Source organism: Aphis gossypii, chromosome 1 (assembly GCF_020184175.1).
Source record: "Aphis gossypii isolate Hap1 chromosome 1, ASM2018417v2, whole genome shotgun sequence".
Classification (NCBI taxonomy): domain Eukaryota; kingdom Metazoa; phylum Arthropoda; class Insecta; order Hemiptera; family Aphididae; genus Aphis; species Aphis gossypii.
The window spans coordinates 50,426,179-50,560,543 of record NC_065530.1 but is presented as its reverse complement, the minus strand read 5'-3'; the positions used below and the strand labels follow the sequence as shown (position 1 = coordinate 50,560,543).

The following is a 134,365-nucleotide window of genomic DNA, read 5'->3' as shown; positions in this document are numbered from 1 at the left end:
ATAAATACGCTTATTAGGTATTAGTTATTAGTATAAATCACAAAATTTACTATGATATAAAAAAATCAGTAAATTTTCGAAGTATTTATATTATATATAAGTTAAACTTTTGCTACATAACTTATCACAACAAGAAAGGTATAACATATTTATTTTTAATCTCATTAAATAGTTTCATAGAAGTATAGATCCATAATTCTAAATAAATCTATTATCTAACAAATTTATTTCAAAAATCTTCGTAGAGTGTAGCCATAAAATTATACCAATAGCTAATAGGTTTAGGTAAAAATATATTTAAAGAGAATATATATAGTGAAACATTTAATTAAAATTTATCAGATTGAAATAATATATCAATATACCAATTTCAATAATTATAAATGTATAAAAAAACCATTCCTCAAGTTAAAAATAATAATAATTGTTTATGGTGTTAAATAAAAGCTAATAAAGATCTTGTTTATAGAATAAAAGTTGATTAGATCTTTTTATTATGACTTCATTGTAAAAGTTTCATAAAAATATTTTCACTCTTTTGTTACTTTACAATAAATTATACTTTACTTTTAAAAGTTTTAAATATATATATATATATATATTACACAGGTATTATCTAACTTCTGAAGTACATTTTTCGAGAGGGTAGACTTAAATACTCAACAACTGTATCCTGTTAGGATAATTTACTTAATAATAACACATATATACTTACCAAGAACCTGCATACATTATGCATTATTATGTATATTGTATATTTTATTTTTATTTTTCTTAAACATAATAATTTTTATACGTAAGATGTCAATAAATTACATTTACTATATTATTTTCTACAAATTACAATACTTAATTTGATTAACTATATAATTATGCAATTGCATAGTTATACAAAACTATTAGGTCAGTACAAAATCATTTTTTACGGTTTATCTCTTATGAATTTAATAATTCTAGACCGATTCATGAGTTACATCAAAACGTTCTTATCTTTTGAATTTATCTTCCCTTGACAGGAGTTCGCTTTTACTGTCAACATTTTTACGTAACTTAATATTAGGTTTTAATAACTGTTCAGAATCCCTTGCCCTAATCCAATTTAAAATAAATTCCTTTAATACCCAAGATCCTAAATATATTAATAGCTAACTATTAATATTAATAACGTAATTCTGAATGCGATATAAGAAACGAGCGCGTACGATACGCATTCATATGAAACTGGCATACGCCATTTTATCAAATTTATTCTAATAGAAACTATATCATGAATAATTCTGTCAATTTTCTAATGACCGCGGATTATAAATTTATATTTGACTATGATTAGCAGTCCATAAATTCCATATATTATTTAAATTGTAAAATCAAGATCAAAATCTTTTTAATATTAAGTTTTTAACTATTTTCATAAATTAGTTTCAATTTCACTATATATTATGTATTATCATATTGTAATAGGACCTATTTTCAGTATATTTAAAATTAAATAAACGAATAAATATATATATATAAAGAAACATAATAAAGAAACATTTTTAATTTTTTATCAAAATTACCACTTAATTTTTCATCTTGAATAAATTTTAATTAGGTACTCTATTTATTAAATATTTTTGTATGAAGTATTTAAATAAAATAAAAAAGTATTTAAAAGAATATGTTTAAAAAAAAACATGATTTGACATCCTATATTAATATATTTTTAATTTGATCGTAAAATATAATATATTCATTAATGGATAATAAATAAAATTTTTAACTTATATTATTTTATTTATGATAAAAATATAATTCATAATCATTTTAAAACTTCTAAATTCTAATAATATTATAACTAATAACTATGTTAATCAACCAAATACCAATTAAAACCTTTAAATTTTAGTTATCTTTAAACTGTATAAAAAAAAACCCCCATATTACAAATTGGATTCTTAATAGATATTGATATAATATTATTATATTATGGTCGAACAGTTAAATGAAGAAAATTACATTTCAACTAAGACAATGTTACCATATTATCCAAATTTGAAAAAAATGAGTAAAATATAATATATATATATATATATATATATTGATTGTCAAAACATGAAACAATATACAATATTTATATAATATATGTATTATAAATACTACGAAAAACGGGAAAATCCTGTTTAAAACAGAACGTATGGTCACCCTAAATTAGCTTAACAGCGATTAATTTTGATAGTTAATAAAAAAAGTTAAATACATAAAATATTTCACACAATACCTTTATAAGTAAATTAATTATATGCAAGTAGATATTATAAGAATAATTATTCTACCTATTCTATATGCAGAATGGCCACTATTTGATAGTCACTAATTGTAACCATAAACTTAATTAGCCGACGAAAACTATTTTTATTTTTAAATAAAAGTAATAATTTCATTTTATTTTTGTTTCTAAATTATGAGAATTGTTGTTTTTAATATTTATTTAATACAATTGTTGATCGTACTAAAATTTAACTGACAGTAATTATTAGTATAACGTCAAAATTTCAGCTAGACAATAACAATATTTTCTTATTTAACTAATTATAATATGGATTTTTACAGTATACAATATAAATATTATTTTATATAATTGATAGGTACAATTTATATTTTTTATATAATTAATATAAAATACATGTAAAAAATACAATTATATATTTTTGAAAACCTTGATAAGTAAGGTAAAATCGTTTTATTAATACATTATTTTCTATAGTTTACACATTCAAAAAAACTAGTGCTATACCTTGCAGTAATTATTTCAAAGTTAATGTACATAATATAATACTACTATTATAATAGTAGTAGAATATAAATCGTTAAAATGGGCTAAAAATCGTAACAGGGCTTTATTAAAATCTTAATACTTTCAACGGTTTCATATGAGAGATCATATTATGTTACTGTCCCACTACAGATCTTCAAAACATTGAACACTGTATTATTATTATTAGCATTATTTCTTCATTATTTTTATATTTACCACAAACCTATAATATTCGATATAATTATTATTATTATTTTATAGTGTGACAAAATAATAATACAATTTCTTTGTGTCATATCTTAGAACTAGGTATATACATAATATTGTTGATGTAACTATTCAGTTCATTCTTCAACTAAGACATTGTATGTTGTTGCTGTGTATACCGCCATAGCAATGTAGTGATATACCGATTTATGTACTTTTAAATAGTAATATAAGAGCATTACTGCTATAGCAATAATTTTCAGCTGCTCCTCTGAGAGTACATAATATTTTTTTCCCAAATGTTTAATGTTCACGAATGTAATTTAAATAAATATACTAAAATATATGCCAATATTGGAATTTATTTTGTGACAATTGAGAATAATTGAAGAATTCGGTGATGAAAAGAAATTGTTAGCTCTCAGAATAAATTAAGATAAATCGGGTGTTGAATTATTGTGAATGATCCAGTAACATGAAATGATCTCGAACGACCAAACGTGCCTAAGTTGATCCGGCGCAACGACGTAAACGTGACATCATTAGGAAAAAACGCTATACCGGAATGAAACAACGTACTAATTTTTCTTTATTCATGCCTTATGGCGATAAAGAATAATATCATAGTTTATATAAAAATGAATTAAATATTATAAAGACTTTTTTTAAATGTTATTATAATAGTAATATCTATTTATAAAAATATGAAAATTATGTATGTAATATTTTTCAATAAATTAGTTTAAACATTTTTAACATTTTATAAATTAGTTTTGAATAATTGTATAGTCAACATTTTATTATTATGACATAGGTAACGTCATACAATTGCTTTTAAATCGTTGTAATAAATACAAATGAATAAAATGAATTCAGTTTTATTTTTTAATGATATATATTAAAAATAACACATTATATTTAGTATTTACTACATAATATGCATATATAATATTAATACGATTATTTATTTATTTATTTTTATGTATATTTAATTCATATTTACAATTTTTCAAAAGTTATGTTTAATGCCCAATAATATGATAAAAAGAAACCGCATAAACATTATTAAATTAAGGTGTAATATTGTAAATTTAATCAAAAGATCTTTTTATATATTTTAATCTTATTATATTATTTCATAGTAATTTTAAGCAATTGAGTTTGTAAAATATATAGGAGATTCATTTTAAATCTAGAAACACGAGATAAATTAATTTATAAATATTACTTATTATTAAAAGTATAAAATAATAGTATAACCTATTATTTTTTCACGTACCATCTATATTAATATACGTTTATTAAATACAATGATTTTTTACAAGTCGAAATAAAAATAGAATAAGAACTCCAGTTGCAACGAAAATCATGATAGAGGACACAGTTGGCTTATAAGTTATTAGCTAAGACTTTAATCCAAACTGAACAAATTTGAACTGTTTCAAATACATTACTACTTACTATTACCACTTGCCACGTTCATTACTAAATGTACATAATATATCCAGAAAACGTATATGTTATTGTAATCGATTTTTCACACATATATTATCATGACATCCCATAAGGATACTATTCAGCATACCCACATTATTCAACATATAATATTTCCATGATGTTCATACTATACAATACCACAGTTCTCTCAAATAGCAATATTTGCAGATTAAACCACAGTAATAATTAATAACACTACACAAAACGCTAGAGAAATCAGTAATACATTTAACTCAATGAGCCATTATTATAGTTACGAAAGTTTAAGCTAAGATTAAATTATAACAAAAATACTTATCTTAAAAACATAGTATAATTAAATAATTATTAGTGATCCAGTAAGTTCAATAACAGTTAGGTAATTAATAAAGTATAAATTATTAATTACATTTCTAATAAGACATTTTTCTAAGCAAAATCGATATAAAGAAAAATATAAATTAAGGATACACAAATTTAAACAACATCGTTAGTAAAAACCAGTAAATAAAACTTAATATTAAAGATCAAATGTAAAGCACAATTTCGTATAATATAAAACAATAATTATACTATAATATAAATATAGCATAATATGAACACTGCGATAAAATAAGCATCGATACTATAAATCATAATAATGCTTATACACAGAAGACCGAAGTCACGTTTAAAGTAGTACACATAGGCGCTATTCTAGCTTATTTATACTTCAAAATTCTGAAAGGTCACAAAATTAGGTCTATAAAAATAATGTTAGTTATAAAAACATATTTTTAATAAACTGATTAATAAGCAATTAAAATAAATAAACTAATTAAATATAATAAAATTATTTTGTACAACTTTCCCAAATTACTATTTTATAAAAAAATTTACTTGTGGATTAATACGTAGATCAGAATATATTATCAGTGTTAAATCGACAAAAAAATATCATCAATCTTTGACACATAAACGTTATCGTATGGAAGAATTTATTACTTCGCAGCAAAATATATAATTTCTCTAATCGTTTAACGTTTAATACTTGTATAACCATTATATGATCAAAAAAATGCTGAATTAGATTGGTGTGCAATATAAAAATATTTCTCCTATAATTTATCAATATATATATATATATTTAATATGTTATCGACGTATTAAAAATAACTTATCAAGTGGAAAAAAATATTCAATGTGTAAATTATAAAAAGTATTTTATATGAACGCAAAATATGGATCTTGTTTATAATAGAGTATTTAAAAATTATGTAACTTAACGTGTTTTGTGTCACATACTTGAATATAATACTGTTTATAAACCATGGTAGTAGATGAATTAAAATAAACCAACAAAATCAATATTTATTGTACATAAAAACTAATTTTATAATTTAAATTGATGAAAACAAGCAAATACATTATTAACTGAATTAAATTTTAATACACTCAATTCAATATCACAATTATCGTGTACTTTTTTTTCCTGGCACAAAAAAGGACAAATACGCACTTAATCAGACTCCCTCTGAGCAATAAAACGTTATTAATTTGTCGAAATGCTTGGGTATTGTGTAAAATCGGATACCGGCAATAGTAGTACTTAAAGTCGATTAGTTACTGCAGACATTAAGCACCATAGTGAAAAATGCACTGTCGGTCGTTCATTAGCCAACAGACACATATAAGGGGATATGTGAGCGGCACCCACGTTAATTCCCCGTGGACAGGCAATTTATCAAGGCACCGAGATTGGCAAATCAATCTTGCCAGGTAACTTCTGGCAGACTTTTGGACAAATATAAGTTGGCAAAAAAAAAAAAGAAATCGAAACGATATTGATTCCATCGGCTGTGGGAGAACTGCCGTCGAAAACTCAGAACCCACCAAGATTTGTGTACACACGCGATCAGAATGACAAATGTGATACTATACTACCACAAGGGCTTATAACCGTGAGGTAAAATAATGCGTATTCACCATATCCATGCACGGATGACTTCCCTCTGTTTTTCTGGTACACGCACGAAGCCCGTGATTCCACGTGATAATATAAATACGTGTACACAGTCGCACAGACCGATATATGCGCGTGCGCATACAAACACAAACACACACACACACACACACCACACACACACACACATGTGCTCAAGGATTGTTTTCTGGTGACGGTAGCAGTGGCACTGGAAGTTAAAACGGCCTCGGTGGAAGAAAGTTTGGCCGCCCTCGGGGGTTGATTGTGCTGGTGCTCCGTTGAATACGAAAACGGCCAGCGACGAGCGGGCTGCTGCAGAAGGGCACCTCTAAAAAGACAGGGTGGCAGGGCAAGACGTTCCAGTCGACCAATCAAGTCATGTATTTTCTTCACCTCCCGTTCACCTTCTACTACATAACAGACGGACGGAATCCGTGGACTGCTTACTAAATCAATTGTATATATACTTGGTGTGTGTGTGTATATATGTGAGTGTGGTGTGTGTGTGTGTGTGTCGTCATCGCATACCGAGGATCGCATAGCCTATAGTTGAAGGAGTAGGTGCGGATGTGGGGCCCCTCCTAATCAACGATAATCCTGTTAACTATACACCGGACCCAGGATTCACCTAATAATTATTGGACTAGGACGTGTTTTACGTACTACTGTGAAACCCTTAATTGCAATGTACGCGATGTGTATTCAAAAAGTAAATGAAAGAGTGAACATAACATTGTCATAGCTGTAAATGTAAGTTCGGTAATGGAAAATTAGACAAATCAAGACTAAAATCACTGTTTCATAATGTTATAAATTTTTCTCTAACATACAAGTATTAATATATGTATAGTATAAACATATATTTAGTGTATACATCACACTATCGGTGATAATAAACATTATATATCGATTACCATAAGAAATGCCATGAACTATAATGCAATAAATAATATATTATGCATGTAGTATTTATATTTTATAAATTTAAAATAAAAATATATTGTACATTTTTTTCTTTTGGTCACCTGCATAGATCAATGAGGACCACATGATGTTTTGTAAAATCATAATGATTAATTAACCAATAGAAAATTACATATCAGCCAATATTTGCAAACACTCACATTTCCACTATTAAAAATAATATTCAAAACAATATCAATTAATTTCTGGTTTAAAAACCAATAGCATACTTATCCCATTTAGAGTATAAAAATGTATAAGTATTGTATACATTTGACAACTGCTATCTGTAAATTATTTCCAAAGCATAATATAACGTATAATATTTATGAAGAGTTACATAAGTAATAATTTTAATTATTAATCAACTGAATTTTTAATAAATGAAATATGCCTATTATGTTGTTAAACTAACTAAAATATAATATGAAAACGGTACTGAATATTAATAATTGAAATGAAATTTCAACTCTAATTTCTTAGTTTTCTATTTATTCAACCCTTCTGTAACCATATTAGATCCATTATGTATAATTTAATTTCTAAAAGAAAACAATACATCCTTCAGATTTTGAATAATTTTATTTAAATGTCTATACTAGATAGGACTGGTACATAACGTATTATTTGATATTTCAAACTTAATAAAAGTAAATGAGAAATGTATACTTACTATTAAGGTTTATAATTATTACACTAACCAAATATAGCTAAAATTTACACAAGAAAAATAGACAAATTCAATTTATCCACGAAAATGGCTATATTTTACCAGATGATTTGGTAAATATTTTAGTACGTATATTTTAAGTACACATATTTTTTTGTATTCATTTACAAATATATTAAAAACCTAATTAAATTATTATTAATTGTAAAATACAATAATAATATGTATTAAAAGTGTTATAATATTTGTATAGTATGACTTAATTTTTATTTATACTAAATTAATTAAAATACTGTAACACAAAAATAATTTTTAGTATAGAATTTGATTTTTTGTTTTATTACCTTACAGAAGCATCAGAACTTATTTTTGAAACTTGTAAATATACGTGTTTTACATAAAATATGGAACGTGACGTTAAATTTCATTACACATACATTACCTATATGTTCGTCATAATACCATCTTCAGACTAAACTGATTAAAAAAAAAGTTTCTACCCACGGTCTTGGTGAGCTCAACTTAAGGCTTACCAACAAAATTTAACTACACGATAATAAACAACAATATTTTATGTATAGTCTAAGCCACGAGTTCAAAGAGTTAATATATTTTTGACAATTATAAGTATAACTATCGCCAATTGTTATGTATAGATGTTACTACATTTAAACCAATTATATAATTTATAAATACAAAACAATTTGAGATGAATTATATTATTATACATACATGATAAATATAAATTAATTTATTAAATTTCTTAAAATAAGAATAACTAACATATAGAAAGTCTTTTTTAAAAAATATATAATTAATAAAAAAACACATATTTTTAAGTGTAAATAATTATGATTATTAGTTAGGTACCTTAAATGAACCTGATAACTTTTGATTTAATACAATTAATTAAAAATAACTTTAGTCGTATTTATTAAGACTAAATTAAATATTTTATAAAAAAATCTTCTATGTTCCATTATGTCATAAATAGATTTATTCATATATAAAAAATAAATATATTTTCAAAAATCACATTTTTAATCGGAAATATGAAAACGTATAAAAATTGTGGATATATGGTATTCATGTTGACAACTTGTCATTGCATATACGTACTATTCAAACAGTATAACATTGACATGTATGAAAAATCTAATCACATTTTCTCAAAAAAACTACTTTTTTAACCTACCAAATAGTAAATACTGATATGCATCATAATATTATGAATATGCTAAGTATTATAAATTATATATATATATAAAAATTATATAAGACTAATTAATAATAATATTAGATATTTTAATAGAAATAAACAAGATTTAAAAATAATAAGTGAATAACTAAAATACCATTGTAACAATAAAAATATATTCTTAAGATTTTTAATCACAATACTCTAGTTTTATACAAACTAAAATCTAAAAAGTTGGCAAGTATGGGTACTACTCTGCTGTTCATTAGATTTCAAGTGGATCACTATTATGGCTGTGTTAAATTTGAATCCAATGATACATCATTGTATACGAAAAAGGATTCTGAGCTGAAACGGTCTGTCAGCCTAAATCACTAAGTATATTTCATAAAATGTTTATACATATTGTTATTAAAGTAAATTAATTTTACTATTTATATTATACGGTATAGTTAGTTAAATTTTTCCCGAAAACATTGCATTTACCTATTATATTATTTGTAATTAATTTGCATTAAAATGTATATTCATATTATATTTTAATGTATTAATAATTTATATTATTGTTATTAACTTTGAATCAATACCAACTCGTAATAAAAAAAAAAACAGTATACAACTATAATTTGGTAATATCTTAAAATTAGTCTGCATATTTTGAAAATTTCATTACGTATAGTGAAATTTATCATATATCTTCATAAAAGTATAAGTTCCGCAATTAATGTTTTTAAATTATAACAAAATAATTATCATCGTTAAAATACAATTGTATTTAATTCCTTCTAAATTTGAACTTCTAATATCTATAAAAATAAAAAAAATGAGTAGGTATATTTTTAGATTTTTTAGTTCCAGTATCAACTAATAAATTTTTTAATTCGTATCGAAAAAAAAAAAGAAGAAAGTTTTATAAATTATTAACTTACCTACTCGTAGTTTGTAAATTATCATGATTTTAGTGATATTTTATTAAATTTATTTATGATTAATACTCGTTAAAATTAACTCAAAACATATTTTATTAACTTTTATGATATTTTTGTGCTTTAAATTGAATTTTTTTTTCTTATTTATAATATTTGAATTCGATTCCTAGCTTATATTAACTAATAACTTATAAACCGAAGCTTATGCAATTATAACTATTAACCACCTATTCTACAAAAAATGTGATTAAGATGGTTTTAAGCGTAAAATTTTTCATACATTTAGACCAATAAAATGGTGAAAAATAAACATACTTCTAGTAGTCCAATTTTAATTTTGAAAAATAATTTAAACCTGTTAGCCTGTTTTCTATGTTTTTTATGAAAAACTTTTTAACTTTTTGTCTTGTTAGCATTTTCAAGTGCAAGTTTTTGAGAAATTAAGTTAATTTATTATTTTAAAACCGCACTACGTAAACTATTCAAAATGTCTAAAATCGATTTCCTACTAAACATAGAGTAAAGGCTAACAAATTCAAATAAATTTTAAAAATATAAACTGAATTACTAGGAGTACGTATGTTAATTTTCACCATCTTATTAGCATTATTTATTGTTCCGTGTGTACAAAAGTATTTTTCAAGCGTGCTACAATGACTTGTGTATGCGCATATGTGTGCTATAGATTATAGAACATAATGTAGTCTTTCCGTTCGCCCACAATACTCACACTAATAATCATTTACGACTAACACAAAGTTACGAGCGACGACGACAAGATAAAAAATTGCCTAATTTTTCTCCTTAAATAGTCACTAAGAGACGCTTTGAAGATTGAAATAATTTTATAAATCAAAATTTCAATAAATATTAATAATTTTGGTTAACATCGGGTTAGTTAAAATTATCAAATAATTTAATGTTATCTACTAGATATTCAATGAATGTTCATGTTCTTAATAAAATCGAAATTAAAATGTTATCAATTCTTACTAATTCAAACATTTTTTTAAAGACAATAAAATATTTATATAATGTATAATAGGTTTAAATGAAATAACTTTAAATTTAAATTCAGACATTGTAATAGTATACAGAAAAATGCAATTATAACAATCGTGCCATCAAAAATTCATAAGAAATAGATTCAAATTTAACAGAGGTATGTAACATTATCATAATTTTTCTTAATACATTTTTTCCACAATATATAAATTTCATTATACCGAGTTGATTAAATAGTTCGCGTTTATCCATCATACTCAGACATTTGTGACAATTCAAATTGTGACCATTACACGATACTTGCATGGCTAAGCTTATCGAATTCATTATAATTCATGCGGTTGTCATGCGGATGCTTCACCGCAAACAATTTTGGACCGTCGTGCTAGCCGACCACCAACATCTACTTCGCAACCACCAAAGTCGGTGTCGACAAATTATTACGGCAACTTTTGTAACTCCACCAATTTTTTTGGCACCACCACCGTTACCGGAAACTCATCGCGACAAAATGCGTACCCTACTACAATATGTCACGCGTGCCAACCGCGCGTGGCTATTTACTGCCCACCCCTCCTCCCGCCAACGGTACAATCGTAGGATGGTAATTATTGTTTCGATGCCAAACGACCAAACGTTCGAATTTATGTGAGCCTGGCCGGCAAACAATTACCACTGAAAAACAGTAGTGAAAGAGCCATAGGCGTGCGAGAAAAAAAACGGAAAATGAGATAATAGAAACGGGTAAGAGCTATACTACTACTGCGGCAGAGGGTAGGACGATGACCATATCATATAATATATATACATTATATATATATATATACAGAGAATACAGAGAAGAAATTACTCCACCGCAAGTTACCGATATTTATTATATAATATAAATGAATATCGTGTATAACATAATAATATAGGTACTCGTATATTAAATATATATATATATATACTGTGCAATCCGATGCGAAGGATATCTCGTATCGCACTCCCGACGGCTGCAGCAGCTGTAGCAGCTGCCGGTTCTGGTTTCGTGTTCCGAGGACGAAGACACTACATTATATATGTATATATATATATAATATAAACGTGAAGACCTCGGGGCAAAGAAATTCGCGTAATTCAATTATTATATTATACACTGCAGGCTATAGCGACGAAATCCGCCACCGCTATGGTCATAACATTAGTATGGATAACAGTGCCGTGCAACAGTGCAGAATTGGTGGCGGTGGTGGGTCGTAAGTTGTACACGATTGTTATACATAGCGAGACAGCGAGCCCCTTGTCATCGTTGTCGTTGTCGTCGTCGTCATTGCGTGCGCGAACCCGAGAGGAGTAGTTTTTGCGGTCCGACAAAAAGGGTCTGTGGCGGTAGTAGGTACCTCTACTTACACCTCCACCACACCTTCACGGCCGCACCCTGTCGTTCGTCGTGACGACCGTTGTTGCAGTCGCCGTGGCAAGAACATCAGAAAATTAGATTAAAAACTTCGACGGGGTCGACGAAACGATAGAGACTGTGGGGGGAGGGGGGAGATTCTGCGTGTGCAGATGGTGCAGACGAGATGTGCAACGCTGGATCGATGAGGGCCCGAGACAATAAATCTCAATTTACATGCGCGTATACAAAGCATGGAAACCTGAAATATAGATGTCTTTTTATTAGTCTTTTAGTCTTCGCGATAACATAAAATCGTCTCCAACACACCGCTTGCTATTCGATACAGTCCCCGTAGATGTATTATGATTACGAACCAGTATTGTTTTTTAATATCACAAGTACTGCGTAGGCCGTGCAAGCCGTTTTCGTAAAGAATCTATTTATTTCGAGCGTGTTTCGCTGCAGTATGATATATTATCATTATATATTTATAAGCGCAACACCGAAGAGAATTCATATGGAATTCACATTATTCTTGGTAGTAAATAGCTGTTGACGAGACTAATTTTTAAGATGCTCCCGTCCAAAATAATTAGGTACACGTTTCGTAGCACCAGAAATTCAAATATAGAATTCAATGTAATTTATACGCTATAATATGTGATACACGTATAATATGTACCTATATGTTATTATAAATAATTCCATAATATTATCGCGATCGAAGACAAATAATACATTTTTTTTATATGTATATAATATATATATACAAAAATGTTTTGAGTATTTAACTATTACGCGCGTTATAAATATCGATCGAATTTCCGTCAAAACTTTTAATTTTCTATTAACATAACTTAAGGCTTAATCGAGCGTAAACTAATAACGATTTACATAAAATGTATTTAGTTAGCGGCAAGTTTTGTTTCCAATTCAACTAGATACTTTTCAAGTTAAATCTTTTTTTTTTTTTGTATTTTCACAATGTATAAATTACATTGTTAATTATACTATAGTTATACATATTAATTATAGTAATTATATAGTAATTTATTAAAATCTACCATAAAAACCCGGGTACCTAACATTTACAAAATGCAATAAATTTACTATTTAGTATAGTTTATGATCTAATGGTTATGATAAAATGTTTGAATTTTCTAAATTTGTTCATTGCACATTACAACCATTAACTGGCTTTGTTTGGAAATAATTATATTAAAAAATCAATTAACTTTGTATAATAGGTATATATAAATATATATATATATATTATTAATGTCTTTTTAAACAATCATGCATTTTTTACTGATGACTTTATTTTATAAATAACGACGATTGGCATTCAAAACAAATATTTATTTTTGTAGGTTATTTATAGTTTATACGATTTGATATATTTTTCCGATTCCAAAGGGTAGGTACCTACGTACAGAAAGATTGTTCTGCGAACAGTATATAATAATAAAGTGCATTCCCGTGAGGGTCATTGATGGGACTCAATGGTCGGGCGATATGTGCTTATTATAAAAAAAAGCCACGCAAGTTTGATGACTGTTTAACGCGCTAGAAACGAATAAAAAAAAAACTCGTTCGAACGACCACAGTAGTCGATGGTGATTGTATACTTAACCCAACAACCTATTTGCACGAGATAAACAAGAATTCGATTGATAGTATATTGATAACTTTGTATCTTGCGTATCTGTACATTATAATAATATTAGAACAATTCAGCGATATTGATAAATAGCAGCTTTTTCTGCAGCACATTTAAACGCTACGTAACTTTGATGAGAAAAACCGTCGACACAATTATATAATAATATAAAGTGTACTCATTAAATCATGTTGTTAACTTGTAGGTAACTTGATTTTGGTGGGATTTAAGTTCTTTAAGTATACTCAATATTGTAAAAAGAAACACATAAATCATAATAGAGAATAATATACCGACCTATATACACGCGAACAAGTAAAATAGGAATATATATATTAAGTAACTACCAAGTATGTACTAACTAGTGTCGTCTGTGTCGCGTTATCGTATATTACTTACTATACAGTGCTTCTCAACCTTTTTTGTAATAGGGCCCCCAAAATTTAATGTAAAACTGTTTAGGCCCCCCCTCAATCAAAATCATTAATTATTTTTTCTTAATGAAGTACTAAATTTACATGCACTATTTCACACAAATAAATTATTAAAATGCAAAGAAAATAACTAAATAATCGAAAATATTTTAAATGAATTAAATATTTCAAGGCCCTCTAGTTATTCACCCATGGCCCCCAGGTTGAGAAACACTGACTTACTAGATAATATGTTAGCAATAGTAAGCATGCACAATGCACATGCATAATATCTTAAACCGCGATTATGTTCACGACGGTCGTGTGCGCGAGTGAGTGCATTATAGTATAACAATATAATATTAGTCGATCGTAAAATACGCGTGAGAACACCATCCCGACTGACGTTTTATAACTTTGTGCGTCGCTGAGATTTTCGCAAACCGTTACGATATACGATTTATCGGTTGCCCGACGCCGCCGTTCCACGTTTATTAAAATAACCACTTAGATTTAATGAACGCCACACCGCCGACAAATATTCGACTAACTATATTATGTTCAATAATATATACAAGAATAGGTAGATAAGTAATATACCTCTAAGTATATAGGACACGTACATATAGGACGTCTAGAGTACCCATATAACACCATGGCATATTATATAAGCGGGTTCGTTCTATTCTTGGGGGTCTTATATTATAGCCTTTATTATTTTATATGTTTTTCGTTATATTCATTATATAATTAAACAACCAGTGCTGCAATTAGCTACAACTGTCGTAGCTCGTAGCTAATGTAGAGTAGTCAATATTTCCGCGAGTCGGAGAATGGTTGCTGGTTTATTATAATACGATAACACTCGGTGAAAAGTCCCCTTATGGACATGTCTAAATTTTAAATAGCTGATACATTCTAATAATTTTAAATACAATTTTTTTAAAACAATTAACATAAACTAAGCTTACTTAATAGCGCGAACACCTCCAAACAGCGAACACGATTTCAGCGACTCAAATATCCGATATTTAAAATTTTCACTGTATAATAAAAATACTGGACGCCATATTATATACTTGAATACTTGATAATAAATTATATCATCATACACTGATTTTCATTTGTGTATTATACACCTAAATAATGGTCCTAATTGAAATAAAAGTTATTTTAACGATTAGCGAAGTGTATTAAAAATAATATAACAATTAAGTATTTTGATTTCTCGTAAATTTATCACGATTCACTATTACATTTATCTTTGCTGAAGTTTGATATATGAATGTACTAAATACTTCTACTATTTGGTTGTCGATGATTATAACTTACAATATACAAATATGACGTTAGTGGCATATCTAGGATCTTGAATGTTTTGTTGCAAGATCTTGGATTTTATAATATATCTTTTTTTTTTTTTTGATTTAATGTACAACAAAATAATTTTGACGATTTTGAAAATTTAAGAAAATAAGCATAATCATAATGCGTATAATAAATGTTAAAGATAATACCTATACATGTTGAATACAAGTAATGCAACTATAGTAATTTACAAATTATTATCTAAAGTAAATTTCTTAATTAATAATATGTTACGTGACGTGGCAATTTAGCTAGTTATCCCTATAGACATTTACCTCGGGTCTCCTTTACGCGGAAAAGGCCCTATCTATATATAATATGTAATATGGTTTACCGTTAGCCGTTCTATTAGGTATACGAACCGTTGTCCATTACACATTTTGCAAGAGAGCAAAAAAAAAAGTATTCTACGTGCTTTCAGTTTTATAACATAATGGACGTGTATTACGTACGTATTGCAGGTTTGTTGCAAAAATGGTGCCGTTTTAAAATGATAATAATATTTTGGATATAATTTTATAACGGTGAATAAAGAAACTCTGTTTTCAAAAAAAAAAAAAAAAGAAATGTCACTTAAAATAGGTAATGTAATTTAATTTATTGGATTCCTAGAGAGTTTAGAACTTAGAATGTATAAAACTATACTCTCGAATTTAAACAACGGAAACTTGCAGACTTATTATATGATTTACGCTGTAGCCTTTAGTCTTTATTTACAGTTAACAATCTCGTCATCGTCGTGGTATACGCGAGGATGATGATATTTCGTTTGTATAAATCGGAACCGGAGACGGTGGCGTAACGAGACTCTATAATTGTTGTTACGCATATTATATAACAATAAGGTTATAATCATATAGTCGTGTCGTTGTAGTATATTTACCTATATATGTGTACATCTATTGTTAGTTGTTACGTGTATACCTTCGACTCGGAGTATGAGGATAACACGCTTACAGAAAACAATATTCGCGATCGACGGGCGTCGTCGTCGTTGTCGCCGTCAAAAGAGTCGCTTATATATATAGACCTATACCACAACCGCCCTCCCCCCAACCCCATCCTACCGCTATCGCCTCCCCTTCATTACAACTGTCGTCATCACAATAACCTCGGCCCCATCCGTAGCTTATTATTAAATTGGATTTAGAAGCTTTCCGATTTACGTGTGTCTGACCCAAAACATGGGATGCACGCACGCAACGGGTCCTTTTGTGCACGTGAAATTGGTTAATGGAACGTACGGCTTTTCAACGTCGGTGCCGGCACATGCGAACGGAGGCTACGGCAATGGCAGACGAACTCCTTGGATAAGAGAATATTATTATTAGTGTACTTATTGGTGTAAAATCGTAATGAGTGGTGATGTGCAGCAGGAAAAATCGAGGTGGAATAAATTAACTTACAAATAAAAAACACTGTTGGACAACACAAAAAGTGCAACTATATTCGTCAAAGGCTTCATCGAAATAGTTTTTTAAGGAAGTTTACTATACTTAAATATATACCTATAATTTCCCCATATCATTAAATAAAAATAGTATTTATAAAAAATATGATATTTTGTATGCCCATACCAACAATACCTATAATTATAGGCTATAATACGTATATTACGTGTAAAACATGATGTGCAGTGAATAGTATAGACTATTTTATGATTTATGTTTTAGTACAGCTTTATGTTTTCAATTTTAAATTATGTATCCTACACAGTACTCACGTAGTCACGTGTTACCTACGTACATGTTGATCAGTAATCACCAACAATAATAATCCCCTTTTTCTTCAATAATTCAATTACTCAAAATCTGATTTTCGGTATTTTTAAATAGACTCTATTTATTACTTGAGAAGAATGACAAGTAAGTGTGTATATAAACGTCTATTTTTTTAAATGAGAATCCCTTTTTCTATTGTAAATTATTTACCAGATATATGTTTTCTAAAACTTTTATAATATCAAAATTCAAACAAGTAATTTTTGAATTATTTAACTTTGTGTACTAAGGATAAAGTGTTCATATACCATCGTCCATTATTATGAGTTAAAGATTAAATAATAATCTATAGTAATTTAAAAAAATTATAATAGGTACCTAATTTATTAACATTAATATTTATCAACATTTATAATTTGTAAAAATTGTCCAACTATAATAAATACTAGATCTAATATTACATCTAATAAAATAAAATAATAAAAAATAAATGCTAATATAAAATAAAAATAAAATTTTCAGGAAATTTATTCGCTAAATAATTTATGTAAGGAAAAAATGATTCTCATTAGAAAATAATAAAAGTTTGTCCGACCAAAGGACATTTTTTGTGTAAAACATAAAATCTCAAACATTCTAAAATACAGTCAATATATTTAAAAATTCAAAAAAATCAGAATTCGAATAAATTCATTGTTAAGAGAAAAAATAGGGGGAACATGATTCATGAATTGGCCTGTATAATCTCTACGCTGAAAGTTGTTTTATAAAAAAAAAAAAAAACGATTTTGTTTAATTATACTAATAATTTAAACAATTAAACATTTAAATGCGACTAAAATGTCAGGTTAACTGATTAATATGTTTAATGAAATGTTGTGTACCTGCTTAAACTTTTCTACTATTTCATATTTATAAAATTAAAATAACAAAGCTGTTTTTTTATTTTGTTTAACTCGCTATTAAACAAAAACTTCAAGAACCATCAATAACATTATAATTGGTCTTCTTGAACTTCGAATCAAATTTGTTTTTCTCGAAAACTAAATACAAGATAAAATAGATTATTAAAATATCTCTAAAATTAATTACGACAGATAAATCATTTTTATTAAGTTATCGAAAAATAAATATTTAGATTGTAATACTCAAAACAATATAATATATTATAATGTTTATCCTTTATTATAACAATATTATGCCATTTCATTGACTTAAATAATGTTAATCGCCATAACCCATATAATATAATATGATTATGTACCTTTCTTACAGCACGGTCTCATAATTATAGTAGTCGTGAGTTTACGACAAATTACAGTATCGCAGTATCAGTATGGACTACAGACAAGACAAAAAAAGTCTGACATCTTATTATCAACTAATATAAAGTCATTGACAAATAGAACACGTCAAATAAATTACTAAGCAATTACTATTTACCAACATATTATTTAATATCTATCTATTCTGTGTTTATAATCGAGACCACAACGACGAACGACAATATGAAACTCATGTCAAATATTAAATATTATATCGAATTTATTGCTCAAAAACTTACGGAAAGTGACTGAACTCTAATTTATTATTTATTATCCGGTTGTTTTTTCAATATTAAAAAAAAGAAAATGAAAATTTCTGTTCCTAATTATAAAAAATTAGAGTGAATGACGGTGACAAAGTCTCTCAGAAAACGTTTTTGATATAGAAAATGTTTAACTCGATTACGTATTATTTGTTGCCGAATGTTTTATGCAATAATGATGGACGCGTTGACACATCGACATTTTCCAAAAGTACCGGATGTATGAGACAACCACTGCCGACGAATGTTTGGATAGTGTGAGTGTAGTGTAGTGCGTATGTCTGCAGAAGCGTGGATTTAGTGGAAGGGTGTAGTTATATGGTGCGGGATGAGGGGGACGAAGAAAACGTATAATAATTATGCTGTGGTTTCCCGAGGGACACGGATTCTCTGCGATGGGTCTCTGGGCCGAAAAGAAGAGGGCAAAAATAACCTTTACCAGAGATCATCATGAATAATGTAACACCAAATGTAGTACAACACCACTACGCCCAGACCCTCCTGCAACCAGCCACTCCTTCCAAACGTATACTAGTTACACGGATGCGAATCTAATTTAAAACGCAGTCATCGGGATAGTTCGACATTTCTCCCAACTATATACTCATGTGGTGTATACAGTATACATATATAATATATAGATAGTGCATCGGAATCGTGCAATGAGTGTGTGTAGAGCTTATACACTTATATAATATGTTAGTGTGTGTGTGGTGTAATATATGCACCGTGTCAGAGAGCCGCACTCTTTAATGAAAACAAAAACGAAAACATATACGAATATAAATCATAAATTTGAATTTCTAAGTACAAAAGTTTAACTATCGTGCGTGTATGGTGAACCGTTTTTTTTTTCAGAATACATCCAAATCGTCGAAGCTAAGGGTCAAATGGCCTCGATTCCTTTGCCAAGTGTTCAATGTACATGTAGGACTTTTAATTCAATTAAACTTTGTTCGCATCTACTGCTGCCTACACTATCTATTATACTAGTTATCACTATACCACAGTACAATAATTTATACTGCCACAATATATAAAAGTAGTAGGTTCTACAACTTTTAATTTTTTTTCAATCACTGAAGACTTGGTGATTTTATTTTCAACGTCTACCTTTACTGCAATGCTGCAGTGGTATACTGGCGTAATTATGACTTGTTGTAGGGGGGGGGTGGATTTACATTAAAAAAAATGTTTATTACTCAAAAATGTATACTACAAATACAAATAATATTGTTATTAATGATACATAATAATAATATGAGTAGCTAACAATACATTACATAGCTTAATTTAGTAAATTATTTATATTCATTAGTTAATTTCACATTAATCATATCAATATATATTTCTTTATTCAAATAATATAAATTATTAATCGATTATTAATTGTAATCGTGTATTAATAGTATTAATAATTTATTAAATTATACTCATATTTACGGTTTCTTTATAAGAACATTTTTTTTTTTTTTTGAAAAATATTAAATAATTCTTTATTGTAGATTTTTTTTAAATCCATAACACAAACTTAAATGTTTTTAATATTATAATTTTAATTTTTGATTTAATAAGTTTATTGCACAAAAATAATAATAAAACTAACGCAAAATTAAAAGAATAATAAATGTGGAGTCACTCAACATTATTAATCATCAGAAAACAACAACCACAGTAATACATCATGTAAATAGATTGTGACATATTTTTCTAGCCCCAACCATATTCAAAATATTTCAATTTTTTTATTTGTATAAAATCGTAAGTATACTATATATTTTGTTCAATCACTACATATAGGCACGAAATGTCGAGATCGAATTGACAGTTTCAACAGTTTTGAGCATCGTCTATACAAAATCAAAGGTAGTTTTTATTTATAGATTATAGCAATACTGTAGTATTAAAACTAAAATATCAATTAAATTAAATAATAATATCATATTGTATACAATTGATTGTACGAAAAGGAGTATAGCAAATGGAAATTTGGTCATTCAAGTTCCCAATAAAAAGGTTTATAAATTTAGATGTTTTTATTAAATTGTTTATAGTATACAAAGAATAACTTACTATAATTTATAACAGCCATTAAGTTTAATTTGAAATAATACGATGTATTTTATAACTCTTAAGTAGTTAAACCTTAAAAATATTCAACGCAAAACATACAATAAAGGAAATTATTTCAACGTAAAGTTAAACATCTAAAGTAAATTCAAAAAGAATTTTAAAAAAAAAGTATAAGCAAACCATATTATACTTCATTAAACAGAATAATAAATAATAATACGTTTAAGGCATTTATAATAAGTCACGTGAAACACGATTGAGTTAATTGGGGTTAAAATACATTTCGTCACAGGCTTTTGATGACAAGCAAAGTTTTTTTTTTACACTTTTTCAGAGTTTTGGCCAGAAACCTTTTTCCCCTCCACAAGACGAGTATACATTATTGAAGTTAGGAAAGTGAAGTCTGCATGAAAAGAAAGGGGAAAAAGTTTCAGCTGCAGAAGAAAAAAATAGCAATGATAAGAGGAAAAAAACGGAATGACACTATTGAACACTTGCAGAATACATTATTAGTTGGGACATAGTATTTATAAAATTGCCAACACATTCTCCGGACGGAGTTCTCATTGTAACTTTTTTCTTCATATTATTCGGATTTATTTTGCCGTCACCACCGTTGTCAAACTTATGGCGACCAACCCACAGCAAATGGTAACAACATTTCTATAACATAATATAAGTTTCCAACAAGAAAAGAAGAACTGCTGTTTTATAATATTTATTTTCATAAAACAATATAATTTTTTGTAATTCGTAAATTAAATAATTTTATAAAAAAAAATTAAACTTTACATATTAACATTAATATATAACATTTAATATATCAGATACCGAAAAAAAAATAGGAACATATGTTTATTATAAAATTACTACTAGTTACTGTAAAATTTTTAATGCACTCGTTTAAATAAAAATGTAATTCAAGCTAATAAACTAACATACTACTAATTTATAGACTTATAATATTGTATATAAGTTACAAAAATGTATTATTAGTTATTACCTCTAAAATGTTATTGAAAACATAATGAATTGATAATTTTTACAATTTTATACATTTTTTTCATTATTATTATTAGAAATAAGCCTCAGCAGCGAAGCCATTGACTGATTTAGTAAATTTTACATAATATTAATCATTTCTATAGATAGGTACAATGATTTTCTTACATAAGTTGAATGTATATTAAATTTTATAATTGTAATCTATTATTCAATTAAATAGGTACTTCTACAATATTACATAATATAGCTATATTAAGTACCTATACTATGATATCTGATTAAATCAATAATTATCTTTATCTCTTATTATATTTTTTTTACTAATAAAGTAAAAAAACGCAATTTACTTATTTCTTAAATAACCTTATATGTTTTTTATAAGTAGGAGTTGGGTACTTTCGTGAAGATTGAAAAACCCACAACTACAATGAACGAATGATATACGGCATAAAATACTTATAGATAAATAATTTAATTTATTTACAAGTACTATTAATAAACAATTATATTAGAATAGCTATTTCAACATTATCATTTTCAGGAGTGACGATTGAATAAAAAACAAACCAAAAAACTAAAGAAGTCACTTTGTCGTATAGTATATAGTAAATAATAATTATAATACAAGAGTACTTCAGTACCTATTCATAAAATAGAATTGAATGTATGACTATATTATTATAGGTATGCATTACATTGCGTTATTTGTTTTGTTATTAAAAAATCATAAAATTAATTTTCATACCTAAATGTAGTATAAAGTTCCATACAAGTTTTAATTATAATAGTATTATAAAATTGAGTGAAATTCCAAGAAAAATTGTATTTGTTTATTATTTTTTATTATATTTGTATTTAGGTATATTATCTTTTAGCGTTAATTCAAATTAATAAATAAATTAGCGTCATAAATTTAAATGTTGATGATATTAGACATTTACGCTTAAAATAACAATTTTCCATAGAACAATTTTCGTTTTTTTTTATTATGATTCAAAAATTATTAAGAGCAAAAACTTTAAACATACCATTATAAACTTATATTATTGATTTTCTAAACTTAATTAAAATGTTCAAACTATTTAGACGCTATTGTTAGATATAATGGTTAGTTTATTTCAAGATATGATAGCAATTTTTAGAGTTGGTCAAAAAGATCGAAAATTGATTATAAAATTCTACATATTAAGTTGTTCTTATAATAATACGAGGTGTCTACAAATTTATACAGTAGAGCCAGTTTCCCGATTTATTTATTTTTTTATTATTATTATTATTTTAAAAAGTACTGTTTTTTTTCTTTTGACCTCAAAAATACTAACTTTATTTTATTTCTTACCAGAAAACCCTAGAAGTTGAAAGTTACATTCGTCGTTCTGCTCAGAATCTAATTTAAAAATAAATTAACAATGGCTTTTTATATTTTCGATTTCGACAGTACTTAAATTGGGGAAAAAAATTACGAGTACGCATAAATATTTTTTTTTAATTATGGTGGAGTCTCACTACATTCCCTCCCATTCAATCACCGAGTATAAGTGCATAAAGTAAATACTTAGTCCGAAAATTGTATATAAAAAGGCAAATAAGGCAGAGTATAATATTAAATTTCGAAAACAAATTAACTCATATGTTTTTTAACTATGATTTATCATCATGTATCAAAAAATTTCTCAAAAAACATCAATATAATATTTTATTTTATTATACAATTTATAAATTTTAAATTTTTCTAGGTGTGTAATGTGTATATAATATATTATATTGTATTAAATAAAAAATATTTGCAGTATTAATAACTATAGATATATTAACATTCCTAGCCAAAACCAAAACTCACAATTAAATATATTTCTTTCGTTATTGAATCATAAAATATAGCAATGCGCTATGAGTCTATGTATATATTTATATTTTATATAATCGATTATACTTTATAAAATAATCATATGAACTTCTAGAGTACACTCATATTAATATAATTTAATATTATTTATATAGTATTATCAAAAACTTATCACTGTATAAACTATAACATTTTGCAGGAATTTGAGTTCAATCTCATTTGAAATGGAGTACAATAGCATATCTAATCTGTTAGTTTTAAAGACAAACATCCTTAGAAACTATACCTTGGGTCTAGTGTTCCACTCTCAGAATATAAATTGAAGCTGACTTAAGGTATGTAGGTAATGTATTGTATACATTACCCAAAATCTATTCGTACTCTCTATATATTTAAGTAAACAAAAACGTAGTACAATTAATGTCATCAGACATTCAGGGTTAATATTAATTTCATAATATGTACCTAATAAATTATGATAATTAAGTAATAAGTATTTGCGGTATCAAATACTAATTAAAATGCATTCCCAATCATAATTTATACTTATCAATTATCATAATAAGTTCGTATATTAATAACATTATTCGTAGACATTGTATTGTAATAATTAATATTTAAAGCATATATCTATTAGCTGTATACTTACCGAACAACTTTTTGATATTTTTGTTTGGAGTAGATTGTTGAGTAAGGGCAACTACGATATTTTCTTGGATAAATATTTGTTAACACTACAATTAACACGATATTTTTTGAAGTATGGGTAATACCTACACGTTAAATACTTAAATGGCACTTTAGTTGCGTGTAAAAAAGGTATTATGCGTCCTGTTATTGATTATATTGATTAAGTAATAGAATTTTTTATATTTTCAGGGGTTTTCCCCGTGCTATTTTTATTATGGGTTTTGGTTTCTAGTATTATTTTTCAAAATAATATTATAAATTACGATAATTGTTTTTAATTGTTTTAAATGTTGGTTTATCGTTATTACGATCAATAAAAACTCGACATCTATGATATATTGTATACCAGCTATTGGTTAAGATTTGTATTAAATATATGTATATAATATATATATACAACATGAATTTTTAAGGCTAACTAGTGCATATTATTTTTGTCTTACCTTTGCAACATTTAAAAAAGTGTGATCAAGTGAGTAACGCTCTGCTGTATAATAGGTCACTATAATTGATGTGTTAAATTTGAATCCAATAATAGATGTCATTGTATGCGAAAAGCAATTCTTAACGGAGATAATTTGTCAGCCTAGGATATAATTTACAGTGGTTGGTATAAAAGGTGGTTTATATTTCAATAGCCTGAATACACCAAAATTTTTAAGTTTTTTTATAATTATTGTTCGGCAACCATATGGAAAATTTTGTATTAAATTTTTAACTCTTAGCTTATATCAAAAAATAATAAAACCAATCTAAAAGTCAAATTTCTAATTTACAAAACCCTCCTGAAACCTATTTGGACTTAGGGCATACAGCTCTGGGGCTCAGCAAAAAAATCTAATACCAATAAAATCCAAGTATTCCAAAACCTAGCTCTTCGACGACTCTCCAATGCACCGCCGTACGTCTCAAACCTAACATTACATAACGATTTTCGCATGAAAACCATCAATGAAGAAGCTCAATCCTTTTACTTGCGCTTCCGCATGCGACTTCTATCCCATCAAAATCCTCTTATTAAAAACCTCTCCTCTCTATAACTCTCCCAGGAAATCCAAGGCGCAGGCTAAAAAGAAAATAGTGTCGTGACCTATAATTACCAATTTAAAAATATATATAGTTCTAACCATCAATAATTAAAAAAAAACAAAAATATATTATAAATAATTCATGCTAAGTGTTACCAGTGGGTGACTTCTTATTCAATCTTTCATGTTATTTTTTCTCTTAACACATAATCTTATTGTACATTATTTGTATAGATTGTTTATTTCTAATAAAAAATAATAATAAAAAAAAAAAAAACTCTTAGCTACTTATACAAAGTTTTTTATGAATTATGCCTACAAAATAATTTGCAAATATTTATGATTTTGACGAATTTTTGTCAATACTTGAACTTCAAATGGTAATAACAAAAAATTGTACCTATGTATTCTTAATTTTGAATCACTACAAGATTAACTTATGAGAAACTTTGTATTAAATTTTTTCGATATTTATAAAAAAAAAAAATAATAAACAAAAACGAATATTTCAAATGCCTATAAATAGCACTAAAATAAGCGAAATATTTTGAAAATTAAATTATGTAAATAAAATGCAAATCTAAATAACTGATGAAATTTTCAAGTATCTACGACTTATACTTTTTGAATAATAACAAATATTTAAAATCATTTGAGGACAAATCATAATCGTTAGGCTATATTGTGAAAATTTAAAAGTCAAATGCACTTAAAATTTTTCCTATAATGATGGTTCGAATTTTCTCTATAGCTACTTGAAAGAAAACTCATGGAAAACTTAGTGTTGAATTTTTCAACCTCAAATATAAACACAAATATTTTTATGATTTTTCAACTACAAAATTACTTGCAAATTTTCGCGATTTTGACATAATTTGTAAAAATGTTAACTATAAAATCTTATAAGAAAAAATTATGATTAACGATTTTTGATTTTTTTTTTTTTTTTTTAACTACATTATAAACAACTCATAAAGAACTTTGAATTAAATTTTCAAGTTTTTTTGGTTATCCAAAATTTTTTTATCAACACTACAAATTCTTAGAAAAATTGAACCCCTGGTGGGTGCCACGTTGGTGAAGAAGTGTTGGTGCCACAAAGCACAAATATAATAATAACAAAAAAAACGTAATTGATGGTGTCAATTTTGGTGAAACAATTTATTAAAAGATTGCAGGTGTTATTAACAGAAGTTTTATTTTCACAAACAAAAAAAACTTTAAGAAAAAAATAACAAAATGTAGTTTACTACTGTGTTTGGTGAGTGATAACTGAAAAAATGTCGTGCAGTTAAATGATATCGCGTACGATGAGTATCACAAAGCTGAAAATCCAGGACCGGTTAGCGATATCGGCTGGTCGATGGTTCCGGAAAGGTGTGGTACGTCGGCGTCGTCGAATTCACATAATATTCACCTTAAGATATGGACTCTGCCCTAACATAACCGTTGATAATATACAAATCCCTTCTCTCGATACTGTTAAATACTTAGGCCTTAATTTAGATAAAATATAAACCTGGAAAAATCATATTAAAAAATACAATTGAGTCTCAATGCACATTCTCGCTATCTAAAAATATCAATATCAAAAAATGAATTCACTTCCCAAAATACCAAATCATTAATATATAAAATACTCAGAAAGCCGTTATGGACGTATAAGATTGAACCCTAGGGCTTGGCTAAGAAATCAAACTTAAATGAAATTCAGTCATTCCAAAATATTACGCTTCGCTAAATTACAAATTCTCTACCCTACGTCACTAACCAGACACTCTGTAGTAATTTTAAGATCAAAGTATGTAATTGAGAAAGAAGCAGTAGTTTTTTAAAACCGTTTTATTTTTTAAATTAAAAACCACGATAATCCGTGAATAACGAGGTTATATTATATTCCTATACTTTCAGGAAATCCTCACCACTAAATACACTTCTCTATTACTAAAAATTGCCGACCGGTTATATGCCTTTATCTTATATTAAAAAAAAAAATTGAGTGATATAATAAGTTTTTGTTAAATTTAAAAAATATTTGTTATGATTTTATTGCATCGGTACCGAAAATCGAGATCTTTTATAATAAATTCTAATACGACATTTATTTAAAAACACGTTTGAAAGTTAATAGAAATCTATTTTAAAATTATATACATCATTTTTCATTTACATCGATGCATGAGCACATCGCTTTGCCGCGTAAGCTAAAAAAACATTTTATAATCTATATATTAGCGGTTTTCAAACATTTTTCTTTTCATTTTTTTTTTTTTTTAGGTGTATTATTAATCAGTCACGTACCACTAATTATTAAAAGTAGAACGATCCAAATCGCACAATTAAATACTTTACTATTTAGCTAAATACATTTATTTTAAATAATAAGACGGTAAAATACAACAATATAACATTGTTTTCATTTATTAGTTTTTTAAAATAAGTTGTTAATTAAATAACAAATTTTCAATGAGATCAGAATCGAATATTTATTTTTAATTTTCCGTTCTACCACCATGCGCCCTCCCGCGTACCTCCACGCTGTCTTTCGCGTACCACAGTTTGAGAACCGCTTGTTTATATGATATTCGCCAGTCGCCCAGGAATTAGCAGATTCCCTTAAAACACGGACACATAACATATAAACAATGTTTATCAATAAGCCGTCGAAAATACTTCGAGTTACGTTCGGTGGACGGTGACATTGTTGGCGCCGTCATCGTGACGAATACCAACTCGCATACGCCCCACGGGTTGATGCCGCCCCAGGTAGACTTCGCATTTCATAGAGGTAACTATTAAGTACCGCGCTCTACCGCACAAATATTGAACTACTCACGATTGCGTCATAACAGGTGCCGCTCTATTACTATTTAACAATTATTTTTGTTTTAATAATAATTGAACCTATTCGACTAGTGTATTTTTTAAAATTAATATTTTTATACATATTTAAACGAGTAAATTCAATTTTTTTTTTTAACACGCAGTGATACGCTGAACCGTAGTTATTGACGGCTTGCCACAATCAGCTGATTCGAGTTGACGATTTCCTCCCTCAACAAGTATCAACTTATCGATTAATATATTATAATGAATAAAGTAGTATACGGTTGATAGCCGATTGGTATACACGTTACTCTTTACATTTGTATTAAATACCACTGCGCATTTATAAAAAAAAGTATTAATACAATTCGTACATTGATAATTCGAAGTTTACAGTATTCTCATAGGAAATCGTACACTCTCAAACGATTGCGGTTCAAATTCATAAATTTTTAATTTAACTTTCGCTTAATCGATAGATGATTTGTAGATAGTGAAAATCAACGCGACCACACCTATCTAGCGCCATCGTGTAATTCGTACGCAGCCAAATTTTAAGTGCAGGGCCATTTTAAAAAGTGCATTATAAGTTATTAAAAAAATATATATATAACAATGCTTTCGATCACGGGATATGTCTTTATAAATAACACGGCCTCGGGGCGCAAATTCGGATCGCGGGTAAACCATATGACCATCTTGATCGAAAAGCAAGACAGCAAATACGTTGTGTTTGTAAACATGAGCCGAGATGAAAAGCGACTCATGTATTTATTAAAAGATTTGAAAGGCGTAGTTAATCATGACAAGAAAGTAATGCTGAAGTTTCAGCACCCTGAGCATGAAGTGATTGTTATGACTGACGATATCGATACAGCGAAGAAATTCAAGGAAGATCTGATATCCCTCGCTAAAAATCTGAACTTACACATCGAAGAATTATTTCCACACGGTATTCTAATTCAATTTGGGAATATAGTCGGATGCCGTACGTTGCAAAATATGGACGTATCTACTCTGAGAATTATCGCCTTGGAAAACTGTAACTTACCTAATCTGCCTGAAGGGCTTGGAAATTTAACAATTTCATGTCTTAGCCTGAATGGTAGCAAACTGTATATTCCAACGAGTGGTAGTAATACCGTCTGGAATTGGATGACTAAGAGAAAAATATCAACATCGTTAAATATGCTGGAAATTAATTCAATGGGCTTAGAGAGGTTGCCATCTGAAATCGTATATCTGAAAAAAATACGAATTTTGTCAGTCTCCAATAATAAAATAGTAAGTTCCATTTATCATCATTTTGTATTTTAGTTTTTTAATACTATATAGTCTAATAATATAGTAAGTTATAACTTAATTTGTCTAGTTATTTATTTACAATATTTTGTTTTAACAAAATATTTTTATCGTTATTTTTATAAAAATGTATACATTTGTAATTTGTTATAACACTTAAAATTTAAATAAGAGAACAATATATAAACAAAGCATACTTATATAGTGCCATATAAGTAAATTTAACCCCATATGTTCCACCCCCAAAATTACGCATCTACCTAAGTATCTGATACTTAATAATTATATCCCACCAGATTTTTTTTATATTAGAGGAAAAAGGTAATAATACATTATCTTAAAATGCTAAGACACAAGTCCTACTTATATTGTCTTATTCTATAGATTTATAATATTATATTATATGTTATAACTTATAAATTATAATGCATATATTTGCAAATAATTTTGTAGTTATAAATTTATAAAAGAAATTTTATAAGTAGGTAAGAGTTGAAAATTTAATAAAAAAATTGTCCATAAATTTGACTTAAAATAATTATAAATTAGGTTAAGTGTTGACAAATTAAAAAATATATATATCTCATGTTAAATTAGTACGTGTAATATAACGATTTACTATCAAATAATTTTAGATTTTAGTTAAAAATTACTAGTCGTAGAAATTTGAAACATATCCCAGTTGTTTAAATTGGCATTTTCTGTACAAGATTTAATTTTTGGGTATTCAGGTTATTAAAACATAAACCACCTTTTTTATCAACCAATTTGAAATACAATATATTTTATACATTATATTCTATTCCTATACTGACAAATCATCTTCGTTCAGAATCGTTTGTCGTATACACTATGTCACTATACAATGATACCTATCATTGAATTCAAATTTAATACTCCTATATATATAATAATGATCCACATGACACCTATTGTACAGTAGAGCGGTACCACTTGACCGCACTTTTCTTTATTGACAATCCATGTTTTATAATAGTTTTTCAAAATGAGCAAATATTTTTTTATTTACAAATTCTATTCACAAGATGTGAATCAACATAATTAAATGAATACACTTTCTTAATTAACAATTTATTGCTAGTAAATTAACCTTTTAGATTTTCAATCTTCATAACGTAATATGTTCTCAGTTCTCACAGGTATTTATAAACTGTTTAAGAATAAAGCACCTTCAAAAATCAATGTATAAGACCACACATAAATATATAATCAAAATAATATTACAATACTTGTTTTAGTTAAAATTAAAAAATAAATAAAAATAATTGAAATATTGTTATATAAGAATTTTACATTGTGTAGTTACATTATATTTAGTATTTTTATGAAGCTAGTTTAATATTCTTAACATTTTTAATCTAACTTATTCACTAAAAGGACTTTCAAATATAATAAAATAATATATTATATTTAAATTAAATAAAAAGCAGGTAAGTGAATACCGCTCTGCTGTACATTAGGTGCCGTATAGATCACTGTTATATGTTAAAGGAGTGTAAATGTTAAATTTGAATCCAATGATAGATATCATTGTATACGAAAGACGATTCTGAACGAAGATGATTTGTCAACCTAGGATATAATTTCTAGAAATTGGTGAAAAAGGTGGTTTATATTTTAATGAATACGCCAAAATTTAAGTTCTTTTATAAATTATTGTGAGCTAAATTAACGAAAAATCTTGTTATCAATTTTCAAATCTTAGCTACTTATACAAAAATGTTATATATAAGTATAAATTTTATTTATAAGTATTCATGATTTTGACGAATTTTTGTCAATATTTGAAATTTTAAACTTCAAATGCTAATAAAAAAAAAACTGTGCCTATGTATTCTTATAATTTTTTAATCACTATAAGAATAACTTATGAGGAACTTTGTATTCAATTTTTAAGTACTTTGACTCGGCCAAAAAATTTATCGATATTCATAAAAAAAAAATAATAATAAACAAGAACGAATATTTCAAATGCCTATAAATAGCATTAAAATATTAAATAAAAGAAATATTTTAAAAATTGAATCATGTAAATAAAATGCCAATCTAAATAACTGGTGATATTCTCAAGTATCTATGACTTATACTTTTTGAATTATAACAAATATTTAATTTCATTTGAAGATAAATCGTTATCGTTACGCGATTTCGTAAACATTCAAAATTCAAACGCACATAAAATTTTTCCTATTACGATGTTTCGAGTTTTCTCTAAAGCTATTTGAAGGAAAATTTATGAAAAACTTAGTGTTGAATTTTTTCACCTTAGATATAAACACAAAAAATGTTATGATTTTTAACTACAAAATTACTTGCAAATTTTCGTGATTTTGGCATATTTCATAAAAATTTGAACTATGAACGCTTATAAAATAAAATTGTGACTAACGATTTTCGATTTTTTTTTAACTACAATAAAAACAAATCATAAAGAATCTTGTATAAAATTTTCAAGTTTGATAGTGATTAGTTTTTGAGTTACAACCATATAATTTTTTTTTTTGAAAACTGTTGGAAAATTCTTACTTTTAATCTCTATAATAACTTTTCCATTGGAAGATGGAAACCGTCCCCCAAGTTTGAAATTGAAGTATTATTTCGACTAGTTATGCTGTACACAGACACAAAAACAAAAAACACACACACACACATCATTGTAGGATCAATACATTCATCACTCAGTTCAAAATATAAAAATAGAATAAGTATCGTCTTAATTTTACCAAATATCATTATTCGTTAATCATTTTTTATTTTATTTTTTTTCAGAAATACATACCTCATTTCATCTGTTTACTTCGAGAACTCAAATCTCTATATGTTGATGGTAACATGATGAAGTTTTTACCAGAAAGTTTATGGTGTATTATGTTTCGGAAAATCAACATTTCGAATAATAACTTTGATGATTATGTACCCGTCGAACGTGAACATTCTAATTATTTATATCAAGCGCCAACGTTATTGGATTTATCATCTTTAACTCTTTTGAATAACGAAGTAAGATACATAAAAGATGATATACCTTTTACTCTATGGACCTGTTCTGATCTTATTGGCCGTTGTAGACTTTGTAGGAAGCTAATGTTACTTGATCGAAATCATGAACTATTCTTTTATGCCATGCCAAGAACAGAAAAAATGATTGAGATGAAAGCTATATTTTGGCAATATTTTGAGTGTCGTCCTTCGTGTATTCGATTTTAAAAAAAAATAAGAAGAATTATTGTCTAACTTACACATTCTTTTAAATCAAATAGTTCTTAATTTCTTACTACAGATTTTAAAAGCTTATCAATTTATATCCACAATACTATTACCTAGTACTTACAAAACCCACATATCATTGAATGCAAATTTAAAATTATCAAATTCTCCTACAAGATTCAAATCATTTTAAAAAATAAAAGAAAATTTTATAATTTACGTTTTACCCCATAATTAGTGTTGAATTTTACAATTTTATTATTACCTATCATGGGATAGGTAACTCTTAGAAAAAATTGAAACTTCTTAGAAGATGTATTATATTATGTTTTTCTGTAGTGGCCGTAAAATAATATTTTAGGTACCTAATGTATAAATATTAAAATTCTTTTCTGAAATGGTTAAATTAAATACAAAATCTTACATATTTTGTTATATATTACTAAAAATGCACAATCGACAAATATTAGTATTTTTTAAGTTTAACAATATTGATACCTACTAATATTATACTGGTACATATTTTAATAAAAATATTATTTTATTATATTTTAGAACATTTTTTAATAATTTTAATTGCATATTTACATGCATATAGTTTGAAAATTGTTAATACAATTAGTACTAAACCTTACCCTTTAAATTAACCATAGATATAACTAGACAAATTTGTTGTAAATTTATGATGGATAGTTTAACAATAAATTAACTTATAAACCATAAGGTGAAAATTAATTAAGTATAGGTAGGTTATACTGTACCTACTATTTATACTTATCAAACTACAAGTAAGAATATTGATCCATTGTTCCAAATAAAATATTATTATTAATTAAGTTACGTAATTAAAACATTTATAAGCGTTAAGTTCTAAAATCACTATTAAGTACCTATATTTATCATAGACCCATAGAATAGGTCTATGCTATTTATATTCTCTATAAAACCAATGTACAAAATAATACGATAATATAAGTAATATATATGTGGACATAACTAAAATTATATTTAATATTTTAATGAAACCATAGACTACATGAAAGTATATTGAAATTTTTAAAACTTAAATTATAATAAAATTATCTTTGTTAATTCAAAATAAGTTATTTTAATTTCATAATATCTTTGAATACATAATAAAATATTGTATAATAATTAAATTATATACCTCTACTTGAAGAGCTTAGATAAATAATAATAATATTATATTGTTATCTAGGCTCTCTACCTCTACTACATTGATTTGTCGAATCTTTTCCAATCGGGTATTTCATAATATACAATTACAGATTGAAATATTTAACTCATAAATTAAATAAAAACTAATAAAAACTCATTAAGTTAAAAAAAAAACTTATTCAAGTTTGATAATATAATTTTAAAACCCAACTACCCAATTATTAAACTAAAAGACGAATTAAAGGCTATTTTTCGAATTACTATCGCAACATTAAATTAATTTTTATTAAATACCAAGAATCATTACATATTAATCGAAACTTAAATCACCAAATGGTCCAAACGACGATAAACAATACCTAAATATACAGTGATCGTATCAATGCATATATTGTGTCCGCTGTACCATCTGACTACATTATCGTGCATTTCCTGGTTCAAAAACAATTAAGAACTGTATATTATATATATATATATATATATATATATATACTTACTTACTCGCACGTTAATATTATTATTTACTGACGATAAAATACATCACAATAAATCTGTTACCTATTTATAAGTAACGCTCAATAGTCAATACCTATTTTAGAAATTATCACTCCTAAAACCATTTGATTTTTTTTTTTCAATGTTTTTTTTATTTTTTTTTTATTCGTTTATATGTTTTTGTTATTAATTATGTCATTACTAGTATATTGTATTGATACATTTATAATTGTTCATTTTGTTTGTTATAGATTTATAAATTTATATGTAAACATTAACGGAACCACCGTATAATCTGTATTGTATAAGTACTTTTATCGAAATATATATGCTATGTATATTTTTTTTTTTTTTGTGAACATATTTTTTAGACTAAGCAAATTAATATTATATTTACTAGAACAATAGTGATTATCATATTATATAATAATATTTAGTGAATAAATTAATCAGGGCTGCATTTAGGGAGGTTCGAACTTCGAATATCAGTAGTTGTCCCGACAATAAATTTTTAAGGATGGAAATAAGATGTAAACAGTAATCAATAACCAAGATGCATTTAAAAACTATATACATTACAGTTATCATAATAATAACATGAAATTAATTAAATATTTAAATTATTTCTGTTTATAAAAATACTTTTTTTTAAGTGAAATCTGTCAAAATTAAAGTCAATGAGTGAAAAATTATGGAGGGAAGTGGATGACAAAAATTTTTCCTTGGTCACTAAAATAATAAATGCAGCCATGAAATTAATAAATAATATATTATAATAATTGTTTGTTTTTCTTATTGTTAAACAAAAATGTTGTTAAGCTGTAAGTTTTTATTCCTAAATTATTTTATTATAATAAACTTACTATTAAGACATTAAGTACTACCTAATTATTATGCTTAAGATGCTAATACTTTTTTCTCTATATGCACCCAGAGTGGCGCTATAGTTGGATACACTTGTAATATTATGCAAAAATTATAATATAATAATATGTGTGAAGTGAGAATAAATAAAATATAGTACAAATTATAAACTTATTGTTCCTGCAAGAAACTTTAAAAATGTATAAGAATTCTAGCTGTGTCGAGTGCAATATGTCACTGGCCAACGCCATCATGCTTTCCGTCGCAGTGTACGAACGCTGTCTATACCTAATACCTAACTTACTGTCTGTGCAAAAAGGATGACATGTAATTACTAATTAGTATTTTATTACTGGTCTGATATAAGAGTATTTTTTTTTTTAATGTCGATAAAAAAATTTTGGGTGACCAAAAAACTTAAATATTTAATACAAGATTTCTCATAATTTGTTCTTATTGTAGTTGAAAAAATCAAAAATCGTAAGTCACAATTTTGTTTTATAAACGTTCAAAGTTCAAATTTTTACGAAATATATCAAATCAATGAAAATGTACAAGTAATTTTGTACATGGAAATTCATAAAAAACTGTATGTTTATGCTTAAGGATAAAAAAAATTCAACACTACGTTTTCTATAAGTTTTCCTTCAAATTCTACAAAGAAAACTCGAAGCGTCATTATAGGAAAAAATGTTATGTGCGTTTGACTTTTAAGTTTTTACAAAATTGCGTAACGATAAAAATTTTAAGTATTTGTTATTATTCAAGAAGTATAAGTAGTGAGTACTTAAAATTTTCACCAGTTATGTAGATTGGGATTTTCTTTACATGATTTAACTTTCAAACAATTTAGCTTATTTTAATGCTATTTATAGACATTTAAAATATTCGTTTTTGTTTAGTTTTTTTTAAATAAATATCGATAAAAAATTGTTTGGCCTAGAAGTCAAAATACTTGAAAATAATGAAGATAATGGAAGATTTTCGGTCACATAAAAGATACTATATTTCATTAAATCAAAAATGTATTTTAAACATTATTATTTTAGCTTAAAACATGCATAACACGATAAATTGTGACAATTTCACCTACTATAGATTCCCGGCAGTTCACCATTATCCTCTTTGTGGATTAGGCCTTGAGTTTATACTCGGGGAAACCACATTAAAAAAAACGCGCCACTTGCAATACCTCATGCAACATTAAAGTTGATATAATGTCGATTTTCATGACGTGCTAAGGTGGTGAGGAAACTTGCATTGAAAATTGAATACAAAGTTCCTCATAAGTTAGTATTTAAGTGATTTATAATTATAAGAATACATAGGAGCAATTTTTTTTTAATAAATTATAGTATTTGAAGTTCAAATATCAACAAAAATTTTTCAAAATCATTAATTGTTGCAAATTGTTTTGTAATTAAAATTTATAAAAACAATTTTGAAGCTGTCTGTCAACTTACATCTCTGTAAGGACATTTTATTATTTTGTAAATTAATATTCTATTAGTGATAATACAGTAAAGATTAAGTAATTAATTAATAAATAAAAAAAAATAATTATAATGAATCGAGGATAAATCATTAGTAAGAGTTAACATTTTCAAAATGTACAATTATAATTAATATATATAATAATAGATTAAGTTTTTTGAAAATACTTAATGAGTGTATAGTCGTGGTTTACGTGTGTGAACGTCCATAAACAGTAATGTATATTCATGGGAGAGGAGTAGGTGAATCTTTTCTCAAAGTGACTTCATGAAAATAAATTGTATCTATAAAATAACCTCTTCTCAAGTAGGATTGTCATATTATATAGGTTATTATGTAATTTAAGATAAATTATTAGTAACACATCTCCTATAAAAAAAATTCTGTTATATAAACTACTCTCCTTCAATATTTATATCTTACAGGGAAGTATGAGTATTTAATTTTCATGGAACTTAATAGTGTTGTATAAGTACATATGTGTTAAAATAATAACAGTCAATAGACTAATTATGGGTATTAATTAAATTATTTTACAATGATACGTACTGGCATTAAGAGTTTAGTAAATTTGGAGAACAAAATAACAAACAATTATAGTGATTATAACATATTTATTATACGAGTATATATTGTATAGGTTACTACTACTAGTGATAGTGTTCAGTAAAAAAACTCTACATTTAACCAATGATAAAAGTGTACAGAGACGACATCTAAAATTTTTAATAGTATTATATTAAGTAGTAATAAATTTCAATAAATATACATTCATTGAATTTATAAATAGATATTAAAGAATTTGAATAATATTTTATTATGAAGCTAATTTAAAATTTGATTGAAAGAACTAACAAGTAAAATGAATAGACAAATAGTATTCTATAATTAAAAATTTAAGTATGATTCATTATCAATTTAATTTGCCTAGTTTTATTTTTATTAATTATAATATGTATTTTAAGTAATAATTGTATTTTATTGATGTAATAATATATTAAATTTAAATGATTATTTAAACATAAGAGTATTTTAGCTCAACACTGATAATTAGTAATAATAATAACATAGGTAGATGACAGTAAGTAATAATTAGGTAGGTAGGCACATTTTTTTTTTTTTTTAAATACTCATTAGAACATAAAATAAATAATTACCTAATAAATGAATACACACAGCACACAAAATATCATTAAATATTAAATTAACTAAGTAGTACAATAAAATTAAAAATTAACTTAAATTTACTAGTATACAATATGTCTTATCAGTTTTGTCATCATCATTAACTTAGCTCTCTATAAATTAAAAAAAGAAGACTTTACTTGGTCTCAAAGTAATAAATACCTACTCCTAATTCAAGAAATTTTAGTTAATTGTTCAATTCCACTGATTTTAAGGTAAATATGGACCCTAAAATGTATGATTTATATTTAATTGAATGATGAGAAAAAAGCAACTAAATTGTATTTTATAATTAAATAAATAACAATTTTACCAGTGAAACTTAAATGAAATTGTATTGAATGGAATAGATAATAAGAAAAAAAGTTGTATTTTTTATAATAAGCAAAATTCCATTTATAATGCACAATAACAGACAAGATAAGACACTGTATATATATAACAATTATGCTAAGCAAAATTATACTAATACTATTTCTAAATGTTTTAATAATAATTATAATAATTAATAATAATCTGAAAATGTATAATCTTTATAGATTTATAGCTATACTAGTTTAATAATAAAGTACATATTAAATAATCATAAATATTTGTATATTAGGTACCATAATATTCCAACAGGATGATTGATTTTCAAAAACATTATTATTTTCTAGTTTTCTAAAACAATTAGTATCTTACATTTAAATGGATCATCGCCTATAAATATAAGCATGAGTATTTCATTTTAAATAATTTAATTAGTATTAAAATTCCATAACTATAAAATACCTATAAAGTGGTCAAAGTGGTTTAAAATATTTAGATGCCTTCAAATAAAATATTACCTATCAATTTCATTCAAAATTTAGTAAATAAGTGAAATTTGAATTACCTATAATATTTCTTTGTAAAACGAAATTGATTGAACAATTTAACCTTGTAATTTTCTAATATAATATATAGTATTAGGATAGACATGATTCCTTTCTAAAAGAAATTGGACAGACATAAAGGTATAACATTTTAAAAATAATTATGAACAGAGACAAAATATAAGAATACCTACTTATGTTTAAAAAAAAATAGAATAAAATATTACTAATATCTCATTCTCTTAGCTGGCAATCCACTTCAACCACTGACATTACAGACACTACCTAGCTTATACAATTATAATAATGATATACCATATAGGTTCCTATATAATTATTTATTTATTTTTACCATTGTATTTATAATTAAATATATGCATTACCTACACTCCTAGTTAGTCAATGTTTATGTAACTAAACATAAATAATAAGTCATAAATAAGGTATTCCAAAGAATGGATCGTAGGCCATACTAAAAGTTCTATTTAATAATAGAATTTATAGATAATTTATGATTAATCATCAATATAATAATATATATTCTATTATCATGCTTTGAAATAGAAAATTTGATAATACAACTTTAAGCAAACTTACATCAAAATTGAAAGTATAATTTAAGTAATATCTAAAACATTAGATTAATATTAAATAATTTTAACATCATAATTTATTTTAAAATCTCATTAAATAAATAACTTTAGTTATAATTTTAATATCATAAAACAGAATTGACTAATAAAAGATTTAAAATTATTTTGTAAAATTTTATTTATGGTAGGTATAACAGCCAAGCCCGGATTTAGGAGGGAGCCAGGGAGGGCACGTATTTAGGGTCCGTGTGTAGAATAGTATAAGAATATTTTAATTTTTTTCTTGTTTGAACTACGGGACGATGGGGCCCGTTAAAAAGCTAGAATAAAACTTAAACATAAAAATACATACTTCATTTTATTTGTAAATATGTATTTTAATAAATAATAACATGTTTTTAATGTTTTTATCCTCATTCATCGTTATCATACTTTAATAAAAATGTAATTTGTTTTATTGTATACTTTTATAATTTTAAAGAATTGTTTTCATTGATGGGGGCCCACAACCATGTATTGACCTAAGCTCCTGAAGGTCTTAATCCGGGCTTGATAACAGCATCTGTCCAATATGTGCAACCTAGGCAATTATTCTATTAATTACAATTGTTATTACTTTATTAGGTATTAATATTATCAACAATGCATACCTAATAATATGTAATATAGAAAAATAGTTCTTAGTATACAATTGAGGAAATATTTATTTAAATTCGTTAGTTGTGTTTTTTATTACCTATATTTATATAAATCATCTGGACGAATAACAAAAAATGGTTGATCTGGTTAATCATACCAAGATACAAATTAGAAAATTTTAATACCCGAGTAGATCCAAAATCAAAAACATCTGTAAAAAAATTGTGTTACATAAGAGTAGGTAGTTGGATAATCTTCTTTATTACAAAGACTATAGGTACTTAAAGAAAAATGAAATGAACCCCTTAATCATACAATAATTGACGATTTTTGATTATGAAGCACAATGGCATTATAAATGAGCATGACTTTGTAATTGACATAATCTTTTTGGAACAAGTTATTTTATAGGTAGTGAGCAGGTCCACGGTTAAATTTAACTTGCGTATTAAGCCAAAAAATTTTCAATGAATTGCACACAATTGGACAGGTTCTTAATTTTATTTTTTGTACTTTTTTTTAAGTTATGGTGATATAACATAAAAAAGAAATACCTTATACATATCTCTTCACTTATTAAATTTAAATTGTATTCTTATATTATGATTTATCAATTTATCATTAATTGAAATGTCTACACATAGGTACTTATATGAAGTAGGTATGTAAATACCTTCTTAAGTTGTCAAAATTAAATTTATATCAATGTAAAATACTAATATTAATAACTGAAAAATCCTAGAAAAAATTTAGTTTAATAATATTGTACTTAAAGTCACTATGTATAATGTTGATAAGAAAACACAAAATATTTTAAAGATACAAACACAAATATTGTTGATGGCATTGATCAATTGGAGCAATAGTTTTATGATCAAATAATATAATAATTATATATTTGCACAGATAAAAAATTAAAGTAGATATAATAAAATCAATTATTCTTTGTAAATATGAATCTTTAATAATAAATTAATAACGTATCTACGTATTCGTATATTATAATTTATTGTTAGTTGAGGTAATTTTTTAACGTTAAAAATAAATTAACATCAAGTTAATAACACTAATAGTAAAATTGTATTTTAATTTGAACTTTAGATATTACTTATTTTTTAGTAATAAAAACTTTGATCAACAAAAATTATTATTCCAAAGATAAAATTAATTATCTTATAAATATTATTTATTATATATTATTATAATTAAATATATAATATAAAATACTGTAATATATACGTATAATGTATATTATTTGTAGTAATATAGTAACCAAAAAAAAAAAAAAACAAACAAACTGAACTAAAATTACTAGCTATATACTATGAAAACAAATTATATTATTTAAACTTAAGATAATACTTGTAGCAGATATGTTTAAATTTGAGAATATTAATAATACAAAATATTTGAAAGACTCAAACTTGGATAACGATGACTGTACTGATCAGATGGAACAATAATCTCGTCATTGATAAACATGATCATTATTTGCCTAAAAATACATGATAAAAAAGTATATTGATTAATAATAAATAATAATAATACACATAAACCTAAGTAAAAATATGCATCATACTAACAAAACAAATATCATGAATATTGCCCATAGGTTGAAAAATCAGTTAAATATATCTAGTAATCATCTAAGTATTTTATATATTATGTTTGATTGAGACAAAGCAGTTAATATAATTAGATACATATTTTCTCTTATTCTGAGTTTATAATGATTCTACACAAATTGTATAGCTTACCTGCTTTCAATGACTTCTCTAAATTTTTCATCTTCTCCATATAGATCTCTAAAGTTATCATTTGATACAACGACTCCACCACATTTATAAGCATGTTCAAGAATGATTCTAAAAAAAAATAATAAAATATTAAATAATAAATTTATTATTTAATATTTAGTGATATTCAATCATTTTTGATAAAATATTTGAATTTTTCAAAATTATATAATGAAAAAACTTCTATAAAATAAAAATAATTAATAAAGTTAAAATCTTTTTTCTAAGAAATGCATATAAATATTTAATGTCCTTTATTTTTTTTTTTTTTTTTTTGGAGGGAGTAGGGGGTCTTAGACTGATGGATATTGTATAAAAATATGTAAATAAATTTTATCACTACAATAGTATAATATGTTACTTTTTTCACTTATGAAATGTATTTTTGTATACAATTTTAATTATTATTAATATTTATTTTGTAATTTATGGTAGAAAGATACGGCTAGATTAGTATTAGGTATCTTACCAAATTAAGTTTTCTACTGGCAACTTTGTGCATTACATACCTATTTATATTTTAACCATAACTATTAATTACTGCTGTGTTTATTATTATTATAGTAGCTACTAGCTATATGTATTAATTTATAACCTAAATGGTAAAAATTAAAATTAAATATAGAAAACTGTTATTATTTTTTTTTCTTTCATATGGTTATAAAATATAAACTAATTGTAATGACAATAGTCTCTTGTAAATGTTGTACCTACCTACTATACTACTATAGTAAGCCCTGTTGAGAATATTTTTGAAAAATATTGTTATGTAAAATAATATGCATAATAAATCATAGGACACTAAATTGTTAGAAATGAGTAATGAAATTATAAAGGGACAAGTTATATAAACATTGTATACACTGTCTGTATGTAAAACATTTGTAATATGAATCCTGGACTCATACAAAAAGATAAAATTGTTCTATATTAGTTTTTTTTATGCCACCTAAAGGATTGCTATTAGGCTAAATACTAGATAGCATTATCATATTGTATTTATAATATGTTATAATTAAATGGATTAAACAATAAAATCTAAAAAATAAATAACAATAGGTACAATAATAAATAAAATTAAGATTACCGATCACTGTAGCATGTTAGACGAGTATCTTTAATTTTTCTACTGGGTGTAAAAAAAACATAACCATTGTCTGATAACCAAGTAATGGTTGCCTTTGTAGCTGATCCTCTTCTTCCCTGTCTATGATGTGGTAATAAAACTCTCACGGTTTGAAATCCCAAATCAGTAAAATACTCTACGCATAAAGTAATGCCTTTTGGAGAAAATCTCTTGTGACATCCATGACTAAATAAATAAACAATAAAACAATTATCGCCTACTTACATTTTAAGTTTTTAATGTAGGTAATTATCAAATCTGATTTTAGTTTAACAAATGCCTATATGATAAAAACCCAACTATAAGTGAGCAACAATAACTTGTGATATAAATATGAACAAATGTTAACTCCCATAAAATATTATAATTTCCTCTAAAAACATATGGCAAATTATTAATACCTATATGGTCTAACTTAGCCTATGGTGAATTCTTCTAAAAGGGGTAATAATGATAATTTAAATTGCATTTTTACTTATTTATTTATGTTTTATTTTTTATACAATTCATAAACTTTTATTTGATCATCAATAAATATTAAATAATAATTATCAAATAGTTATTACACAACAAAAATTACTACATTTCATTGTACAATAACAATTTTATATTATTTCAATAATAAATATAATTTGAATTAGGTACCTAAACTATCATGATGATGAACATAAATTTGTTTAAATAGGTATAATATATATAATAAAGAAATATAAATATAAATGTATATGAAATTAAAAATACAAATATTTTTGTTTAAAGAATTTAATATTCTGTGTTTATAAAATCTATTTGTTCATATTTGATACCTCTAAGTTGTGTCCTCCGGGTAATGCTAAATAATTCTACATTTGTAAGATATTAAAATGTTTTTATGGGAATTTACACGTAACCATAAATATATATTAATATATATTTATGTTAATATTATAATTTGTAGAGTTTTCAATAAAATATTATTTGTAGATTTATATAAGAAACATAACTACCTTCCTGTGATCTACTTGACAAACCTATCCAACTCAGTGTACATTGTACACTAATACATTCACATATATTGTATATTACTATGTTAGTCTATAGCCATAAAATTGGCTATCACTTAAAGGTTAGGTAGGTAAATTAAACAAAAAGTTAATTTTATCTAAGTAACCAATTAATTTATTATTATAGAAACAAAATAATTTTAATCACATTTATCCTGAAGTGTCTTAATCTTTTTATAATTTTATCTAAGATTATTATAAAATATAGACCTTATGAAAAATAACTTACGCATAACCAATATTTAAGCCATCAATAATAATTGGTCTTTGTATTCTTAAAGATATTGATGCTGTAGGCGGTGAGATCAAACGTGGAAAATAAGTAGGTTCTGTAAAATAAAAAATAATAAATAATAAAATTGTAAATAAGCCGAATTTTATGCTTTTTAAACTAACATATTATATAGTAATTAGGTACCTTGGGAAGTAAAATCCTGTGCTTGAGTAGGCTGATTGTATTGCAAAGATTGACCAGCATGTTGAACAGGTTGAATAGATTGACTAGAAAATTCAAAAGATTGACCGACAATTTGAGCAGGTTGATTAGATTGTTGACGCACTGTATCATCATTAGAATTTTCAGCATTGAATGTTATGCGTTCATTTAGATTTGGTGAAGTTTTGACTTGACGAAAAATTTGATCATCATATTGTACTGTTCCATAATTGTTATGAGCCATAGTACGATTACCAGTGATAGAACCCAGGGTAAGGTCTAGAGCACCATCATTCATTATTGTATCATTTAATACTGCTAAATTGGAAGGACGAGCTTGGTTTAGAAGCCCCCAAAAGGGATAGCTACTTGGAAAGCAACCAGGATATAATACTCTCTGGAATGGAAACATAGTAGAATTTAAATTGTACTTCTTTATGGCAAAATTAGTGATTGCTGATGTATTTTTTCCAGAATTTATTTGAAATTCACTTTTGACCACTATTTTTCCTTATATTCCTTGGATATTTCACCTAATAAAGCAGAAATGACAACCTACAAAATACTCAATTTAATTAGTAAATAATGTAGTATTAAGTAAAATTCACATTTAGTAATCACTAAAATTGTAGCATTCTACAAAGTACAAGTACAACTAATAACTAAAAAATGTAAATATCTTTAAGCATGAAATTTTAAATTTGATTATTTTATTTAATTTTATACCACAATTTGTTTTTTATGTAAGGTAATGAAGTACTACAATCAACTAAGAAACATAACATATTAATTCTATCTCTATTTTTATGTTATTCATATTTATATTCTCTATAATATATGCAACCAAATTAAACTTCGGTATAAACTTAATATGTAGATTATATCAGTATTTTTTAATTTTCAAAATGTACCTAACCCCAATGATCTAAAATATATATTTATTTATTTTTATAACTATTTTCATTTATGTAGATAAAATTCATAATCCACAAAATGTTTAATTAGTTATTCTAAAATATTTGATTACAATGTCTTGGTTATAAATCACTGAATTAAAATCAGAGGACTATACAATGTAATAGGTTTTTTAAAAGTTAGTAGGTAAATAATAATTATATTACAATTAAATATTTTTTGTAATAAGGGCACGATGATTTAAATATAAAATGTTATAAATAATAGTTTATAATTTTGAATTTTAGTGTTTTTACCTAAGATAAAATATTTATGTTTTAGTTTTATATATTAGGACATTAGAAATAAAAATAAATATATTCAGGAGATACCATTATTTTAGTTTAGAAAAGAGAACATTTAGTACTTACTACATTATACATTATACTACATTATTTATTTTAGTATTTCTTTTAATGTAATATTACCAAGGTTTGGGACTTATAGAATTTGCATATCCATCATAGGTGATGAAAAACATAGCAAAGTGATGTATAAATATGTTTTATGATACGGAGAATTCAAATATGAAATTTTATTTTGCATTTTTTTGCATATTTAACGATTTTTAACGATTTATGGATAATATTATTGTTCAAAATGTATTAATTAAAATGTTGAACGATTAATTACAAAAATTTGTTTTGAGTGTAGTAATACACTCTATACTCAATAAATCGAAAACCATGTAGATTTATTTTGTAAAGATTTTATTTTTATTATTTATTAATAATTATAAATAAATTACAATGTTTTTTTATATTTATATGAAATAAATCATTTTTTAATGACTTTTTAAGTGTTGTTTTTTTTTCATTTTTAGAGCATATTTTTTCATTTTTTGTGCATATTTTTAAGTTTATCGGATCATATAATATAAGCACATATTTTAGTGCTTTTAGTGCTTTAAATCCCGAACCCTGAGTATTATTTACAAGTTATTACAATATTTTAATAATAAACAAGCTCTAAAAAACTATTTGATAAGCTTAATGTTACTAATTCTTAAATTTAATAAATAAATAAAGGCCGCAGTTAAGTTATTTTATTACGGTTCGGTTATTCACCATCAGGTTTATTAGGAAACGTACTATAGTATCTACTATCTACTACCTATATATATTTATCTTTGATAATTATTAACATAACTAAAAAATTAAAACCAATTATGCATTACCTTTTTTTTTTTTTGAGAAAAGCGAAACTAGTAAGAAACTTCAGCAAATGCATAAAAAAAAGTCGGCAAGTGGGTACCGCTCTACTGTACATTAGGGGGTGGGGTGGACCTCGGACTAGTCGGACTAGGGTAGGTTAAATTTGAATGCAATGATAGGTATCATTGTATACGAAAAACGATTCTGAACGGAGATGATTTGTCAGTCTAGAATATTTAACGTTAGATATAAATACAAACAATTTTATGAATTTTGAACTACAAAATAATTTGCAAATATTCATGATTTTGACGAATTGTTGTCGAAATTTGAACTTCAAATGCTAATAAAATTGTGCCCATGTATTCTTATTATTTTTTAATCACTATAAGAATAACATATGAGGAGCTTTATATAAAATTTTCAAGTATTTTGATTGGGCCAAAAAAATTTTATCGACATTTCAAAAAATTTTTTTCAGAAAAATTGAAAATTTCAGTTGTCTATAAATAGCTCAAAAAAACTCAAAATATTTTGAAAATTAAATCATGTAAAGAAAATGCCAATCTAAATAACTGGTAAAATTTTCAAGTATCTACGACTTATACTTATTGAATAAAAACAAATATTTAAAATCGTTTGAGGATAAATCGTTATCATTACGCGATTTCGTAAAAATTTAAAATTCAAACGCACTTAAAATTTTTCCTATAATGATGCTTCGAGTTTTCTCTATAGCTACTTCAAAATTACTTGCAAATTTTCGCGTTTTCGACAGATTTCGTAAAAATTTGAACTATAAACGCTTATAAAAAAAAATTGTGACTAACGATTTTTAATTTTTTTTTAACTACAATAAGAACAACTCATAAGGAACCTTGTATTAAATTTTCAAGTTTTTTTGGTCATCCAAAATTTTTTTACCGACACTTCAAAAAAAAAATTCGCATAAAAATCGAAAATTTCAGTGGTCTATAAATAACTCAAAAAAAGTCAAAAAATTTTGAAAATTTAACTGTATATAGATAACACTAACAAATATTTGGTGAAAAATTCAAGTATTTACAGTGATTAGTTTTTGAATTACAACCATATAAAAAAATCGATTCGGTCGAAAACTGGTTTTGCGTAAAAATTCCCGTTTTTCCGTCATTTTTTTTTTGTTTTTCTCGATTTTTTTGAAAACTGTTGGAAAATGTTTACTTTTGACTTCTATAATGCACCAAGGATATTCAATTTTCCATCGGAAACCACCCCTGAAGTTTGAATTGAAGCATTATTTCGGCTAGTTATGTTGTACACAGACACAAAAAAAAAACATAGATCATTGTAAAATCAATACATTCATCACTCCGTTCAGAATCTATAAGTTCATAGGGGGGATATGACACCCTCGTCACCCCTGCGAGCACGCTCCTGAGTAGAACCCCTCTCGACCGCCTTCGGCTAATCCATCACTCAAGTTGATCCGACCATAGTATTATCGATATAAATACTTAGATTAAACATTATGTATACATGTAATGCTCCCATTCAAATTTTTGTGTTATACATATTATGTAGTAATTTAATAAAAAATATTTCTTAAACGTTTTAGTAGGTATATTCTGATAATCTGACGTTATTTGCGTTCCAACCACACCTCCAGTCAAGAAAATGACGGATTAGAGCATATATATATATATATATATTAATATATACTTTTGTCCGAGGAGACAACACGACGCAACAAAAATCAGTTTGTTCTGCGCATCCCCGCATAGGTCAGTTACAGGCCTCTCATCAAAACCTACCCTCAAGCGAAAGCCGTAAATCAATCAGAATTGAGTGTGTTGTGACCCGTTCTTGATTTTCATTATGCCATTAGTTTACGCATGCGCAGAACAGCATGTAATACTTTCTTACTAGACATAGAATTTTTTCAAGTATTTTTAAAAATATATGTACCTTTTAGATTCTGAACGGAGTGATGAATGTATTGATTCTACAATAATGTGTGTTTTTTTTTTGTGTGTGTGTGTATGTATACAGCATAACTAATCAAAATATTGCTTCAATTTCAAACTTTGAGGGTGGTTTCCGATGGAAAAGTGAATATCCTTGGTGTATTATAGAAGTCAAAAGTAAACATTTTTCAGCAGTTTTCAAAAAAATTGAGAAAAACAAAAAAAAAGTGACGGAAAAACGGGAATTTTTACGCAAAACCAGTTTTCGATTAAATCGATTTTTTTATATGGTTGTAATTCAAAAACTAATCACTGTAAATACTTGCATTTTTCACCAAATGTTAATGTTAATGTTATCTATATACAGTTAAATTTTCAAAAAATTTTGACTTTTTTTGAGTTATTTATAGACCACTGCAATTTTAAAATTTTCTGAAATTTTTTTTATACAGTGTCAATAAAATTTTTTTGGCCCAACAAAAATACTTGATAATGTAATACAAAGTTTCTCATAAGTCACTCTTATAGTGATTTAAAAATTATAAGAATACATAGGCACAATTTTTTTTTTATTAGCATTTGAAGTTCAAATATTGACAACAATTTGTCAAAATCATGAATATTTGCAAATTATTTTGTAGGTATAATTCATAAAAAATTTTGCATAATAAAGTGTTGAAAATTTAATACAAGATTTTTCATAAGTTTTTAGCTTACAATAATTATAAAAAAACTTAAATTTTGGTGTATTCAGGCCATTAAAACATAAACCACCTTTTTCACCACCCAATGGAAATTATTATATCCTAAGCTGACAAATCATCTTCGTTCAGAATCGTTTTTTGTGTACAATGATACCTATCATTGAATTCAAATTTAACACTCCTATAATATATAATAGTGATCCACATGGAACCTAATGTACAGCATAGCGGTACCCACTTACCCACTTTTTTAAAAGCTTTTAAACACATGATATATTACAATAATTATTCAGGTAATCTATATAATTTAAACTATCAAAAAGAAACATTTTTCTGAAACTATTCAACAAATAATAATATCACTTGTTATAAGCTTTGATATTATAAAAATATTTTCTAAGATATTAATTTACTACTCACCATCTTTCATAATTAAATTTGAATTTAATTATAAAACCTTGATTATTTAATTATTTACATATTTTATTAACTAGGTAACGGGCTTTGATACTTACTCTCGCCAACCCCTTTTATTTTGAGAGGTTTGTCTAACTCCAATTCTTTTTTCAACCAAAATGTATGAATTTTACATAAACCGATCATTCTTTTATACTTATAATACATATTGATTTTATTTGACAAATTACATGTGTCTATCAATCAGTTGAATTTTACAGTGAAAGAATAATGAAACTATAGTAATTAACTAATCCATTAAACTGATGTATAGAGTAGAGCATAAGTTAAATTTAAAAAGATCGGTTTAATCATACTTATTAAAATCGGTAAAAAGCATTTCAAGCCTTTAAAGTACATTTTATCTGAAATGAGGGGTTAAATCAATTAGAATATGAAATTGGAAGTTATATATTTGGGGTAGCAGAGAGAGGTAGTAAAATTTTAAATACACCACTGTATATATAGTTATTGATGTACCTAAAATATAATATATTGAATAATTTCTGTGTTGTTTTTTTTATCATAGTCTATTAAACTGTTTGATAAACAAATATTCGAATACCCGCTGAAATAGTATAGCAAAACGGGTATATTTATTTTCAAACATAAAAAAACAATAATAAAATTATCAACCAAGTAAAAATAATTATAACTATTTTTGTGATATTAACATTATTGTAATAAAATAAAAACCAAACAAATCAACAGTAATTATCATTAGTTTTAATTAATTATTATTATTATTTTTCAATTACCTGTTGTCTTGTATAATTGTACGGAGAAAATCCAAAATGCAGACGTCTAATGTAAAGCAAATCAAATGAAACACTTGACAGCAACAAAAAATGTTTCGTTCTATCAAGAACGACGCCAATGAATGAAAATGACCTGCAGAGTTGAACTATATACGATAAAGTTTGAATGATAAAATATAACGCTGAAGCGAAACCGAATAACGTGAGCGCGACACTACGGCAGATAGTCGTCTGGCACTTGTCGACAAGTAATACAATATTATTGCGTAGTAGCGAAACAAAAATCAATACTCGACTACCTGCAGCATCCAGGTCATAGGAGATGAAGTTTAACAGTATTGCCAATGATAGCCAAATTCATTTTTACTTTTATTGTCAACTTCCACGCTACAGGTGGATTGGTTGGTACGTCAATCACCGCTTGGGTGAGCGCTATTGATGATAATTATGGCGGACGATAAACTTATTTATAATAAAAAAATGTTTGTATAAAAAAAAAATAAAGTAAAAATAATAATAAAATAATAAATAATTAGTAGTTATAATGTAACGAACTTCCATCCCACACACCATTTGCCTTTACCACATTATTACTACCAATAGCAATGCAGTACGCCGACCACGACCGTGTATGCTTCCCGTTAATTCGTCGCCACGTACCACCGCCAGCCAACGACATTTTGGTCGGTGGCCATCTTTTTTTCTTTTTTTTTTTTCGTTTGGGATCGACGACGCCGTGGGAACCGCTTGCGCATTACTTCCACGAGTCTGTGGCCATTTACGCTACAATAACGCTATTGTTTGAAACTATATCAATGACGTGAGATAATAGCCCATTATATTTTCGTTGTCAAGATTTCTAGTTTCTCTCGTTCCTTTAGATTCTACAATAATGTGTGTTTTTTTTTTTTATCTGTGTAAAGCATAACTAGTCGAAATAATGCTTCAATTTAAAACTTTGGAGGTGGTTTCCGATTGCAAAGTGAATATCCTTGGTGCATTATATAGGTAAAAAGTAAGGATTTTCCAACAGTTTTCAAAAATATCGAGAAAAACAAAAAAAAGTGACGGAAAAACGGGAATTTTGACGCAAAATCAGTTTTTGACAAAATCGATTTTTTTATATGGCTGTAAATCAAAAACTAATCACTGTAAATACTTGAAATTTTCGTTATTAATACATGGCTATTTTGATTTTTTTTTTTTTTGAGCTATTTATAAACCACTAAGATTTTGGATTTTTCTGGGAACTTTTTTTTGAAGTGTTGATAAAAAAATTTTAGATGGCCAAAAAAACTTGAAAATTTAATATAAATTTTCTTATAAGTTATTCTTATTGTAATTAAAAAAATCAAAAATCGTTAGTCACAATTTTTTTTATAAGCGTTTATAGTTAAATTTTTTACGAAATATGTCGAAATCGCAAAAATTTGCAAGTAATTTTGAAGTAGGAAAATCATACAATTTTTTGTGTTCATAACTAAGGATTAAAAATACAACACTAAGTTTTCATAAGTTTTTCTTCAAGTAGCTATAGAGAAAACTCAAAGCTTCATTATAGGAAAAATTTTAAGTGCATTTGAATTTTAAATTTTTACGAAATAGCATAATAATAACGATTTATCCTCAAACGATTTTAAATATTTGTTATTATTCAAAATGTATAAATAAATAAAATATACGGCTCCTAAATATCGATTACTTACGTAGTCTTATTTCATATAACACACTGAATACAAAGTGGTGTGCGTTTTACGCTGATAGATTAGGGTCTAGGGGCAAATTATTAAGTACTATTGTATATTATATTAATCGAAGTACGCCATTATACGATATCACAAACACATAAATAAACCTAATTAATGGATATCGCCACACACGCGTGAGCACAATATGTACCAGCCTCAAAAAAAAGATAGCAGAAATTATATTATATTACAATTTCATTTTTGGTTTCTACTGCAAACGCGGCTCCCTTGATAATAACCGACGACACCCCTGGGAGCCGCGACGCACAGGTTGAAAACCACTGGTGTATAAGGCGTTATTCCTATAGTGCGGCCAGCAAAATTAGAAATGTGACCGTCAAGCTCCCGGTGACAAATTTCCTTTAGTGTTTCTACAAATGCCATCCCCGCGTAAAATATATATATAATGTACATTCGTAAAAAGGGTAAAAAATTCTTCGAACCCCTGATTTTCACGAAAACGGCCACTAGGTGCATGACGATCACACTTCTAATTTCGCTGACTGTAGTATAGGAGCGTTGATGGTCATCACGACCACGCAATCACCCACGGTTGACCACCTGATACATAACTGGTTCTGTCAATCGAATACTCACATAACCACTCATACGTTAAACAACAAAAAAGTCGGCAAGTGGGTACCGCTCTGCTGTACATTAGGGGGTGGGGTGGACCTCGGACTAGGGTAGATTAAATTTGAATGCAATGATAAGTATCATTGTATACAAAAAACGATTCTGAACGGAGATGATTTGTCAGTCTATAATATATTATAATTAAATATTGTCATTTATTCTATTTTGAAACAAATATTCCGATTTCATAAAAATTTAAAACTCAAACGCTTAAAACATTTTTCCTATAATGACTCTTAAAATTTTCTCTATAGCTTTTTGAAGCAAAACTTATGGAAAACTTAGTGTTGAATTTTTTAACGTTAGATATAAATACAAACAATTTTATGAATTTTGAACTACAAAATAATTTGCAAATATTCATGATTTTGACGAATTGTTGTCAAAATTTGAACTTCAAATGCTAATAAAAAAAAATTGTGCCTATGTATTCTTATAATTTTTTAATCACTATAAGAATAACATATGAGGAACTTTGTATAAAATTTACAAGTATTTTGATAGGGCCAAAAAAATTTTATCGACACTTCAAAAAAATTTTTTCAGAAAAGTTGAAAATTTCAGTTGTCTATAAATAGCTCAAAAAAAGTCAAAATATTTTGAAAATTAAATCATGTAAAGAAAATGCCAATCTAAATAACTGGTAAAATTTTCAAGTATCTACGACTTATACTTTTTGAATAATAACAAATATCAAAAATCGTTTGAGGCTAAACCGTTATTTAACGCGGTTTTGTAAAAATTTAAATTTCAAACACTCATAAAAATTTTTTGTCTGAATCCGGTAGAGTTTTTTTTACAGATATTTGAAGAAAAATTTATGGAGAACCTTGTACCAAATTTTCAAAACTTAGTTATAAAAGAAAAAAATTTTATGATTTTTAAACTTCAAAATTACTTGCAAATTTTCGCGTTTTCGACAGATTTCGTAAAAATTTGAACTAAAAACGCTTATAAAAAAAAATTGTGACTAACGATTTTTAATTTTTTTTTAGCTACAATAAAAAAAACTCATAAGGAACCTTGTATTAAATTTTCAAAACTTTTTGGTCATCCAAAAATTTTTTATTGACACTTTAAAAAAAATTTCTCAAAAAAATCGAAAATTTCAGTGGTCTATAAATAACTCAAAAAAAGTCAAAATTTTTTGAAAATTTAACTATATACAGATACTACTGACATTAACATTTAGTAAAAATTTCAAGTATTTTCAGTGATTAGTTTTTGAATTACAACCATAAAAAAAAATCGATTTGGTCGAAAACGAGTTTTGCGTAAAAATTGCCGTTTTTCCGTAATTTTTTTTTGTTTTTCTCGATTTTTTTGAAAACTGTTAGAAAATGTTAACTTTTTACCTCTATAATGCACCAAGGATATTCAATTTTACATCGGAAACCACCCCATAGTTTGAAATTGGAGCATTATTTCGACTAGTTATGCTGTACACAGACACAAAAAAAAAACATACATCATTGTAAAATCAATACATTCTTCACTCCGTTCAGAATCTAAAATATTTCAAAACAACCTTCATGATCAAAATAAATTTTATTATACTCATTCGATCAGTAAATTTTCAAAAGACATTTTTCACCGCTAAAAACGTGAAGCGAAATTCACGTTAAATTGGGAGGTGTTTATAAACAGCATACAGTCACGAACTCGGTCGCAACTATGGACTTTTTTTGAGAGGGGGGTATTTTATCCAAATAAATTTTTCATTACAACCTATAAAAAACAAGAATGAGAAATTCACTACAAAATTTTAATTTTTGTTGTAGACTTAAATGTTTTTATAATAAAATAGAATAGATACACAATGTCCACACTGCGCCAGCCGCCAAGGACCCCAGCCAACAAAAAAGGGGACCTAAAGCCGAGACAAGTTCTTCAGCTGGTTGCAAAAATGTAGATGGACTAAATCAACCAGGTCACTAACCTAGCTGATCATCCAACGAGTCCTTCGAAGTATCTAAATATCTGGTATCTATCAACCAGAGAGGATTTAAATCACGACAAGAAGGGCCAAAACTAGACACTTTAAGAACATGTAAAAGTAGAAAGAAATCTAGGAAAAAATCTAATCAAAAATAAAAGGGTTAATAAACCGACGAATATCATTTAAAACTAAGGATTTCAGTACTTATTAGATATGTGAGAAAGAATAGAGAAAGGTTTAACGTTTAAGGCTAAAAAAGAATCTCCAGACTTAAAAATGATTGGTGTACCTAACTGAATTAAATTTAAGCATAGAAGGAAAAATGCCTTCATCAAGCAAACGCCTGAATAATAACCTAAGTAGATAACAAATAACAGACCGTAAGTGAGAGGAAATCACCAGAAAACTCATCAGGCCCAATAGACTTAACACCATGCAGATTAGATAATTTTTCGTATAAATTATTTACCCTAAAGGTGACATTAAAAAATAAATCAAACGCAGAAATCCCAGAGCTTATAACACCCAATATTACATACGGCATCGAACAAACAGAACAAAATTAGATTGAAAATAATTCAGCAATCACACCCGCACGTAGCAGTACTATCATTGAATGGCACTAGGAATATCATACTGTTTGATTTTCTTTTTAACGAATTTCCAACATTTCATAGGGTTACTGATCAAGATCAAATCAATATTAACTGCATGGATACGAAAGCATGTTTTGGAAAAATGTTTAAATTTGGCCTGTAAAAAAAATTCTTTAAAGTCATAAATACTAAAATATTTAAACATTTTAATCTTGTATGGGCTTGCTTACAAAATCAAGGTGGATAAATAGACAAACTAAATTTCCATTTTGGTATGAAGTTCATTTATAATTTTTGTAAAGCATCATAAAAAATCATTTATAGCAGTATCAACGTTGGGAGGCAGGAAAAAAGATGACCAATCAAACATTTTTAAGTAGGTAAATATTAATTGATTGATAATCAGCTTTATGCAAATTTTAAAATGTTTGGGAATAGCAATGCCACGATCCAGTTGACAACAAGGTGACGAAATATTAAGAGCATTGTGATAAGAATCAATAGGGACGATAGGCTCAAACGATTTCACAAGAGAATAATGTATGCTGTTACAAAAAACAAGATTTAAAATTAAACCATGACATTTTGTAAATATTATTTGATTAAAAGAACGAATGCGGAATGGGTTGTAAATATTTCGAGTATAGGCTAAGTTAAGCCGGCCGCTTATACTCGTCAAAAATTCGGTGAACCTACAGTTCGGCGGTTCGTGTCCGATACATCGTTATAGTCCCGCCGGTCGAGTTCAAACGGTCGGTCACCATTCACCGATGAGGCCTGTGCAAGCACGTATCTTGTAACTGGACGCAGCGTCAACCGCACAACACCATGATTCATGAACCCCACATCTTACGGCCCGTGAAATTACTTTCCTGGATTTTACAGCTTCCCGTACCGATGAGTCGATGCCCAACAACAACGACTGTCCGATTACTGTGTTCGTCTCGACAGCGACTGAAGCCGATCAGCCGGTCGGATGGTCTCGATATAAATGTCGTACTGTACCACAACCGATGTCCACTAGACACGTCCACTTGAAAATCACGATCGCGGAAAACGATCTTTGGAATGGTTCTTTGGAAACCACTCAGGATGACCGACATGCAGGAACCGTCGTCTACATGTTCTGTTGCAGTGTTACGGTCGTACTACTGAAATAGCAGCGTCGCGTCCGTGTCCACGAAAATAAAGGACATCTCCTCCTCATCGTTCTTAATCGTGGGTTTGGCTACCATCGTTTTCTGCGGCTGTACTACCAGTCACTCTGGACAGCCTCGATAACTGTCGTTGGAGGTTCGGCCGGTGCCCTGCAAGAATCAACTCCATACGACCTCCGACATCGGATGTTCCGTAAAAGGTGCCGGCGTCGACGCCCGCTCCTCAATCCGATGGTTCATTGGATATTTCGAAAGCCATTTCCTCTATTAGGGATATACAATCTACTAAGGTAAGTTTTCTCTGCAGTGTTCACCTGCAACGCGGTCGAACACTGTACTATTGAACCTATTTATTTTTAATGTGACTTGCCGTCTCGGACCAGTCACCAGTGTACCGCGTCGAACGTCAGCGTTTGGACGTCCCGGCTGAGCGCTGCCGAGAAAACGTACTTAAGGCTTTGATTTTCGCTTGATGTGTTTTCGAAACATTTTCCATAACGGGTTCTATCTATATTATAAGGACACAAAAAAAACTAATAACAAATAACTATTTTGACAGTCCGCCGTCCATAATACAGATCATAAAAAGTAAATAAATTAAAAATTGTCTCATTTGTTTCTATAATATACTTCTAAGAATAAAGGTTTGACAATAATTAAAAAAAATATAGGTAACAAAATATTATAATCACCCAAATACCCAAAAGGCTTAATCGTATAATATAACTAATAATTATGAAATAAAATATTATGCTTTTTTAAAATTTAATCATTCATTTCCTTGGAAAATTTTATTGGAAAAACATTTGTAATTTCATGTTAATTAATAGAATATTATTGATAGTTAATTTGGTTTTTTATAAGATAAAAGTACATAAATTTACATTTATTAACATTCAAAAATAAATAATTCTTTTTACACCACGAAAGTATAAGTTATTACTTATTACCTACTTATTAATAATAATCATTAACACATGTTCTTTTTTTTAATCTGGCCACAAAATTGAGTAACTACGAAACAATAAACAGCATTGATTAATACTGTATTGGGTATAGGCACCGGTCCGTTTGCCGAGACTGATAAGTCTTCTTTGAAAACTTAAGCCTTCAACATCTAGAACAAAAAAAAAACAGCCACGATGGATTGCAGTGAAGAAACCGACCAGAAAAACGAATAGATACTACAACGATCAGACCAGCGACAAGTACCCAGTGCCGCTGACAAGGTAAGTATAAGTGGAATATGGCTCCTGGCGATACCACTATAAAAAAAACGCGCCTATGCTAATACCATTAGGGTGGTGTGGAAATTTAGCAGTCATGAATCGCCTTTCATCAATAATAATTTTGAATGGAGATTAAAGTGTAGATAGACAAAAGATAATTAAACAACACAATTATTTATAATAAAAATAAGTAATATTTCACTCTAACTAAAACTTAGGTAATACTTAAAAATAACTGTCACAGGATACACGGATAAAAAAAAGGAGAAAGAGGACTGATGAAATTCGTGAGAATTGAACTATTATGGTTATCACTTATCTATATTTACGTTTGCTGCAGCCGGTTCCGTGATAAGTAGAGTTCAGTGTTGTATAAAATATAGGGTCGCGGGCACGCGACGACAGTGATGATTTTTGATATAAAAATATTGTTCTAACACCATCTAAAATAAAATTAAAATAATGTAAATTAGTTTGTGTTTGACAATGAGATATTTCAATATTTGTAGTTAATAGGTATATTGAATAATGAATTATACATACACATAATATTATATTACCTACAATATACTCGTTTGGCAATAGTATACTTAATTAAAGCCGTTCTTACAATGTCCGATTAAGTGTCGGTCAGTGGCGCAACCAGAAATTTTTCATGGGAGGGGTCCAACAAAATAAACTATCTTAATTTTTATAAAAAATATATGTTTATAAATATATTAACAATATATTTTTGAATTAGTATTATTATTTTAAATATTAAATAAGGGCTAATACTTATAGACATTTCTCGAAGAAAAATCAAAATGGCGTTTTATTTATTAATTTATAATATGATAATTAATAATACGAGCCAAGGGGAGGGTCCAGACTCGGAGTCCACCCCCCGGGTTGCGCCACTGGTGTCGGTTAAGACTAACCGGTAGAACTCTATCGGTTAACACATGAGAAATTCTTCCGGTTAGCGTTATCAGGCACTAACCGAACGTTGTAAGAAAACAACGGCCTAGTAAAAAGTTACGTAATAGATATTTTATTTTATCATAATTTGCATAAATAATATAATTTCATAATATTATTAATAGTATAATATATAATATAGGTACTAAATTAGTATTACCAATACATGGTACCTATCGTATAAACTAATTTTAATTTAGGTATTTAAATAAGTATATTAATATACTTATATTAATACTAATAATATAATACATATTTTATTATATATTATTATTTATATAGGTATACCGTTCACCGTATGTCCGTATACTTTAATCTATTCTGTGTATATATTAGGTAATTATATATTATACATAGTAGGTAGGTATACTCACGATATAGATGTTGTTTAGTGTACCTACGTTAAGAGCAAATCACTCAAATAAATAGATTTAAACACGATTTAACAATTACATAAATTAAAATAATTAGAACTATATAGTTGGATAACCGCTGTATCAATGATGAGTAGGCACTCGGTCAACGTATCCAAAAACACCGTTTCCACGTCGATATCCAAACGTAACCTAGGCACTGTAAATATACCATCATATTATACATAATATATAATGTAGAGAAGTACAGCAGCTTTTGTCACGGGTTTTCATTGCAGATATTCAGACAGAAATCCGTCGCTGTAAGATATTATAGGTAAGTAGGTATGTCAAGTACAAACAATATAGGTAACATAGATTTCATAGATGTGCAGTATTACCTGTGGCTCAACTATAATAAATTATTCTTACTTCATGTGAAAATAGTAAAATAGACAACATACAACGCGTGATGTGACTGTGTTTATGATTTTCTAATTTTCTTGGAAAAATTAACGACTGCAAATCATGGACCGCGCTGTACAAAATTCATGGAAACATTCTCCGCGTTCTTACTCAAAATAAGAATTTCTTTCATAGCACGCGAATATTTCATTCTATATTAATGTAGATAATAATATTATAAATTGTGAACCTGCCGTTCGCAAGTTAATGATAGTTTTATACTCAGTTATTAAGTTACGAGTTACATAAAAACTTATAAATTGACTCATTAATTAAAATTATTTTTTTTTTTAATATATATAATAATATATAAATATAGTCTATGGATAGTTAAAAACAAATAATAATAACTGACAAAGTATGTTATTTTAGTTAATAAGACGAAAATTCGAAAACATTTTGGAATTTGTTCCGAAAATTGTACCTACATATTACAATAATTTATTTTAGTATTTATTTTTTTAATTATAAGCATGTACTTATTGTTAATTATTATTAAAATATGCGTATGCCATATAGGGAATATAGCATATACATAATATACTAGGTATATTATTATATTAATATTGTACTGAACAACTCCGGTTAATGAAAAAAAATTACCTAATAACCTAGGTAAATTATAGATAATTATTATTTTATTGATTTTTACGATTACCTTATAAAAATTAGCTACTTGAATTTGATAGATTAATTCATTGATCATTAAATTATTATCAATTCTCCTGAAAATAATTACGAAACAATTGATATTTTATTCGGTTATGGTTCAAAAATATCCAAAAGTGCAATTATATTCACCACAAATCCATGTAGCTTTTTTTAGTCCCTTAAACCTTGTTGTATAAAATAGTCACTAACTTGGAGGAAGTCGTTTTCGACTTCAATATTTTCTTCCTAAATGTCACTAATTACTCGCCATAAATAAAAAAAAAAAAAAAAGAAAAAAACTGAGCAGTAAATTGTTAGTAAGTAAAGTAGTAAAGATTTTGTCAATATACAAATATTAAATTCAGTCAATGTTTCAAGTTCCTACGATTAATACTTTTAAATAATAACAAACTAACTAAAACCACAGGAAAAATTAAATTCATTAAAATATCCAGTTGAAAAATGTAATTTTCTAACAAACATAAAATATTTTTGCGACTTTCTTATTAATATAAATGTATTATTCATAAAATTATATTATAAAAATTATCTTTCAAGTACTGTATAAAAATCGTGGTGACAAAGGGTAAATATAATTTTAATTGTAGATTATTTAATTATGACATCTATATACTTCAAATAAAAATTATAAAATATATTTTATAATTAAAATTCAGTTTTAAAATTAATAACCTTAAATATTGTTTTACACGTTAAAACCAATTGTAAAACAATTTTAATAAGATTTGAAATATGTGTTTAGTAAACTTATATTTTTTCATCATCTAAAAAAAAAATTTTAATAAGAGATTGAAAACCTATTTCAAATCTTTAAAACATTAGTTTTCAAATTTCAGTAAAAGAAGAGGTCACCGTTTTTAAGATACAGTACATAGGTATTTGAAGCATAACAATTAATTATTGTATTAATACTCAGACTTAATACCATTAAATAAATAAAGTAAACATGTAATAACAAATTGGAAAATTTTTAATCTACACATCACATCTTAGATTCAATATATGTAATTATCTATTATTCAGAAAATGTAAAATTATTTAGTAGATATGCTAAGACAATAATAACTGTGAGGGAAAACAATATATTCAACACTTAACACACATTGTTTACAAATAAACAGGACTAGCACTAAAAAATGTCATACATTAATTATGTAAATATATAAAAACGCATAAGAGTACCAATTACCATTCTACTATATCAGACAATAATTAACAATAAATTAAGTAATTTTCTAATTAAGCTATATAATTTAAACACAATTATCGTATTGTCATATATTTCTTATTTGTTTAATTTACTTGCTGTTTAAAGCGATACTACAAGTTAATTCCCATTTCAGTAAAATTAAAAAAAAACAATTTGAAACAAGGGAATTTTTTTTTAGACTAAGTCAAATAAAATAAAAATTACATATATTCCACACGAGATTAAATAGTTATATTGCACAACCAAAAATGTTGATTTGGAATCAGTTGACATTTTGACAAAAACAAAATCTCACAATATATATGCATGTATAAAAAAAATTGATAGATAATATCACATGTATTTCCAAAAATAATCCATAGTTAACTAATGCATACAATATTATAAATAAAGTAGATACATTTTGAAGAATAACTAAGGCAGTATAAATATTTATTGTATTGTCCTATTATTATACATTTTACATTAAAATTTTAAAGGAAAGTTTTTGTATTATTTTTGAAAAACTAACTAAATAACAATTGTTTTCGGTAATGTACAAAGGTTCAACAAGTAATAAAAAAAGGCATACTAAATGAAATAACCAATGAACAACATTTTTTATAAATAATGCACAATAATTATAATTAACTAAACATTAAAACTGCTAGAGCAGATTAAATAATCAAAGAATACAATAATCTTGATATTGTCAATTGAAAATATCTACTAAAAAGTAAAAATATTAATTTAATATTTTACAATTCATAATAATTTTACATAATACAAATGATTAAATAAAGTTTAAATTATATTTCGAAACCAAGTCAGTATCAAAAATTTATTAACTCACCAACTTTAACATTAGTGTTAAAAAATTAAAACAAAAAATTTATAAATAATAAATACATCACAAGACTGCATACATTTTAGAGTTAAAATATACAATTATATTTAAAATTTCTTTAATAAATTATAATACTTACAATTTATGAATATTTAATATATATATATATATAATATAGTATAGATGTATTACATTTTTTGTTATATAATTGAGTGAGTCTGATGATACACAAATCACAAACAAAATTTAAAAATGTTAACAAATTAAGATGCTAAAAAAAAGCTTGGCAGTGACTTGTCCTTGGTCAAAGTCTTGTTAACACAAATAATGAGCGTCTGTTATCATAATAAATAATATTTATGTATATATATATATAAAAAAAAAATTATAATTCACTTATTCAAGTAAAGCAGTCTTATGAATTGTTTAGACGACAAATTTCAGAATAAATTAATATTTAAATCACAAAAAAAATTAATATCGGACTGTGGCGTATAATAATTGTGCAAACCACATGAACTATTAAAAAAAAAAGATTTAATAGTTAAAATAAGATGAATATCTTAATTTGTATCACTTTAAATTTGTATGGATATAGTGTAACAACAGACGTCTCGCATCACCATAAATTAAATTTTGTAACACACAATTATATTACTATAAAACATTTCGATCAAACATTAATATAATGAATATAACATAAAGAGATTATAAACAAAAATGTATGTTGGCTGTCTTCAATTTTATATTCAGCTCTCTTTCTCTACATGTATATTTACACACACACACACACACATATATATATATATAAATACATATATCCTTAAATATAAGTAATATAACAATTTAATGAACAAATATAAAAAATAAACTGTATTCCCTATTCATTGGAACCATCATCAAGAAGTGCAGCAAATTTATTACTAGTCTAAAAAAAAAAAGCAAATTATATAATTATAATAATGAAAACCAAGTAATGGAGACAATAATATTTTTTTAACTTATTCCATATTCAAATAATTAATTTGATGTTATAATTAGTATTACGCTGTAACCTGAAGCTTAAAGAAACCACTACTCGCATGCTGTCAATGTCTCTCCGCGCACTAATATAGCACTGTGAATAAATACCGAATTTTTAGTCTAGTTTATCTATATATAATATTACAATACATGTACTCATCTTTCTTAAATTTGAAAAGAATATAAATTGAAGCAAAAACTCTTCAGATTTCTATTTTAACAATATCAGAGCCAATTTTCCAAAGGAAATTTCTTAGTTATGCCAGTTACATTTGGAAAAATAAAAAAATGAAAACAGTTTGTTAACATTTTTTTTTTTACAAATTTAATTTTATTATAAATAAATAAACTGTAATAAGAATCTGGTTGTATAGATTTTGCTGTATATGTTGAGAGAGACAACAGATGCAGGATGTATCTCGTAATAATAACATTTTAAATAAATAACCTCAAAATTATTTATATAACTTGTTATAATTGAAGTTAGGGATCTAACTAGAACATTCATTATGATATTTAATTAATAATTAAAATTTATTTTTATTGTTATAAAATAAATATTTTAATTATATCGCTATAGTGCAATCATTCCATTATAAAAGTGTATAATTCATTTGAGTATAATTACCTAGGTATTTAACGAATAATCTAAAAAAAATTAGTAAAAATTTCTTTTTTTAAAAAAGAATATAAATTCAGATTCTAATTATGAGTTTAAGTAAAAAACACTTATTTTTACATTTTTTGAACATACACAATGATTAGGTAGAAAAAGCTAAAATTTTAGTTTTGAAATACTACTTATTGATATTGTTGGATTTTATTATCTAACCCAAAAAATAAAGATAAAATATATTCCACATTATTGCTTAGAATTTATTATAATTTACTTTATACTTACAGATTTCTTTAGTTCCTTGGTTATAACAGGATCTCTGTAAATTAAAAGTTATTTATTATTATTAATTATATATAATATATTATATATTATTAGGAAACAATTAATTTTAAATTGTTTAACTTACTTTTTCTTAACTTCTATTTCTGATAATTTTTTAATGACTTTAGGCTTTTTTTTGGATTTATCTAAAAAATGGTAAATATTGTATTGTATTTTAAATTGTTATATACATCAAATTAAAAAAAGAAAAACAATTACATTTATCAGAACTATTTTTTCCACATTCAATAAATCCAGAATCATTTGTATCTTCTTCATTAACAGATTGATCTTTCACTACATCGGGTTCACTAGATTGGCCATCAGGGTCAGTTCTAACATCATTTGGAGCTTCTACAACTGTAGTTTCAATAATTTCTGACCCATCAGCTGCTCTGTCTGGTACATTTTTATCTAAAACTGGTAAAGTTTCTTCTCTAATAGGTTCAGATTCTACTGGATCTAATATCACAGCTTCTTCCTGAGTTTTTTTACGAAGATTTGGTGGAATGTAAACGTTCGGTCTCGGTTTTTCATCTTCCACTCTATAAATAAAAATTGTTTAACATATTATAATTGTTATGAAGATACATTTTGATTAATATAAATGTTTTTAGTACATTGTTGGAGTTCCGTTGCACACATTTTCTTCGGAAGACAAGGATTCTTTGATTAAAGAATGTTTTTCCCAGGCATTTTCTCGTGGAGGTGGAGCTTCTTCATATCTGGGGTTACGTTCAGGAGAAGCTCTTCGTCGAGGTACACGATCATCATCATTTGTTCGACGTGGACTTCTGCGCCTCCATGTTTCAACTGATTTAGGCTGAGGTGGTTTTACTTCTGCTTCTTCTTGACATCTAAAGAAAATAAGATTTTTATGATAGGTTTGATATAAATAAGGTTATCTAACATAAAAAAATCAGAAAACCTAAAACATTAGTTTCATAACTGATTATCTTGCCATCTCTGCTTTTATAATTTTAAGTGTATGATATTTTAAGTACTAACTGAAATGTAGGTGCATTAAAAAAATATATTAATATTTGAATTTATTGAGCAAATTGGAGGTCAACTAAAAATAATAAACTTTAGCTGGTACTATGATTGCTCTTATATTTTTGGCTAAATGCTCAATCCAGGTAATAAAAATATATATTTCTGGTCTATCAAAAATCAGCCGTCGTTTAGAAATATTTTTAAAATTATATTAACAACTAACTTAAGAGGGTGCCATACCTATGCATGTTATCTAAGTCTTACTAACTTACAACATGACTGATTTATGTTAAGCAGAACCCATTTTAAATTGTTAGAGTTGATATGTTGAAGTTAATTTAACCTGTTAACCAACTTAAAGGTAAGAATATTATCTAGGGCACCACATAGGCTTTTAGTAAATAGTAATATTTGTTTTAAAAAGCTTACAATACATTTTAAAATAAAAACATCGATAAAAGCCTACACAATGTCTAGGATAATATTCTTTCCTTGAAGTTTGATAATGGGTAACTTCCAAGATTAAAGCTAACAATGTAATTTTTGCTAAACACAGATGTGCTATGATGCACATTAATAAAAAAAATGGGGACAAAACATGAGGATATGGCTTTCTCTTAATTTAAGTATTTAAATAATTTTTCTTAGAAAATAAAAAAATAAGGTTATTGTATAGGAAGAATCTGGGAAGTTTAACTGAAGAATGGCAAAAATAAAAAAGTAAAATTATACAGCTATTTAACTATTAAGTTATCGAAAAATAAAAATTATTGTAGAAACAATGTTTGAATAAAATAAAATTAGTGATTAATGTTATAGGTTGGTTAGTAGATACTATTTTAAAACTTCAAACTAATTAAATGCATGGAAAAAAGTATTTAATTAATTTTTGTTTGAATTTATTGAGCAAATTGGAGGTCAACTAAATAGAATTAATTTAGCTGGTACTATGATTGCTCATTTAATTTTGGCTGAATGCTCATTCCAAATAATAAAGAACTATTTTTGGTCTATCAAAAATCAGCCAATTTTTATTTAGTTCTTTAGGAAGAATTTGTTATATATTTAAGTCAAATTATAAATTATAGTAAAATAAAAGAGATGTATTGAGAATACTTAAGCCATAAACTCTATTATAAAATGACTAAGAAACTGGCTGTCAACTCATTGTGCTCTTCACCCACCTTTAAAAGTTGAAATTTAATAACTGTAATTTAAAATGTTATGTGATAAATATTCTGCTTATCAGGAGTCTTACTTTTTTTTTTAAACTTAATTCAAATAATAAATTCTATTTATATTTTGTCTGCCATGGCTATTATTAAATGCAAGACATAAAAATATCAAGATTTTTTATTAAATAGAGAAAAAACTTACTTATTATCAGAAGTCTCATTTAAACTGGTTTCTGAAGAAGCACCAGATAATTCTGATTGAGGTTTTGGTTCATTTTTGGCTAAAAGTTTTTCTTCAATTTCTCTTTCTTTAGCTGCCGTGTCAACAGGTTTGGCAGCACCGAATATAGATGGTGCAGCTACATAGCTAGGTGCTTCAGTCTTTGGTGCATTAGGATCTACAGTCTTTGGTTTAAGTATGAGCTTTGGACGTTCTTGAGGCTGTGAAGTATTTTCTCCAGCTGACAAATGAATAATAAAGATAATATTAAAATTTCATAATATATACAATTATCATTCAAAAATATGAAATCTAAAAATAATGAATTACCAATATCAGGCAAATCATCATCTCGTTTAAAACCAAATCCTCTTCTAGATTCACCAAATGGTTTTCGTCCACCTTCGATATCATCACGGCGTTCACCAAAAGGTCTTCTTCCACTGTCGGAATCATCATAACGACGATCACCGAATGGTCTTCTACTACCATCAGAGTCATCACCTCGACGATCACTGAATGGTCTTCTACCACCTTCAGAGTCATCACCTCGACGATCGCCAAAAGGTCTTCTTCCACCATCGGGGTCATCACTTCGCCGGTCACTAAAAGGTCTTCTTTCAGAATCATCAAAACGACGATCACTAAATGGTTTACGTGGTATATCATCATCAACATTACGTCTGGCACTTCTCCAAGGACCATTATCTCGTTCACTATCATGATCTTTATCAAAAGCACCACCATCACGTCGCCTAGTAAATCCTAAATAAAATAACTTCGTTAGTTATTGAGATAAAAATATAATAACTAGAGCCCGGATTTATATGCACTAAAAAGTATCAAAATATGCCATATAATATTCAGTAAAAATCATTAAAATATGCAACTAATATACAGTAAAAATTAATAAATGCAACAAATATGCATTTACAAAATGTATATTTAAAAATTCAAAGTTGTAATAAGTATGAAAAAAATATAAGATAATAAAATATAATGAAATATAAATGTATAAATAAGATCACGTATGAATATATACATAAATATAACTATTTAAAAATAAAATAATATATACAACTCAAAATGTGCTTTTATTCTTTATTGTTAAAATTAATTATTAAATGATATTCAAGTTTTTCTTTGGTAAAACTATGCCGTCTGTCTGTTAATGAATGCTTGTATATCGAAAATGATTGTTTAAAATCAACTGGAGTTATTGAGGCAAATTTAAAAGAGCTTAAAATAATTGAGTTTTGATAGTTATTAGGTATTATAAAATTAAATTAGATTTGAAAGTCATAAGATTAAAATCAATAAATTAGGTATGCAAAAAAAAGAATATTTATTCATTATAAAAAAAAAACAAGAACTATAGTAGTATAGTACCTATACCTAATAAATAACAACTTATTTTATGGATAAAAAAATGTGGTAGAAAACTGTTAGGACAACACAAAAAAACATTGTAATTAAAATTAAAATTTTTAAACTTGCCATCAAGTATACACTGAATTTTAAGCTTTGTTCACGGTAAACCTAATCATATTATTGAAGAACATACAACTTCTACAACTTAGAAACTACTAATTAAGATAAATTTAATTACCTCCTCTATCATCAGTATTTGAAGTTCGGTTGGTCGATCGCCAATCACCAGGTTCATCACTAGGAAAGTCCATACCCATACGACTGCCTCTTTGAAAAGCATTTCTGGAATCTTGCATACCACTAGCCAGTTCAACTCGGACCCGACGTCCACGAATCTAATTTAAATAAATATTTAATTAAAACCTATGAGACTCAAATAGATATATCTAACAATTAAAATATAATGTACCATACTGGATTGAACAATTGATCTAAATAATCAATTGTCCACTAAGAATGTGTATTACTATACTTCCGTTGACGACCAATATAATTATTAAATATACTATATTGGTGCTTTTTATAGAAGATATTTTTTGTTAATGAGGATCAAATGTATAGTTAAGATAATACATATATTTTTAAGCTTACCAAATTTTCCATTCCAAGTGCAGTGATTAGTTCTTTTCGCTCTTCAAACTCTACATATCCAAATCCTTTATTACGGCCATTGTCATTACGTGGTAATTTGATGTTGTTTATCTATTTAAAACATAGAAATTAATTTCTTATTCATTTAATGTTGTAACAAACAAAATTATTTATAAAATGCAAAAACAAATGTAATAAAAAAATACCTAAGCTGCATAATAACTAATAATATTTGTATTTATTAACAATTTAAGATGGAAATCCCTATATCAGCTGTTGGTCAACTATGTCTAGATTTAATGGGGAAATAAGAATCCTACCTTAACGGATCAAAATAATTATTTTCTTGTAAAAGACATTTCAATGGTAAATTATTATATTAATTTTTGAATAAGAATAACAGAGAAGTTAGAATGCTATTATACAGTACATAAAAAATGCAATTTTTGGTTCCACGTGCATATTTTTTTTTTTTTTGAAAATAATGACATCAGTATTGATCAGCCTGGCCCTGAAATTAGTGTTGTGATAGCGTACGTGGTTAAAAAAATTATAGCCTGTACAAATTAACAGGAAAGTACAAAAAAAAAAGTTTACAGATAATTCTGAGAAGTAAAATGCACTAGAAAAAAAAACAATGATTCTTGTATTTGCTGAAAAACTGATGTGAGCACTTTTCTTTAAAAACCAAAGTGCTTTAATTTTATCCAGAATTTTTTAAGTTCAACAATAAACTCAGCTTTCAAATATAAATCCCTTAAAAATTAAGAAAAATGATTAAAGATTGACAACCAGAGAAACTGACCAAAAGACTTTATTATGTTTCTTAATTAAAATGTAACTCTATACACAACGTTACTAAGGATCTTTTTGAAAATTCAAATGAGAAGTATGGAACTATTCCCAATACAGTCATGAATTGTCACTATAATTTTCACGCACTTAAAATTATTGAAAGTAAATTGAAAAAGACTCAATACCACTAAAGACAACAGTGATAGATGCCAGATGCCACTGTGTAAACTGAAAGTTAATGAAGTTGGGCATTTCCAAGTTTGAATAGAGATATTATAAGATATAGACATAAATGCAGTGTATGTATTCCTTTATCGATTAAGTAGTGTTCTCATAACAAAAGAATCACGATTAAATCTCCTTATCGTGAATTTTTTTGTTTTCATTTATAAGGGGAACATTGTTTTATTATGCTGACAAACATGGTATTATATATAATTCATAAAAACAAAATTTTTTCGTAAAGATCTTCGTACAACTATACAAATCAAAGTAAATTACATCATTGACTGATTCTTAATTAATGTACTAAAATTATTTCAATTAATAAGCATCAGAATTTTTGAATTGTATACATTACATTGGTTCAACTAACACAAACAAGTGAAAGGAACTCCACATGCTAATATTCGCCTTTGATTCATCATGTTTAAGTTGGGCATTACAAATGGATAAACAATTTAATAATCAAAAAAGTATAGCTTAGAGCAGCAGTTCCCAAACTGTGAGGCATGCCTCCCTTAGGAGGCGTGAGCCGTGTTAGTTTGTCATACAATAAAAATATTTGTATGTTTAAATACTATAAATTTGTTATTTATTTATTCACAGGAGGCATTATTATTTTTTTTTTTAATTTTTAGGGTGCGTAAGCTAAAAAGTTTGAGAACCGCTGACTTAGAGTATTTATCATCACAATTTACTATTTTAGTAATGTCTACACTATAAAACGTAAAAAATATAATGAAAAACATTCTGCTATGTATTTATTGATGTACCTCATCGCTCTAATGAAACTATTAAATTTAAATTCAATCGCTGATCACTAAATTATATAAAAAATTATTTTGATAAATAAACCGATGTCACTGTGTCAGCCTTTATTTTTAAGGATATTTTTAAGTTAATATTACTATTAGTAATAGATGGAATATTAATAAATTTATGTAGAAAATATTATATTTTAATATGTAATGAACACTATATCATATATCATTATTCATTATTAATAATTATATATAACATCACTATTGAAAATTTTTTTCTTTTAGAAACTAAAAGTGATTTATATGATTTGATGTACTTATTAAACTATATATTGGTATACTTGCAGAATTATTTATGAAATGTAATGTATTAAGCCAATAATTAAAATTTAATAAGAAATTTGACATTTAATTGAACTTGATATATTATATTACTATTGGTGTCTTATCTGCCATCATACAGAAACTTTTAATTTAAATTTAAATTATCATCAAAATTAATTATATAGGTTTAATATTTAAACACAGCATTTTATATAAAAAAAATCTTATCTACTTATATTTAACTATCTACATAAATTATTTGTAATCAGGAACTTAGTTGATATTTTATAACATAAAACATTTTAAATAGACTTAAAATTAATTATATAAACTATGATAACAGAAAGATATTTAGAAGCATATTGTAGCAGTATAACTTATTAAATATTAACTATCTTTTACTTTGCGACCATTTTAAGTATTAAATAACAGAAAATAGTGTCTAAAGAAAATTTGATCTAGCATAGTTTCTGCAAAATACTTATTGACAGCAATAAGATTATCAACTCTATGCATATTTTTTCTATACCTATATAATTTTATTAGTACAAAGTACAGTATTATTGAAGTTAAGCAAGTTAAACAAAGTAGCTAACTAAAAAATATTATTTATTTTAGGAACTGTATTTTACTTTGCGACCATTTATAGCAGTTATTAGCAATAAGACGGTGTCTAAAGAAAAATTAATATGGCACAGTTTCTGCAAATACTTATTGATAGCAATAAGTATCATCAACTCTGTGCAAATTGTCAAACATTTTAAATAAAGATAACCAATGTATTTAATATAACAATTTATAATTATCACAATTCATAACTGTTCAATGGTATCAATTTAATATTAATGTTTCCAATTTAAATTAAGATCAGTACTGAACAGCAACAGATTACGCCTACTGATGAATCTCTGTTTCCTGATAAAAGCTTAATGAAGCCATACTACACCACATAAATTAATTGCTTGGTAAAGATCTTATTTTGAATGGACTATACTAATATAATACATTTATAAGTTGATAAAAATCAGATCATAGTATATACCAAATAATTATTGTTTTACTGGAAGTATAGAAAATATTGTTTAGGTATTTTACTCATCATAAACCCAAGAGAAATCATTTACCTTCAGTCCTTTAAAATAATTTGTGATATCATCTTCATCAATTTCAAACTGCAAATTTGACATATGAACCAAGAATGGTCCTTCTTGAGGCACAGTGCTTTCATCTATAATAGATTCGCATGCTGCTCTTGGTGCCTTAGGAAGGTTTAATGGCTTAGGTTCAAATCCAAAACCAGCAAATCCTACAAAAAAAAAAAAAAAACAGTAATATAAAAAATGTTATTTATAATTAGTGATAATAAAACAACCTAGAGAAATTATACAAAAATTTCATGGTGAATAATAAATTAATATAAAATTATAGATGGAAAATGGATAAATCTTATATAAGAAGCCCTCAGATTTAGAGATAAACAGTCAACAAGAGATTAGTCTGAATTGAGTTATACTAGCATAGCTAGAACCTTGCAAATTGAACTAAAAATGCGAATCACAGGAGGTTCCAACAGTACCCAAAATTATAGTCTCAACCAGAGGCATCTCAGACCTAAAAATTTTAGAACTGGACCAATTTCTGGTTCTCCTGCCCAACTTTGTCAAGAAGGCCCCCGGCTGGGGGGTTGGCGATTTTGCCTCAGACCTTCCCGGGGTTATAAAGTAACAAAGTACTCAGTGTGTGAACCCCTGAAGCAAGATTCTTGTTGACTGATGTTATTCTCGTTAAGAAGCTTAAGCAACTAATTAAACGAGGATAAGCTCTAAAACATTCATCATAAGGCAAGTTTCATAACAGTAATGTATTTAGACATATTTAACTATATAATAAAGAAAAGGAATATACCATGTTTTCCATTATGTTCTTTTTCTGCTTCATCTGCCCAGCATGTTCCACTAGCAATTGAAATAACCTCAGTTTCTATTGATATCCACTTTTGCTTTTTATTCTTTTTGCCTAAAATAAAAATAATTATTATTCACTTAATACACAATTAACAAAAATAAAATAAACAATTATGATTTATACCAGTAGTTTTAAAACATTTGTAGAAAAAAAATCCACCATTAAAGACTTTTAGATATAATAGTTCCCTGTTCCCTTAATGATTTAAACAATTTTTTATGTGTCCAGTACAGAACCACTGATAGTCCCCATGGGGTATGGACCCGTTTAAGAACTGCCAATTCATATTATTTATAATCTCTTGATTGATTAAAAATATTATTTTTATAACGATTAGTACAATATAATGGCATAAAATAAAAATTTCAAATATAAATCAACCAAAAGATAATTGTAACATTCCGGATTGATGGATTAATCAAAATGGACTGATCCCTCACTAAAGAAAGTAAAATTTAATTTACTTCCATTTGACGGCCAAAATGACAATAAAAGTACAGTTTGGTGCTTTTAGGAAGATATTGATTATTAATAATCATAGAACAAGTTATTTTTAATTATAAAATAAGTAACAAGCAACAATATATTGAGAAAAATGAATGAATGTAACGTTCCGGATTGATGGATTAATCAAAATGGACTGATCCCTCACTAAAGAAAGTAAAATTTAATTTACTTCCATTTGACGGCCAAAATGACAATAAAAGTACAGTTTGGTGCTTTTAGGAAGATATTGATTATTAATAATCATAGAACAAGTTATTTTTAATTATAAAATAAATAATTATCAACAATATATTGAGAAAAATGAATGAATGTAACATTCCGGATTGATGGATTAATCAATATGGACTAATCCCTCACTAAAGAAAGTAAAATTTAATTTACTTCCATTTGACGGCCAAAATGACAATAAAAGTACAGTTTGGTGCTTTTAGGAAGATATTGATTATTAATAATCATAGAACAAGTTATTTTTAATTATAAAATAAATAATAAGCAACAATATATTGAGAAAAATGAATGAATGTAACGTTCCGGATTGATGGATTAATCAATATGGACTAATCCCTCACTAAAGAAAGTAAAATTTAATTTACTTCCATTTGACGGCCAAAATGACAATAAAAGTACAGTTTGGTGCTTTTAGGAAGATATTGATTATTAATAATCATAGAACAAGTTATTTTTAATTATAAAATAAATAATTATCAACAATATATTGAGAAAAATGAATGAATGTAACATTCCGGATTGATGGATTAATCAATATGGACTAATCCCTCACTAAAGAAAGTAAAATTTAATTTACTTCCATTTGACGGCCAAAATGACAATAAAAGTACAATTTGGTGCTTTTAGGAAGATGTTTTAAATTATATTTAACCCTTTAACAATAATATATCAAATGAAAAAAAATTATTTAGACAATTAGGTACAATGGAATATTTTGGAATAAAACTAATCAGACTAATACTATAATTTATTTATTTTTTGAAACCTGGACATTATAGGGTTCAAGAAAATAAGTATTTTAACTGAACTCTCAGCTACTAGTTTAGACATACCTACTGAACACAGTATACCTTAATAATGAAGGCTGTGGAGGTAACCATTTGAACTAACAAACATATTATACAGTCTCTATTAATCTGTCAAAACATTTGGGCATAAGAATATAAATTGTTTCTCTTCACTGACTAAGTATTAACTGTGATTAAGCTGGTCATATGTAAACTAAGATTATGTGCATTCTTTCAATTTGTATAAGACATATTACATAGATAAAATATAAATAGGATCAAATTATTTAAATTATTAATTTACAATACAGGGAAAAAAATTTTAAAATAGATTTTACAATGTTAAACAGTAAGAAAGATTATACTGCACAGCATTTAAAATATGGCAATGAAAAATGGTTTAAGCATTCCGATGGGAAACAACCAATAAACAGATTTAGATGAGGAACCAATAAATCCACCAATTACATGATTGAACAAAACTTCATTTCTCTGGATAAGTTTATCTCCACAAAACAAGATACCATAATAGATCACTATCTATGTAACAAAACATTTCGATAGATAAAAGGACTGCCGTGACATACAACCGGAAGGGGGTAGGGTAGGTGGATCGAGAGGTAACGGTCGTTTCGTCCCCACCATGGCAATATTACATTACGCCATGCGACATTGAACGGACACTAACAGGGCCTGGGAGGCACTCCCTTGGCGACAAGAGTAGACAAATCGAACGTGTTGCAAAACACATCATACGTCGGGCGGGCGCGAAATGGTCTTACCGCCATACATCGGATGATGCATGCGGAAGCCATTGACCTGTTATCATAGGATGTGTGATAAAAAAAACATCGTACGATGCGTGTAAAACACGTGAACGGAATTTCAACTCAAAATCCCGTAGGAATGATTAATCGATCAATAAACCGTGAAAATTAATCCATAGAGACGGAACTCCCTATGGTTAAACGGTGGTTTGGAGACCGTACTTGAACAAAACGTGGTCACGGCCATGGCACTAGGGTTAGACCTTAGACGCGCGATGACCGTGAGCGCGTCAATGCCGCCGCCGTCGTCTTTCAAAACACATTTGACAAGAGGGCACCCGTTCGATCGAAGGATATTTTGTCGGCAATCTCATCTTCAAACCGTACAAAAGATGAGAAAACAAAAATGACCACAAAGAGGAGATACTTACTCGACATGGTTGTTGTAACGACTTTGCTGATGACGTTGAATATATGGAACGCTGACGAGTGGTAGACTCCCAGGTGTGGCGACGCAATCTATTTCTGCAAACGGAACAAACTCCGCTACTCGTTAGACCGCGTTCGTAGTTTTTTTCGTTTGAACGGCAACGGCACTACACCGTTGACGCCGTGTGAGGAGAAAATGAAAGAGGCGGTTGCAGACGTTGGTGTGTTTGTGAATGTGACGCACAGGCTTGGTGAAACTATCGGAATGGATGCTGGTGGGGATTGCCAGAGGGGGAGGTACCAGTCGTGCCGAGCGTTGAGCAATGAGAACCCGCGGCACCAAATCATTGCTTGTTATGTAAAACGTGTTCATTAAAACCAAAGAGGTTCGGTATTTCTCTATAAAACTCTTTGGTCGAAAAACGGCGGTTCAAAATCATTACCTTATACCACGGATACCACAATAGTAATTGCGCTTTTTTTTTTTGTTTAAATTTTTCATTCTTATTTTTAGGACATCCAAAACAATACATGCCATTTATATTCAATGATACAAACAAAATTAGACTTTTAAAAATTGAAGTGTCCTTGAGAGTTATATAAAGTAAGTATGTCATAAAGACCCGTTCACTATTAGTATCTCGTGAATAATCAATATATATAATATATAAATGTCGTTTTTTTTGTTATAAGTATGGAAATTCTGATTAAATGGTATGAAATTTGATTCTTTAACAAAAATTTAAGAAATAGTTTTAATACAATTAAGTTTTTCTAATTTTTAAAATAGGTACCCATTTTTCGATTATATTTTTTAAAACATTTCAAAAAAAATAATAATACTAAAATTAAATAAAAATTAACCAAGTTCAAGATAATAGTGTTTTTTATTTTCAAATATTAATAATTATCAATTAAATTACCTAGTGAAACACGAATTGCATGATTTAATCAATCTCAATTGGAATGCTAATTTTTATGGAAAACTGTAAATATATAATTTTTTAATAAACCTAAATTTGTAGGTGGTTTGTTATAAAAATAGATTAATATGTAACAGCCATTGTTACAATTCATTTTCTTGCTCTAATAAATAAAAAATGTATATAAATTATGATTAATATAAATATAAATAGTTGTATACTGTGTAATATATATAATAACTTGAGTTAATTTTAGATGAAAATAACTTACATTAATTATGTTTATAAAACCATGTAGGTACCTTGATGTGTAATCAATGTTGTAATTTAGTACACAAAGTGTAAAAAATTACACCTTATTTTTAATTAGAGTGACTATTTTATGAAATATTCTTGAATTTCACAAAGTGTAAAAAAGCAGTTAATGAAATGGTCATATTTTTATGAAAGATCAATTTCACAAAGTGGCTACAACACATATACTCATCCATTAACATAATTTTAAAACACATAAATTACAATTAAGTACTTCTATACGTATATAATATTAATTTCATTTATTTATTTCATGTATATATTAATTGAAAAGTTCTTTAGGTAAATCAGTTTTTAAAGGATAACTTTTCTGGGTTCCTTTAAACTGAACTGTCTTTGTAGCTATTAAACACGCTCTTTTAATTTGTTCATATAAACTCAAATTTGGTGTATGAACAATGAAATAAGCCAAACTACCCAAAAAAGCATCACCAGCACCCTGAAATAATAAACAGATGATTTTTTAACAGCATTTAAAAATAAACAAAATTAAATTTGATTAACATAACTTACAGAGGTATCAATAGGATTTTCTATTTTTGGCACTTTAACCCACTGTGGTTTTGGTTCATCCTTAGATGCAAATACGGCACCTAGAGATCCTAATGTAATAATTACAATTTTGCATCCTTGATTTAAAAGTAAAGATAAAACCTCATTGGCTGATTCAATACTATCAATTTTCGTTATGCAATTTGTATAAATTTCTGCCTCAGATTCGTTAACACAAAATATGTCAGCCAATTTTAGTATATTTTGATAAGAATTTGAATAAGCAGGAGCACCATTTACAATTTTACAACCTAAAAAAATTATTTAATATAACTTAATTTTATTATCAAACATAAGTCTTATGTGGGGCATTGCACCAATGCACCCACATGTGTTGTATCTGTCTTACACGCATATGACATAGTAAATTTTTGTTTACCAATTTCAATAGTGTACTTTTAGTTTTGATATTAGAGTGAATTGACCTATAATCAAACTTTAAGGTAAGACCATTATCTGTGTTCTCTCGTTAGTTTTTTATGATATTTAAACTTTTAAGTATGAAAAATATTTGAAAATGCTCATAATTATAACTTGCTAAAAAATTTGAATATCTTAAAAATCAATAGGAGAACACAGATAATGTCCTTACCTTAAAGTTTGATAATAGGTCAATTCACTCTAATATCAAACCTAAAAGCACACTATTGAAATTGGTAAACAAAAATTTACTATGTCATATGTGTGTACAACGGATAGAATACATGAAGGTGCAACATCCTCTTAATACATAATAATTATTAGTAGTGATAAGTAATTTTTATTTTTGTGTTAACAATAAAATAGTTTAAGATAAATAGACAAATAGTTTAGAAATATTAAGTAAATTAAAAATATAAGCATGTTTAATATACATATTATGTTTATCGTGTAAACATAGTGCAAGTAATTCAATGTAAATATCTCACCAATAAGTAATATAAGAAAGTACCTATTAAAGTTAAATGAAAATTGACAATATATCCTTTATTTATTGTAGAGATCAGGATTGAGATAGTTGATACATAATAAATATTAGATTCCAACGTCTTGTAAAATGTTACTATATAGTGCATAGTAGTTCTACACAATAGTTAAAAAATAAAATAGTTTTGTAAAATGTATGATTATTGTTATTATTGCTAGGTACTTCATATTTTAATTCTTACAAAAACTATTTTACAGGTATATCGTTCATGTTATAATTTAAATTGTATTTTGATCTTTTCTAAACTATATTTCTTAAATAAATGAAAATTATTAATTTTTTTTATATTATTAATGGTAATATCATTTTATTTCTGCAAAACTAAAATATATGTAAATTGAGTATAATAAGAACTTAAAATCGTTGATTCACAAATTAAGTATAGTATCCACAAACTCAATAGAACTATCTAAAAATGAAAAATGTATTCATAAATCATGAAATGAAAAAAATATACCAGATAGCACAAACATTTGTAAAACCATAGGATAATCATTGAAAAATGCAATGATTTAAATTAAAAATTGTCATTCAATCAATGTTGGTTTTAGAGCTATGACTGGGGAGATTTAGAATAGAAAATACCTACTGCTTTTAAAAAAAATGTAAGTAGTATTGCACATGCACACACTTAAAGAATTATAAATTTTAAAATCATAAAAGATGTGTATTTCTATATTTCCTATCTCCTTCCGAGAAACCCCATATCAATCTGAGGACACTGTAATAAATTAGTTTATAAAAAAAAAATAAAAAATAAAAATAAACATACAGTACATTTACAAAATATGAATAAAAGTCCAAATTGTTAAAGATATGTAATGCCAAATTCTGTGATCATATGGGGATGACTAAAATGTACAGACTTTCAATAATAATGTTTTTTTTTTATATTGCAATTTAGTATATTATAAAATACTGATTGCATTATTCTTGGTATTATTTACATTAGTAGTAGTAACATTATTTACATTTACTATTTGCAGATGAAAGCATATTAAGTATGAATTCTGTTGTTTCTAATGGAGTTTCAAATTGAAATAGCACAACACTAGTTTCATTGAGTAATAAATCATGTGCTTTATCCACATCCTCTTTTTGTAATGTTCCGTTAGCTCCAGCTACAATAATGATACAATTTTCACCTGTAAAAATAAGTAAAGTATAAAGTTTAAATGAATGGTGCATAGTTTTAGTACTTAATAGCTAATAATTATTATACTAACGATTAACTACTACTAATTATAATTATTATTATATTATTGGTTACTAATATTAAAAAACATTCAATTTTTCACCATTATCAGTAACATTTATCTGTGCAACTCCTGTATCAACTGATTTTTTTGTTATAAATTGAGTGTCTACGCCCCATTTTTCAAAATTATTTATAATATCTTTACCAAAAATGTCTGTTCCAACCTAAAACATAAAATTTTGAAATTGCAATTAAAGTAAAATATATGAAATAATACAATTTAAAATGTGTTAATTTGTCAGAATATCTTACACATCCAATAAATACAGTATCAGCTCCAAGTTTCTGTGCAGCAATACACTGGTTTGCTCCCTTACCACCAAAATCTAAAGAAAACTGTTTACCATGAATGGTCTGTCCAGGATTAGGCAATACTGATGTATAACTAAAACAAATTAAATTAAATTTAGTATAACTAAACATTGAAAATGGTTTAGATATTTTAAATATAAGAAAAATAAAAGTAAATAATAATAGATTATTATAATATTATTTATAACTAGACATTTTTTTATTCCATTTTTAGTTTACTAAATTTATTGTTTTGAATATAATTGTGCTCATGTTATGTAAAATAGACACTGAATTCTAATACCTAATACACATTAAATACATTTTTTAAGGAGCCCATAGTAAATTTAATTTGAATATTGTCAAGACTTAGTTGATTTTATTAATAATTTCTAATTTAATATCATAAAATGTAGGTAATTAAAACCTCAATACTACAATTCCCAAACTTCTTTTTGCCATGGCCTTTTTTGGACTAAATTCAGCTTTGCGCCTTGCTGTGAATACCATAAGACAGAACAAAAAAAAAAAACCTATACATCTAAAATTTTTTATTATGAGTTATAGACCGCGGTTCCCTTAAAACAATGGCGGATCCAAGGGGTGAATAATAGGAAAATACCTCCCCCCTTGAGCATATTATATAGAAATTAATTACATTGTGACTAGTGATAAATACTTATTATATTCACTATTCAGCATTACATATCATATTAACCCCCTCCCACTTGATAAGCCCCTGCCTTAAAAAGTGCTCGCAGTGTCTTAAATGCGCTAGGGCACACAGTTTGAAAACTACGGCCCTCGTAAATTTTATATTAATATATAATCAAGGTGCTATTCAAGAAGTTCTAATTTAAAAATAAATGGAAATAGATTAATCAAAATTGAGCATAATCATACAATTAGTACTTAATTACCAATAAAGACCTCAATAATGATGAATTATTTTTGAATATAAATATAATTTTTATTTTGAGTATTATATTTTTTTATTTGTAAATTCTTATTTTTATGATTCAGTACGTTTTTCTCTGTTATATTTTTAATATCAATAACAACTAAACAGGCAAAAAATAGCTAACTATTCTGGTATATATTTGAATGCATAAATGTACTGTATATCATTCAGTAAGACAATGTAATGTTTAAGTTAAATTTTGATTAAATGATAAATCATTACATATGAAAAACAATTATAAGCGATATCTGTCTATCTACCTATATTATAAAGTATATTTCATGATATATATTTTTTTAATTGTAATTTAAGTAATTTATTTTTACAACTAATATAACGGTAGGATGATTTAATTTTTTTTTTGAAACATTTTGTTTATTATATTATTAATATAGATAAGTAGTATAAAAAGGCAATAGATTAAAATTAATTTAAATGTTTTTAAAATGTCATTATATACATAAAATGTAATAATATAGATAAAAATCCTCATGAATAATATTTTTAGTTCCAATAGAGCAATTAAAATTGATATTATTCATCCAAATTTGAAAAGTAAATATCTAAAAAGAAATATATCTTTATATAGGTATTTTTTTAAATTTTGGTTTTAAAATAAAATACTTAAAATGATCCTGTGTTGAATTTTAAGACTTAATAATAAACATTTAACATTTTAAACATATTTAACAACAAAATAATTCACAACTTTTTATGATTTTGTGAACTTTAAATAGATACTTTTAAAAAAAATCTGTTTCCTAAATATTTTTAAAATTATTCCATGTATAGAAAACACTAATATAAACAATTAGTGAACATTTTGAGTAACTACAGACTACAGTTACTTATTTTTAATTATTACAAAATAAGAAAATTGATTTTGTCAAAGTAGTACTTACTTATGTAGTTATATATTATAATTTATTTGTTTTAATTGATAATTAACATCATTATCATGATGTATCAACAATCATTCTTATATACTTAAAGATATTATACTATTTACCATGATAAGTGATTTATTCTTTACCTTGTACGACGCAAATAATAGGTTTAACTACAACTTAAATGATTCCACATAAGTATAACACCTACATTATATATTTTTTTACATTCATTATCACCTGTACAGTGGCAGCGCTAAAGCAGTTTTTTGAGTCCCAGTGGCCAGTACTCGAGTGGGTAATTGGGTGGTAACTGGTATAATGATATTATGGAGTACTGGAGTACTAGCAGTAATATTGGGCAAAATAGTGGTAGAACAATTTAGATATTCATAAATTTACATTTGAAGGAAAGAGAAATGTTTCAACAGGCAACAGGCTATCCTTTAATTTGCTAGATTGCCTGGATTGGTGGGTTGACAGAATCCTAACGGAACTTATGAAATAAAATATCTAATGCTACCACTGCATCTGTGTATATTATTAAATTTAAATCCTTTGATCACGTTTTTTCATAATATTTTTAGTAGGTAATAACTAATAAATAATATTCAGAAGTTACAAAATAATTTTAAAAATATTCGTGTACATGATTATAATACATACTTACAAAAACATATCAGTACTACAAGACCCAATAACAACAATCTTCGACATTTTATTTGTCATGAAATTATATTACTATTCAAATTTAAAATTCAAAATTATAGATAATTTAATTAAATACATAAACAAAAATCGGTATGTACTATTAAACTTCTGCTATAACTTAAAAGTATACTAAGAATGTTTACAACAATTTATACTTGTGTACAATAATAACTGTCTAACATTAATATAACCTACACCTAAATGTATTAGTTGACAAGTTTAAAATTTTACAGTAATCTGTGCGTATATCAAATATGTATATAATAAATATCAATAATATAGAATTGTAGACTAAAGTAGTATAATATTAAAATTTATAATATTTATATTTTATAATATTATTATCTAATCCTAGTCGCCAGGTCTGCATATTGCATAATGTGTCCATGCCTCTGTATTATCTATCATAACCCATAAAATAATGTGCATTGATAACCTGAACTACCGCATCATAGAACATGTTCTATGACCCCACTACAGCAGGCTGCAGTGATGCCACAGATTATAATATATTCAGTAACGAATAATTATATTACGTGAGCGCACAGATTTCTATACAGAAGTATTTATATATTATATAGATTAGTATAGAAGTCTGTGCGTGAGCGGTACCTCAATGTTAGTAAAAACTAAAATTACCATAGACCTTTTACTGAGTATAAGAATAAATACTAATGTATAGATAATTAGTAATATTAGTAATCTATTTATAATAGCCATTAGGTAGGTGTAGTAAAATTATATTAATGGTAATCGTAAATCGTAATACGATTTTTTTCTGTGACGTTTCTCACGAATTCAAAATTTGAATCTAAAATATAAGTTACCTAGGTGTTTAAAATGTACTAAGAATTTAGAATAAGTTGTTGCATGTTATATTAATCACCAGTGTGTTATAATATTACACTTAATTTACCTATGATCTATTTATAAATTATAAGACGTACTACTTAGTACTTAGTAGTAAATAATTGTTATTTTTATAAAATTATGATTTCAATTGAAAATGAGGATTTTTCATTAAAATATTACCTCAGACATGTCAAATAAATATATTTAAAACAATTTAAAATATAAATAATTCTTTAAGTGGTGCCATTGAACGCGTTCATTTCCATCAAGCGTACATGTCCTTTTATTTTACTCTGAAGTCTTAATTTGTCAAAATGTATACAGATTGAGAAAACTCATTTTAAATTAAAAAAAAATGGTTAAATAGGTATTAAAAAAAAAATTAATAAAAAGAGTTACATCATAGATCAAGTGCCTATACTTTTTAATCAATAATTATATATAGCTGCTACTCTGCCAGCTAGTACATAGCTTAATATACTCTGTTGCTCTTCCTAGTAGGTAAAAAAAAAATAGGTATGTATTTATTTATTGTATCCGTATATGATACAATGCACTCTTTGTCTCTTTCCATTAGTCATTATACTTACAGACTATTGACTAACCACTGTCGAAACGTCAGCGTTATTTCCTATTGATTAGTGATAATTGTCTACTGATTGATACCTATTTAAAGAATATTAAAATTATTATATAACAATTTATTTATTATAAAATTAATTTATAATTATACAATTAATGCACATTAGTACCTAGTATGAGTATTGAGTAGTAGGTATATGAACCAGATTCTTAAATAGATAATTAATATAATACTACTAAATTGTAAGTAGATAGCTCAATAGCTGGTAGGTATATACTTACTGTACACGTACAATGTTCATATTACCTATGTATAATATATATATTAGGTATTCTATTAGTATTACTAATGAGTACCTAATGAGTAATGAGTTATAATAGGTACTTTTTGTAAGTATAATACTACCATGTACCTGCCTGTTTACCTATTTAGTATGATTATTATTTATTATATACAAACTAATAAATAATACTTTTAATGTTTTTATTATGTATATTACATTATTGTAAGTATCTAGTATCTACTTACTATTTTCCTAATCAATTATTAAAGATATTTTAAGTAGGTACATTAAAATTCTGTGCAAACGTACAGTACCTACCTACAAAATTATTTAATTAGTTTAACTGCTAAAAAGTTATAATATATAATTAGATATATTTCTATTTATTGCCTTATTGGTGGGTACCTATAAAATTTATGCGAGTATTTATATGAGTTCCTTCCTCAATAATTTTATTTTAATAATAATTTATAGTAGTAGCATCATTTGTACAGTGTCAATGTAGTGGGCACTTGAGCCTGCCTGATTTTAAAACAACTCGTTTTTTAAACTTTTAAAGTCATTATGGTACCTGCCGATTATATTGTTTGTCGGTTTCTAGATAATATAATGATTTTAATGAATTAATATCTTATTGTGTAAGCATTTGGATATTAATATATTATAGTCATTAGTCGCAACTTGCAATTATCAACAATAGGTAGTTTTTTAGATGGAATATAATATAGACGACGTGCTCGCGTTTATCTGTGTAGGTAATAGGTATACAATAATAAGAAGTGTGGTGTGTAAACCGTAAAGGTACGTAGTAAGTATATTTTTAAAGTACCTAGCTATTACTATTATTACCTACAAGTTATTATTGTTTACATATTCTTCTGCCGAATGGAAAGACGCGTATAATATTATATGTAGGTAAGTATCTACTACACTTTTATATACATTTTGTAGGTAGCGATTTAATAACTTAAGTTAAAATCACATATAATTTTTTATTTTTAAAATTAAGCTTTTTTCATTCTAACATTAGTATATTATGTACAAGTATCAATTGACATTATAACAATTCTAAAAACAAAACAATCACTTTTAAATTTATATCTAGGAGTAATGAGTTTCTGATTTCTAAAAAAATATCCCTAATAGTATCTATGTTTAACTCTTTTTTTAATTACATTTTTAGTAACATAAGTTACACTATAGCAATCATGTTAAATTATTGACATTTAATTTGTTTGATTCTTCGAGAAAAATTTATTATAAAACCATTAAGATAGGTTGCGATATTATCATATTTATTTAGATTCCCACGTATTTTTTGATAGGTATGCAATTAAATTATTTTTTCCCACGATTATGCATAGAATTATCAATATTATGAATGATGGGAGTTTTATTTACTTAAAAATTTAAAGGTAAATTAGCGAATATTTTTTTTCAGTCAAATAAATTGGTCAAAACTTTTGCCCCATCATACTAAAATATGAAATGACAATTCTGATAATAGTGCAAATAGTGTGATTTATAGGCAAGTATGAGGTAGGTATTTAAAGTTCTGATATTAGTTACCAATAGTATGTTACATAGTACATACACTAGTGTACTACCAAGTAGGTACCTTTCTAATTATAGTCAAAAAGAATTATATTTATATATTAATAAATGGTTTCAAAAAAATAAATATATTATGTGTTGTCTTAACATAGAAATGCATTTAATTGTATTCAATTAATAAAATAGTTTAATAATTAGATACCTATATTATACCTATAATAGTATTGTAGATTAGAAATCGAACACTAAAACAAAGAAGTAAAATACTAATTATCTCCAACAAGACTAAACTTCACACTTGATGTTTAAATATTTAATATGTTTGTCTATTTGTCTATATTATGCTATTTCAGCCTTTATATAAGAACTAAAAGATTTGGTCAGGGACTACTCACACAAGAATTATAAATAAAAACATTATTTTTTTTTCACATAGCTAATTCTATTTATACACACATTTTTTTCTTAATTATGGCAATATATTATCAAATAAAAATAAATAAATAACAGTAATACTTAAATAGCTTAAGACTAGTCTATAATTATAATTGAAAAATTAGGTATCGTATAACAGAATCTTATAATATAGGTATACTAAAAAGTATTTTTTTTAATATATCATAATGTAGGTAGAAAATATATTTTTGAATTATATAAATACAAATATCATTAAATTAAACTTATTAAAGCATTTTTATTTCTCATAATATATTAACTGGCTCTACAATTCTATCTCAACAAGGTAAATTTTAATTTTATAATACTTTTTTTCTATTCGTAAATTTAGTTACCTAATTTATATTTTACAATAGTATTATGTAACAGTATCAAACATTTATACAATTCTGATAAAGTATGTACTTTTATAAAATAATAAATTAAAAATAATGTTCTAGGCGTTCAAGCCTTATTTTTAATCAATACAAAATAATAAATGTAATGCATATAAATAAATTATATAATTTTGGCAATTATTTTATAAATATTATGTCCATATTCATAAATGAAATAAATGGAGAAGACAAGTTAGAAAACTCCCGAGAACTATTACTTGAACATTATGTTATATTTATATATTCAATTTGTATTACTAATTACAAAAATTAAATATATAATTATAATTTTATTTGCATTACCTGAACTTTGTTTAACAATATTTATTTAATATTAATTAAACCGAACAGAAATATACATTATAATGCAAAATCATTATTTAAAAATACCTACTTATTTTCTAGCTAGGTATATCATTAAATAAACAATGGAATTATAAAATATGGCTGTCATTTTTATTGAAGACAAATGAAGTGTATTTCATTTGATTATAAATGTGAAAAATGTTGTTCTGTAATGACATAAGTGTTTTTAAAATGTGTTTCAAAAATTGTTATCTTCAAATCAAGTAACTCATAAAAATTACAATATAAAGGTAAGTAATTAAAATGATAAGTAAAAAAATAAATGGTAAAATTATTTTAAGAAAAAGTTCTTAGTATATCATTTTCATGAAAATAATAGTAAAATACAAAAAAAATGTTTCGTTAAATAGAAGTAAAACATACAAATCGTCTAAGAATATACTGTTGAGATCTATCACATAAATAGTTATACAATTTTTGTTTTACGTATATATACATGTTGATTAATTTAAAATATAATTATCCTTTTGATGGAGCAAAATAATTTAACAAAATTCTGTTGATGGTTAAATTGGTTTTAAATACAAAAGAGAAATTAAAATAGCATTAGTGCAACGAGTTTGCAGCCCAATAATAAGATAATATCAGACATAACAAGACCAAATGGTGAAGCACAACTTCTCTCAATAATTGGGGTATTCAAAGATGCAAAGCCACCTACATTATACCACACCGGTCTCCCCGACAACTCTTGTACAGGCCTAGAATTGTGTGTTAATTGTCCGTGTTTTGAACGCAACATACGAAAAGCTTGAACCTGAAAAAAATATTAACATAAAATTATTCAAAGTATTGCTATGATACATATCTTATCATATAATGTTAACGACGTATAAAGTTGTTGAAAGTGAATAAAAACAAATTCCTAACAATATTTAATACTTCATAAAATTCAATTATCTATAATACCTAATATATGCATAAACATTCATAATATAATATTATTATAGTTATTAATGTTTAATATTATTTGAACAAATACTTAGGTACTTTTAAATAGAATTTAAATTATAGTTTTATATAATCATATGAAGTTATTACCTATAGATCCATTTTTTTAATTTATCAATAACAATTTTAAAGCAGGTATCAATACATTTTAATGTATTTACCTAATTGAAGATCTTGGGTTCCATTAAACCCTAAACTTAGACTACTACTACAATATTATAGTTGGTGAAGTTCTAAGAGTGTAAAGATTTATAAAATGAAATACCAAAATGTTATATTAATGATCATCTAATACTATTTATTTAAACCCAGGTTTTCTCCAAATAAATTATAAATGTTTGAAGTGTGTTAAAATTATATGCATTATAATAAATAAAATAATTTTTATTTATGGAATCTAATACAATATAATATTAAATTATAAGCATTAGAGAGTAGAAAGCCTTGATTTGATATATATCAAGGTTCTCTAATAAGTGCAAATTATATAATACATACAATATAATAATATGATAAAGCATACAAATTAAAGAGATCTTTTAGTGGGTAGAGGGATTTTGTCAAATTTGAATATATTTTTATAGTACGTGTAGCAATGTAGCATCTCTATCCACAAGCAAAGTACTAATTGATAATATAAATTTAGTAATTAGATATATATAGTACCTGGTTATGAGATAATTTAATTGGATGTTTGAAATCTATCCATTGAACAACTTCTAAACAAGGTGGTGTAGTTAAGGAACCCTTGTATGTGAAATAGTGTTCAGTAGATACGGGTAACATAGATCTTATGGTGAATCCAACTGGTAAATGTGTTGATTGATCAGGCATATTTATTTGAGCCAAGCTGTCAACGATTTCTGAGTATACAAGATTGTCCTCTTTTGTTATTTCAAAGAACATTGCTAAGACAACCAATCCATCATTTTTTGTTAAGGCTATTTTGTCATCATCATAATCTGTGTTTGAAAATACCATATGCAATTCCATTGGGTAGCTATATAAAAACCACATAATAACAAACATTTGAGAATTATAGTTTAACATTTTAAATTTTAGTAGATATATTATACTAAAATGTAATAATATTATATTACATGTTTTAATATTTAATAAAATTAATAAAATTAATATTTAATTTATGCATTAATTATACAAGACGCCAACATAATTTATGTAGCTCATACTTATTTTCATAAAAAAAATATTTTGTTTAGTTTTAAATATAGTTTTTAGTGTTGTATTTTACTCTTACATATATTTAATTGTTCAAATATATACATACCTATGGTTGTTAATTAGGTCTTCACTACCCAATGAGTCATTAACACCCCAATGGAAATGTAATTGATTAAATTTGTAAGCTGGAGTCAGGGGACCTCCACTGATCATTACTGGTGCAGTATAATTCAATTGTAAGACCACTGTAAATACATTTAAAATAATTTATTATTTATTATACACTTAATACAGTTTTATATAAATTATTAACTATAGATAGTTAATAATGTATGTACTACATCATATTCTATGAATCAATTAAAATAATCTTATTTATTTTTAATAATAAATAAGTTACTAAATAGATCATAGGACATCTACTATTAGAAAATAGGGAAACTACTGATATAAATTTAAAAATGTTCCATTGTCAATATTATGTTGAATGATGTTTAGGTAAAATTATTTAGTTGAACACCTATAAAACATTAAGTGTACATTTTAAATCTTGAAAAATCCAATTATCATTATAAAAGATTGTATATCTATGTTGTTATAGGTAATATTTATTACAATGAATAAAAAAAAAAGTTAATTTTAATGCATATTTGTATATATATTTGCTGTACCTATAATGGCTTTCAAAATTATTGTGGGCCCTACTTTTTAGTGTGCACCCCCGAAACCAAAAGTCTGTGCACACCTATGAAATGAATACCATTATATGGTATTCTTATATCACATTATGTTCATAAGGTAGGTACTTATAGATTTATAGTTTCACATGCAAAATTTTTAAGTTTCTCCAAAATACATCTAGGAAAATGTGATTAAATTAAATTATAATTATTATATAATTTTTTCTATCATGCACTTATAAGTATAGAATGATAATCAATTGTCTACAGCACTTTTTTAAGGTTAAAAAAAAGTATAATATTATTAGGTACCTAATTAAAAATAATAGCTGGAGACTGGAGTACTTTAATCATATAATTTAAACAATTATAATAAATATTAAAATTTGAGTAAATCTTTAATTCTCACTGGTGAAATTACTTCATATATGTAGTAATTGTTAAAATATCATCTATGTTTAAAAAAAAAACAATAACATACAAATAAAAAGAGATTTAAATCTATGGTGCATAATTATTAATTTATAAATTCTTTAAACAATGATCAATGATTTAACTATTTTATTTATACAAATGTAATCATAACTCTAATATCTATTCAATATTTTATTTTATTTTAAGAGGAGTTTGAAGTTTTTTCAGTACTTAATTATATATAATTGCCTTTGAGAATAAAATGGCCACATCAGGAAATATTGATGACACTTGGGTAGAAGAAATATTTGCTAAATCTGAATCTGTATGTTTAACTAATTTAAATCAAAGATTATAATGAAAACTAACATATCAATGTATTACAATTTATACAACAATGACATAGTATTATATAAATGTTTTTTTTATTATATTTTTTTTTTATTTGGCAGGTAATTTTTCATAAGATGCAGGATATTATTAAAAAAAAAAAGTATGTATTAGAGTTAAAATCAAAAATTCATGATTCTGAAGAACAAAAAAACAAGTTACAAGAATATGTAAAAACGTTAAAAGATATGATCCATAATTTCAGCCATTGCTCATCATTGATCCCAAATTTGAACAGTGAGTTAGTTGAATACAGTTTAAAATGTTTTAATATCTATATGATAATATTGTTTAAGTATAGGTATATACTTCATTATATTTATGCAGTAAAATTAAAAATCTATTGATTTTTTATGATATTTTATTAAAATGAAAATTTGTTATTAATATAAATATAAAATTTAAGTATAGGTATCTAGTTATAGAAAAAACATATCTAAATCTTGAAATCTCTAAAGATCATTAAAACTAAGAAAAAATGTTTTTCATAGTAAGTTGTTGTATCAATAGTTTTATCTCTTATTTATACTTATAGACTAAAAAGTACCTATGGGTAAATTTTCAAGTATATAATATTACACAAAAAAATAAATATATTTAAAATAAGTGGTAACTTTATTTTATTAATCAAAAAATATTAGTGAACATTATGAATGTTACATCTAATCTCAAACTAGAACTTTAGTATAGTTTGGGAATTATAATTTATAATATAGTTTTTAGTAGACTATGAACAGTTCAATAGTGTGTACCTTCTCTTAAATAAAATATAATAAATCTTATAAAAAACTATTATTTTACATTTATAGATGCCATTACTGAAGTGGAAAAATCAATATTAAACATTAAAAAGGTGCATAATTTTATTAATTTATTGTGCAAAAGTATAAATCTTTATATATATATAGTAAAAATTATTGTTTGAAAAACAAAATTACATAGGTATTTTACATAATATTTTTATTTTATTATAAAAGGATATTGCTGTTTTGGAATCAGAGAAAAAATTGGAAATAAAACCAAATGAAGCATATACAAAATTAGGTGAGTATGATGTTATTACTATGAAAAAAATTATAAATAATAAAAACTGTTGTATATTAGGTATATTAATAAAAATAATTATTAAGGTATTAAAATTTATATGTGAAAACAATTTTTACTGTCCTAGGACTATTTCAAAATACACATACTTTTTTTTTGTTGGTGAAAATACCAACTGAAGTAGTCATCTTTTTTAATATACTTACTACATAATCATAATTCACTATAGAAGTTACCTTACTTAAGTATAGAGATCTGCGTAACTCCTACATAATATAATAGAATAATAGAGAATAATAATATTATTGTTCTTTGATTTTGATTGTATTATATTTTTTTCCTTTTTTCCATAGTATTGAATATGAAAAAAATATTATCAGAACTATATAGTAAAAATTTTGATTTGTTGATACAAAAAGAAAATAGATTACTTGAATTGAAAAATCAAACAAAAGAATTTAACGCTTCACATATTATATCTAAGGTAAAAAACTAAAAATATAATTGCCACTTCTGTAGAACCTTAAATTAATATAAATAGATAGGTAATAAGTATCAAGTCCATATAATTGGTTAAATTTGAATACTATGTTTTATTTTCATTAGGAAAAACAGGAACTAGATCGTTATATAAAAGAATATGATTTGCTGAAAGCCAAAAACATTCATCTCAAAGAAATGATATCTTTAAACATGGTACAAAAAATATAGTTTGCATCATTTCAAATAACAAAAGTATACATATTCAAAAAAAAACATCATTTAAAAAATAGTTCAGAAGTTAATATATCGATAAATTTACAATCATTTTTAATATTTATAGTTTTATTACCAATATATATGTGTAAATCAATTGATATATCGTAATTAAGTATAATATAATTATTATATGTATTATATACTATAGTCTAAAGTGTGAACTATAATCATTACTTTTTTGTATATAAAAATTTGTCATTTTTTAAAATTTATTTAAGAGCTCTACAGCCTAAATAAAAATTATAAATCAACGTTTGTATAAGTTGGTATTATAGAAATAAAATTTAATATTTTGATTTATGTTTGTTTTACATACAAACATGTAGATAGATAATATTAATTTTAGATTCAAGTGTGAAAATGATATAAATTATCTACAGAACCTACCTATTTATAAGTGCATTGCATATTATAATTTTTTTTTAAAATATGTAGTCCAGTATACGCATTATTTTATTCAAAATAAAATTATTGTTATGATTTAACAGTAGTTTAAAGCCTTGTTTAAAGTGGAAATTTAAAGAGAATAAATACAAATAATAATTAATGATAGTAGTTACCTATAATAATGGAATTATTCTAAGGCTATATAAAATATATCTTATAATTATAACTCTATAATTATGTATAATATCATGACTGAAATAGATTATGCAGTTCTTATTATCCAGTTACTAAGTTATATTTTTACCTTATACAAGAAGCATTGAAAAACTTAAATCAATCAATACAATTATATGTTTTATTGTGTATAATTTACAAAAAGAGTATTTATACTCCTTGACATATAGCATACAATATTGCTGTAGGCTACGATATTAGACCTTGACTACAGATAATAATAAATACATGTACTTAATACCAGTAATACCTAATATAAAATGTATGATACATATATATATATATATATTTATTTATATTTATAATTATAATATACTATTGTTTTATACTTTTATCATTTTAACTAAATTTGTAAGTTAGGATTAAAACTGTAAGATAAAAATATTCTTTAATAAAAATAAATAAATTATCAAACAACTTTGATTATTGGATTTCAAATATAAATTTTTTGTTCATTGTCAATAAATTTTAAGTAATTATATTTTTGATTTTTCTTCTATTTACTACTAATGAATTGTCATTGCCCATTGGTTATTACCCTAGCAATATAGTAACATAATATAATATGTAATTACATTTATATTTTTAATTTTATACTATCTATAAATTATATTTTCTTTTTTAAAATATCTGTATACACTATACATGTGTCCAATGACTGGAGTTATTTTTATTTGTATCACAGAATAGAATCAATTGTACCATAGCTCATATGTTTCAAGAAGAGAAGTGGCATAGGGTACCTATTTATTATTTATCATCTTATTCGGGTCGTTTTACAAGTGTGTTTATAGAAATTTGATTATTGCAAGTAGGTAGCTAATTAAAATTAGTGATTATAACTTAAAATCTCTATAAGTAAGATAGAGTTAATGTCTTATTTTCAATTTATTAATGATAATTGTTTATTTTCTTACTATAATTTTATGTAATTTTGACAATTGAATATTATTATTGTATATTAGAAAGGAAGTTCATTTATAAAATGTGATATTTTACATAGGTATTAGATTTCTATTTTTATTTTTTTATTGTCTATTTTAGTATATTATTTCTATTTTTTGATTTTATAAATGATTCTTTAACTATACAGTAGCATGAATCATTTTTCATCATCTATATTACAATATAGTCAAGGTTCTATATAATTGTAATTATTTTGTTTTGTGTTTTCATTTTTTTTTTTTTTTTATGGTTTTAGTTATTCACAATTTTAAGTCAGAATTTATTTCAAATGTATTTTAAACGAATTTAGCCAAACATAGTATATTGTGAATTGCCTATTGAAATGTATGTCTTTCTAACAACTGTTAATCCAATAATAATAATATATTAATTGATATACCTATCGGCTATCATTGTATAATAATGTAATATAACTAATAATTATTGAATACATTGATTCATTTTAAATTACTATAGTTGATCTTTTTCCAGAATTTGTTTTGGATCCATTAAACATTTACCATCTGTACATACAATATACATTAGTCTTATTTGCTACATATACCTAAATCTATTTTAAATTATAATTTAAATTAGTAATAATTTAATAAGAATTCTTTTATCAATTTTAGTAACATTAGATTTATTTGGTCATAACTCATTACTTACTGTGTACAAAATAATAATATGGCATGCCATAATTTGTCAACAAACAATAATTGTTCCTACTTTTACTACAACTTTTAATATCACAACACTTCTACATATTGTATATATTTTTGTAGGCATTTTTGTACATTATACATATTGTTTTACACAAATTAATTAGTAGTTTTCTAATGTGTTTAATACAATAAAAAATAATAATGAATATAATAATTTAAAAATTAAAATTAGCAACTGATAATTATACACCTCTATGGCTCTATATAATATAATAATTGCATAATAATAACATAAATCATTTAACTTTCCTAATTAAGTATATCAGTATTGTATGGGATACATATATACACACATATATATTATATATATTTATAATAATTTTGTTGGAAAAGTATATGCACACATTTTGTTATGAAAATTGTTACATGACTTTATCTTTATTATGACATATTTGGAAAAAATACTGTTTTAAGCAAGTATAAGTAATAATTAAACCAACAATTTAAAAAGGGTAGAATTTTTTCACTATCTATTGAATTGTGGTCTTGTGGAACTTGAGTAATTTAGTATTATGTTATTTGAACAGTATTGTTCTGATATGCCAGCTTTATGTGTTATAAAGTGTCATGTACTTATGTACTCATGTATTAGTATTTTATTGTTTATACTTTGACTATCGTTGAACAATTTTATATTTTATAATTAAATAGCTTTTAAATAGTTTTTTAAAAGTAAATAAATAATATTACCTGTATGTCCATTATTTGTTATGATTGTTGATGTGGGAAGTGTGTCAATATTGTGAAATCGTAAAAGTGGTAGATTTACTTTCGTCACAAGATTCTCCTCGATATCGATTGGCGATTGATATTTTCCTGAACATGTTTTATATTCTGTTGCCCAATGTAAAGGATCTAAAAAAAAATATTGAATATTATAATATATATATGCAATTTTGACTAATACAAAAATTTGATTTAAAACTTGTGATAAAAGCTTTAAGTAGGTCAGTGGCATAACTATGGGGGTAATGTAGGTGATATATCACCCCATAGACCTTATTTTTTTTTAATAATATAGTGAATTATAATTTGTAAAATATCTATAAATGTTATATTTTTTTACAAATGAAAAATATCTATATTTTAGATATATACATAAAAATATAAAATATTTAAAGAAAACAATAAATTACATAGTTACCTACCTATCATAAAATTTCTCTTAAAATTACTTTTTTTTTAGGTGGATTTAAATTTAATGTGGTTTAAAATCTGCACATTATATTTATTATAATATGTATGTCAAATACAAAACATTATTTTTTTCCTGCAGAACAGGAAAGTCGACTAGTAACTTTTTCTAAAATATTCAAAATGATTGGAATTTACTTGCAAATGGTTAGTCAATTTTTACATGAATAATATATGATAATACGAGTATGTTATTAATATATACATTAAATATCCATATTACATAGTGAACAGTTAGTATATATGTGACGGCTAAAAGTTGAAATCAGACAGAACTTGAACTATCAATGATACTTGGGCAAAATGTTAGATTTTAGCTTAAGCTTGGGTGAATCTAGTTGTGACCAACTTTATTTTTGCAAAATCATAGCTTCTTAAAACCTAATCTAATATTAAATAAATATGTTAATTGTTCAAATATAATTAAATATGATGAAATACTCATAAATTATAATAATAATAATAATATTAGGTATGTTAATTTTAAGAATTAAAAAAATCAATACCTACATTTAATTACCTAAAAAAATACAACAAAAATATTTTATGAGGTTTACCTGATCTCAACTTTTTTCCATAACATATATATTATGCAGAAAAGATATTTTTACAAAATATATTAATACATAGGTATCTATATGAATGAGTGAAACGAAAAATTAAACGAAGAAAATATTGTAAAAATTAGTTATACACTTTGAAATTACATAGCACAATTAGCATTTCATAAAATTTTAGTCACTGTACATTGTACACACATCTCCTGTATATAATAATTATTATTTTTACAATTATATCACTTCACTTATTAATAAGTTATGATTATTATATTAGTTATATATTTACTAATATATAAATATTGTTTTTATATCAGCCTAAAATACCTAACAATTTTCATCAAACATTTTTTTTTTTTAATTTGTTACTTGATTTGCGTTAAGTTAATATTTTAAGTGTTCTATAGAACATATATTATAATATATCTTAATAAATTAAGACTCTTAATGGGTGATTAAAATATCTATATAAAATTTCTTAAATAAATTATCTTAAAAATAAATATGTTAAGACTTAAAGAGGGCATGAAATTATATGTACTAAAATTTGATATAGGTACCTAGATACTCTTAACATATGATGTAACATTGATTCAAACTGTAATTGAGAAAAATTGCGACGTTTGATTCATAGTATAGAATTCAAACGGGCTCATTTATGAAGTAAATAATTACAGTGATACATAATCCGTGTGGTATTTATTCCAAGTAGGTAGGTATATTTCTTACATGAATTACGTAAGAACATGTAGATACAACTCTACAAGTCATATTATTTTTTAACGAACTAACTGATGTATTTTGCGTTTTAATTAATGTTTAGTTAAGCTAACGACTTCCATCTTGCTATTATTCAGCTTTATTTTATATATTAAACTATTCGACGTTGCACTTGTTATACTATTTTTTTTTGTATAAACAATGCTGTAAAAGATAAAATTTAAATTGGTTTTATTAGTTTATAATTAAATTATATTGTATATCAAAAACTAAGTACTTATTCGTTAAAAATGTTTACCTTGACCTGAGAATTTTAAAACTTAGAATTTGAACCATGAATATTTAATAATGTTATGAAATTTTATTCTTACCAAGCTCTCCAGAATCGTAACCAAATGATTGTTCATTTTCTCCGTGGCTTGGTGATCCGCATGTTAGACCTGTAATATAAATAGTTGCTTTAGTGCTATACATTTTAATAACACGTATTTCCCTTTATAGCGGATTAATGTAATAATCTATTTCTGACAAAACTATATAAGTGTAGAAAAACTGTAATATTTATTATTAAAATACCTAAAGGTTACTGGTTATTGGTTAATATTCGTATAATATGTGTTATCAAATAGGTAAACACATTTTAAAAGAGACTATTAAATAGTTTAAATAAATTTTATTCAGCCTCTACTAGAATTTATTTCAACGTTTCAAGTTTCCTGTACAACATAAATAATCTTGTACGTGTTTTAATGATTTATATGTTAAACACACGTACCTTCAATTAAAAATTGAAATATACCTATATAGGTACTTATTTACCCGCAAATAATTTGCGTACCTACGACACAACCTACCTTTATACTATTTTCAATACGACTTTCACACTGTAAACTTGTATTAATAAGAGGAATCATTATATTTTTTGTGTTCATTCAACAATTAGACATATTATCCTATATTTAATTTTAAAACTCCCGTTAAAATGTAATTAAAGTAACTATCTTAATATTAAATACTTTCAAAACTATATTTTATAAAAAAAAATAATGTATACCTACACGATATAGGTAGGTACTACCTATTGGATATTACATGAAAACATGTTTAATTATCGTAAGTGAAATTGAGTTGATAATCACTTTCAAAAAAATATCATAAATGTGATTTTCGATAAAAGTACGATTGAAAATTGGTAAATAACTAGATTCGCACACAACACTTCTTTATTAACAATTGGAAGATATAAATATATAATTGTTTAACGCATGAGAGTGTTGAACTTTAAATTATACTGAACCAATTTAATAATGTATACTAATAATATTTATTAGTGGCGTTCGATGATAATATATCGTGCTGATGAGCGGTCGTTATGAATATTATATTATATATATATATATACTTTTTAGTGTTGTGCTCGTTAATAAATCATAAACATTAAACATACATATATATATATATATAGGTATATAATGTTTATAGCATTTACAGACATTATAGAAGCGGTAAAGAATAAAAAATACGCGATAAAAATATTGTAGTCTGAGCGAGTATTTTGATTTTTCAAAATGACCCTGTGTTGTTTTTTAAATGACATAGCTGTTATTTTATTTATTGATCGATCGCAATATGTGTGTATAATACACGCGTACTATGATAGAAAACATCGCGGGGTTGGATTTGAATGAAAAAACGTGTAAAGTCATGTACAACGAGTTAGTGGGACAATGAAGTTAGCCAAGGCCCAAGGGCAACTATGTCGCAATCTTAGATCAAGAAAACAACAATGATTGATAGTTAAAGGATGTGTATTTACTATAGAATAATGGTAGGTATATAATGTATTAATTTAACGAAGACAAACTCTTGCGACGCTCTTACTTCTTAGTGTATATACGCTTGTTTTTACGACCTGCATAAAATCAATGACATTAATGTCAGAACTCTACAGGAAGTTGTGAGGATAGTCAACAAAAGTTACTAGTCCTTAAGTATTTATAATTCTTACATTTTATCGCAAATTTAAGAAAAAATGATTAAATTGTGATTTATGATTGCCGAAATGTAGGTGTGCGATTTGGCACACGGTTTCTTAACTATAAAGTGAGTACACGTATTTACCGTTTGGATATCATAGATGATCTTATACTGATTATCTATACAGTCTGATACACGATTGAATTAATGAATATTGATGACATATTCCATAAATAAAAATTATTATAATTCGTAATTCATCATAGAAGTGACATTTCAAATACAATTTAAAGCAAATGCAGAGTTTTTGCTTATAATTAATAATGTTGTACAATGATAAATAACAAATTTTTAATTCAAGGATAATAAGATATTGATACAACTTATAAACTTTGATGGTTAATAAAAAATAAATAAATTTAAAAATATTGACAATAATAGTTATTTCTAACTTTTAGGAAAACACATACACAAACTTTTTTTTTTTAGGGGGGGGGAGGGGGTAGGTTATACATTTTAATACTTATATAATCTAACAAAAAGTTTACACAATTTTAATTATGGGACTATTTAAAACTCCAGTATTTTTAAACATTAATTTTTAGGTAATAAGTACTTATAAAAACATGTTTTTTTATAATATTAAATCTACATTTCAGAAAGGGGAGTTTGAACCCCTAACCCTTCCACTTGTGTACGCGCCTGCTTTTAGGTAGGTACTCATTTAAAGTTTAAACAAAACAAATAATACCGACCACCAGAACTTATTTTTTTATTATAAAATAATAGTCAATAGAACTGCATATTAAATAAATTTAATTTATAGTTTCCTTAAAAAAACTCCTAAAACTTCCCCAGAAAATCAAAAAAATATAGCATGTAAATAATAGATTTTATATTTTGTTACGGAATAAATTGTTAACGAGTTAAATAACTAGGTATTAAGTAGGTACCATAACTAACAATCTAATTGTTATGTATTAATACTAACTGTTAAACCAGCTGGAGGTGGATGAGTGATTCAATAAAATATTATTGTCATTGACACTAATTATACACTAATAAACGATTTAATGATCCATTTAATGAACCAACAACTATACACACACAGGAGGGGAGGTAATAGGTATGTGATATGCTTCCGGGTAATTGATAGTATGGATAATTCTTTTTTTCTAATTATTAAAATGTAAATAAAAGTTTTAATTTTAATTTTAATTTCTAAGATTAAATTAAATGAATACTTTGATCTTACAAAAATGTATGTTCACTTTAAAGGTGGTTCATGATAGAAAATTACATCTATAGCTTGTACTATTGGGAAGTTAAAATTAAAAATTTCTAGTAATTTTCAAAATCCTTTGAAAAAAACTTTTTAATTTGTTTCAATTTAACACATACACTTTTTCATCAAATACTTATAAACCTAAGTATTTTTTATATATGGTATAATTTTCAAAATGTACCTATTTATATTTTAAATTATCGAATCATTTAATTTTTGATATCTATAAATGTCGATGTCGATAAAATAAATCACTTGAACATATTTTAATAGAAGGTTCTTTAATTCAACCTTTTGTATATTGCCAATAGTAAAGTCAATTACTAATTAGATATTATGATTGTCTTAAAAATTATAAGTACCTATATCATAAGATATGCTTAATTTAAAATAATAGTTAAACATAATATTAGCTAACAGCAGTGGTATGTTTAGAATAACTTTGAGGGAGGAGATATAATTAAAATTATCGATGCCCAAATTTCCCAACATTTTTATAGAAAAAATACAACTATAACCATATTATAAATATAAACTAAAAAAAGGTAGCCACGGAAAAATAAATAGCCCTAATAAATACGCTACTGGCTGTTAAACAATCCACTTTTGTATTTAATGATTATCGTTGATTTCAAATCTAACATATTCATTAGTTAATTACGTGATTTACTTAACAACAAGGAGCACTTGACAGCACCTACTGTACGGCGGAGCGATTACTTACTTTTCCAGTTTTAAAAATAATTATTTATTTTAAGAGGATGTTAGCGAACTATTCTTTTTCTGTCTCTAACCCATACACAACATAGACAAAACGCATTCACGAAGAATAGTTTCTTTTTTTATGAGTAACTTTAGAGTAAATTCATCCAAAAACGATAGAGAATAATATTTTTGAGGGTATGACATATCAATTTATCTAAAAATGATCTCAAAACAATTTTAACATCGTTTAAATTTACAACATTTTTTTATTTTGAAAGTCGAGTACAAAATCAAATGACAATAAAATACAAAACCGGTATGTCATACCCACAAAAATAGAATCGTTTATAGTTTTTGTAATAGGTGATTTAATTCTAAGATTACTCAAAAATCATAAAAAAACGATTTTAGGTGAAAGAGTTTTATTTTTGTTGCGCATGGGTTTAAGAGAGAAAACAAATAGGTAATACTCTGACATACTTTTAAGTTTATTGTTTAGATGATAAAATACATAATTATTACTTCTTCATACTTTGATATTTGATGTTTAATTCATTGGCTCAAATTAAGCCCATTTATTTAAGGATTTAAAATGTATAATACAATACAATTATTAAAATAATATGTTAAAAATGTAATAAATATATTGTATACTTTAGGCATGGATTAAAATACACTATTCTTTTTATTCAAGTACAAACTTTCAGTCTATAGTGAACAATAAATTTATGAACAATATTTAAAAAAATAATTTTACTGAATTTAAAAGTACCTAATTACCTAACTTTAATTAAAAAAACGAAAAAGTTATTGCTGGATATATTATTTTTACATTACTCGACCCTAGGAAGTTAGAAAAACAAATAATTCCATACGTATTTAAATTTGATTTTACAATAGATATTAAACGTGAGAAATGTAATAATACACATAAAATATAGTAGATATATTGGTAATTTGTACTAAGTACAATTTAATACAGTATTTATAATTAATATAACTCATCAACTGTAGGTATAGGGATTTATACAACATTTTTTAATTTTATATTTAATAGGTATTTTTTTTTTAATTCCATTATTGAGTAGCAATATGTACACAGTAATAATATTTCATAAATATTATATTTTCATTTTTCCCTATTTGTATGTAATATACACGGAAGCCACTCTAGATTGATATCGTATAATTTTTCGTGATAAACATCAAATTTATATGTAAAAACATGGCATCAAATAGAAGCACAAGGCCTCGCCATCAAGAATATTTTCAATTAATTGCAATAAAAATTAGAGGTCATCGCACACCAAATAGCGTATATAGAATGTACAATACACGCACAGCTCTGTACAGTTGCGCATCATCATACAACTGATGTTATAACAGAATGTGAGTAGGTCTTTGATATCCACATGTCCTATACTCTAATACACATTCAAATGGGTTTACTGTGAGATGAAAATCTAGCCTATTGTGATTGAAAATATTTAACAGCGATACAATGGAAGTCCAATCGTAAGGCATGTACACGGTGTGATAATATTTTTTTGAAATAACAAAGAAAAAAATTCCGTAATGTATTACACGCTGAATTGTACATCTTAAAACTATTTAAGGAGTATAGTTTAGGCGTTAATATAATCATACTGGGTGAGCGTGTTCCAGTTTTTACGGTTACGGAATAGAGAAGAATATGTGACTGGATTCAACAGCACAATCTCCTTATACCCTTCACGTACAATAATTGTTTAGGAGAGGGGTATAGTTTTTCTTATTAACTTATTAAAACTGGTAAGTTCTCTTTTGTCTCCTTTAAGGCATGTTCTTCACAATTAAGAACTTTGCATTTAATTTTGTTTATACAAATACAACCATTTAATCCTTAAGTATTTTCCAATTTACCTTGAAATTTAGGTGTGTGTAGTAGGACTGGTTATAATGAGAATTGAACAGCTAATAATATTTATTAATAAGCAATTTGTATTTTTTTTTTTAACTTCAAACTGTAAATAGTTTATAAATTAACTAATCAGAGCGTAAAAACTAATTTATTTTAAATTTCACAACTTACATGTCATGAAAATATATGTTTTACAAAAACTGGAAGTCTCTTGTTCATAATGGATATAAATTATACATAATACTAGTTTTAAAAGCATGCATATTTTAATATCCATAAAAATTACTTAAAGATTATTAGGATTTTTTTATTAAAAATGTGTATCCTAAATCAAGGGTCTCTAGTATTCGTTATTTAGGTTTAATTTTTGATAAGCATTTAAGATGGAATCTTTACGTGAACAATTTAGTAATGCGTTTACGTACGTTAAATTATAATTTTTATAGACTACGAATGGTAGTACCAATACAAGTTGTTCGAACAGTATGTTTAGCATTATATCAAGCATTATTTCAATATGGTCTCCTTATTTGAGGAGGGCTATCTTCTAATGCTCTAAAACCTTTATTAATTCAACAAGTCAAAACTTTAAATTATTTAATGTATTACTTGTGGATTTACTATTTAAAAAAATTGTTATTTTATGAATAAGTAAAAATAGAGATAATTGGAGAACTAAAAATTATGAAAAAACAAAAAGGGAACATTTAGCATACGATGTTAAACTTGTTAAAGTGACGTATTTTAAAAAAAATTTTGGTCAAAAATTTGTGGACTCCCTGGGTCTTACTTATTTTAATTCAATGCCTGTTTTTATTAAAAAGAATATAATCAACAAACAGAAAAATGTTAAAACCACTATTAATAACTGGTTAATATTGTACTTGGGATAGTATAATATATTTACAAGTAGTTAGTGTGTCTATTATGTATTATTCTTTAAGTTAATTTTGTATTTATATTGTTAAAATTACTTTGTAAGTAAATTGTCGCTCTCTATCTTCAACACAAGCTTAGCTTTTAGAAGGTAGATAAATCATTTTGTTTATTATGTAATTTTTTATATTTTATGTAATAAATAGATTTCATTAAATAAATAAAAAAAAATTAAACAAAACGCAATTAAAAAAAAAATAGTGATATAGGTATTTCTGTGATAAATTATGCCGACTAATTTACTATACCTGAACTTTTGAAACACTATTATTCCCAAAAATTATTTAAGCTGTGTATTATGTATATATAGATTAAAAAATTTTTTATTGTTCTCATTTTTATGCATGGTTTGATATAATTGTAAATAATGACAAGCTAACTATTGTTATTTGAATCATAATCATAGAAAAATTTAGAATTTTTGATGAAAAATACGTTACTGATATATTTTCATTATTATGTTTTAATAATTTATAAGTAAATATTTTGGTTTGAATAATTGAAAATGATTAGAATATTATAGATAATATTATTTAAAATACATATTAAACCATAATAATCTTCGCTATCTATTATAATCTATCTTCTCATAACTATCTAAATCTTATAGCAAATAATACATTTTGTAAATATACTATTGTCAAAGTTTAATGCAAATAATAGTTATTATTCATATTGCATATTATAGTTCATAATCATAGAACTTATATAGTTATACAGTATACTCATAGACCTGCCATGCCTGTATCACTGAAATTACGCATAGCGAAACGAGATAGAGGACGCCCGAAAGCATTGATATTAAACTAATAGATGCGGCATAACACAAAAATCTGTAAGCTAACATAATTGATACTATTATTAACCGCTAGTTGTCTTAAATTGATAAAATTGTAACAATTATCTGTACATATTATGTTTTCTCTCTCTTACAAGAGTTTTACTTTCCTTGTCACACAGAAGATGTGTGCGAGTGAGAACCATCGTTTCTCTATCCGTTAAGTTGGCCTAAAGTATAAACAGAGTATGTAGAATGTATAATGGAATGCCGTATCCATATGTTTAATATCTATGCCCAAAAGTCGAAAGTGACTATCACAAATTTCAAGTCTCAACAATATACATTTTTTTAAATTGGTAATTTTATTGGCGTGTCGGTCTTCAGTCAATTACATACAGAACTGGAGAGCGCCCTCAATTTTTAATCTGATTTTAATTATTCTTTAGGATCGAACAATGAATATAATAATATCATCCATATGGAGTAGGTATATTGATTATAGACATATTTATTATGATTTAATTTTGGACAAAACTACGGATTTTTGACAATTTTATTAAGAGAAAAAAAGCAAAATTATTGTAGATTTTTTTAACTCATTGGTAAATGAAACGAAAACATCATCATTTAATATTTATGAATTAAGTAACTACATGGAAATCAAAAGTACCAAATATTGCGACATATTTTAACATCGTTGATATAAAATAGAACAAAGACTACTATTATAATATTATTATTATAGAGTTATCACACATCATATAAAAACACTTCCTCTAGCGGTATAATTAAATAACGGATTTTATTTTTACTTAAGCAGAATACATTATTTGTCGAAACACTCGAAGCTATTTATTTCCTATTGTTTAGAAAGTTATGGAAATCATAAAACTATTTGCTTTTTTCTGTTTATTATAAAACTTAACAAAGTATTAATTAGTTCTTGATGTTCTACTGTGTTAGATAGTTAAGCTAAATTTAAAACTATTACTAAGATTATGGATTTAATAAAATAATATATTAAATAAATTTTTATAAACTATGTTATTAAAAATAATTTTTTTCTTTATCTGCAGTTGATAATTGATACAGGTAGGTATATAAGTACTTTAGTTGTGGAATTTTTACTATTGGATTAACACGTTAACACGTTTGTAAATTGTAGGTCTTAATTGTAAATAGGTTATTATTATATACATATTTTTTAAAACATAACTATTTAGAATTTAATCTAACAGTTTTGAAAAATATTGTTTAATTACCTAATTCCTTTAATGGTAGGTAGGTACTCTTAAAATGTACAACACTCATGGACACATATTCAAACATTATTATTACAATAGAATTATTAGCAAAATATACTATAAAACGTTATTTCATTGAATTACTAAAAAATCGTATTTCACCAATGAAAATTATTTATATTATATAAAAATAAACTTTTTTATACCGAACAAATAATTCTGAAGTTAACGCTACATTTTATTAAAAGTAATTAAAACAAATTATATTAAACTATGAAAATGTTTTAACTTTTACTTATAGTTGCATTATTGTACTTATTCTTGGCAATAAGTAATGACAAACAACCCATATTTCATGATAGAAACTGATAAATTACCGTAAAAATAAAAATGAATAAAATGTTATTAATTAATACACATTATTTTAATAAAGTACAGTAAATATAAAATTATATAAATAAAAATATAAATTGTACCTACATTTTAAATAGTTCAAAGTGCTAATGTTAAAGTTTAAGATTAATAACAATAATAATAATAGTTATTTTAAATTAATAAAATATATAATTTCCTATCAAATATTTTATTGATTCATGGTTATCATAATAATTTATTACCAACAAAATATGACATATTAGGTAGGTAAACATATTTTATACATCAACTAAACATTTTTTTAAATCAAATTGAAAATTTAAATTTAAATTATTATTATTTTTAAATGCAAAGTAAATATTTTTATAAAGGGTAATTACTAATTATGTATAGAAATCTATTTACAGTGTATCTTTATAGATAACTATATTTCTTATTGTGTACATAGGTCGTGAATCTTTGAAAACACATTTTATTAAAATTAAAATATTTATAGTATTCAATACTAATTTAATCATAACAGTATGGTGTTATATGAACATATTATTTTCAGATTTCACCAAACTTGTCATTAAGGCCACAGCATGTATATTCATTGCAATTTATATTATTATACATTGTGTCAATAAAAACGATATTTACATAATCATTAATCATCATTCATTATTCTTTTATTTTTGTCAATGTCAAAATGTTAAAAAATATTTTTGAATAAATGTTAACAATGTTTATTTCTATTCCCTAATCACTTGTTACAACATGTTAAATAGCATAAAATATAGCATATAATATGTAAAACAATTTTCTACAAATGATTTAAAAATTAACATCGAACAGATCTAACTATTATAATTTATAATACTCGTAATATTATTTATAAACATACAAAAAAGCTTATTAAAAATTAGTTGATTAAAATAACAAATACCTTAGTATAATTTACTATTTCTTGATTCATTAACCTAGTAAGAATTTTTCAAGAAAATTTGATATTTCAATTTTATTGAATTATTCATGTCGGTAAATGTTCAAATATCTGTATATTTAGGGCAAGAATAATGCTCCATGATTTGAATGTACTATAATTTATTTAGAAATAAAACTTAAAAATAATTTTTTTATTTTGTACACAAATGTACATATATAGTTAATAAATATTATTTATATATATATATATATAAAACCATTAACAATTATAGTATAGGTAATAAACACTTATAAAGTTAATTTCTATAGAGATAGATGATAGTTATTATATTAATGTGTTTATAACACATTTATATGTTAAAATATATTATGTAATTGTTTTATGATTTGATTGAAATCATATTGTATATTTGTAAGTCGCGAAAAATATAAATTTTTAAGTAGTCAATTTAAGTTACAATTTACTAAAACATTTAAACTGCCAAATATCCATGTAATAGTATACATTAAATATTGGCAATACATTTTTTTAAGAGACTAAAATATATAAGACATACTTAACAATTTTAAAAATACAAAAATATACGAAATTAATGTTTTTAAATAAAATTAAAAAATAGTAATTTAAATAAACCTTGATCAAGATTAAATTCATTGTTATTATCATATTATAATTATACTATTTCAACTTTCAAGTATTGTTCGTGTCAAAGATCACATTTAAAAGCAGTTCATGATATTTTTATCGGTACTCTTTTTATATATCGATAAGTGGGACTAATAACATTATATAGAAATAATTTGTCTTTGGAAATAAAAGTTATAAAGTATTAGATATAGTATTATAATCAACGTCCACAGATCAAAAATTAATCACTAGATCAAATAATAAAAAATGGTATATATTATATACACATGGTAAATTCATTAAGCATAATCACACCACGTTTATTCTTTACTAATAAATTCTGAATTTTAGATTTTTTAAATACTTAAACTTCAGGAATGTTAGGATTATTATATTAATTATTCAAGTTTTTATATAATTTAAGAAGTGTCCCGATAAAAACTTATTTTTTCTAATGGTAACTAACCATTTACTATAAATTATAAATAATTGAATTTTTGAAAAATATTGTGTATTTAATTTAAAATTTGAACGAGCACTTTGTGAGTTATTAAAAATTGTATACCAAAGATAATAATCTTTACTCCTAAGATTATTTAAAAAATATAAATATATTTAATACACTATGAAAATAATAATCATAGATTTCAATGCATCCAATACATAATATTTGTTTTCTCTTGGAACCAACAGCATCAATAGTTTAATAATATAAATAATTGAAAATATGGTCATTAAGTATGTTTAAAAATCCCCAAAATCAGAATTTATATTGATTCGTAATAAAATTAAAAACTAGGGGTTAGTATTCAGCTTGCTGAATCATTCTATAAATATATAATAATATATTTATATGTAAATATAGTTACATATTATTATGTTGAGGTTTTTTTAATATGGTATATATAATAAACACTTATGTAAAACAAAATTTGACTGAACTAAATATCTCAGTTACAAAAATTACTAAAACTAGCATGTAAATTATATTGATTAATATAAAAAAATCTTGGTTGTAATTTATATGAATAAATATTCGATTAAAAAGGCAGGCGCAAAACATAGGCAATACAAATACATGTCAAGAGTTGATAACATACATATTTTTACTACTAACATAAATGGGGTATATAATACAAATAATATAGGTACAATTTCTTAAACTTAGTGGGACAAATAAAAAAAAACAATAAGTGAACGCTATTTAAGGCGCTGTTGTGTTATATTTTTTTAGAGTATAAAAAGCCTAAAACATTGGCAACATTTAATGGAAACTTGCCATTCAGCAAAACACATAGACTTAGTAAAGAGAAATGTAAGCGACACTTTATAACATTAACACATACGACTTATTTTTTTCTCGTTATTTAAGACAAGCATTAATTTAACACCAGTAAAATAAAAAGACACGATTGCCATTTTTAATTGTATTTAAATATTAAAATAAAATTACGTCAATTGAAATTTAAGTAAAATATTATTGTGTTTTAAAATGTTACTGCAAAGTTATTTGTGTTAAATTCAATAATCATAATAAATTTAAAACGTAATGTTTGTACTACCACGGAACAATAGTAAAATTAAAATAAATAAAAAGTAGTTAATCTTAATAGATAAAATTAAAAAGATTCATTTTTTTTTAAATTATAATGCTTAGATATTATATTAAGTAATACATAGTAATATTGAATAATCTATTAATATGTGATACATACAATTTATCATAATAATGAATTTACCCAAGTATAATTTTTAAAATGATTGATTATATATTGATTATTATGATAGAATTATGTGTGGTATACACATATTATATTATATAATATTGATATGTTATATTGTATTATTGTTGTATAGGTACTTTAAATGAGAAATAGCAATGTTTTATTAATTTAAATTCCTAAGTATAATATATAAATATTAAGTATAAATATATGTAACATTGCTATTATTTAATTGAGATTTCGTTTAAATTAGTAGATAAAATTAATTACATGCATTTATTATTTATTTGCATATTACACAGTCATCATAAACTTACTCTTTGAACAGTGATAAGGTAATTAGCAATTCGGTATAATAATGGTTTTTTTTATACTTTTTGAGTACAACTGAACTCCTTATTAACCATGGCCCTTGCGTTGGTTGTTTTAAATAAGCAAAAGATTATTCTACAAAAAGTTAATGTATATATTGAAGTTGAATCCATTTTGAGGGACAGTTTTGTTAAAAGCATTCCCTCTTGATTTCAATCGGTATAAACATATTTTTTTAAATCATTCATTTATTTATTTTTTAACTGCAAGATTATGATAAGTTATTAACTTAAATAAATAAATCTACGTAAGTTATACATTTTTATTGAAAGTTTTTAATATTTAGATTTATATTCAATTAAAATCAACGACTGGCTGCAAATTAATTTAAGTATGTAACACGTGAATTGTATTATTAAACAATTGATATTAATATAAATTATTGTTTCCGTGGCCATTAAAATGAAAAATAGGAATCGACTATATTGCATAAATTATATTATATTAGTGCGAAGGATAAAAAACACGTTTTTATTTCACAAGTCAACATTTTTGAAACCATTATATGCGGTAGTTCGGAATCGGGCGGAAGAAATTAAGAAAAAAAAGTCATAAAACACTAGTTAACCTCAACGCTATATACTCGTCAGTGGCGGCTTTGGAGTTCGTAATTTCACATACCTTATCGTAGTTTAAGCATAATATGAAAAATAAAAAAAAACATTGTATGTTCCAATAATATAATAGTGTTTACACGGAGCACAATATAACCACTATATAATATATTTTGATGTGTTTTGTTCTAAGTAGAATAATCACTAAATAAAATCTCGACATTACATATTTTTTTATATTACGATTGTAAAACAATAATAATTAAATACGATATTTAATATTTATATTAACCACCTGCCGGAAACGACCTAACCGGTCTCAGAAATTCACGTCGAGACGCTGTGGCCGCCTAATAATTCATAATAGGTCAGTAAATAATAATACAGCAATTACCAATACGCCTAGATGATAATGTCCGCAAAGTTTGTGGATAAAATCCATTAATTAATATTATTATTTTAATATATTGTGATGCAAAATATTATTTTTCGGTGACTATTCCGGGACATTGGCGCTTGCAACGACTGTACGGAATAAACCACAGGTACATACATCGTGTATAAATTGGCGCGTGCGGGACAAACACGATATTATAATATGTATATTTTGTCCTCGTGCCAATATAATATAAATTATAATATGTATACAAACACAATTATTATTTATTATTATTATATTATATCGTAACGATATGGACCGCGTGTATTACATACGCCACTGATAGGTTTCTGTTTAGCAGCGAACGACCGCGACGTATGGGCACCTATTTATCTATACACAATATACCGCATATACCATATATTATTATTATGTATTTATAATTTTGTGCTATGCGATTTCTTGTGTACGGACAAGTGAAAGATCTTTGGAAAATTAAGTAAATTTCGTATTTGCGAACCGGGGCCACACGATAGAAATACACAAAGTAAAAACGTGTTTTGTTATTAAACCTTTTCCCTCCAATTGCGTTCAAAATTATACAATAATAACATAAGCTACCGACACAGAATACGTGTTGCGAAATATTCGCCGCGCCGCCGCGGTAGAGCAGTGTACGATGTATTACTAACTTTTACGACGCGTAGGTATTAATAACAATAAGTATAAATGGAATAAAATGAATCCATTTTTATAAAAAATATAAATTATATGAATGAACGATGAACACAATGTAATAGAAAATAACAGAATTCATAAAACCAATTTTTACTACCTACTAGCTGGTATTCGAATTTGCATAATTCATTTTTCCGATTGCGAATATTTTTATTTTTATTTTACTAAAAAAATAACAAATTGTATTATTCACAAATATCGCGTTACACTTTTTAAATTTTCATTCTTATTTACAGCTGCAAATTTTTAGCAAAACAAAATTTAAAATGTATAGTTAGTAGAGATGCATTCGCTGTTACTGGGTTAAGGTTTAGTGTCAATTTATTTAAATACATTTTTTTCGTGTAAACACATATATATTTCGATTAATGTATTATAACGATTGAACTATCCCATTTACGAAAGATTTAACAGCACCACAATATTTAAAAACCATATGTATACATAGGGGGTCTGAATAACGATTTTATATCTACCTTGTATTTAATAATAGATTTCATCGTCAGTATTTATACTTATTGTTTTTTTTTTTTAGATGGAAATATACCAGGTGAAAAACTAAATGTTTAGATTTTATCGATGTTTGTAGTATAAAATAAAAATAAGAAATAATAATATTATGATTAAAATACGTATATTACTTAACACATTTATTGGTCAACTCAAAAACTCAAATAAAAAAAAAAAAAATTAAAATAATTTCTAATACCTATTATCATCGTTGAGGGATTTTTATATTTATTTTAAATGTAATGTATTTGAATTAATTTTCAATATATATTGAAGTTTATGTATTTATTGATATGACCAGAGTATATGATACTTCGACTAAAATGATTATTTATTTAATAAAAAGTAATATGTATAAATATTACTTGACTAATTACAGATAATTCTAAGACCAAGATTAAATATATTGGATATCAATTGAAATTTGAGGTTGTACATTGTATTTTTAGGTTTTGTCTAACCTAGTTTTGGGAGAAATGTTTAAATCTTTGATGTCCTTGTACGTGCACATTTAGTTTTCAAATTAAAAAATAGCAACCCCTATTAAATATTAAAATTATAATTCCGAATTTGAATTAAATTATTTTCAACCAATTGATTTATAAAACGTTATAAACTACAATGAATATGAATGCGCAATAATACATTATTAAAACCACAGACAACATATAAAATACGAGCGTCTATTGTAAGTAGCTTGTAAATAGCTGTACATATGGTCGGTATTATGATTATTATGAAATGTCATAGCGTCAAATTTTTAAAACTTTTAAAGCAATTAAAACATGTTATGCATATAATACATGATTAACCATTAGACGTTATATATCATGTAATGTGAGTAAATTAGTATATTATTAATTATTATTAATAATTTCCCAAATTATAAACTATTTGACAGTCGACAATAAATAAGTACTTACATTAAATTTAATGTTTTGAATATTAATTATTAGGTATATATTAATAAGGTATATAGGTATATTAAATTATATTTAAGGCAAAACTACACTTAAAAATATGATTAATTATGGTCACTTTATAGATAAAATTGTAATTTGTAATTATTAATTATTATATTATACAATATGCAACTCAACACATTACCAATATACGTTTTGTCTGTTATATTGTATTCTAAAAATCTACCTGCATAATGTGATATTTAACGTTAAAATAAATATGTTTTAGATAAATTAACTTAATTAGTCATACCTGTATTCTATTATTTTGAAAATTCAGTAAAATATTTTATATTACAAAAAAAATAAATTTTCTTTCGAAATGAATATTGAGGTATATGTATACTCAAAATATTATAGTATAATATACAATTATACACGCGTATAATATTATAATACACATCGCGACACGGGAATAAAAATAATTAAAGTGACATAATTATTTACGACAACCGTCTGACTATCACAAGATCCGTGACGTGACAATATTATAAGTTAAAACGATATTATCGTGCGTAACATTTCGATATATTTTTGGCGTACTATTTAGGTAGATGGCCAGTTATTTGGATACCTATCTATACTTAAATCTATACTTAAGCGGTATGCTTTTACGAAACGGTGTGCTATATACTAGCTATAATATAATAAACTATACGATTAGCATTGTATATTAGCATTGTTATGAAACGTGATGTAAATAAAAAAAAAAAATATATAAAAATCAAAACCGGAGTTATTTTCTTGGAACACGTGACCGTATATACATAACTATACAATATTTAATAGTTGGCCGACTTTATTATATTTTGCGGTCTGTCACTGCTCCCATACCAGAATAATATATCGGGATTCATTTGCGGAAAAAAAACACACACACACATGCTGTCCACCGCACTGAATTCCAGCGGGATTCGGGGGGGACTCGCCGCATCTGTCGTCTTATTGGTGACCCCGCGCACATATACCGCAACATGCATGGCGTACAACACGTATTTTATTATTAAATATAAAATTTATTGTCGTTTTTACGATATGACGTTAAAGGGTTGAAGTGAATAGACAGTCGGTATATACGTTTGAATTTGTAAGTCGTTTCCCACTGGCCACTAATCATTACCACCATTATTTTACGATCCCGTAACGATAACATAGTTCGTAGGTATATTTATACATCCCTCGACCGGTAGACGATCGGTACGTATCCCTGTGTCGGGATTACTACTAACTATAATACATATACTAATATTATAACGTAAACGATGCATTTCACTTACCGACAGTCCAAAACACTGCAGCGAGTTTGACGAGCATTATAACGATTTTCTCGTTGCCGGCCGAAGAGAGTGTAACGATCGGGACTCGGGAGATTGACAACAATAGTGTTGTTACAATGAAGTGCAGTCGTTTTCTAAATCCCGGTTCCGTTTGATTTCTAACCGCGACTTGATGACGGCGTGTAAATGATATAACTGTGTATTTCTGAGTTTAATACAATGGGTATTATATTTTGTGTAATATATGTGACGAATACGACCAGGCGGACCACGCGGTACTGACGTACGGCAACTAGCGCAGACACCAATTGTCTGTGAAGTGTGAAGTAGTCGTAGTCCGGGAGCCGGGGAACCCAACTCGTGTCGTTGCACTGGAGCAAGTCTTCGCGTGCACGCGCCCCCTGGCGGCGGTCATCAGAGTTGATAGCGCGCGCGCTCTCCGGCGCTCCGTTATTGCAATAATAATAATAACAACAATTATAGTAATAAATAATTATAAGTTTAATTATTCGCCATGTACAGCACACAATATTCACAATATATAAATATATTACAAGATAATATGGTGCATTAAATAATTATTATATTTACGAGCAGTTTTATTATAATTATTAAAAACAATTCTCGTCGACGACGACGCCGCCGCCGCCAACGCTGTCTGACGAATCCGGTTTTTTGCTCTCATATTATTATACTCGATAACTAACTATTGTAGTGATTGTACGACGTTTTACCCACCGGATATGCATCAGAATTTTTTTGTATCAATGTCACCTCTCATCACGCACATTACGTTCCGTATATAGATAACATGGGTAACATTAATTTTGTTATATATAATATATTATGTTGCGGGAAAAGTCGAAACTGGGCAAACTTAGTTGTGATCCATGTCATTTGTACATCGTCTATCCGTTTTAAATTGAAATAACATTCAAATTAATATTAATTCGTTGTAGTATGATATATGGTTATAGTAGTGTTATTAAAGGTTGTATCAAAATATTTAAAAAAAAATACCATAAAGAAATTCATAAATCCAATGTTTGGCTAACGAATAGATTATAATAATGTATGAATAACTAAAAAGCAAATCATGACAGAAGTAGGTTACCTAAATTCAATAATAACAATATTAGTATAAAAAATAAAATGCATGAATTTCTTTAGGCATTTTATGTTTTTAGATCTTATTTTGTCTTTGCTGTTGTATATACCTAGTACCTACCTACACTTCCTTTGTTTATAAAAATGTTGAATTCGACTATGGATACACTTCAACCACCTATATTTAGATATTTTGTTGACCATGATAAAGCTACAATAATATAGGTAATACAATTTAATATTTCATAGTTATTTATATTTCATACCAAATAATCATTGTACAGTATAATATGAAAGGAAAATATTGAAATGGTGTTGATCACAACTAGGTATGCCTGATTTCTTTTTCCCGTTACAATATAAAGGTACACGTAGTTAATAGTTATGTTTGTATGCATGTATGTATATATAAATTGTATATAAGTATGTACGTATATATGTTCGTAAAAGTAGTATAACAATTATCAACTAAAACTGTCACCTCACTACGTGTACATAGTCTCTGTTTACCTATACAAGAAAGCGCTGTTTCATAGAAGCACTCAATTCACGCCCCATATGGATAATGAAGATAGTATCTATTATAAATATATATATTTTTTTACATGTAGCTATTACCAAGCATCTGCGACGATTTGAACAGACTTAGATTTTTTCATTTGTCCCGCCACAGTAGTTGGTATAATTTGTAGTAATAATAATATTTCTGTTATATAAATATTATGATATAAGTATCAAACGGCAAACATTCAAAATTATTTCAAATCATATGGCAAACATTAATATTTTATTAATATATTATTTAAATCCCAGCGATCGACACTTCCAATTCTCTCGGTAGTTGCGCCACTGAACTCCGAGAATCTTTCAGTTACATAGTAGTAAATTTAATTCACTTAAATATTAAAAATGTTGATGGTTTGATAATTTTTTTATTTACTTAACTGAATTATAATATTTGGTGTTCTGGTATAATAAGTATTTCGTTACCTTTATATTCGATTTTAAAAACGAGGAATACTACGTTGTTATGAACTGTAATACTATAATAGTACGAGTAGAACCCCTTCTCAAATCCGTTTGTTAAAAGTGTTAAAACCGACACAATTTTCAAAAAGACATTAATCTTTTTACTAAATTATGTATTTTCTGGTCAGTGATTTCTAGGTTGTGGTTCGCCTATTCGATATGGTGTCACAACAATCACTATGATTTATAGTTATTTAATAAAATATTGAATATATCGTTGTATTATACAACTTAGGTATCACATTTTTGAATGCAGAGAAAATTGTTATTTATACCTATGTATGTATTATATGAAATGGGATAACAATAAGGTAGGAATCGTAAATTCGTACATCCATTATCTTAATTATATATTATACTGCGATGATGGCGTTAAAAAATTGATTTTGTTATATTTTCTATATACATTTTTTCCTATAGTTATTTGGATAATATTGTGTATTTGCAGTTTGTACTATAATACCTACATGTGTCATGTATGCGGTATATCATATTGACATTTATTTAAAGTATATTTCTGATTGAATTTCTTGTGTGGTCGTGTGAATCTTAGATGATAAATCAATCTTATTATTTCATAAAGGTATTTTCATTATCATTATTATTTATTTTCTATATTTATATTTAAATTATTTATAAGACTTATAGACTAACTTTAAATATATAGTATTATTATATTATTATTATTATTATTTATACTTATACTAACTATACTAACAGTATACACTATACCGAATTGATATAGTTAAACCGGAATACAATTTAAATGAGAAATGTTTAAATACATACCTACATATATTTATTCATATTAATTTACATAATTTTCATAATAAAAATGAATTATGATTTTGACAACTCTTTTTAATTGTATTCACTTATAACTCAAAATTACGGTTTTCTTTAAATTCGTGTTTAATTGTAATATTTTATTGAAGTCCAGTGTCTTCATTTGCGGACTTTATTGTGGCATTTGCACCTACATGATATTATTTTATTACCTACACGTAAGTAAATCTATGTAGTATAGAAATTGTCATCAGTTTAATACTTATATTATTGAGTACCTACATGGTTACTTACATTGGTTATAGATTTTTTTTGATTTTATGAAAAAATGTGAGATTACAAAACTGATTGAGGAATGAGGATTATCATACTTACAGTTTGAACAACATAACGATTTGTTAGGTATACCTGTATTGAACGAAGAGAAAGTGTTTCGTTATGTACTGGAAATTGTTTTAAGAAACTGGTTAATTTATTGTCGTAGGTCAAGTCTTACACAAAAAAATGTATAAATTAAAAATCCTCACGAAGTGTCTAGTTATTCACGATTTAATATTAATAATAGTAAATAAAATAAATATTGTATTACTATAATAATATTCCTAACCTACTTAAACATTTTATTAGTAATTAATTAGAAGTATAATTTCTGTTAACATTTGTTATTATACTTAAGCTACTAGTAAGGCTGTGTCTTAAACAATAACTTAAACATTAAATTGTTTTTTGTATTACAATAATATAATATTTACCTAACTCGTTGAGTGGGTAAAATTTTATTGATAATTGATAATTCAAATAAATATACGGTTATTGTTAGTTTTAATCAATTAAACCTATTGTAAATGTCAATCTTAACCCTTGTATATTCTATATTATTATTTATTAAACCATAAATCATATTTAATTTTAGTATTTAAAATTTTAATATTCATTACGAATCTATTATGATACATAGTCAGTATATTGTATTGTATTAACAAAAAGTGTTGTGGTTTAAAACTAAAGAAATAATTGCTTAAAACATATACATGACCATGAAAACAAGACGTATAGAATAGCAGTAAGTACTATCGCGTGGTCACATACCTCGTATATAAGTCCTGATTTTTATATCTGAAGATACAATTTTATTAAAAATTGAATATTAGTTATTAGTATAATATAACAAATAACTATGTTAGGAACAAATTTATATAATATTAAAATGGTTAACACGTTATCTAAAGTCTAAACAACACGTGTGCTAAACTAGCAGCAACTGGCAACTGGCTATAATTGTTTTATACAATTAGCGTATAGATGTACGAAATGGTATTACATATTACTATATTATGGTAGTAATTCCGAACATATTATTTTGTTTAATCTTTTGGCTATTATCAATACCAATTTTAAAAACGCACAAATATTTGTATATAATAACATGCATTAATTTATTTATTATGAATGTTGTTAAATAATTATATTACTCATTTTTAATTTTCTTTTAATATAATATTATCATGCAGCACTTGATTATGCTAATAATTAATAAGTGTAATTACCGAGTCGAGCGTCAAAAAGACTGAGAACTAATAAATAATTATATTTATATTTTTTACTTGAAGGTTTCGTAACAAGAACAATAAAACAATAATATATATTAGTAATAATAATAATACCTCCTTAAGGAATATTTTGTTAAACAAAAATTTAATAATATACTACTATTTGTATAAAAACTAACAATAGTAGCTATTCACTCAACTATCTAGCAACTATAAACGCGGCGCATAAGGTACAAATAATAGGTAGCATAAATATTAAATAATATTATTGAAATTAATTTTAATTATACTTTTTTATCTAGGGCACTTATCAAAATTAAAATGCGTGTTAATATGATTTATATGTTTCAATATAATTGTTGAAGGATTTGTGATACACTTTATTTTTTTAAAGAATTCACTTAAAAGAGAAATTTAATTTTAATGCTCAGACATTTAAGTTTGTTTATACAAATGTTTTTTTTATAGTACGTCTACAACATACTCAAGTGTTTAAACACTTTAAAATTGAGATTTTCGTGAAATCCGTGGTTTTTATGGACACTTCCGAATTCACTGTGAACCTCTCATAACATTTCTTCTTCTTTTTTATTATCAGCTAAAAACATAACTATTAAGTTTAACCCCACAACAATAAATACTAGTGATGTGAAATTGTGAGTTTGTAAAATACACGTATTTCATATTATGGTATTATACACTCTTCATAAAATTATTTTCTACGGTTCGATGAACACGGTATTATAAAGCTTGATACACGTAAAATATAATTAATAAAATGGTAAAATGTAAAAAAAAAAAATTCTTTTTATTTACATCACTAATTTTAAGAAACTTTTCACAGTAACGGAAGAAATAATTTAATAACATTTAAATATTTGTAATGACTAATGATACAGTAGATACAACATTGTAATATAAATCTATAATATTTTAACATTTAAACATAATATATATATAATATATATATAATATTACTTATTAGTTGTGCTAAAATGTGTTTAGTTTTAAATTATTTAAATCCATAAAGAAAATTTAGAAAATATATTTCAACATACCTAAATTGTGAAGTTGGGTAGAAATTAAGTATTGTATTTTAAAATGAAAAAATAAAAACACATTTGTTCTTCATTTATTAACATCAATTAATTTAGATTTAAGAGAATAAGAAATGTAATATGAATGAAATATATGTATAATGTATATATATAATATGTAAAATCATGTATGAAGTAAAAGTTATTATTTTTACTAATGACTGTAGTTAGGTTAAATAACGTAACATAAATTGATGTTAAAAATAAAATCATACATTATTTAAACATTGTTTTAGTTTTAACAAATAATAGTCTTTTTTTAACAAGTATAATAAAAATACAATTACTTACATATTTTATATATTTATAAATTATGAACTTAAAAACTTCATTGGAAGATCTAAAATACAATTTATATATTTTTTTTAATCATCTTCGTTAAGCAATACTATATTAAATTGCTAGTGAAAAATTTTATATCATCTAGATACTGATGAAATTATATTTTATGGTCGATCAATTTGTAGTCCATTTATTTTATTGCTGTCAATATATCTACTAAGGTTTATTTTTTAAAAAATAGACGACGAACATTGTAGTAAAATAAATCGAAAGTGGCTTCATCATGAAAACGTGCTTTAATTTCGTAATGAATTAATTGATTGATGAAAATTCAGTGATTGATGTGTATTGTTCATTGTTCCTACAAACTCTTGAGTCTTGACAGTATAAGGGCGTTTCATTATTTATTTATGGCCAATTTACTATTTGTTTTATTTAAAGCGCAGTTAAACACATTCTACGTATTTCAACTAGTTGAAAATAAATATATTAATATTTTATGGTATTCGCACTTACTTAAGAATTACATTTTTGTACTGTAATATTTAAATTTTAATGTTTAGATTAATGCAAGTTTTTAAAACAAATTGTTTTAGTAAACTGATTTTAGAGGAAAAAAATACAAAAATGCTTGTTAGTTAGTTTAAAAATTTGGTATGTAAATATTTTAAAATATTAATATTGAATAAAGTATACACTGATTTGAATATTTGATACTAAAAATAAAAATAAGTACTAGAAAATATATATATTATATTATACTATATAAATGTCATAAATATATTTATTACATCGCTATTATATTTCAGTAATTGTGTTTTAACAAATATTTTTTTAAATTTATTCAATATAAGGTATCCGGTGATATTAGAAACGGAGAAAAAAGTAATCTTAAAAAATTATTCTACAAAAAGATTAGTTAAAATATACAGAAATGAATTATTATGATGAATTTTTGTATTTTGAATTTGAAGCATCGCATCTAGTAAACAAACAAAAAAATGTATAGATAAATCTATTGACTCACTAAATTTGAGTGAACCACAGAAAATTAAAGTTAACTGGCATACCATCATAATATAAAGTTTATCTGGACTTGTAGCATTGACAACTCTAGGGTTGTGGCGTTGTGCCACTAAATCCATTGTAGGTGATGTCCAACGTTGCCAAGACATCGTCCTACGTTCCATCATCAACTCATATTGGTACCAACAAATGAAATTTAAAGACGTTGTTCATAGTTATTTTTTTATGTTTTTCGTAGTCAAGAAAAAATTTATATTTTACATGCTTACACAGATCAGTATTGCAAATCATATTAGCCCAGCGCCTATCCATTCTCTTAAAAATTCTGTGGTTCAAATAAGTAATTAATATAAATGTTATATTATGTTATTATATTTGTTTTATTTATATTTACTTTTAATAAATATTATTTGTTTTGTAATAGAATGCTAAATTAATGTATAAGTAGGTATGTAACTTTATAGCTTTAAACATAATATGTAGGTATGTAATGACTAATGTGTGTTGTGTATTATATGTCACATACCCAAATTCATGTAGTGAAATAATTTAGAAAAAGAAGGTTAGGCTATTAATTCATGAGATGGATAACTAAATTTTTATCTACGTGGAGCGAATATTTATTTTGTAGTATACTTCATAGTTTAAAATGAAATAATACAAATCTATAGAATTATGTATAACGAGGAATACCGAATAAACATATTTTCATGAAATACGTGCATTTTATTAATCTTGTGTAATTTGTGAAATTATATTGTAGATATGTATGCCTGTAAATAATATGATAAATTATTATCAATGGCGTCGTGAAAATTTTAACCGTCATAGGGCTAATACTAGAGCTACCAAGTAGGTACCGAATACCCACCCACACACACATAAAATTAAAACTTGCTTATGTAAATTTGGTTCATATTTATATTATTTTAAAATATTAATTTACATTAATGAAACAGGTTATTATATGTAATTATATAGTTATATTATACTAAAAATAGTAATAATTTTCAATAATGATTACTCTGGATACAAACAATATAATATTATCTTCTCATCAGTTTCTTTATTACATGCAACAATAAAGCATGCGCGTTGTTAATTATGAGCTAAGAGTAAGTAGGTAAATATACCTTTTGTGTATAATACTAATTTGTCAGTTTATCATATTAAATTCAAATCAACATTCGTAATACCTTTTTTACAATGATAGTTAAATACAAACATATTTTTACACTAAGACAAAATTAGTTTGGAGGAAATCACTCCAAAAAAATATGTTCGATATGCCACTGCAAATTATGGTATACTGCATAAATGTATAGTATATAAGTAGGTATAATGTAATAAAAAATATACTTATATTAAGATATCACTAATCATTGAATGATCGACCAAGCTTAAATTATAAAAAATCGCTTATACAGCTATATCTATAATCTATATAGGTAGCAATAATAGATAACAGTGATTAGTAGACTAGAAGTTCTACTAATAAAGATCTCAGTTCTTACTATCGACATATTTATATGCGTATATACTAAATATTATACATAGCTGATTACATAAAATATACGTTTATTATTACGTTTATAAAATAATATACGTAGTAAATTTGAATGCAACTATGCAAGATTTATAGATTATATTATACAAAATCAATTTAAAAAAAATATAAAATGACATTCAACATGACCGTAAACTTATTATTTGTAAAAAAGATTTATGCATAATATAATATCTATGACATGGACATTGGAATACTGACATTTTTCTATGTGTATATGAAAATAAATATTTTTAAAATTTATATGATATCATATTTCATTATTATATATTTTTAATTATATTTGTACCTACTACCTATATATATAATATTTATAAGTTAAATAACTTGATATTAGATAAAAGTTATCAAACTAGTATAAAGACAACTTAAAAAAGCTTAAATAAGACGAAATAAAAATAAATACATTTTCAGAACTAATTGGGGATTTAGTCTCTTACATATTGATGAATGTCCATAATTAAGAAATAATTTTCAATACTAAATAGTGTTTACGCGAGTAGCTCGAAAAATCTATTTAGGTACAGTTTCTTCTGTTGATATTAGACACACTATTTAACCATTATTCTAATTAGCAAACATTTATCGCATTTATGTCTCGATTGTTTATTTAATATTGCGAAGACACTTCTATATGTTTATGACAAAAAATTGTATGAATTAACATTATTTTAAATTAAGGCACACTGTATATGGTTATAGTTTCTATCAATAACTACAGAAGTATATTTGTAATTAGTTAACTTTATATTGGAATTTAATCGTGAGGATATTCTATCTATATTCTATACATGTATTTAGAGTATATTTTATTGTTTTAAATGTTTTCAATTATTATTGACTGTGATTTTTAGATAGATATTGTTTAAGTACATATTTAGTAATATTATTTTTGTTGTTTTTATTATAAGGTTGTCAGCCTTGGATTTATTACATAAACAGTAGAAAATAACCAATTTATATAATTAATCTCTGTCATTCATAAATAGGTCTGAAGAAGGAATTAAATTTATGCTAAGAAATCCGTTAATCAAAACTATTTCGTTTACGACTACATTTTGAAGGAGGGGACATTTATTACAGATAATAATTAACCACCAAATAGTTGTTTACGTTTCATTAATATATAAGCGTGTTTTTTTCTAACTATAAACTATAATAATATTAGACTTTTAATTTAGAATCAATTTAAAACTTAATGACCGATAGCCGATAGTTATAGCATTTTATGTTAAATTAATTAAACATAGTAGAGACTAAATTATAAAATTTTCGTGCTAGTGTGCTACAGAAGTTATGTTATTGTCTCTGCACACTGCACAGGTACATAAATTAATAGCATAGATAATAGATATTTGTAACACTTGATACATTCCTCGCTACTATGATCAAAATTTAAAATAAATGAGTACTGTATGTACGGTACATCGTTACATCGTAATTTAAACTTAAAATTTGAGAAATTTAGAATAATAGCAAGGATAACACAAATTAAACTATATAAAAACTCCTAGCCATACCTATTGTTCTGTATGCATGTCATCATCTTGCAAGGGTATAATTATGATTTAATAGTTAAAGAAGTTTTAATAGAGTCATACAAAACCAAAGTTCAAAATGAACCGCATTATTATGACTTAAGAGTGTCTCTAGAGTTTAATATTTACAAAGAGTTTGTAAGACTTAAGTTGAAAATAAACTCTATAGTGTATAGAAAAATTATTCCTTTATCTGTAGTTGAATATTTTTTATTTGTATTTCCCCTCTCCTTTTAAAATACCCCGCAGCCTTTGCCACTCATCAGGTAAGCAATAGAATACTGTAAGATACAAATCGTTTTACCTCTCAGTCTTCAAACATAATTTATAGTTTATTCATTTGATTTTAAGCTATACATACATTTATGAATTTTAAATAAAACGTAGTATATAAATGCATACATACATCATTATATGAACAGTACAGCAATATTTGATTAATAATATTAATTATTAATATTATTTTATTAATAGATATCAGTTTTATTTTTATAAATTTTTAATTATTATCAAATACTTTAAATGTATTCTCTGTGTATTTTATACTAATAGTATCTACCTAATAATATTGATTACAAATGACAATCATAATTTAAAGGAGTAGTTAATATTTGTTATATAGAATTTTAAAAAAGAAAGTTTTATTAGTTTTATACTAATCATAATATCCTTTATATTATTGTTTTTAAAATTATAACTTCAATAAAAAGTTTAAACAAGTATTATAATTGTACTTTTATAACCATAAAATAATAATTCAGAGTTTATACAACATTCAAAAGCTAGAAAGATTTAATATTTCAATTTACATTTCATATGCGTAACATATTACTAACAAACATTTATTCCCAGGAAGATTTTAAATGATATATAGGCGACAGTATTTAGCTTTAATATATTAATCAATTTTTTTTATTTATTAATGTACAACCTATCATTGTATATTTATATTATACAAGTTTTAACTATTAAATTGAATACTGTACACAAGGGTAATATCTGTTTGCAATATTAAATTTTAAGTTTAAGTTAAATTTTAAGTAAAAAAAATGTCCTACCTACGAATTAGTTAATATTACAAAATGTAATTTGGAACATAAAAATGACGTAATTTATGATTTATCTTTAAAATTATTCATTATGATTATAAATAGTATTTACATTGACGACGCTGTCAACTCAACCATATAAAAAATACAAACACAAGTGGTGGTTGACATATATTATTCTGAGAATTAAACATTTCTCATAATATAACAACATTATGTATTTAAATATTGTAATTACTGCAGTTTGCAACGATGCAGTTTAAACGATTTTATATTTCCAAAAACAATACTTCTCTTAAGTTGTGTTTTTATTTTTTATTACTTAGTACATAGGTAATAGGTTAGATACACCAAATACAAAATTAATAATATTCCGTATTATTTATTATAAATGAAAGCGTAATTTTTATTTAATAGATTTAAAATATATATATATATATAATTAAAACTACTTAAGTTGCATTGTACTTGGAATATAATGAGACAAGCGCAAGATATAATCTCAATAGACTATCATAAAATATTAATGATGATAAAGAATACAGTAAATTTGTATTGAATCCATTACACAAATTGAGGTAAATTGCAAAATGAAGGTGAATCGCCATTCTTATAATTATAATTACGAATATAAAAATTGTTTTTTTCTCACTATAAGATTCTTTATTTTTGTTTATATTTCAGTATATCTACTAAATATTTCGAAGTTGTAATTTTTTTAACAGATTACTTTTGAGATGTTATTGCAATTTTTTTTAATTTTTAATTTTTTTATAAGACAAGTGTCATCATAGTTTTTAATTTTATGTTAACAGAAAATTTTTGGAGTATTTTGAAACAATAAAAATCAAATTTATTTAAGTAGATAAATATAGTTATCAGTATTCAATATTTAAATGAGTGGGGCATGTTCTGTTTCAAAATATGACATTAAAAATGTATGATGTCATTTAAAATACCTAGTCATAACTCAAAAGTTAGAAGTTATAAATATATAATATATATATATATATATTTATATTTAACATATTATATTTTTATGATGTAATAATAAAAATTAAAAATTTTTCTTTTCCAAATTTGTTTTTTTTTTGCAATATCAAATGACAAATTTTACAAATAAAATATTTTTAATAAAGTTAAGTAAAATATTAAGAGTATAAGTACTATACACATTTAAATAGATCACCTTGTATAATATGTATAATGTATTAATGTGTGTATTATATATAATATACTTAATAAATACATTGTTTCGTAGTGTATCTTTGAAAGCCGATAGCTATACTGTCCTTGCAGTTATAAGTCGCATGCTGTGACCTACTCCAATTCACTGACACACTAGGGGTTTTAAATTATCGTATTGATTTGCATGTTTTTAAAGTTTTAATGATGAGTATAAACATCTTAAAATAATTATGATTTAGAATTTTAACATTTTATACAAACTAAGTTTATATACGGTTATCAGATTTTTTATGAAAGTGAAGTTAATAAAATTTTCTTAGGGTTTTATTGATCATTTATTATTTCATATTAACTTCATAATATTATGAAAAATTAAAATGATACATTTTTATGGAATTTTATAATTATTATTATTATTATTGATATTTTATCTATGTATGTGAATTATACTTAACAAAAACATCATCACAATTTGTACTGGGTGCCTATAACGTACATATTAATTATCTATTTTATAACACTTAACCTAACCCAACTTCTAAACAATATACTTACATACACTTTTAATGATTAATTTTCATTATTATTTAGAGAGCTGATTAGTTATCTTAGAATGCCGTATAATGAACGCTCATAGTTGATACGCAATTGTATTCTGTACTACATATATAAAAAAATTAAAAAGGTATTTGCTTAAATTTAATGAGGTTTATACCTAATCGATAATAAATGAATAGTTAGGATGTTAACTATTAATGATATATGTTAGTAATAACAAATAGGTAACGTGGTTATGATTGTAGTTCTATGGTTCTATCTTCTATATAACCAGTATATCGTATACTGTATAACCAACTCATAATCTGTTTAGTCATTGGATTTCATTTTTATTAGTTGTCACTATAGTCTATACCTAAATAAAGTATCAACTAGTGCAGCGGTTCCCAAACTTTTTTAATTTACGCCACCCTAAAAATAAAAATAAATAATTGCACCTCCCATGAATAAATAAATAACAAATTTATAGTATTTAAACATACAAATATTTGTATTGTTATGACAAAATAACACGGCTCGCGCCTTCCAAGGGAGGCGCGCCTCACAGTTTGGAAACTGCTGAACTAGTGTATACATAGTTAAAAAAACTATAATATTTAGATGTGTATAAAAGTGGATTCGAATTTTGGAATAGACTGAAACTCGGAAATAACTCTTATATATGTTTATGTGGGTGTAATAGGTGTATACATTTATGAAAATTTAACAATACCTATCTATTTAAGATTTAAGATTAATCATGGCAAAAAACATCTAAATTAATCTATATTATATCAATGTAGGTAAGAATAATAAGACCCCGAGATACTTAATATAATTATTATTATTTCTACAGGGGACTGGGTATAATGAGTAATATTATTTATCTATAATCTATTTGTAAATAAAATAATATATATATTTATAAATAATAAATATATTTTGTAATGCTAAACTTAAAATTTAAATTAACTACATTTTACTTGTACAGTTGTGAATCGCAGGCCAGTATTTTATGAAATCTTTATTTTAAAGAATTGTGATAATTTAAATTGATAATATACATTTCTCATACTCATATATGTCTATGTAACTTCCTTTTAATTTTTTTTTCAAATTTGTTATATCTAAACGACCAACAGTCTTTATCGAAGTCTTTTCGCTTGGGAGTGGTAGAGTGCAGTGTGTAGTACTTGTACCCCCTCCTTTAAGAAGAGAATTTTCACTTGTGTATGGACTTTACTCCCAGTGGAAAATATAAATTATTTTTAATAACTAAATTTAATATGCTAAACAAAGTTACATTTATAAAAAATTTATTTATCTTTCTTACAAAAAATATTGTTGATACTTCTTATTTAAAAATTTAAAAAGTAATTTATTAATAATTTGTTTACAAAAATGAATAAATTAAATAAACTTATTGCTATTTGGTGTACCGGTGTACGAATAATATATACATATATATATATATATTATATTTACTTCGATGACAGCGAAATGGGTAACATTGAACAATAACCCTGAAGTTCAAGTAAGTATTTGATGATGCAAGGACTCTCAAGCGTTTCAGGCAACTCCGCAAATAATTTAATTCTGTAAATAGCATAAAGGGTAAATTTTTCAGAAGGATCGTGTACTCTATGCAACTATAGCCATTTAAATTTAAGGTAACGTAGACTTTCTACAACCATGGTAATTATCGGATTTCAATTTACGACTGTGATGGTCACAATGATGTATAAACTCTCGACAAAATTACATTGGACCTCTTAAATTAATTATTCAAAGGTAAAAATGATAATATACTACATTAATCTTGATTCAAATATAGTAATTATAAATAGACATATTTTTAAATCCATACATTTTAAAATCATGTTAAAAAAAATGTATTTAATTAATATTTTGGCTCATGTAAATTAAAATATTAATATTGGTATATATAACTAGGAGACAGTCGACATTTGACAGGTGTGAATAATTAGTATAGTAGTATACTTTAGTAGTAAGTTTAATTTAATAATTAGTCACAGTAGTAATGTAGACTATTGATACTTAGTTATTATGTAGGTATGTACTATTTTTTACCAATGTACCTATACTGTAAACGAGTTGAGAGAAGACGTAATAAACATACCACAAAACGAACGCAACATCTGATGTTTGACAACTTTAAGTACCTATAGTGTCTGTAACCATTGACCATAAATTGGAAACTTAAACCAAAAATAGTTAGCACTTATTTAAATAATTCGTAATAATTCTTATTTTATTAAAAAATAAAATAAAATTATAATATTTATTAATAAAATGACAAATTATGTATATAGGTATATAATATGTATATTATGTGATATATGGCATATGTGTATAATGCATACTATACATTCAGAATATGAAAAATAAATGTATGATATTTTTTATTCATTATCAATTGTTATTTGTTTGTAAAACAATAACGAAAGTAAAATGATTTTAAACGTTAAAGATAGATTTATCTTTTATAAATTATACAAGTTTAAAGTCGATACGTGTTTTGAAATAATTCTAAATATTATTAAATAGCAATAAATAGTACATATTTAGTATAAATGTATACATGCAGGTTGTTTTGCATCATTTTTTTTTTTATGAATGTAACAATTCTATTATTTTAAGTAAATCATAAAATATTTTATATTAATACTCGTATATTTTAGGTAGCGTTGTTTTTCTTTTATTTTGACAACTCGGGATCCACGTAATAATTATTTATCAATCATATAAGATTTATACATAACACAAGGCATAATATGTCTGTTTGTTATGTTAAACTATTTTGGTTGTGACTTGTAATCTGTAAATAATTGATTGATGACATTGACCAATATACGCCAACAGTTTAAAATATATTATTCTCACTTAATTTTAACAATGAATGTTCTAACAAAAATCGATAGTAGGTATATTATGTCACAAACCACAGTAGTTACGGTGGTTTCTTAGAATGTGATTAGTCTTCAATAATAGAGTTCAATTTTATATCGAAATAAAAAAATACATCATACAGGTAGATTATACATCAGTTTTTTAAACTCAAGAACATACAATGTTATTAATAATAATTAATAATATACAATAAGTTTCAACTTTTATTGAAAATAAATTATTAAAATGATTATTGTACTATATTATGTTTAACAGTCTTGTAAAACATACTTTTAAAATTGTATTTAAATATATAAACAAATACATCCATTCAGAACTATAGTAAATATTATCATATAATTAATTACTTTATGCATTAAAGAAATATAAAATAAATGTTTAATAATTTGATTTTAATAACATAAAAATAAAAGAATAAAATGATCATCAAAAAGTAATATGAAATAGTGAAAAATGACGAATAGTTCTTTTGAATTTTGAAAAGTATTTAATTTTAAAATACAAAGACAGACTATGTCCAAAATCGTACTTAAATATATTATATTGCATACCCAAATACTTTATAGTATATAAGAATGATATTTAATAAATAATATTAACTATGTGTTATAAAAAAATCATTCAAAGAAAAATGTTATTATACCTAATTACTGGGCGGCCACTACCGGATGCTAGCTGTACCTAATTGTTATTACTGATTAATTTTTCATTACTTTTAGTTGTTAGATATATTAGTATTTAAGTTAATCCAATAGTCGATTTTTGTTCCACGTTATTTTCGTTGCTTCGTTATACCTGTATATTTTCTAAATATTTATACTCGTATTACTTTAAAAAGTTCATGTTTAGAAAGAAAACGCGTTTTTTATTGGTTTCATTGCTATAATGAAAGCTTTGTTTTTTGATACTTTCTATTAGGTATACTATTTTTATACGAAATATTATTTCAGAATAATATCAATAAGTCTGAAGAAATAATAAATTAGTTTCTCAAAAAATTTATGTTGTTTGTTGCCATGGTACTATGAACTATATGAACTTTGAAAAAAATAATAATTCAATCAAGTCATATGCATTGCAATGTTTATTGTTATTTTTAAGTGATTTCGTTGATAAATTATCAAACCCGGGTGTTTATAAATTATGATAATTATTTTATCGATTAGAATTTTTCCATAATTGAAATTTTTATTTGGTTAGTAGGTACAAGTTTGATAGGATTTCTATAAAATTGAAACCGATCCTGATCGAAGTTCTATATGAAAAATTGAACATCCTATATTTTTATTTTAACATTTTGGACAAGGGATAATAGGAACTTATGAAAAATAATAACTACTTAATTTTAATATTCAGATTATTACCTCATTATTATTTAATGTTACTATAAAAATAATCTGAATTCATGGTTTTCATTATTCTAATCATTCTATAATTTTGCATAAAAGTATTTAAATATAAAGTTTCAAATTTGAAAAACTAGTTTTTAAATCGTTTCAATTAAGTTCTAGAATTTTTATGAAGGTTAAAAGAATAGGATAAATTGGTAAGTAACTAACGCACATAAAAATTGCATTAGATAATTATAAAATTAAAAGATAAAACTTATTTATAATAATTACTTTTTATTTTTTCTGATTCTTATAGCATTATTGTTATATTTATTATTTTTGGTTTAGAGTAACTAAATAAAAAATATAGTTAAAAGTATCAGAAAAAATACTTTATAAAATATTTAACTTAAATTATAAATTATAAATAAATAATAATAATATAATAATATTTATTATACTAAAAATAAAAATAAGTTATATTAGTTATAATAGTTATTATTAGCAGTGCTGGGCTTACTCGTGAAACCAGGCCTTCAAAAAAATTACTAATAATTGCCCTTAAAATTATTTTTTTATAATATACCAATTTGTGTTATATGTATTTTAGAATTGATTTACCAATAACGCACAAAAAATTTTACAATACCTAAGGAAAACTTATAATATTATATAATAAATGAATACACTAATTTTTTGAAAGTATTAATTCATAATATAATATATAATATATTATAATCGGTCACTTAAACCAGTAATCAATTGATCAATAAAAAATTTTGTTATTTTTAAGAATTTTAGTGTGTCGGTAGATTGTTTTTATTTATGTTGATGGAATAAGATCTAACAACAATATTTTCATATCTGAAGGTACATTTGAATACAAGCGCAATTAGTACATTGATCCCAAACAAAAACTTTGTTTTAGATATAATTGGTTCATACCTAAAATTAATGGACCAAGCCAGGCTACAAATTTTCTACCCGTACAGACTTCTATAGTACTTGCCTCATATAAGTAAAAATATCGTTTTAAAATTAGAAATTTGTTTGTTTAATTAACCATAGACATTAGATATACAAAAAATATAATATGTTCTTCACACTTGATAAATTTACTTAAAGTGGAATAAATTGAGAAGTTTCTATGGTAAGTGAGAATTTTAAAAGTTATATAGTTTGTTTAAGTACACCGGTGGATCATTCTTAAAATAATTTTAATTACAAAAACGTGAAACAATCTAAGTTTAGAATCATATGTGTATATAAAAATGTGCACAAGATAATAATTCTCTCAAATGTGTTTATTTTGCAAAAATAAAAGTTCTGCGTTGTTAATTTTTTTGCTTGAATTGTTGTACGCATATTCGCGGAAACATTTAAAAATTAACATATGCATATAGATTATAAATAGAACTAATTGGTGTATAAACTATTCAACCCATAATTCAATCACAGTAGTTAAAATAAATAATTGTAGGTATTTTGTTGACATTAATCTTAAAATATTTAAATTATATTTCAATCGTCGAAACTATCTTTATCTCTAAATTTAAATAATGTTAATAAGTTAAGGAGATTGGAATCAATGATTTTCTGTCTCTGTCTAACACTCGCGTAATATAGGAATTAAGATGTATTATCATTCTATCGTACTGACTGATCTAGTGAAGCGATAATAGTTTTAAAAATAAATTTGCATTTGTTGTATAAAGCCTACTTGAGAACAACTTTCTCAGATTTTTGATTTTAACTTCTCAAAAAATTGAAATATTTCTTTTTTTTAGTTTGTCTTTTTTAGGATTTAGGGGATAAAATCAAAAATGTAGGAATGTCGTTCTCAAGTAAATTTGAGTACAAATTCATATCTGTTTTTAGAATGAATTCTTATCTTTTCACTAGATCAATTGGTATGTTGGAATGGAAACACGTCTAAATATTCTTATATTCTATATGTGTTAGATAAAGATAGAAAATCATCGCTTCCAATACCCATTGCCCATGATGTTAAACAGGTTTAATTTAATATTATCAATTTATGACAAATGGCTAAAAAATGTATTGAAACTTAATGTTACATCGATCGGTTAGAATTTGAGACAAGACAAAGTATGTACAAATTTAGGACACTATTATTGCATTTATAAATAGTTAAGTAATTGTGTCATAGGTAAGTTGTAAGTAGGACTTTGGCGAAACGTTAATTTTGTTTGCTAAAATACATTCAAACAGAGTGAATGAACTATTGGAAAAGTATTACAAACAAAGCAGATTATATAAAATAAAATTATATTAATAATGTAAATTGTAGTTTTTGATTAAAAAAAATATTTTATTACATAGAGACCTTTTATATAGGACCTGAGAAAATGTCTTTTTAAATACTCATAAATATTATCAGCATTTTAGCGATTATAAATGTGTATAATGCAGCGTTTCTCAAACTTTTTCTCTGCCGGACCCCTTAAAGATAGGAAAAATGGTGCGGTCCCCCCTTAATGAAATTAAAATTTTTGTTTTTATATATACTATATATAGTAGGTACATACTATTTTCAAATTACGTTCGCGAACCCAGTGCGGTACA

At 25.5% G+C, this 134,365-nt stretch overlaps 6 protein-coding genes across 9 annotated transcripts; 2 read left to right on the top strand and 4 right to left on the bottom strand.

Moving 5' to 3' along the window:
* Positions 1-29,095: 29,095 nt before the first annotated feature.
* On the top strand, positions 29,096-36,307 carry LOC126549268 (leucine-rich repeat-containing protein 58-like). The gene is made up of 2 exons (XM_050197965.1): positions 29,096-30,091; positions 32,900-36,307. The coding sequence occupies exons 1-2, from the start codon at positions 29,423-29,425 to the stop codon at positions 33,335-33,337; spliced, it is 1,107 nt and encodes a 368-aa protein (XP_050053922.1). The 5' UTR covers positions 29,096-29,422; the 3' UTR covers positions 33,338-36,307.
* A 5,590-nt stretch (positions 36,308-41,897) lies between these two features.
* On the bottom strand, positions 41,898-52,145 carry LOC114130043 (endoribonuclease ZC3H12A-like). Of its 3 annotated transcripts, XM_050197885.1 has the most exons (7): positions 51,017-52,145; positions 50,318-50,623; positions 45,027-45,599; positions 44,838-44,937; positions 43,527-43,751; positions 42,401-42,508; positions 41,898-42,138 (listed from the first exon to the last, which is right to left on the bottom strand). In XM_050197885.1, the coding sequence occupies exons 3-7, from the start codon at positions 45,454-45,456 to the stop codon at positions 42,036-42,038; spliced, it is 966 nt and encodes a 321-aa protein (XP_050053842.1). In that variant the 5' UTR covers positions 45,457-45,599; positions 50,318-50,623; positions 51,017-52,145; the 3' UTR covers positions 41,898-42,035. The 3 variants fall into 3 exon arrangements, with proteins under 3 accessions (XP_050053842.1, XP_027850730.2, XP_050053843.1); XM_027994929.2 differs by lacking the exon at positions 50,318-50,623; XM_050197886.1 differs by lacking the exons at positions 50,318-50,623; positions 51,017-52,145 and having other exon boundaries at positions 45,027-45,795.
* An 11,494-nt stretch (positions 52,146-63,639) lies between these two features.
* On the bottom strand, positions 63,640-76,255 carry LOC114130011 (eukaryotic translation initiation factor 4B). Its single transcript, XM_027994892.2, has 12 exons — positions 75,972-76,255; positions 73,191-73,301; positions 72,410-72,591; positions 69,184-69,294; positions 68,771-68,927; positions 67,492-67,926; positions 67,144-67,402; positions 65,391-65,627; positions 64,990-65,315; positions 64,856-64,916; positions 64,732-64,765; positions 63,640-63,735 (listed from the first exon to the last, which is right to left on the bottom strand). The coding sequence occupies exons 1-12, from the start codon at positions 75,976-75,978 to the stop codon at positions 63,688-63,690; spliced, it is 1,968 nt and encodes a 655-aa protein (XP_027850693.1). The 5' UTR covers positions 75,979-76,255; the 3' UTR covers positions 63,640-63,687.
* Positions 76,256-77,313: 1,058 nt separating this feature from the next.
* On the bottom strand, positions 77,314-83,203 carry LOC114130049 (ribokinase-like). Its single transcript, XM_027994936.2, has 6 exons — positions 82,794-83,203; positions 80,237-80,369; positions 80,025-80,148; positions 79,698-79,871; positions 77,721-78,010; positions 77,314-77,646 (listed from the first exon to the last, which is right to left on the bottom strand). Exons 1-6 carry the CDS (start codon positions 82,850-82,852, stop codon positions 77,470-77,472), a joined length of 957 nt encoding a protein of 318 aa, XP_027850737.2. The 5' UTR covers positions 82,853-83,203; the 3' UTR covers positions 77,314-77,469.
* Positions 83,204-86,622: 3,419 nt separating this feature from the next.
* Positions 86,623-115,117, bottom strand: LOC114130047 (carbonic anhydrase 2-like). Its single transcript, XM_027994934.2, has 6 exons — positions 114,762-115,117; positions 97,859-97,927; positions 95,707-95,871; positions 89,545-89,683; positions 88,923-89,256; positions 86,623-88,062 (listed from the first exon to the last, which is right to left on the bottom strand). The coding sequence occupies exons 1-6, from the start codon at positions 114,796-114,798 to the stop codon at positions 87,841-87,843; spliced, it is 966 nt and encodes a 321-aa protein (XP_027850735.1). The 5' UTR covers positions 114,799-115,117; the 3' UTR covers positions 86,623-87,840.
* On the top strand, positions 90,630-92,819 carry LOC126548925 (uncharacterized). Of its 2 annotated transcripts, none has more exons than XM_050197014.1 (6): positions 90,630-90,857; positions 90,985-91,159; positions 91,732-91,775; positions 91,900-91,966; positions 92,320-92,450; positions 92,573-92,817. In XM_050197014.1, the coding sequence occupies exons 1-6, from the start codon at positions 90,795-90,797 to the stop codon at positions 92,675-92,677; spliced, it is 585 nt and encodes a 194-aa protein (XP_050052971.1). In that variant the 5' UTR covers positions 90,630-90,794; the 3' UTR covers positions 92,678-92,817. The 2 variants fall into 2 exon arrangements, with proteins under 2 accessions (XP_050052971.1, XP_050052972.1); XM_050197015.1 differs by having other exon boundaries at positions 90,826-90,909; positions 92,573-92,819.
* Positions 115,118-134,365: the final 19,248 nt, after the last annotated feature.

Coding starts and splice junctions, on each gene's coding strand:
- LOC114130011 (XM_027994892.2), bottom strand. Junction 64,917..64,989: donor AAAAAATAGTTCTGATAAAT/GTAATTGTTTTT, acceptor ACCATTTTTTAG/ATAAATCCAAAAAAAAGCCT. Junction 63,736..64,731: donor CCAAGGAACTAAAGAAATCT/GTAAGTATAAAG, acceptor TTTTTTTTTTAG/ACTAGTAATAAATTTGCTGC.
- LOC114130043 (XM_050197885.1), bottom strand. CDS start 45,456: ATGTTTCCATTCCAGAGAGTATTATATCCTGGTTGCTTTCCAAGTAGC. Junction 44,938..45,026: donor ACAGGATTTTACTTCCCAAG/GTACCTAATTAC, acceptor TTTATTTTACAG/AACCTACTTATTTTCCACGT. Junction 42,509..43,526: donor CTAACATGCTACAGTGATCG/GTAATCTTAATT, acceptor ATTTTTTTTTAG/AATCATTCTTGAACATGCTT.
- LOC126549268 (XM_050197965.1), top strand. CDS start 29,423: ATGCTTTCGATCACGGGATATGTCTTTATAAATAACACGGCCTCGGGG. Junction 30,092..32,899: donor CAGTCTCCAATAATAAAATA/GTAAGTTCCATT, acceptor ATTTTTTTTCAG/AAATACATACCTCATTTCAT.
- LOC114130049 (XM_027994936.2), bottom strand. CDS start 82,852: ATGACAAATAAAATGTCGAAGATTGTTGTTATTGGGTCTTGTAGTACT. Junction 80,370..82,793: donor TGTAGTACTGATATGTTTTT/GTAAGTATGTAT, acceptor AATTTGTTTTAG/TTATACATCAGTATTGCCTA. Junction 78,011..79,697: donor TTCATCTGCAAATAGTAAAT/GTAAATAATGTT, acceptor TAATTTTTTTAG/GTTGTAAAATTGTAAATGGT.
- LOC126548925 (XM_050197014.1), top strand. CDS start 90,795: ATGGCCACATCAGGAAATATTGATGACACTTGGGTAGAAGAAATATTT. Junction 90,858..90,984: donor TATTTGCTAAATCTGAATCT/GTATGTTTAACT, acceptor TTTATTTGGCAG/GTAATTTTTCATAAGATGCA. Junction 91,967..92,319: donor TGAAGCATATACAAAATTAG/GTGAGTATGATG, acceptor TTTTTTCCATAG/TATTGAATATGAAAAAAATA.
- LOC114130047 (XM_027994934.2), bottom strand. CDS start 114,798: ATGCTCGTCAAACTCGCTGCAGTGTTTTGGACTGTCG. Junction 97,928..114,761: donor TGCAGTGTTTTGGACTGTCG/GTAAGTGAAATG, acceptor TTTATATTACAG/GTCTAACATGCGGATCACCA. Junction 95,872..97,858: donor TTACGATTCTGGAGAGCTTG/GTAAGAATAAAA, acceptor ATTTTTTTTTAG/ATCCTTTACATTGGGCAACA.